This window comes from Oncorhynchus mykiss, chromosome 19 (genome assembly GCF_013265735.2).
Source record: "Oncorhynchus mykiss isolate Arlee chromosome 19, USDA_OmykA_1.1, whole genome shotgun sequence".
Lineage (NCBI taxonomy): Eukaryota > Metazoa > Chordata > Actinopteri > Salmoniformes > Salmonidae > Oncorhynchus > Oncorhynchus mykiss.
The window spans coordinates 66390932-66535110 of record NC_048583.1 but is presented as its reverse complement, the minus strand read 5'-3'; the positions used below and the strand labels follow the sequence as shown (position 1 = coordinate 66535110).

Genomic DNA, 144179 nt, shown 5'->3' with positions numbered 1-144179 from the left:
GGCAGGTTTCGGGTCGAGAGCCAGGCCCTGTCCCCCGGTGCAAACATGGGGGCCTCACTGCGGTGGCGGTCAGCGCTCCTCTTCTACCGTCCACCAGCTTGCTTAAGGGATTCCTGGACGGCCCTCCAGGTCTCCTTAGAGCGCTGCACCCACTCCTCCACTGCCGGAGCCTCGGTCTGGCTCTGATGCCACGGTGCCAGGACCGGCTGGTAGCCCAACACGCATTGAAATTGTGAAATGTTCGTTGAGGAGTGGCGGAGTGAGTTCTGAGCCACCTCCGCCCATGGGACGTACCTCGCCCATTCTCCTGGCCGGTCCTGGCAATACGACCACAGAAACCTACCCACCTCCTGGTTCACTCTCTCCACCTGCCCATTACTCTCAGGGTGATAACCCGAGGTCAGGCTGACCGAGACCCCCAGACGCTCCATAACTAGGGACGTGAACTGGGGACCCAGATCAGAAACAATGTCCTCAGGCAGCCCGTAGTGCCGGAAGACGTGAGTGAACAGGGCCTCCGCAGTCTGTAAGGCCGTAGGGAGACCGGGCAACGGGAGGAGACGGCAGGACTTAGAAAACCGGTCCACAATGACCAGGATCGTAGTGTTCCCCTGAGACGGGGGAAGATCGGTAAGAAAGTCTACCGACAGATGAGACCACGGCCGTTGTGGAACGGGGAGGGGATGTAACTTCCCTCTAGTTAGGTGCCTAGGAACCTTACTCTGAGTGCACACCGAGAAGGAGGAGACATATAACCTCACGTTCTTAGCTAAGGTGGGCCACCAGTACTTCCCCCTAAGACCCGCACTGTCCTCGCCACACCAGGATGACCGGAAGAGGGTAGCGTGTGAGGCCACAGAATCAATTGATCACGGACACCAAGCGGCACGTACTTAAGACCTGTGGGACATTGTGGAGGCGCAGGTTGCAACCATAACGCTCGCTCGATGTCCGGGTCCACCTCCCATACCACCGGTCCACCAGCCTTGAAGCTGGAAGGATGGGAGTAGGAGACGGGACAACGCATCGGCCTTCGTGTTGATTGCCCGCCTTGCCTGACGAGGATTCAGTCTCCTCGCTGCCCAGATATACTCCAGATTACGGTGGTCAGTCCAGATGTGGAAAGGGTGTTTGGCCCCCTCAAGCCAGTGTCTCCACACCTTCAGGGCCTTTACCACAGCTAACAACTCCCGGTCCCCCACATCATAGTTTGCCGACCACCGTAAACGTGCCGGCCCCCCCTTCAGCAGTGAGTTAATGGGATCCGCTACCTGACCAAAACCCTGGATAAACCTCAGGTAGTAATTGGCAAACACTAAAGACCGCTGCACCTCATTTACCGTGGTCGGAGTCGGCCAATTACGCACGACCTTAACGCGGGCAATTCAGATTGCCCATACGGCATGAGAAGGTACTCATAATGGCCAGATGTGGTACTAAACGCGCTTTTCCACTCGTCTCCCTCCCGAATACGCACCAGATTATACGTGCTCCTGAGGTCCAGTTACGTGAAAAAATGCACTCCGTGAAATGAATCTACCACCGTAGCGATGAGAGGTAGTGGGTAACCCCACTGTGATGGAGTTGAGACCTCGATAATCAATTCACAGACGCAGACCTCCCTCCTTTTCTTTCACAAAAAAGAAACTCGAGGAGACGGGTGACGTGGAGGGCCGAATGTACCCCTGTCCCAGAGACGCCGTGACATATGTCTCCATAGCCAACGTCTCCTCCTGTGACAGAGGGTACACGTGACTCCTGGGAAGTGCAACGTTTAGCTGGAGGTTTATCGCGCAATCCCCCCGTCAATGAGATGGTAATTTGGTCGCCCTCTTCTTACAGAAGGCGATAGCCAAATCTCCATATTCTGAGGGAATGCGCACAGTGGAAATCTGGTCTGGACTCTCCACCGACATGGCACCGATGGAAACTCCTATACACCTACCGGAACACTCCTCTGACCACCCCTGGAGAGCCCCCTGTTTCCATGAAATCCTGGGATTGTGACTAGCCATCCAGGGAACCCCCAGCACCACAGTAAACGCAGGTGAATCGATAAGGAAGAGACTAATCCGCTCCCTATGATCCCCCTGCGTTAACATGTCCAGTGGAACCGTGGCCTCCCTGACCAGCCCTGACCCTAATGGTCGGCTATCTAAGGAGTGCACGGGGAAGGGTGGATCTATCAGCACCAGCGGAATCCCCAACCTACGGGCGAGTCCGTGATCCATAAAGTTCCCAGCTGCGCCTGTATCGACTAGCGCCTTATGCAAACTCAGAAAAATACATTAATAAAAACATGTGACCAACAGGGAGCTCTTGGTGAGTTTGGTGCTGACTCACCTGGGGTAGCCGAGAAGTGTTCTGCCTGCCCTCTTGACCCCCAGACAAGCTCCTCCAGCACCGGTCGGAAGTGTGTCCTCTCCGACCACAGCTGGTGCAGGAGGAGCCTCCTCCTCCGATCTCCCTCAATGCGGCCCCCCTAACTCCATAGGTATGGGAGCGGGAAGGCCAGGAGGTGGAACTGACAGGGCCCTTTCTGAACGCCCGTGGGCAGCTAGCAGATTGTCCAGTCGGATCGACATGTCTATGAGCTCATCGAGGGAGAGCGTGGCGTCCCGACAAGTTAGCTCCCTGCGGACGTCCTCCTGGAGGCTGCTCCGGTAGTGGTCCATCAGGGCCCTGTCAATCCACCCCGCCCCAGTGGCCAATGGCTCCAGCGCGAAGTCCTGCGCGCTCCTCGTCTCCTGCCTAAGGTGGAACAGCCGTTCACCCGCCGCATGGCCCTCTGGAGGGTGGTCGAACACAGCCCGGAAACGGCGGGTGAACTCTGGGTAGTGGTCCCTAACAGAGTCTGGGCTATTCTAAACTGCGTTGGCCCACTGCCAGGGCTCTGCCCGTCAGGCAGAAGAGAAAAACACACTCTCTTCACCCGAGGGAGTCGGCCGAACGGTAGCCAGGTACAGCTTGAGCTGGAGCAAAAATCCCTAGCAACCAGCCGCCGCTCCATCGTACTCCCTCGGGGGCGCGAGACGAAGTGCGCTGGAGCCGGACGCCGCCGGAGGAGTGGGTTGAATCGTCGGAGGAGCTGGAGGCGAGGTGGGGAGACCACTCCTCTCCCATCGGTCCATTCTCTCCATCATTTGGTCCATCGCCAACCCAATCCGATGGAGGATGGCCGTTTGATGGAGGACGCGCTCCTGAACTAGGGACGTGAACAAAAATCCAGAAAATCACATTGTATGATTTTTAAGTAATTAATTTGCATTTTATTGCATGACATAAGTATTTGATCACCTACCAACCAGTAAGAATTCCTGCTCTCACAGACCTGTTAGTTTTTATTTAAGAAGCCCTCCTGTTCTCCACTCATTACCTGAATTAACTGCACCTATTTGAACTTGTTACCTGTATAAAAGACACCTGTCCACACACAATCAAACAGACTCCAACCTCTCCACAATGGCCAAGACCAAAGAGCTGTGTAAGGACATCAGGGATAAAATTGTAGACCTGCACAAGGCTGGGATGGGCTACAGGACAATAGGCAAGCAGCTTGGTGAGAAGGCAACAACTGTTGGCGCAATTATTAGAAAATGGAAGAAGTTCAAGATGACGGTCAATCACACTCGGTCTGGGGCTCCATGCAAGATATCACCTCGTGGGGCATCAATGATCATGAGGAAGGTGAGGATCAGCCCACAACTACACGGCAGGACCTGGTCAATTACCTGAAGAGAGCTGGGACCACAGTCTCAAAGAAAACCATTAGTAACACACTACGACGTCATGGATTAAAATCTTGCAGCGCACGCAAGGTCCCCCTGCTCAAGCCAGCGCATGTCCAGGCCCGTCTGAAGTTTGCCAATGACCATCTGGATGATCCAGAGGAGGAATGGGAGAAGGTCATGTGGTCTGATGAGACAAAAATAGAGCTTTTTGGTCAAACCCCACTCGCCATGTTTGGAGGAAGAAGAAGGATGAGTACAACCCCAAGAACACCATCCCAACTGTGAAGCATGGAGGTGGAAACATCATTCTTTGGGGATGCTTTTCTGCAAAGGGGACAGGACCGTATTGAGGGGAGGATGGATGGGGCCATGTATCGCGAGATCTCGAGATCTTGGGCAACAACCTACTTCCCTCAGTAAGAGCATTGAAGATGGGTCGTGGCTGGGTCTTCCAGCATGACAACGACCCGAAACACACAGCCAGGGCAGCTAAGGAGTGGCTCCGTAAGCATCACAAGGTCCTGGAGTGGCCTAGCCAGTCTCCAGACTTGAACCCAATAGAAAATCTTTGGAGGGAGCTGAAAGTCCGTATTGCCCAGCGACAGCCCCGAAACCTGAAGGATCTGGAGAAGGTCTGTATGGAGGAGTGGGCCAAAATCCCTGCTGCAGTGTGTGCAAACCTGGTCAAGAACTACAGGAAACGTATGATCTCTGTAATTGCAAACAAAGGTTTCTGTACCAGATATTAAGTTCTGCTTTTCTGATGTATCAAATACTTATGTCATGGAATAAAATGCAAATGAATTACTTAAAAATCATACAATGTGATTTTCTGGATTTTTGTATGGGCATACTGAATCAATAGATCACTTATTCTGGTATTGCCCCGATGTAGCTTGTTTCTGGTCACAGGTTCAGGAATGGTTAAAACAAATCACAACATGCACTTAAAATGTACCTTTACAAATAGCAGTGTTGGGCGATCTGGAAAACCCTAGTCAGTCAATCAATAATATAATCATACTAGTAGGAAAGGTCATGATCTGTGGATACTATACGAGTAGAAAGATTTTTAAAAAATGTAAAACATCACAGCACAATTGAAAAATATATGGCACATGGAAACCAAACAAGGGCGGTCTATGGTGATAGGTGGGACGGGCTGAGAGTGGCTGAGGGTTGGGATTAAAAAGTTAGTTTGGTAGTATAGAATACAGTACCCCTCTGAGGCTGTATAATAATTTACTCTGTCGTCATAGAAAATGATCACAGTGGCATGCCATTCGTTTTCTAATAAAAACTGAGTACTGGGGTATTGTCCAGACAAAGATGTTTAGTTTAGCAATATTAAGTTGTATGAAATTAAATCAGATGTGAAAAATAGGCTATGCAAAAATGTGGGCACCCTTGTCATTCTGTTGATTTGAATACCTGTAACTACTTAGCACTGATTAATTGGAACACACAATTGGTTTGGTGAGCTCATTAAGCCTTGAACTTCATAGACAAGTGCATCCAATCATGATAAAAGGTATTTAAGGTGGCCAATTGCAAGTTGTTGTTCTCTTTGACTCTCCTCTGAAGAGTGGTAACATGGGGGCCTCAAAACAACTCTCAAATGACCCGGAAACAAAGATTGTTCAACATTATGGTTTAGAGGAAGGCTACAAAAAGCTATCGCATAGATTTAAGCTGTCAGTGTCCACTGTGAGGAACATAGTGAGGAAATGGAAGACCACAGGCACAGTTCTTGTTAAGGCCAGAAGTGGCAGGCCAAGTAAAATATCAGAGAGGCAAAGGGCAAAGGGCAAAGGATGGTGAGAACAGTAAAAGCAGGTCAAAAGCAGACCACCTCCAAAGATTTTCTTGCTGCAGATGGTGTCACATCGTTCAACAATTCAGCGTACTTTGCACAAGGAGAAGCTGTATGGGAGAGTGATGCGGAAGAAGCCTTTTCTGCACACACGCCACAAACAGAGTCGCTTGAGGTATGTAAACGCACATTTGGACAAGCCAGCTTCATTTTGGAATAAAGTGCTGTGGACTGATGAAACAAAGATTGAGTTATTTGGTCATAACAAGGGACGTTATGCATGGCGACAGAAGAACACAGCATTCCAAGAAAAACACTTGCTACCCACAGTACAATGGGGGTTCCATCATGCTGTGGGGCTGTGTGGCCAGTGCCGGTACTGGGAATCTTGTTAAAGCTGAGGGTCACATGGATTCCACTCAATATCAGCAGATTCTTGGGATTAATGTTGAAGAATCAGTCACAAAGGTGAAGTTACGCCGGGATATTTCAACAAGACAACGACCCAAAACACTGCTCAAAATCTACCCGGGCATTTATGCAGAGGAACAAGTACAATGTTCTGGAATGGCCATCCCAGTCCCCAGACCTGAATATCATTGAGAATCTGTGGGATGATTTGAAGCGGGCTGTCCATGCTCGGCAACCATCAAACCTAACTGAACTGGAGATGTTTTGTAAGGAGGAATGGTCCAAAATACCTTCATCCAGAATCCAGACACTCATTAGAGGCTATGGGAAGCATCTAGAGGCTGTTATTTTAGCAAATGGAGCCTCTACTAAATATTGATGTGATTTTTCTATTGGGATGCCCAAATTTATGCACCTGTCTAATTTTGTTTTGATGCATATTGCACATTTTCTGTTAATCAAATAAACATAATTTCACTACTGAAATATTGTGTCAATCAGTTACTTGATAGATCAAAATGAAATTGCTGATCCAAACACCCAATTATTTATAAATGGAAATCATGGAAATTGTCACGGGTTCCCAAACTGTTTCATACGCCTGAACAGATGAAATTAGTAAAACAGCATATGAATTGACCAGTGTTCCATTATTAAAGTGACCAGTGTTCCATTATTAAAGTGACCAGTGTTCCATTATTAAAGTGACCAGTGTTCCATTATTAAAGTGACCAGTGTTCCATTATTAAAGTGACCAGTGTTCCATTATTAAAGTGACCAGTGTTCCATTATTAAAGTGACCAGTGTTCCATTATTAAAGTGACCAGTGTTCCATTATTAAAGTGACCAGTGTTCCAAGTCTATGTGCATAGGGCAGCAGCCTCTAAGGTGCAGGGTTGAGTAACCAGGTGGTAGCCGGCTAGTGAAAGTGACTAAGTTCAGGGCAGGGTACTGTGTGGAGGCTGGCTAATTAACAGTCCGATGGCCTTGGATTAGAAGCTGTTTTCCAGTCTCTCTGTCCCTGCTTTGATGAACCTGTACTGAACACACCTTCTGGATGATAACGGGGTGAACAGGCAGTGGCTCGGGTGGTTGTTTTCCTTGATGATCTTTATGTCCTTCCTGTGACATCGGGTGTTGTAGGTGTCCTGGAGGGCAGGTAGTTTGCCGCCAGGTGATGCATTGGACAGACCTCACTACCCTCTGGAGAGCCTTGCGGTTGCGAGCGTTGCAGTTGCCGTACCAGGCGGTGCTACTGCCCGACAGGATGCTCTCAATGGTGCATCTGTAAAACTTTGTGTGGGTCTTAGGGGCCAAGACAAATTTCTTCAGCCTCCTGAGGTTGAAGAGTTGTTTTGGCGCTTTCTACACCTCACTGTCTATGAGGGTGGACCAACTGGCTACCTGTTGAGGACAAGTGACCCCTGACTCAGACTGGCTGCCTGTTAAGGACAAGTGACCCCCGACTCAGACTGGCTGCCTGTTAAGGACAAGTGACCCCTGACTCAGACTGGCTGCCTGTTGAGGACAAGTGACCCCTGACTCAGACTGGCTGCCTGTTGAGGACAAGTGACCCCTGACTCAGACTGGCTGCCTGTTGAGGACAAGTGACCCCTGACACAGACTGGCTGCCTGTTGAGGACAAGTGACCCCTGACTCAGACTGGCTGCCTGTCGAGGACAGGCAGAACATCCCATCCACACTGCACCGACCTCTCTTATCCACACGCCACAATTAAGTATTTCAGTCTGATTGTCATGTGAGTATACAAAAAATAATAATCTGTGAAAATAAATTAACTATCCCTGTACACAAAAAAATAAAAGTTTATATATTTAAATTGTAAATATTGCCAGCTTGGTTTTCACAGCTGTTTCACAAGGTGTTCATCGCTGTAAATTGTAACGTATCCCTTGATAGTATTTGTTAGTTCAACATTATTCATTGTTTTATCATAGGACCTATAATTTGTACATATATTTTCAACCACAGGGGTGTATACTGTATGCTGAATTCATGGGTAATTCATGAGTATATACTGAATCATGAATTAATGGGTATATACTGCATCATGAATTCATAAGTCCAGAAAACAGATGTAGCAACTAAGGATTCTAGCATTAAATGTGTGATTTTGACTGTATGTATTGTGATTGCTCATAACGAATTGCCTCATCGAGGATATGAATGTTTTCTAAACTAAACGACAGAGGAAGACAGAACAAAACAAGACATTTGTATCTTCTGCGGTGAGTCTGGACTGCCTTGATAAGATGTAGTTCTGTTCAGCCAGGCAGTCAGCCAGCCAGCCAGTCAGCCAGGCAGTCAGCCAGCCAGTCAGCCAGCCAGCCAGTCAGCCAGCCAGCCAGCCAGTCAGCCAGTCAGCCAGCCAGCCAGCCAGCCAGCCAGCCAGCCAGTCATTGAGTGCATCCCAAATAGAACCCTGTACCTTATAGTGAACAGAGCCCTGGTCAAAAGTAGTGCCCTAAGTAGAGAATAGGGTGCCGTTTGGAACGCATTCACTGACTGAGTGACTGACTGAACAGAAACCCCCTGAAAGGATCTGTGGAAATAAATGAGACAGACCCAGCCCTTCTTCAGCCACTGTCTTTAGTTATGACTCATTCTCTAAACCCAGCTCTTCCCTGAGCAAGGCCGTTAACCCACTAAGGCAGGCCACCGCATCTCTCTGACTCAGAGGGGTTGAGTTAAATGTGGAAGACACGTTTCAGTTGAATGCATTCAGTTGGACAACTGACTAGGTACCCCCTTTTACCCTTTCCTTTCTTCAGCCACTGTCTTCAGCCATCAGATGTTGGGATGTATCCCAAATGGCAAGCTGTTCCCTCTATAGTGCACTACTTTAGACCAGGGCCCATAGGGGTTAGGGTGACATTAGGGGGACACAGACAGTTTTGTGAGAGGAAATACATGTCTCCACAGAAAAGGTCTTCTAAGAGCCATGATATAACAGAAGGGTACTCAGGCAGGTTGATATAACAGAAGGGTACTCAGACAGGTTGATATAACAGAAGGGTACTCAGACAGGTTGATATAACAGAAGGGTACTCAGGTTGATATAACAGAAGGGTACTCAGGTTGATATAACAGAAGGCTATTCAGGTTGATATAACAGAAGGGTACTCAGACAGGTTGATATAACAGAAGGGTACTCAGGTTGATATAACAGAAGGGTACTCAGGTTGATATAACAGAAGGGTACTCAGACAGGTTGATATAACAGAAGGGTACTCAGGTTGATATAACAGAAGGGTACTCAGACAGGTTGATATAACAGAAGGGTACTCAGACAAGTTGATATAACAGAAGGGTACTCAGACAGGTTGATATAGCAGAAGGGTACTCAGACAGGTTGATATAACAGAAGGGCACTCAGACAGGTTGACATAACAGAAGGCTACTCAGGCAGGTTGATATAACAGAAGGCTACTCAGGTTGATATAACATAAGGGTACTCAGACAGGCTGATATAACAGAAGGGCACTTAGACAGGTTGATATAACAGAAGGGTACTCAGTCAGGTTCATATGACAGAAGGGTACTCAGTCAGGTTCATATAACAGAAGGGTACTCAGACAGGCTGATATAACAGAAGGGTACGCAGACAGGTTGATATAACAGAAGGGCACTCAGGCAGGTTGATATAACAGAAGGCTCCTCAGGCAGGTTGATATAACAGAAGGCTCCTCAGGCAGGTTGATATAACAGAAGGCTACTCAGACAGGTTGATATAACAGAAGGGTACTCAGACAGGTTGATATAACAGAAGGGTACTCAGACAGATTGATATAACAGAAGGGTACTCAGTCAGGTTGGTATAGCAGAAGGGTACTCAGACAGGTTGATATAACAGAAGGGTACTCAGGCAGATTGATATAACAGAAGGGTACTCAGACAGGTTGATATAACAGCAGGGTACTCAGACAGGTTGATATAACAGCAGGGTACTCAGACAGGTTGATATAACAGCAGGGTACTCAGACAGGTTGATATAACAGAAGGGTACTCAGGCAGATTGATATAACAGAAGGGTACTCAGACAGGTTGATATAACAGCAGGGTACTCAGACAGGTTGATATAACAGAAGGGTACTCAGACAGATTGATATAACAGAAGGGTACTCAGTCAGGTTGGTATAGCAGAAGGGTACTCAGACAGGTTGATATAACAGAAGGGTACTCAGGCAGATTGATATAACAGAAGGGTACTCAGTCAGGTTGGTATAGCAGAAGGGTACTCAGACAGGTTGATATAACAGAAGGGTACGCAGACAGGTTGATATAACAGAAGGGTACTCAGGCAGGTTGATATTCACTGATTCACTGATGTGGTCATCCTGTCTGGGTTGGCGCCCCCCTTGGGTTGTGCCATGGCGGAGATCTTTGTGGGCTATACTCAGCCTTGTCTCAGGATGGTAAGTTGGTGGTTGAAGATATCCCTCTAGTGGTGTGGGGGCTGTGCTTTGGCAAAGTGGGTGGGGTTATATCCTTCCTGTTTGGCCCTGTCCGGGGGTGTCCTCGGATGGGGCCACAGTGTCTCCTGACCCCTCCTTTCTCAGCCTCCAGTATTTATGCTGCAGTAGTTTATGTGTCGGGGGGGCTAGGGTCAGTTTGTTATATCTGGAGTACTTCTCCTGTCCTATTCGGTGTCCTGTGTGAATCTAAGTATGCCCTCTCTAATTCTCTCTTTCTCTCTTTCTTTCTCTCTCTCGGAGGACCTGAGCCCTAGGACCATGCCCCAGGACTACCTGACATGATGACTCCTTGCTGTCCCCAGTCCACCTGGCTGTGCTGCTGCTCCAGCTTCAACTGTTCTGCCTTATTATTATTCGACCATGCTGGTCATTTATGAACATTTGAACATCTTGGCCATGTTCTGTTATAATCTCCACCCGGCACAGCCAGAAAAGGACTGGCCACCCCACATATGCTCTCTCTAATTCTCTCTTTCTTTCTCTCTCTCGGAGGACCTGAGCCCTAGGACCATGCCCCAGGACTACCTGACATGATGACTCCTTGCTGTCCCCAGTCCACCTGACCGTGCTGCTGCTCCAGTTTCAACTGTTCTGCCTTATTATTATTCGACCATGCTGGTCATTTATGAACATTTGAACATCTTGGCCATGTTCTGTTATAATCTCCACCCGGCACAGCCAGAAGAGGACTGGCCACCCCACATAGCCTGGTTCCTCTCTAGGTTTCTTCCTAGGTTTTGGCCTTACTAGGGAGTTTTTCCTAGCCACCGTGCTTTTACACCTGCATTGCTTGCTGTTTGGGGTTTTAGGCTGGGTTTCTGTACAGCACTTTGAGATATCAGCTGATGTACGAAGGGCTTTATAAATAAATTTGATTTGATTTTGATTTGATATAGCAGAAGGGTACTCAGACAGGTTGATATAGCAGAAGGGTACTCAGGTTGATATAACAGAAGGGCACTCAGACAGGTTGGTATAGCAGAAGGGTACTCAGACAGGTTGATATAACAGAAGGGTACTCAGACTGGTTGATATAACAGAAGGGCACTCAGTCAGGTTGGTATAGCAGAAGGGTACTCAGACAGGTTGATATAACAGAAGGGTACTCAGACAGGTTGATATAACAGAAGGGTACTCAGACAGGTTGATATAGCAGAAGGGTACTCAGGCAGGTTGATATAGCAGAAGGGTACTCAGACAGGTTGATATAGCAGAAGGGTACTCAGGCAGGTTGATATAGCAGAAGGGTACTCAGACTGGTTGATATAACAGAAGGGTACTCAGACTGGTTGATATAACAGAAGGGTACTCAGACAGGTTGATATAACAGAAGGGTACTCAGACAAGTTGATATAACAGAAGGGTACTCAGACTGGTTGATATAACAGAAGGGTACTCAGACAGGTTGATATAACAGAAGGGTACTCAGACTGGTTGATATAACAGAAGGGTACTCAGACAGGTTGATATAACAGAAGGGTACTCAGACAAGTTGATATAACAGAAGGGTACTCAGACAGGTTGATATAACAGAAGGGTACGCAGACAGGTTGATATAACAGAAGGGTACTCAGACTGGTTGATATAACAGAAGGGTACGCAGACAGGTTGATATAACAGAAGGGTACTCAGTCAGGTTTACATTGCAGTCTGCTGCTAGTCGTCTGTATCACATCTGTTATGGCATGTTCTGGGTTGTACGTTTGTGTCCCAGTCTGCTCTTCCCTCCTGCCACCACAAGGTGGCACTGTTCTATAGAGTACTGTAGTGAGACATGTTCACCCCCTAATGGTGTGCATAATTTCAGTCTGCAATATATACCTGCCTGAGTAGCCTTCTGTTATATCAACCTGCCTGAGTAGCCTTTTACCATCCTAATGTGCCTCTTGTTTGCCATATGTCCTTATAAGGATGTTGGGATTACTGCAGTTCCCTGACCAATGCAAGAGTCACCCCAGCAGGAGAGCTCATTCTACACATGCCAGTCCAGGTATCACGTTGGATGGTCAGCCCTGTTTGTTAGCAAAATAGGTACATCTGCACACCAGCAATTTTCCAGACAACATTCTGGCTGTTGAATGTCCTCCTGAAATGTCTCTAATAACTACCAGATGAGAGGACTGATGGAGTGGGCCAATCCAGGGAAGTTCTGGGATAGTCAGGGGAGGACTGATGGAGTGGGCCAATCCAGGGAAGTTCTGGGATAGTCAGGGGAGGACTGATGGAGTGGGCCTATCCAGGGAAGTTCTGGGAGATTCAGGGGAGGACTGATGGAGTGGGCCAATCCAGGGAAGTTCTGGGATAGTCAGGGGAGGACTGATGGAGTGGGCCTATCCAGGGAAGTTCTGGGAGATTCAGGGGAGGACTGATGGAGTGGGCCAATCCAGGGAAGTTCTGAGATAGTCAGGGGAGGACTGATGGAGTGGGCCAATCCAGGGAAGTTCTGGGATAGTCAGGGGAGGACTGATGGAGTGGGCCAATCCAGGGAAGTTCTGGGAGATTCAGGGGAGGACTGATGGAGTGGGCCAATCCAGGGAAGTTCTGGGAGATTCAGGGGAGGACTGATGGAGTGGGCCAATCCAGGAAAGTTCTGGGAGATTCAGGGGAGGACTGATGGAGTGGGCCAATCCAGAGAAGTTCTGGGATAGTCAGGGGAGGACTGATGGAGTGGGCCAATCCAGGGAAGTTCTGGGATAGTCAGGGGAGGACTGATGGAGTGGGCCTATCCAGGTAAGTTCTGGGAGATTCAGGGGAGGACTGATGGAGTGGGCCAATCCAGGGAAGTTCTGGGAGATTCAGGGGAGGACTGATGGAGTCGGCCAATCCAGGGAAGTTCTGGGAGATTCAGGGGAGGACTGATGGAGTGGGCCTATCCAGGGAAGTTCTGGGAGATTCAGGGGAGGACTGATGGAGTGGGCCTATCCAGGGAAGTTCTGGGATAGTCAGCATGGCATTGACATTGAAGAGGTACATTTCTGATTACGTGAAGGCCCACTAAGCGGATGGCATTTCTTGTCAATGAGTGTCATGTTGTGTTTGTTCATTGTAGTGAACACCTGCTTTATGAGCTGTCATGTGTGGTTGCATCCCCCCCCCCAACACCATAATGTCACCAAGGCAACTCCAGGGCAGACAACCAAGATGGTGGGCATGATTGTCTGGAAGAAGCAATGTGTCAGATCAACCCAGAACAGCAGAAGAGTGCACCAGAACATCCTAAATGTGCATCCCAAATGTTGGATTCAGGCAGACGTATTAGACTAGCCATGAACCAAAGCTCACTTATAAATGATAAGGAGGTGACTTAAGAGCCCAATCCTGGAGGGGAATCTAGTAATCTAGTAAAAACCATTGAATTCACAAGAGTATAAAACAGCAGATTAAAAACATTGACAGGTCAGGGAATCAGCCTCATTGATCCTCAAAGAGGCTTGTGACTGAGAATGCTTGGTGTTGCCATGGCAAGCAGTCTGCTGACTTTTCTATATCAGACAAAGGTGTTTGAGTGTCATTATGGAATCCTTATGGCAGACCGGCTGGATTCTCAACGTAGCTGAAGTACACAACAAATAGTTTTGAGTACAGGTCATAAGTACAGTACGCAAATGTGAAAATGTCTCATTTAAAACGTGTACATACAGTATACAGGTGGTTAAACCACCATTTAAATGGTAATATGGCAGCCATATTGGATTTTGGACGCCATAATGGATTTGGGGGGGGGCTAATGTAAGTTCAATAGTAGTTCCTGCGCATATAAAATCCCCAGAGGATCCTTTGACTGGAAAAAAAATACAGTTTTCAGTGAATGAGACCACTTGCCTTAGAGCCAATTGCAATCGCCACAACATAAACACAACGTGTAGCTGGATGTTGTCAGGCAGGACCATACAGCACTGAAGGAGAGCACATTTGCCTTGGAAAGTTGTCTATTGAACAGCTACCAAAAAGCTGTTTATGTTCATATTTCCACCTATTGTATCTGTGTTTATAGGTCTAGGTTTCCTACTTGCATTAAGATACCATAATGTTGTTTGTTTGTGTATATAACCATATCCTAATGTTGTTTGTTTGTGTATATAACAATTTTGGGTCACATGAGTTTATGTGGCCCAACTCTCTCCAGCCAGGCATTATTCTGCACTGTTTGAGTTTGGGGTGTGTGTCACACACAATATCTATCAATTGAACCACTTTTGCAGTGAAATATGTTGATACAACGATCCATTTAATATATGGGAGAACTTAAAGAGATATGGGAGAGCTTAAAGAGATATGGGAGAACTTAAAGAGATATGGGAGAACTTAAGGAGATATGGGAGAACTTAAAGAGATATGGGAGAACTTAAAGAGATATGGGAGAACTTAAGGAGATATGGGAGAACTTAAAGAGATATGGGAGAACTTAAAGAGATATGGGAGAGCTTAAAGAGATATGGGAGAACTTAAAGAGATCTGGGAGAACTTAAAGAGATATGGGAGAACGTAATGAGATATGGGAGAACTTAAAGAGATATGGGAGAGCTTAAAGAGATATGGGAGAACTTAAAGAGATATGGGAGAGCTTAGAGAGATATGGGAGAGCTTAAAGAGATATGGGAGAACTTAAAGAGATATGGGAGAGCTTAAAGAGATATGGGAGAACTTAAAGAGATATGGGAGAACTTAAAGAGATATGGGAGAACTTAAAGAGATATGGGAGAGCTTAAAGAGATATGGGAAATCATGGGTATGCTGTGTTATACCTCAGGTATCTAAAGCCTTTTTTGAGGATTGGCCACTTTTTATTTGATTACCTTTATTTAACTAGGCAAGTCAGTTGAGAACAAATTCTTATTTTCAATGACAGCCTAGGAACAGTGGGTTAACTGTCTGTTCAGGGGCAGAACAACAGATTTGTACCTTGTCAGCTTGGGGGTTTGAACTTGCAACCTTCCGGTTACTAGTCCAATGCTCTAACCACTAGGCTCTAACCACCACTTTAGTCCTTACTTTTATCGTCTGAAAAATGGTTACAACATAGACTTATAAACCCTATATGCCATCATGTCCCCAAATAAGCAGAGCACAAAAATGAGTTTTGGTCAAATAATTTCTAAATCAACACTTTCCTCACTTATCGAGGCAAATGGATCACTTTAGATGGTCACTTTGTCAATCTGGAACAACTTGGAAACGTGCAAACACACTGTATAAAGTTGGGTCTGGGGAGTGGGGTCTCTGCTATGCACATAAAGAGTAGAGGAAGAGGAAACGTGCAAACACACTGTATAAAGTTGGGTCTGGGGAGTGGGGTCTCTGCTATGCACATAACGAGTAGAGGAAGAGGAAACGTGCAAACACACTGTATAAAGTTGGGTCTGGGGAGTGGGGTCTCTGCTATGCACATAAAGAGTAGAGGAAGAGGAAACGTGGAAACACACTGAATAAAGTTGGGTCTGGGGAGTGGGGTCTCTGCTATGCACATAAAGAGTAGAGGAAGAGGAAACGTGGAAACACACTGAATAAAGTTGGGTCTGGGGAGTGGGGTCTCTGCTATGCACATAACGAGTAGAGGAAGAGGAAACGTGGTCGATGCATGAATAAAATATGTTGTTATTTCATCTAGATGAACGGTATGTTATTTTCTTTATACGCACGATGAGACTAAATCATTTTGTAGCCTTTCTGCCGCTGTGCATAATGAAAATGGCTTATCATGACGTTGTCCCCGGGCGTTACTTCGACTCGTTCCATTTATCCGCGCTGAATTAAGTGAATGTCACCTGAACCACGTGACCAGTGGACACCGTTTCGCTCGTCTCTCGGGATTGAGAACAAAAACGCGGAGAGAAAATAAAGAGTTAAATTGGGAAGCGATTAAAATGAATAGAAGCCATCTCTACATGAGACACATACTATTTCCTCATTTATTTAACATTCATTGAATTTAATGGTCCGTCCTTTTTATCTTTAAATTGTCTGCATGTTTACCCTAAAAATGCAAATTTATGTTTGCTGCCAGTGTTCTATGATTTAATAATTATTTCATCAATATATGCCAACGGGTCCGTCCTGAATTATTGGCACCCTAGGTAAATACTAACAACAAAGGCTGTTAAGAAGTAAATATTTTATTAAAAAAATAGGAAGAATTCTTGGCAGGCCAGAATTTAGTACCTTGTGCCCCCTCCCTTTAATAACAGTTCTGAGTCATCTCCTAGAATGATTTGATGAGGTGGGAGAACACCCCTCCCTTTAATAACAGTTCTGAGTCATCTCCTAGAATGATTTGATGAGGTGGGAGAACACCCCTCCCTTTAATAACAGTTCTGAGTCATCTCCTAGAATGATTTGATGAGGTGGGAGAACACCCCTCCCTTTAATAACAGTTCTGAGTCATCTCCTAGAATGATTTGATGAGGTGGGAGAACACCCCTCCCTTTAATAACAGTTCTGAGTCATCTCCTAGAATGATTTGATGAGGTGGGAGAACACCCCCTCCCCTTTAATAACAGTTCTGAATCATCTCCTAGAATGATTTTATGAGGTGGGAGAACACCCCCTCCCTTTAATAACAGTTCTGAGTCATCTCCTAGAACATTTTGATGAGGTGGGAGAACACCCCCTCCCTTTGGGGTTTAGTGTCAGGGGACTAGGATGGCAATAGCAAAAGCTTAATTCTGTGGTCAGTGAACCATTTTCGTGTGGATTTGGAGGTACGGTTTGGATCATTGTCCTGCTGGAAGATCCAACAACGACCAAGTTTTACCCTTCTGGCAGAGACAGACAGGTTTTGGCCTAAAATCTCCTGGTTCATGGAGTCGATGCTGTGTTTCCTAATATGGTTTCCAGGGCCTTTGTAAGTAAAACAGCCCCACATCATCACAGATCCACCACCATACTTCACAGTGGATATTAGGTTATTTTCTGCATGACCATACACCAAACCTACTTCTGGTGTTTGTTGCCAAAAATATCTATTTTAGTCTCAATGGCATTTAGCAAACTCCAGGCACTTGGTGACAGCAGAGGCTTTCTTCTGGCAACCCTTCCAAATAACTTGTTGGCACGGAGGTGGCATCTTATTGTAGTTTTGGAGACTTGGTGACCCCAAAATGTAACCAACTTCTGCAATGCTCCAACTGTAATCCTTGGAGATTGTTTCGCCACTTGAACCATCCATCTCACTGTGTGTCTTGGGCAAAATACACTTACGTCCTGTTCCAGGCAGGGTCGTTACAGCTCCAGTTGTTTTACATGTCTTAAGTATTGCCCTGATAGTGCAGATGGCCATTTCCAGGAATGTAGCTCTCTTTTTATAACTATTGCCTGATCTGTGAAGGTCAAAAATATTTTGTCTCATTTCCTTTGTGTGTTCTCTGGCCTGTCTCATGTTGATGGATGACTAAGGGAGTTTGTCCCTGTGTGTCACCTCATATTTATACCCCAGGGAAACAGGAACTCATGGATGACCACGTAAGAGTTCCCAAAGACTCAGATGAACTTTAAAAAAGTAAAATCAGAATATATATCAATTACATTTTGTTGATAATAATTTTTAGGGGTGTGAATAATTTTGACACGTATGTTTTCAAATAAAATAATTATTTCTAGATGATTTATTTTAGATTATTTTTTGTTTTTAAAGTTTAGATTCATATAATATTAAGACCAAGCTGATAAACAACATTCACATTTTTTCACAGCTTTTTTTGTTCATATTTACCTAGGGTGCCATAATTCAGGAGGGCACTATCTCTCTCCGCTTAGATTATTCTTATATTTGCTAATTGTTTCTGACTTTTCTATTCATTTTTCTGCACTTTGCCCTGGGCAAAGCCAGTTACATTTCAATCAAAATATTTCATTGTAAAGTCAATATACCAAACTGTGCCCTGATAATTGTCTGTCACTTCGCATAGCTGCGCCACTCTCTGCCTCTGGGCCAAACCACTGTGGCTTTATCTGACGCTTTTTAAGAAAAAATAATGAACAATTTATCAATAGTCTTCAATGGGAAATAATAACAGGTTAAATGTAATTTCCTGTTTTGTGCCTTACAAATAAAGCCCCATAGTGGATGCGTAATAATGCCCATGAAACCCATCGGTCAAACACCGAAATGGTTCCAATCATAAATTCATTTTCCCCACAGGGGATTTTAGAACCCCTTTTACAACAAGGTCTGTGTTTCATGTAGTCAGTAGCATGAGAACCCATTTAAAACAAGGTCTGTGTTTCATGTAGTCAGTAGCATGAGAACCCCTTCAAAACAAGGTCTGTGTTTCATGTAGTCAGTAGCATGAGAACCCATTTAAAACAAGGTCTGTGTTTCATGTAGTCAGTAGCATGAGAACCCCTTTAAAACAAGGTCTGTGTTTCATGTAGTCAGTAGCATGAGAACCCCTTTAAAACAAGGTCTGTGTTTCATGTAGTCAGTAGCATGAGAACCCATTTAAAACAAGGTCTGTGTTTCATGTAGTCAGTAGCATGAGAACCCCTTCAAAACAAGGTCTGTGTTTCATGTAGTCAGTAACATGAGAACCCCTTTAAAACAAGGTCTGTGTTTCATGTAGTCAGTAGCATGAGAACCCCTTTAAAACAAGGTCTGTGTTTAAAAACAGTTTCTATGCATGCCAGAAAAGCCACTACACAAGACAACACAACACTAAATAGTACATTCATTGTACTGACAAATGGTGCCAACAAACTGTTAGGGGATAAATCAAGCTGTCTTAACAGCAGAGCTTTCTGTTCATGTGGTGCATCCTTACCACTGCTACACCTGGCTATCAGCGGAGCCTCGTCTGGCAGCCAAACAGTTCATTACTGCCTTTTTCAAAAACATAGCTGATATGACTGACGTACTTAAACAAATGTGGTTTCTACTGATAATTGAGATGTACAAACTATGGCATAAGGTAACAATGAGCGGATAAGATAATGAGCGGATAACCTTTTCTGGCTGATGGCGTTGAATGTTTATCCTTTTAAACTTGGAAAAGAGACCCTTAAACCCAGTCTTGGACCACACACCCAATCCACTGAACAGCAGGCTAGTCACTGCTTTTAAACTTGGAAAAGAGACCCTTAAACCCAGACTTGGACCACACACCCACTCCACTGAACAGCAGGCTAGTCACTGCTTTTAAACTTGGAAAAGAGACCCTTAAACCCAGACTTGGACCACACACCCAATCCACTGAACAGCAGGCTAGTCACTGCTTTTAAACTTGGAAAAGAGACCCTTAAACCCAGACTTGGACCACACACCCACTCCACTGAACAGCAGGCTAGTCACTGCTTTTAAACTTGGAAAAGAGACCCTTAAACCCAGACTTGGACCACACACCCAATCCACTGAACAGCAGGCTAGTCACTGCTTTTAAACTTGGAAAAGAGACCCTTAAACCCAGACTTGGACCACACACCCAATCCACTGAACAGCAGGAATAGTGATTGCTTTGGGGTGCTTGCACTTATTTCTTCCAAAACACTCATTGTTGAATTTGCGATAGTGAATTTGCGAACTTGTGTAAAGTTTATGGCCGATGAGCACCGATACAATTTATCTTTAAGTTCACTTCATATGACAAGGATTGAAAAGTATTTGCCTGCAGATTGTCGACGTGATTCATGTTGATGACTGCTTGTCTAGCTTGCTAGTTAAGATTTTGAAAGTATGATTGATCAGTCCAATCAAAGCTACGGTAGATATAACGTATCTGTGGTCAATGACCTTGAGCCTTCTTGGATGAGAATTTCTAATGTAACTCTATGGCAACACCCAAGGTGCTTGAATGGTCGAGCTCTAGAACATTCCTCCTGTATTCCTGACCCTGAGATGGCTCTAAAACATTCCTCCTGTATTCCTGACCCTGAGATGGCTCTAGAACATTTATCCTGTATTCCTGACCCTGAGAAGGCTCTAGAACATTCCTCCTGTATTCCTGACCCTGAGATGGCTCTAGAACATTTATCTTGTATTCCTGACCCTGAATTGGCTCTAGAACATTTCTCCTGTATTCCTGACCCTGAGAAGGCTCTAGAACATTTATCCTGTATTCCTGACCCTGAGATGGCTCTAGAACATTCCTCCTGTATTCCTGACCCTGAGATAGCTCTAGAACATTTATCCTGTATTCTTGACCCTGAGAAGGCTCTAGAACATTCCTCCTGTATTCCTGACCCTGAGATGGCTCTAGAACATTCCTCCTGTATTCCTGACCCTGAGATGGCTCTAGAACATGTATCCTCTATTCCTGACCCCGAGATGGCTCTAGAACATTCCTCCTGTATTCCTGACCCTGAGATGGCTCTAGAACATTTATCCTGTATTCCTGACCCTGAGATGGCTCTAGAACATTCCTCCTGTATTCCTGACCCTGAGATAGCTCTAGAACATTTATCCTGTATTCTTGACCCTGAGAAGGCTCTAGAACATTCCTCCTGTATTCCTGACCCTGAGATGGCTCTAGAACATTCCTCCTGTATTCCTGACCCTGAGATGGCTCTAGAACATGTATCCTCTATTCCTGACCCCGAGATGGCTCTAGAACATTCCTCCTGTATTCCTGACCCTGAGATGGCTCTAGAACATGTATCCTCTATTCCTGACCCCGAGATGGCTCTAGAACATTCCTCCTGTATTCCTGACCCTGAGATGGCTCTAGAACATGTATCCTCTATTCCTGACCCCGAGATGGCTCTAGAACATTCCTTCTGTATTCCTGACCCTGAGATGGCTCTAGAACATGTATCCTCTATTCCTGACCCCGAGATGGCTCTAGAACATTCCTTCTGTTTTCCTGACCCTGCGATGGCTCTAGAACACGATAAATACGCCCCTTTTAAACAGACTGAGCTCATTCAGATGATAAATCAAACCAGGACCAAAGCAAGGAAAACTGACACTGTAGTCGACTGGCAATCTTTCAGACGATTGAGAAACAGATGTACCATCTCGATTTAAGAAAGCTAAATCAAGCTACTTTTTAAGCTCCATCTCTGACTCTGCTGGTGATCCTTCAAAACGTTGCAAAACAGTAAATGCACTGAAGCGTACACCTTCCTCTTCTTCCTCTGCCTAAGCAGGTTCTGTCTGACTCTGGCATCATAACGGAGAAGAATAGAATAAGTGACGCTTAAAATCATCATTTTATCTCGGTGGTTTAATTGACCCTGGTCAGACAATCGACTGCGCTTCTCTCTGCCAGCCTCTAGCTGACTCAATAGTTAACCCGTCAACTTCAGATTGGGAATATGACTGAATAATGAATAGGCCTTGGAACAGATTGGGAATATGACTGAATAACGGATAGGCCTTGGAACAGATTGGGAATATGACTGAATAACGGATAGGCCTTGGAACAGATTGGGAATATGACTGAATAACGGATAGGCCTTGGAACAGATTGGGAATATGACTGAATAATGAATAGGCCTTGGAACAGATTGGGAATATGACTGAATAATGAATAGGCCTTGGAACAGATTGGGAATATGACTGAATAATGAATAGGCCTTGGAACAGATTGGGAATATGACTGAATAACAAATAGGCCTTGGAACAGATTGGGAATATGACTGAATAATGAATAGGCCTTGGAACAGATTGGGAATATGGCTGAATAACGGATAGGCCTTGGAACAGATTGGGAATATGACTGAATAACGGATAGGCCTTGGAACAGATTGGGAATATGACTGAATAATGAATAGGCCTTGGAACAGATTGGGAATATGACTGAATAACAAATAGGCCTTGGAACAGATTGGGAATATGACTGAATAATGAATAGGCCTTGGAACAGATTGGGAATATGACTGAATAATGAATAGGCCTTGGAACAGATTGGGAATATGACTGAATAATGAATAGGCCTTGGAACAGATTGGGAATATGACTGAATAATGAATAGGCCTTGGAACAGATTGGGAATATGACTGAATAATGAATAGGCCTTGGAACAGATTGGGAATATGACTGAATAATGAATAGGCCTTGGAACAGATTGGGAATATGACTGAATAACGGATAGGCCTTGGAACAGATTGGGAATATGACTGAATAATGAATAGGCCTTGGAACAGATTGGGAATATTACTGAATAATGAATAGGCCTTGGAACAGATTGGGAATATGACTGAATAATGAATAGGCCTTGGAACAGATTGGGAATATTACTGAATAATGAATAGGCCTTGGAACAGATTGGGAATATTACTGAATAATGAATAGGCCTTGGAACAGATTGGGAATATGACTGAATAATGAATAGGCCTTGGAACAGATTGGGAATATGACTGAATAATGAATAGGCCTTGGAACAGATTGGGAATATGACTGAATAACAAATAGGCCTTGGAACAGATTGGGAATATGACTGAATAATGAATAGGCCTTGGAACAGATTGGGAATATGACTGAATAACGAATAGGCCTTGGAACAGATTGGGAATATTACTGAATAATGAATAGGCCTTGGAACAGATTGGGAATATGACTGAATAATGAATAGGCCTTGGAACAGATTGGGAATATGACTGAATAACAAATAGGCCTTGGAACAGATTGGGAATATGACTGAATAATGAATAGGCCTTGGAACAGATTGGGAATTGGACTGAATAATGAATAGGCCTTGGAACAGATTGGGAATATGACTGAATAACGGATAGGCCTTGGAACAGATTGGGAATTGGACTGAATAATGAATAGGCCTTGGAACAGATTGGGAATTGGACTGAATAATGAATAGGCCTTGGAACAGATTGGGAATATGACTGAATAACAAATAGGCCTTGGAACAGATTGGGAATATGACTGAATAATGAATAGGCCTTGGAACAGATTGGGAATATGACTGAATAACAAATAGGCCTTGGAACAGATTGGGAATATGACTGAATAATGAATAGGCCTTGGAACAGATTGGGAATATGACTGAATAATGAATAGGCCTTGGAACAGATTGGGAATATGACTGAATAATGAATAGGCCTTGGAACAGATTGGGAATATTACTGAATAATGAATAGGCCTTGGAACAGATTGGGAATATGACTGAATAATGAATAGGCCTTGGAACAGATTGGGAATATGACTGAATAATGAATAGGCCTTGGAACAGATTGGGAATATGACTGAATAATGAATAGGCCTTGGAACAGATTGGGAATATGACTGAATAATGAATAGGCCTTGGAACAGATTGGGAATATGACTGAATAATGAATAGGCCTTGGAACAGATTGGGAATATGACTGAATAATGAATAGGCCTTGGAACAGATTGGGAATATGACTGAATAATGAATAGGCCTTGGAACAGATTGGGAATATTACTGAATAATGAATAGGCCTTGGAACAGATTGGGAATATGACTGAATAATGAATAGGCCTTGGAACAGATTGGGAATATGACTGAATAATGAATAGGCCTTGGAACAGATTGGGAATATGACTGAATAATGAATAGGCCTTGGAACAGATTGGGAATATGACTGAATAACGGATAGGCCTTGGAACAGATTGGGAATATGACTGAATAACGGATAGGCCTTGGAACAGATTGGGAATATGACTGAATAATGAATAGGCCTTGGAACAGATTGGGAATATGACTGAATAATGAATAGGCCTTGGAACAGATTGGGAATATGACTGAATAATGAATAGGCCTTGGAACAGATTGGGAATATGACTGAATAATGAATAGGCCTTGGAACAGATTGGGAATATGACTGAATAATGAATAGGCCTTGGAACAGATTGGGAATATGACTGAATAACAAATAGGCCTTGGAACAGATTGGGAATATGACTGAATAATGAATAGGCCTTGGAACAGATTGGGAATATTACTGAATAATGAATAGGCCTTGGAACAGATTGGGAATATGACTGAATAATGAATAGGCCTTGGAACAGATTGGGAATATGACTGAATAACAAATAGGCCTTGGAACAGATTGGGAATATGACTGAATAATGAATAGGCCTTGGAACAGATTGGGAATATGACTGAATAATGAATAGGCCTTGGAACAGATTGGGAATATGACTGAATAATGAATAGGCCTTGGAACAGATTGGGAATATGACTGAATAACGGATAGGCCTTGGAACAGATTGGGAATATGACTGAATAATGAATAGGCCTTGGAACAGATTGGGAATATGACTAAATAACAAATAGGCCTTGGAACAGATTGGGAATATGACTGAATAACAAATAGGCCTTGGAACAGATTGGGAATATGACTGAATAATGAATAGGCCTTGGAACAGATTGGGAATATGACTGAATAATGAATAGGCCTTGGAACAGATTGGGAATATGACTGAATAATGAATAGGCCTTGGAACAGATTGGGAATATGACTGAATAACGGATAGGCCTTGGAACAGATTGGGAATATGACTGAATAACGGATAGGCCTTGGAACAGATTGGGAATATGACTGAATAATGAATAGGCATTGGAACAGATAGGGAATATGACTGAATAATGAATAGGCCTTGGAACAGATTGGGAATATGACTGAATAACGGATAGGCCTTGGAACAGATTGGGAATATGACTGAATAATGAATAGGCCTTGGAACAGATTGGGAATATGACTGAATAATGAATAGGCCTTGGAACAGATTGGGAATATGACTGAATAATGAATAGGCCTTGGAACAGATTGGGAATATGACTGAATAATGAATAGGCCTTGGAACAGATTGGGAATATGACTGAATAACAAATAGGCTTTGGAACAGATTGGGAATATGACTGAATAATGAATAGGCCTTGGAACAGATTGGGAATATTACTGAATAATGAATAGGCCTTGGAACAGATTGGGAATATGACTGAATAATGAATAGGCCTTGGAACAGATTGGGAATATGACTGAATAACAAATAGGCCTTGGAACAGATTGGGAATATGACTGAATAATGAATAGGCCTTGGAACAGATTGGGAATATGACTGAATAATGAATAGGCCTTGGAACAGATTGGGAATATGACTGAATAATGAATAGGCCTTGGAACAGATTGGGAATATGACTGAATAACGGATAGGCCTTGGAACAGATTGGGAATATGACTGAATAATGAATAGGCCTTGGAACAGATTGGGAATATGACTGAATAACAAATAGGCCTTGGAACAGATTGGGAATATGACTGAATAACAAATAGGCCTTGGAACAGATTGGGAATATGACTGAATAATGAATAGGCCTTGGAACAGATTGGGAATATGACTGAATAACGGATAGGCCTTGGAACAGATTGGGAATATGACTGAATAACAAATAGGCCTTGGAACAGATTGGGAATATGACTGAATAATGAATAGGCCTTGGAACAGATTGGGAATATGACTGAATAATGAATAGGCCTTGGAACAGATTGGGAATATGACTGAATAATGAATAGGCCTTGGAACAGATTGGGAATATGACTGAATAATGAATAGGCCTTGGAACAGATTGGGAATATGACTGAATAACAAATAGGCCTTGGAACAGATTGGGAATATGACTGAATAACAAATAGGCCTTGGAACAGATTGGGAATATGACTGAATAATGAATAGGCCTTGGAACAGATTGGGAATATGACTGAATAACAAATAGGCCTTGGAACAGATTGGGAATATGACTGAATAATGAATAGGCCTTGGAACAGATTGGGAATATGACTGAATAATGAATAGGCCTTGGAACAGATTGGGAATATGACTGAATAATGAATAGGCCTTGGAACAGATTGGGAATATGACTGAATAATGAATAGGCCTTGGAACAGATTGGGAATATGACTGAATAACAAATAGGCCTTGGAACAGATTGGGAATATGACTGAATAATGAATAGGCCTTGGAACAGATTGGGAATATTACTGAATAATGAATAGGCCTTGGAAAAGATTGGGAATATGACTGAATAATGAATAGGCCTTGGAACAGATTGGGAATATGACTGAATAACAAATAGGCCTTGGAACAGATTGGGAATATGACTGAATAATGAATAGGCCTTGGAACAGATTGGGAATATGACTGAATAATGAATAGGCCTTGGAACAGATTGGGAATATGACTGAATAATGAATAGGCCTTGGAACAGATTGGGAATATGACTGAATAACGGATAGGCCTTGGAACAGATTGGGAATATGACTGAATAATGAATAGGCCTTGGAACAGATTGGGAATATGACTAAATAACAAATAGGCCTTGGAACAGATTGGGAATATGACTGAATAACAAATAGGCCTTGGAACAGATTGGGAATATGACTGAATAATGAATAGGCCTTGGAACAGATTGGGAATATGACTGAATAATGAATAGGCCTTGGAACAGATTGGGAATATGACTGAATAATGAATAGGCCTTGGAACAGATTGGGAATATGACTGAATAATGAATAGGCCTTGGAACAGATTGGGAATATGACTGAATAACAAATAGGCCTTGGAACAGATTGGGAATATGACTGAATAACAAATAGGCCTTGGAACAGATTGGGAATATGACTGAATAATGAATAGGCCTTGGAACAGATTGGGAATATGACTGAATAACAAATAGGCCTTGGAACAGATTGGGAATATGACTGAATAATGAATAGGCCTTGGAACAGATTGGGAATATGACTGAATAATGAATAGGCCTTGGAACAGATTGGGAATATGACTGAATAATGAATAGGCCTTGGAACAGATTGGGAATATGACTGAATAATGAATAGGCCTTGGAACAGATTGGGAATATGACTGAATAACGGATAGGCCTTGGAACAGATTGGGAATATGACTGAATAACAAATAGGCCTTGGAACAGATTGGGAATATGACTGAATAATGAATAGGCCTTGGAACAGATTGGGAATATGACTGAATAACGGATAGGCCTTGGAACAGATTGGGAATATGACTGAATAACGGATAGGCCTTGGAACAGATTGGGAATATGACTGAATAATGAATAGGCATTGGAACAGATAGGGAATATGACTGAATAATGAATAGGCCTTGGAACAGATTGGGAATATGACTGAATAACGGATAGGCCTTGGAACAGATTGGGAATATGACTGAATAATGAATAGGCCTTGGAACAGATTGGGAATATGACTGAATAATGAATAGGCCTTGGAACAGATTGGGAATATGACTGAATAATGAATAGGCCTTGGAACAGATTGGGAATATGACTGAATAATGAATAGGCCTTGGAACAGATTGGGAATATGACTGAATAACAAATAGGCTTTGGAACAGATTGGGAATATGACTGAATAATGAATAGGCCTTGGAACAGATTGGGAATATTACTGAATAATGAATAGGCCTTGGAACAGATTGGGAATATGACTGAATAATGAATAGGCCTTGGAACAGATTGGGAATATGACTGAATAACAAATAGGCCTTGGAACAGATTGGGAATATGACTGAATAATGAATAGGCCTTGGAACAGATTGGGAATATGACTGAATAATGAATAGGCCTTGGAACAGATTGGGAATATGACTGAATAATGAATAGGCCTTGGAACAGATTGGGAATATGACTGAATAACGGATAGGCCTTGGAACAGATTGGGAATATGACTGAATAATGAATAGGCCTTGGAACAGATTGGGAATATGACTGAATAACAAATAGGCCTTGGAACAGATTGGGAATATGACTGAATAACAAATAGGCCTTGGAACAGATTGGGAATATGACTGAATAATGAATAGGCCTTGGAACAGATTGGGAATATGACTGAATAACGGATAGGCCTTGGAACAGATTGGGAATATGACTGAATAACAAATAGGCCTTGGAACAGATTGGGAATATGACTGAATAATGAATAGGCCTTGGAACAGATTGGGAATATGACTGAATAATGAATAGGCCTTGGAACAGATTGGGAATATGACTGAATAATGAATAGGCCTTGGAACAGATTGGGAATATGACTGAATAATGAATAGGCCTTGGAACAGATTGGGAATATGACTGAATAACAAATAGGCCTTGGAACAGATTGGGAATATGACTGAATAACAAATAGGCCTTGGAACAGATTGGGAATATGACTGAATAATGAATAGGCCTTGGAACAGATTGGGAATATGACTGAATAACAAATAGGCCTTGGAACAGATTGGGAATATGACTGAATAATGAATAGGCCTTGGAACAGATTGGGAATATGACTGAATAATGAATAGGCCTTGGAACAGATTGGGAATATGACTGAATAATGAATAGGCCTTGGAACAGATTGGGAATATGACTGAATAATGAATAGGCCTTGGAACAGATTGGGAATATGACTGAATAACGGATAGGCCTTGGAACAGATTGGGAATATGACTGAATAACAAATAGGCCTTGGAACAGATTGGGAATATGACTGAATAATGAATAGGCCTTGGAACAGATTGGGAATATGACTGAATAACAAATAGGCCTTGGAACAGATTGGGAATATGACTGAATAACAAATAGGCCTTGGAACAGATTGGGAATATGACTGAATAATGAATAGGCCTTGGAACAGATTGGGAATATGACTGAATAACGGATAGGCCTTGGAACAGATTGGGAATATGACTGAATAACAAATAGGCCTTGGAACAGATTGGGAATATGACTGAATAATGAATAGGCCTTGGAACAGATTGGGAATATGACTGAATAATGAATAGGCCTTGGAACAGATTGGGAATATGACTGAATAATGAATAGGCCTTGGAACAGATTGGGAATATGACTGAATAATGAATAGGCCTTGGAACAGATTGGGAATATGACTGAATAACAAATAGGCCTTGGAACAGATTGGGAATATGACTGAATAACAAATAGGCCTTGGAACAGATTGGGAATATGACTGAATAATGAATAGGCCTTGGAACAGATTGGGAATATGACTGAATAACAAATAGGCCTTGGAACAGATTGGGAATATGACTGAATAATGAATAGGCCTTGGAACAGATTGGGAATATGACTGAATAATGAATAGGCCTTGGAACAGATTGGGAATATGACTGAATAATGAATAGGCCTTGGAACAGATTGGGAATATGACTGAATAATGAATAGGCCTTGGAACAGATTGGGAATATGACTGAATAACGGATAGGCCTTGGAACAGATTGGGAATATGACTGAATAACAAATAGGCCTTGGAACAGATTGGGAATATGACTGAATAATGAATAGGCAGTGGAACAGATTGGGAATATGACTGAATAACGGATAGGCCTTGGAACAGATTGGGAATATGACTGAATAACGGATAGGCCTTGGAACAGATTGGGAATATGACTGAATAATGAATAGGCCTTGGAACAGATAGGGAATATGACTGAATAATGAATAGGCCTTGGAACAGATTGGGAATATGACTGAATAACGGATAGGCCTTGGAACAGATTGGGAATATGACTGAATAATGAATAGGCCTTGGAACAGATTGGGAATATGACTGAATAATGAATAGGCCTTGGAACAGATTGGGAATATGACTGAATAATGAATAGGCCTTGGAACAGATTGGGAATATGACTGAATAATGAATAGGCCTTGGAACAGATTGGGAATATGACTGAATAATGAATAGGCCTTGGAACAGATTGGGAATATGACTGAATAATGAATAGGCCTTGGAACAGATTGGGAATATGACTGAATAATGAATAGGCCTTGGAACAGATTGGGAATATGACTGAATAACGGATAGGCCTTGGAACAGATTGGGAATATGACTGAATAACGAATAGGCCTTGGAACAGATTGGGAATATTACTGAATAATGAATAGGCCTTGGAACAGATTGGGAATATGACTGAATAACGGATAGGCCTTGGAACAGATTGGGAATATGACTGAATAATGAATAGGCCTTGGAACAGATTGGGAATATGACTGAATAATGAATAGGCCTTGGACCAGATTGGGAATATGACTGAATAATGAATAGGCCTTGGACCAGATTGGGAATATGACTGAATAACGGATAGGCCTTGGAACAGATTGGGAATATGACTGAATAATGAATAGGCCTTGGAACAGATTGGGAATATGACTGAATAATGAATAGGCCTTGGAACAGATTGGGAATATGACTGAATAACAAATAGGCCTTGGAACAGATTGGGAATATGACTGAATAACGAATAGGCCTTGGAACAGATTGGGAATATTACTGAATAATGAATAGGCCTTGGAACAGATTGGGAATATGACTGAATAATGAATAGGCCTTGGACCAGATTGGGAATATGACTGAATAATGAATAGGCCTTGGACCAGATTGGGAATATGACTGAATAACGGATAGGCCTTGGAACAGATTGGGAATATGACTGAATAATGAATAGGCCTTGGAACAGATTGGGAATATGACTGAATAATGAATAGGCCTTGGAACAGATTGGGAATATGACTGAATAATGAATAGGCTTTGGACCAGATTGGGAATATGACTGAATAATGAATAGGCCTTGGACCAGATTGGGAATATGACTGAATAACGGATAGGCCTTGGAACAGATTGGGAATATGACTGAATAATGAATAGGCCTTGGAACAGATTGGGAATATGACTGAATAATGAATAGGCCTTGGAACAGATTGGGAATATTACTGAATAATGAATAGGCCTTGGAACAGATTGGGAATAATACTGAATAATGAATAGGCCTTGGAACAGATTGGGAATATGACTGAATAATGAATAGGCCTTGGAACAGATTGGGAATATGACTGAATAATGAATAGGCCTTGGAACAGATTGGGAATATGACTGAATAATGAATAGGCCTTGGAACAGATTGGGAATATGACTGAATAATGAATAGGCCTTGGAACAGATTGGGAATATGACTGAATAATGAATAGGCCTTGGAACAGATTGGGAATATGACTGAATAATGAATAGGCCTTGGAACAGATTGGGAATATGACTGAATAATGAATAGGCCTTGGAACAGATTGGGAATATGACTGAATAATGAATAGGCCTTGGAACAGTTTGGGAATATGACTGAATAATGAATAGGCCTTGGAACAGATTGGGAATATGACTGAATAATGAATAGGCCTTGGAACAGATTGGGAATATGACTGAATAATGAATAGGCCTTGGAACAGATTGGGAATATGACTGAATAATGAATAGGCCTTGGAACAGATTGGGAATATGACTGAATAATGAATAGGCCTTGGAACAGATTGGGAATATGACTGAATAATGAATAGGCCTTGGAACAGATTGGGAATATGACTGAATAATGAATAGGCCTTGGAACAGATTGGGAATATGACTGAATAATGAATAGGCCTTGGAACAGATTGGGAATATGACTGAATAACGGATAGGCCTTGGAACAGATTGGGAACATGACTGAATAACGGATAGGCCTTGGAACAGATTGGGAATATGACTGAATAATGAATAGGCCTTGGAACAGATTGGGAATATGACTGAATAACGGATAGGCCTTGGAACAGATTGGGAATATGACTGAATAACGGATAGGCCTTGGAACAGATTGGGAATATGACTGAATAATGAATAGGCCTTGGAACAGATTGGGAATATGACTGAATAATGAATAGGCCTTGGAACAGATTGGGAATATGACTGAATAACGGATAGGCCTTGGAACAGATTGGGAATATGACTGAATAATGAATAGGCCTTGGAACAGATTGGGAATATGACTGAATAATGAATAGGCCTTGGAACAGATTGGGAATATGACTGAATAACGGATAGGCCTTGGAACAGATTGGGAATATGACTGAATAATGAATAGGCCTTGGAACAGATTGGGAATATGACTGAATAATGAATAGGCCTTGGAACAGATTGGGAATATGACTGAATAACGGATAGGCCTTGGAACAGATTGGGAATATGACTGAATAACGGATAGGCCTTGGAACAGATTGGGAATATGACTGAATAATGAATAGGCCTTGGAACAGATTGGGAATATGACTGAATAACGGATAGGCCTTGGAACAGATTGGGAATATGACTGAATAATGAATAGGCCTTGGAACAGATTGGGAATATGACTGAATAATGAATAGGCCTTGGAACAGATTGGGAATATGACTGAATAATGAATAGGCCTTGGAACAGATTGGGAATATGACTGAATAACGGATAGGCCTTGGAACAGATTGGGAATATGACTGAATAATGAATAGGCCTTGGAACAGATTGGGAATATGACTGAATAATGAATAGGCCTTGGAACAGATTGGGAATATGACTGAATAATGAATAGGCCTTGGAACAGATTGGGAATATGACTGAATAACGGATAGGCCTTGGAACAGATTGGGAATATGACTGAATAACGGATAGGCCTTGGAACAGATTGGGAATATGACTGAATAATGAATAGGCCTTGGAACAGATTGGGAATATGACTGAATAATGAATAGGCCTTGGAACAGATTGGGAATATGACTGAATAATGAATAGGCCTTGGAACAGATTGGGAATATGACTGAATAATGAATAGGCCTTGGAACAGATTGGGAATATGACTGAATAATGAATAGGCCTTGGAACAGATTGGGAATATGACTGAATAATGAATAGGCCTTGGAACAGATTGGGAATATGACTGAATAACTAAAGATCTTTAAAAAAAAAAAATGCTTTTTGAATATTAGGTAGGTTATATCAATTGTAGTTGCCCTGGCAACATCACCAATAAAATGGTACCAACGTCTGTTCAATGTGACGCTGACGATGACAGATGACCGAGAAACATAATGAGAATTCCTGCTGAACTGAGATACATTTTTGCATTAATTTATTTCTCTGTTCATTCGTATATGTATTTTCTAATCTAATTGATCCTGCCCCTGGGTGCTGAGAGAACACTGCAGAATTCAATTATTGGGTTTCAGCTGTAACCTTCTCCACTTGTTATGGAACCAACCACGGATATAATGGGAACCAACCACGGATATAATGGGAACCAACCACGGATATAATGGGAACCAACTACGGATATAATGGGAACCAACCACGGATATAATGGGAACCAACCACGGATATAATGGGAACCAACCACGGTTTATAATGGGAACCAACCACGGATATAATGGGAACCAACTACGGTTTATAATGGGAACCAACCACGGATATAATGGGAACCAACTATGGTTTATAATGGGAACCAACCACGGATATATAATGGGTACCAACCACGGATATAATGGGAACCAACTACGGATATAATGGGAACCAACCACGGATATAATGGGAACCAACCACGGATATAATGGGAACCAACCACGGATATAATGGGAACCAACCACGGATATAATGGGAACCAACTACGGTTTATAATGGGAACCAACCACGGATATAATGGGAACCAACTACGGTTTATAATGGGAACCAACCACGGATATAATGGGAACCAACCACGGATATAATGGGAACCAACTACGGATATAATGGGAACCAACCACGGATATAATGGGAACCAACCACGGATATAATGGGAACCAACCACGGATATAATGGGAACCAACCACGGATATAATGGGAACCAACTACGGTTTATAATGGGAACCAACTACGGTTTATAATGGGAACCAACTACGGTTTATAATGGGAACCAACCACGGATATAATGGGAACCAACCACGGATATAATGGGAACCAACTACGGTTTATAATGGGAACCAACTACGGTTTATAATGGGAACCAACTACGGTTTATAATGGGAACCAACCACGGATATAATGGGAATGTTATTACGCTGTTATCATAAAGAGCCTCAAAGGTTGACATGAAATGACAATAACTGCTTGTCTGTGAAAAAAAAGTAGTACTTTCTTTGAAGAGAAGTCATTAGTTAAAACCTTAACGGGACAAATTGATTTCACTTCAATAGCCTAACTGTCCTCAATCATTTAGGGCTCAATATGTGATATGTTGTTTCTGTCTAACGGTCGTTTCTCATTTTCTGGTTGAGACCAAATGTATGTTTCTCTCCAAATCATGAGGCTCCTTAGAAACTGCAAGCCTTTCACAGTTCAATGTTTCTGCCAAAGTTTAACCGTGCCATCCTACAGGACAGACATCAAATCATGAAGTGAGTTCATGTTGATTTTTATAACCATAAATATGTTATTAGTGACGCAGAACCCACCAAATGGAACAAGAGGGGTAACTAACTTCCTCTGGAGTTTCAGAGGAAGTGACACTGCATATTTACACTGGCTACTGTACATCACACGGAAGGTTCATCTCTGAGGGTGAAGGTGACACCTCAGACGGGGACTATCCTAGCTCTGTATTAATTCAGCCTTGATTTTCATTAGAATGTGTGTGCATTTCTCCAAACAGCCAATGAATGAAGTTTAATTGGTCTAGGCTATTACCGGTAAGTAACTAATTATAATGATCTGAAAACGTCAAGGCTGCTAGCTGTAAAATGAGCTGAGAATGAAAAAGGAAACCCAGGAAGTATTTGATGTTTGCCAGTGGATAGGCTGTTAGGTATACTATCCACAACTACCTTTTATCTGGTTGAAATGAGGTTGAAAGATGAACAGGGAAACATGAGCTGACCCACCGCCCCAAGGATTACCTCTCTCTGCTGGCCTTCAGCACAGAAGGATAAAAAAAAGGACCATCTCTCCGTGTTACGTTGTATCAGTCGGCTTTTATGACCGCAACACTGGCTGACCACCAAATGTCAGTGCGTCCGTTTTGGAGGTCAGTCGCCACGGTCATGACAAGGTGAAGTGGTGGACAATCCTTTGGTTCAGAGATGTCTGTAGGAGCAGGCCCCAGGAACCTGCTCTAAGGGCCCCTTTTGTTGGGGCCCTTAGAGCAGGGAGATGGGTAGCAGGCCCCAGGAACAGGGGGTCCTTTTGTTGTGGGCCCTTAGAGCAGGGAGATGTGTGGTTATTGGGCCTGTCATGACAAATAATGTCCCCCAGACAAATAATGTCCCCCAGACAAAATGTTCCCCCCCCCCCCTGTGTCACAATGGGATTCCCAAGAGTAAAAATACTGTTGTAATCTTGACCTTCACAGCAGCCATGACATGAGGAGAGTTGATTGTGGTGGCTAAGGCGAGTATAAACAGGATTAACACAGGCCTTAAAACCCGGCCAAGACCACGTACATAGACTTCTGGTGGGACAGGGACAGAAGCTGGGGCTGGACAGAGGCTGGGGCTGGACAGAGGCTCGGCACTCGAGCAGTGTGGGTGCAATAATTGAATAACATGGATTTCTAAATGTATTTTGCGACGCACGCGACGTGTCCGGTCTGGTCAGTATGTTACCTGCCCCAATGCATAGTGCCAACTGTAAAGTTTGGTGGAGGATTAATAATGGTCTGGGGCTGTTTTCCATGGTTTCCTAGTCCCCTTAGATCCTAAGGAAATCTTAACACTACAGCACACAATGACATTCTAGACGATTCTGGGCTTCCAACTTTGTGGCAACAGTTTGGGGAAGGCCCCTTTCCTGTTTCAGCATGATCATAACCCTGTGCACAAAGCGAGGTCCATACAGAAATGGTTTTTCGAGATCCCTGTGGCAGAACTTGACTGGCTATTGCTCATGTAGTATATCTCTCCTCAGTTACTGGGTCGACCGATCTCTCCTCAGTTACTGGGTCGACCGATCTCTCCTCAGTTACTGGGTCGACCGATCTCTCCTCAGTTACTGGGTCGACCGATCTCTCCTCAGTTACTGGATCGACCGATCTCTCCTCAGTTACTGGGTCGAGTTCAGGTTAGAGTCAGGTCTGTCTGTGTGTAACTCAGCCACTCTGGTAGTCAGGGTTAGAGTTCAGGTTAGAGTCAGGTCTGTCTGTGTGTAACTCAACCACTCTGGTAGTCAGGGGAGAGTTAAGGTCTGTCTGTGTTAACAAAGCCCCTCCTGGGACAACATATGTCTGAGGTCCTGAGAAGTGGGTCGCAGTGGAGACTGGATGTCTTTTGGTTCGGGGGACCGGCCTCCCCTGCTGGTGGACCACTGGGGCCAGATTACATACAGACACACACACACACACACACACACACACACACACACACACACACACACACACACACACACACACACACACACACACACACACACACACACACACACACACACACACACACACACACACACACACACACACACACACACTGGGGCCAGATTAGCCTGTCCATGGGGGGCTGTCTCTGATATTATGCCCAGAGAAGACCCATCACAGCAGTACAAACAGTGGATTAGAGAAACAAGGACACACCTCCTCCCCTCTGACCTCTCTCTCTCCTCTAACCTCCCTCTCTCCGTGTCTCCTCTCCTCTGACCTAACCTCCCTCTCTCCGTGTCTCCTCTAACCTCCCTCTCTCCATGTCTCCTCTCCTCTAATCTCCCTCTCTCCATGAGGACATGTTTTTTTTGTCCCGTAAAGTTATAGCTGATCAATTCTGCCAAAGGGCAAAGACACCCTAATGTGCATCTCTGACATAGGATGATGCACTGGCCAACAGATGGTAACAGATTTATCTTTATTTAACTAGGCAAGTCAATTAAGAACAAAATCTTATTTTCAATGACAGCCTAGGAACAGTGGGTTAACTGCCTGTTCAGGGGCAGAACGACAGGTACCTTGTCAACACTCTAACCACTAGGCTACCCTGCCGCCCCAGTTACAAACTACTATCACACTGCTGAGAGACTGAATACTGACAGCTTACCTCGGTATTGGAATGCAACAGAGGATGAAAAGTGTCCTGAAACAGGTTAACTGTTTTGCTAGTAGAATAGATTTTTCAAACAGCAACCAAACTGTTAAATTGAGTAAACCTAGGATCATATTACTAATAATATATTGGTAATCATATATCAGATTGACTAGAGGACATATCGGGCGAGAGCATATGAGTGAGTATACAAGGCCTACTTCATACAACATATGATTCCACCTCTTCCCTCCAGTGACTGACAGTTTCCTCCCCCTCCCCCCCAGTGACTTTCTGCCCAAACCCATCTGGACAAGAGGAATACCTATGTGAGAATGCTGTTCATCAACTACAGCTCGGCATTCAACACCATAGTACCCTCCAAGCTCATCATCAAGCTCGAGACCCTGGGTCTCGACCCCGCCCTGTGCAACTGGGTACTGGACTTCCTGACGGGCCGCCCCCAGGTGGTGAGGGTAGGCAACAACATCTCCACCCCGCTGATCCTCAACACTGGGGCCCCACAAGGGTGCGTTCTGAGCCCTCTCCTGTACTCCCTGTTCACCCACGACTGCGTGGCCACGCACGCCTCCAACTCAATCATCAAGTTTGCGGACGACACAACAGTGGTAGGCTTGATTACCAACAACGACGAGACGGCCTACAGGGAGGAGGTGAGGGCCCTCGGAGTGTGGTGTCAGGAAAATAACCTCACACTCAACGTCAACAAAACTAAGGAGATGATTGTGGACTTCAGGAAACAGCAGAGGGAACACCCCCCTATCCACATCGATGGAACAGTAGTGGAGAGGGTAGTAAGTTTTAAGTTCCTCAGCATACACATCACAGACAAACTGAATTGGTCCACTCACACAGACAGCATCGTGAAGAAGGCGCAGCAGCGCCTCTTCAACCTTAGGAGGCTGAAGAAATTTGGCTTGTCACCAAAAGCACTCACAAACTTCTACAGATGCACAATCGAGAGCATCCTGTCGGGCTGTATCACCGCCTGGTACGGCAACTGCTCCGCCCTCAACCGTAAGGCTCTCCAGAGGGTAGGGAGGTCTGCACAACGCATCACCGGGGGCAAACTACCTGCCCTCCAGGACACCTACACCACCCGATGTTACAGGAAGGCCATAAAGATCATCAAGGACAACAACCACCCGAGCCACTGCCTGTTCACCCCGCTATCATCCAGAAGGCGAGGTCAGTACAGGTGCATCAAAGCTGGGACCGAGAGACTGAAAAACAGCTTCTATCTCAAGGCCATCAGACTGTTAAACAGCCATCACTAACATTGAGTGGCTGCTGCCAACACACTGACTCAATTCCAGCCACTTTAATAATGGGAATTGATGGGAAATTATGTCAAATATATCACTAGCCACTTTAAACAATGCTACCTAATATAATGTTTACATACCCTACATTATTCATCTCATATACTGTACTCTATATCATCTACTGCATCCTTATGTAATACATGTATCACTAGCCACGTTAACTATGCCACTTTGTTTACATACTCATCTCATATGTATATACTGTACTCGATACCATCTACTGTATCTTGCCTATGCTGCTCTGTACCATCACTCATCCATATATCTTTATGTACATATTCTTTATCCCCTTACACTGTGTATAAGACAGTAGTTTTGAAATTGTTAGTTAGATTACTTGTTGGTTATTACTGCATTGTTGGAACTAGAAGCACAGGCACTTCGCTACACTCGCATTAACATCTGCTAACCATGTGTATGTGACAAACAAAAATGTGATTTGATTTGATTTGATTCCCCCTCTTTACCCCAGTGACTGACAGATTCCCCCTCTTCCCCCCAGTGACTTACAGATTCCCCCTCTTTACCCCAGTGACTGACAGATTCCACCTCTTTACCCCAGTGACTTACAGATTCCCCCTCTTTACCCCAGTGACTGACAGATTCCACCTCTTCCCCCCAGTGACTGACAGATTCCACCTCTTTACCCCCAGTGACTGACAGATTCCACCTCTTTACCCCAGTGACTGACAGATTCCACCTCTTCCCTCCCAGTGACTGACAGATTCCTCCTCTTCCCTCCCAGTGACTGACAGATTCCACCTCTTCCCTCCCAGTGACTGACAGATTCCACCTCTTCCCTCCCAGTGACTGACAGATTCCACCTCTTCCCTCCCAGTGACTGACAGATTCCACCTCTTCCCTCCCAGTGACTGACAGATTCCTCCTCTTCCCTCCAGTGACTGACAGATTCCTCCTCTTCCCTCCAGTGACTGACAGATTCCACCTCTTCCCCCCAGTGACTGACAGATTCTACCTCTTTACCCCCAGTGACTGACAGATTCCACCTCTTCCCTCCAGTGACTGGCAGATTCCTCCTCTTCCCTCCAGTGACTGACAGATTCCACCTCTTTACCCCAGTGACTGACAGATTCCACCTCTTTACCCCAGTGACTGACAGATTCCACCTCTTTACCCCAGTGACTGACAGATTCCACCTCTTTACCCCAGTGACTGACAGATTCCACCTCTTTACCCCAGTGACTGACAGATTCCACCTCTTTACCCCAGTGACTGACAGATTCCACCTCTTTACCCCAGTGACTGACAGATTCCACCTCTTTACCCCAGTGACTGACACATTCCACCTCTTTACCCCAGTGACTGACAGATTCCACCTCTTTACCCCCAGTGACTGACAGATTCCCCCTCTTTACCCCAGTGACTGACAGATTCCCCCTCTTTACCCCCAGTGACTGACAGATTCCACCTCTTTACCCCAGTGACTGACAGATTCCCCCTCTTTACCCCCAGTGACTGACAGATTCCCCCTCTTTACCCCAGTGACTGACAGATTCCACCTCTTTACCCCAGTGACTGACAGATTCCACCTCTTTACCCCAGTGACTGACAGATTCCTCCTCTACCCCCCAGTGACTGACAGATTCCACCTCTTTACCCCAGTGACTGACAGATTCCACCTCTTCCCTCCCAGTGGATGACAGATTCCTCCTCTTCCCTCCCAGTGACAGACAGATTCCACCTCTTCCCTCCCAGTGACTGACAGATTCCACCTCTTCCCTCCCAGTGACTGACAGATTCCACCTCTTCCCTCCCAGTGACTGACAGATTCCTCCTCTTCCCTCCCAGTGACTGACAGATTCCACCTCTTCCCCCCCAGTGACTAACAGATTCCCCCTCTTCCCCCCCAGTGACTGACAGATTCCACCTTTTCCCTTCATTGACTAACTGATTCCACCTCTTCCCCCCCAGTGACTGACAGATTCCTCCTCTTCCCCCCCAGTGACTGACAGATTCCACCTCTTTACCCCAGTGACTGACAGATTCCCCCTCTTCCCCCCCAGTGACTGACAGATTCCACCTCTTTACCCCAGTGACTGACAGATTCCACCTCTTCCCTCCAGTGACTGACAGATTTCACCTCTTCCCTCCCAGTGACTGACAGATTCCACCTCTTCCCTCCAGTGACTGACAGATTTCACCTCTTCCCTCCCAGTGACTGACAGATTTCACCTCTTCCCTCCAGTGACTGACAGATTCCACCTCTTCCCTCCAGTGACTGACAGATTCCACCTCCTCCCCCCTAGTGACTGACAGATTCCACCTCTTCCCCCCCCCCAGTGACTGACAGATTTCACCTCTTCCCCCCCAGTGACTGACAGATTCCACCTCTTTACCCCAGTGACTGACAGATTCCACCTCTTTACCCCAGTGACTGACAGATTCCACCTCTTTACCCCAGTGACTGACAGATTCCACCTCTTTACCCCAGTGACTGACAGATTCCACCTCTTTACCCCAGTGACTGACAGATTCCACCTCTTTACCCCAGTGACTGACAGATTCCACCTCTTCCCCCCCCCCAGTGACTGACAGATTTCACCTCTTTACCCCAGTGACTGACAGATTCCACCTCTTTACCCCAGTGACTGACAGATTCCACCTCTTCCCTCCCAGTGGCTAACAGATTTGGAGGTCATTTTGCCATGCGCACCGCCATGCCCCCCAACCATAGTTTAGCGGATAATAAAAATACAAACCCAACCAAGATGACTAAGTCCTCTGTTAAATGGCACAAAGGATCCCACGTCCCGGGCTCTTAAACCAACACCAACGTTAAGTCCAGTAAGAAAAACACACCTCGTTCTGCAGCCAGCTGCTCGGGACAAGAGTTCAGTGGCGTAGACGGGTCCCAGGCCAAAAGGCAGCAGGGAGGGGGAGGCAGGGAGGGGGAGGGGAGGGGGAGGGGAGGCAGGGAGGGGGAGGCAGGGAGGGGAGGCAGGGAGGGGGAGGGGAGGCAGGGAGGGGGGGGGGGGGGGGGGGGGGAAGGGAGGGGGGGATGGCAGGGACGGCTGATAGGGCCTTGGCTGCTCCCTCCATCGGATATGCGGCTCCGCTCACCTCGGCGCCGGATGGATTAATCTGTTGTCCTGTTTAGATAGGATATCAGTTTATATACCGACAGACAATGGTTGTGTCTCAAATGACACCCTATTCCCTTTAAAGTGTAGTGACCAGGGCCCGTAGTGACCAGGGCCCGTAGTGACCAGGGCTCGTAGTGACCAGGGCCCGTAGTGACCAGGGCTCGTAGTGACCAGGGCCCGTAGTGACCATGGCCCGTAGTGACCAGGGCTCGTAGTGACCAGGGCCCGTAGTGACCATGGCCCGTAGTGACCAGGGCCCGTAGTGACCAGGGCCCGTAGTGACCAGGGCTCGTAGTGACCAGGGCCCGTAGTGACCAGGGCTCGTAGTGACCAGGGCCCGTAGTGACCAGGGCCCGTAGTGACCAGGGCTCGTAGTGACCAGGGCCCGTAGTGACCAGGGCCCGTAGTGACCAGGGCTCGTAGTGACCAGGGCCCGTAGTGACCAGGGCCCGTAGTGACCAGGGCTCGTAGTGACCAGGGCCCGTAGTGACCAGGGCTCGTAGTGACCAGGGCCCGTAGTGACCATGGCCCGTAGTGACCAGGGCTCGTAGTGACCAGGGCCCGTAGTGACCAGGGCCCGTAGTGACCAGGGCCCGTAGTGACCAGGGCTCGTAGTGACCAGGGCCCGTAGTGACCAGGGCCCGTAGTGACCAGGGCTCGTAGTGACCAGGGCTCGTAGTGACCAGGGCCCATAGTGACCAGGGCCCGTAGTGACCAGGGCTCGTAGTAACCAGGGCTGCTAAGCAAGCTGCTAAATCATTCAGTTTACATCTTCCCTACATCTTGTCAAAGCTATTGTAGACTATCTGAAATTAGATGTAGGCCTATCAGGGGCTATAGGCTACCGAGTTTCTCTAAGCAAACCATGGCAACATTTAATTAGAATCATAAGCCCAGGCCTCCTGAGTGGTGCAGTGGTCTAAGGCACTGCATCGCTGTGCCACCAGAGATTCTGGGTTCGAGGCCAGGCTTGAGACCGATGGGGCGGCGCACAATTGGCACAGCGTCGTTAGGGGAAGATTTAGGTGTAGGTGTTTCCTCTGACACATTGGTGCGGTTGTAACTACCAATTGGATACCACAAAAGAGGGGTAAAAAGAATCATAAACCCAGATTTATGTCTGTATTCTATGCCTATTGAAATGACAAGTTAATCTCTGAAAAGGGACATTTATAACGTTTTGTAGTCTGAGCATCTGGCACATAACAGTACAATTGCCAGAAAATGCATTATGCGTTTTATAACATGCTAATATGCTAACAACAGCCTACAGTGCAAATGTTGATTGAGAAATGTCATTTTATTTTATTTTTGCTCCGGTACGTAAAGAAATAGCACTACATCACTGACTATAATTTGTATTTATTTTTATTTCACCTTTATTTAACCAGGTAGGCTAGTTGAGAACACCTTTATTTAACCAGGTGGCTAGTTGAGAACACCTTTATTTAACCAGGTAGGCTAGTTGAGAACACCTTTATTTAACCAGGTAGGCTAGTTGAGAACACCTTTATTTAACCAGGTAGGCTAGTTGAGAACACCTTTATTTAACCAGGTAGGCTAGTTGAGAACACCTTTATTTAACCAGGTAGGCTAGTTGAGAACAAGTTCTCATTTGCAACTGCGACCTGGCCAAGATAAAGCATAGCAGTGTGAACAGACAACACAGAGTTGCACATGGAGTAAACAATTAACAAGTTAATAACACAGTAGAAAAAAAAGAGAGTCTATATATACATTGTGTGCAAAAGGCATGAGGAGGTAGGCGAATAATTACAATTTTGCAGATTAACACTGGAGTGATAAATGATCAGATGGTCATGTACAGGTAGAGATATTGGTGTGCAAAAGAGCAGAAAAGTAAATAAATAAAAACAGTATGGGGATGAGGTAGGTAAAAATGGGTGGGCTGTTAACCGATAGACTATGTACAGCTAATTGGTTGTCATTTTATTTTTTTCTCCGGTACCTAAAGAAATAGCACTACATCACTGACTATAATTGGTAATCTGTAATGCCACTATAGTTACACATCTTTGTTTTGAATTTACCTACTTTTTGTAAAGACTGAAAAGTCTCATCATAAAAGTATTTTGTTAAAATTGAGTACCTGTCTCTTTGCTGGACATAATACATGGGATTTTACCTAAAGTGACGTTTTTCTTAAAATTGAAACAGAACAGAATATCATTATACAGTATATCATTGCAATCACCCATATATATGACTTTTTAGAGGATTTTCATGTAAACTATTGAAACTAGGCATGAAAACAGTAATTTGGCATGCGTTTTCACCAGGATACATATATATGGCATGTTGTGTTTATTGTGTTTTCCAGACCCCCTAAAATATTGTTTTATCATTGGGGATGTATGTAGTAATTATTTATGGAGATTTGGCCATGTAAATCCTGTCCAGTATGGCCCTCTGGTTGGTGGCCATACTAGAAAAGCAGGGGCTAAACAAGCTAGCAGTTAGCAGACCGGGTTAGCAAGCAAGCAGTTAGTAGGGGCTAGCAGTTAGCGGATCGGGGCAGGCAAGCTAGCAGTTAGCAGAACGGGGCAGGCAAGCTAGCAGTTAGCAGACCGGGGCAGGCAACCTAGCAGTTAGCAGACCGGGGCTAGCAAGTTAGCCTATGGGGGACGTAGCGATGGGGGTAAGTCTGTTTTTGCCTCTTCGTGCGGTGACGTTGATAGACCAGTCGTGGAATTAGTAGGGTTCCAAGTAGCTCTAGGTAGCAAGCAGGCCTAGCAGGTTAGCAGAATGGGCCTTCAGCGGGTGTCGCACCTGAGGGGCCTGTTGGAATCTTCTGGCAGATTATGTCGGTATTACAGTCGTACAGGATCGGCGGGGTTCCGTGCCCCTATCGACAGAAGAAGGGGTCCGGATATTGTAGCCCAGGAGTAACTCTAGCAGAAGTCCAATAGTCCTTCCCAAAGAGAAGTAACTCTAGCAGAGGTCCAATAGAACTTACAAAAGAACTTCCAGAAGAGCAGTAACTCTAGCAGAAGTCCAATAGTCCTTCCCGAAGAGCAGTAACTCTAGCAGAGGTCCAGTAGTCCATCCCAAAGAGCAGTAACTCTAGCAGAGGTCCAGTAGTCCTTCCCGAAGAGCAGTAACTATAGCAGAGGTCCAGTAGTCCATCCCAAAGAGCAGTAACTCTAGCAGAGGTCCAATAGTCCTTCCAAAAGAGCAGTAACTCTAGCAGAGGTCCAATAGTCCTTCCCAAAGAGCAGTCACTCTAGCAGAGGTCCAATACTCCTTCCCAAAGAGCAGTAACTCTAGCAAAAGTCCAAAAGTCCTTCCCAAAGAGCAGTAACTATAGCAGAAGTCCAATAGTCCTTCCAGAAGAGCAGTAACTCTAGCAGAGGTCCAATAGAACTTCCAGAAGAAAAGTAACTCTAGCAGAGGTCCAATAGTCCTTCCCAAAGAGCATTAACTCTAGCAGAGGTCCAATAATCCATCCCAAAGAGCAGTAACTCTAGCAGAGGTCCAATAGTCCTTCCCAAAGAGGAGTAACCCTAGCAGAGGTCCAATAGAACTTCCAGAAGAGCAGTAACTCTAGCAGAGGTAATGAAGTCTCCATGTTGGTGTAACTGTATAAGGACTTTCTCAGTATATCTGCTGAGCTTTCTACCAGCTCTGTTAAAAGTGCTTCACAACTTTTTTTTGTCTTAGAACTAACACACTTGATTAAAATAATAAAGTTATCATCAAGCATTTGATTTGACTCATGTGTATTAGTCCAGCCCTTTGGGTTCCCAGGACCAGGATTAGAACCAGGATCAGGATTAGAACCAGGACTAGAATCAGGATCAGGATTAGAACCAGGATCAGGATTAGAAGCAGGATCAGGATAAGAATCAGGATCATAATTAGAACCAGGATCAGGATTAGAACCAGGATCAGGATTAGAACCAGGACTAGAATCAGGATCAGGATTAGCACCAGGATCAGGATTAGAACCAGGATCAGGATTAGAACCAGGACCAGGATTAGAACCAGGATCAGGATTAGAACTAGGACCATGATTAGAACCAGGATCAGGAAACACTTCCTCTGTTATAACGTCATGCGTTGGAGCTGAGCAGTGAGAGAACAGAACCCAGCAGCCAGCCACGCCTCACTGACCAGGTGGTAAATTCTCTTCTTCCATAACAGCATAAAGACACTAATAAAATCAGCTAAAGGAATTAGGCCCTCCAGCTCCCTGACTCTTTCTCTCTCTGTCTCTTTTTTCTGCAACTCATCTGCCAGATGCAGCAGGCATCAGGAATATGACTGACAGTCACTGCAGTCAGTGGATTCTCACCTGCTGCTATATAGTAAACCAGGGGTGTCAAACGTATTCCATGGAGGGCCTAGTGTCTGCTGGATTTTGGGTTTTCCTTTCAATTAAGCTCTAGACCACCAGGTGAGGGGAGTTCATTACTAATTAGTGACCTTCATTCATCAATCAAGGACAAGGACGGAGCAAAAACCAATAGACACTCGGCCCTCCATGGAATGAGTTTGACACGTGCTGTAGGTGATTGACTGTAGGCCACAGTATATATATATATATATATATATATACATATATATATATATATATATATATATATATATATATATATATATATATACATATATATATGTATATATATATATATATATATTTTTTTTTTTACATTTTATTTAACTAGGCAAGTCGGTTAAGAACACATTCTTATTTACAATGACGGACTACCAAAAGGCCTCCTGCGGGGACGGGGGCTGAGATTAAAAATAAAAAAAATCAATTAAAATATGGGAGAAAACACACATCACAACAAGACATAGAACACAACACTACATAAAGAGAGACCTAAGACAACAACATAGCATGGCAGCATCACATAACACAGCATGGTAGCAACACAACATGGCAGCAGTACAAAACATGGTACAAACATTGTTGGGCACAGACAACAGCACAAAGGGCAAGAGGGTAGAGACAACAATATATCACACAAAGCAGCCACAGCACTCAGTAAGGGTGTCCATGCACAAAGCAGCCACAGCACTCAGTAAGGGTGTCCATTCACAAAGCAGCCACAGCACTCAGTAAGGGTGTCCATGCACAAAGCAGCCACAGCACTCAGTAAGGGTGTCCATCCACAAAGCAGCCACAGCACTCAGTAAGGGTGTCCATGCACAAAGCAGCCACAGCACTCAGTAAGGGTGTCCATTCACAAAGTAGCCACAGGGGTCAGTAAGGGTGTCCATTCACAAAGTAGCCACAGTGGTCAGTAAGGGTGTCCATCCACAAACCAGCCACAGCGCTCAGTAAGGGTGTCCATGCACAAAGCAGCCACAGCGCTCAGTAAGTGTCCATGCACAAAGCAGCCACAGCACTCAGTAAGGGTGTCCATTCACAAAGCAGCCACAGTGGTCAGTAAGGGTGTCCATTCACAAAGTAGCCACAGTGGTCAGTAAGGGTGTCCATTCACAAAGTAGCCAGAGTGGTCAGTAAGAGTGTCCATGCACAAAGCAGCCACAGCGCTCAGTAAGTGTCCATGCACAAAGCAGCCACAGCACTCAGTAAGGGTGTCCATTCACAAAGTAGCCACAGGGGTAAGTAAGGGTGTCCATTCACAAAGTAGCCACAGTGGTCAGTAAGGGTGTCCATCCACAAACCAGCCACAGCGCTCAGTAAGGGTGTCCATGCACAAAGCAGCCACAGCGCTCAGTAAGTGTCCATGCACAAAGCAGCCACAGCACTCAGTAAGGGTGTCCATTCACAAAGCAGCCACAGTGGTCAGTAAGGGTGTCCATTCACAAAGTAGCCACAGTGGTCAGTAAGGGTGTCCATGCACAAAGCAGCCACAGTGCTCAGTAAGGGTGCCCATCCACAAACCAGCCACAGCGCTCAGTAAGGGTGTCCATTCACAAAGTAGCCACAGTGGTCAGTAAGGGTGTCCATGCACAAAGCAGCCACAGCACTCAGTAAGGGTGTCCATTCACAAACTAGCCAGAGTGGTCAGTAAGAGTGTCCATGCACAAAGCAGCCACAGCGCTCAGTAGGTGTCCATGCACAAAGCAGCCACAGCGCTCACTAAGGGTGTCCATGCACAAAGCAGTCACAGTGCTCAGTAAGGGTGTCCATCCACAAACCAGCCACAGCGCTCAGTAAGGGTGTCCATCCACAAACCAGCCACAGCGCTCAGTAAGGGTGTTGTCGTGGAAATTTCCTGTATTTACCAAATCATGAGAGCAAACCACACACAAGTCAGAGTTATCACAAAATCCATCTTTAATTATATGAGTTCCATCACAACCCTGTGACTCTCAGATCAATTCAGTGTCTATAAATGAATTATCTGAGAGTCCCTTACACATTGCAACTGAGATCCTTTATAGCAAAGACACACATAGCCAGACAGCATTGGTCATAATTTATCGTTCAGCTTTGTCTCCTAAACTATGTTATTTTCTCAAACTCAGAACCATGAAACAAATCCTCATATCAACAGGCATATATCACATCCACCCCTCCTTGACAAGATCACAGAGACACATTGACTAGGACACAGACATTGTGGAGCCAAGAGATACACGCTTGACCTCTCCCCTCTCTCCGGCCCAAGTAACTTAGTCCTGACAGAGACCAGATGACTGCAAACCCCGCCACAGTATTATACAAAAATAAACATTCTGATGAGAAGTAACTTACAAACATATGATGAATATAAAACATCTTACCTATGTTACCAACTAATTCTGATTATTCCCCAACAGTGTCCATCCACAATGCAGCCACAGTGGTCAGTAAGGGTGTCCATTCACAAAGCAGCCACAGTGCTCAGTAAGGGTGTCCATCCACAAAGCAGCCACAGTGGTCAGTAAGGGTGTCCATCCACAAAGCAGCCACAGTGCTCAGTAAGGGTGTCCATCCACAAAGCAGCCACAGTGGTCAGTAAGGGTGTCCATCCACAAAGCAGCCACAGTGGTCAGTAAGGGTGTCCATCCACAAAGCAGCCACAGTGGTCAGTAAGGGTGTCCATCCACAAAGCAGCCACAGTGGTCAGTAAGGGTGTCCATCCACAAAGCAGCCACAGTGGTCAGTAAGGGTGTCCATCCACAAAGCAGCCACAGTGGTCAGTAAGGGTGTCCATCCACAAAGCAGCCACAGTGGTCAGTAAGGGTGTCCATCCACAAAGCAGCCACAGTGGTCAGTAAGGGTGTCCATCCACAAAGCAGCCACAGTGGTCAGTAAGGGTGTCCATCCACAAAGCAGCCACAGTGGTCAGTAAGGGTGTCCATCCACAAAGCAGCCACAGTGCTCAGTAAGGGTGTCCATCCACAAAGCAGCCACAAAGCAGCCACAGTGGTCAGTAAGGGTGTCCATCCACAAAGCAGCCACAGTGCTCAGTAAGGGTGTCCATCCACAAAGCAGCCACAAAGCAGCCACAGTGGTCAGTAAGGGTGTCCATCCACAAAGCAGCCACAGCGGTCAGTAAGGGTGTCCATCCACAAAGCAGCCACAGTGGTCAGTAAGGGTGTCCATCCACAAAGCAGCCACAGTGGTCAGTAAGGGTGTCCATGATTGAGTCTTTGAATGAAGGGTTGAAACTCTACGGCGGTTTGGCCACCAGGTGAGGTCATCATCAGACTGCTGTCTAATAAAGCAATGAGAGGCCCTAGACTAAGGACCAATATAGAGGGTGGCTGGCAAACATTTTAAGGGCCAATCTGGAATTGATACATACATTTTACCAGCATCATCCCTCAACTGTTTATCAAAACAGTGGCTGGGTTTCCACTTGGTTTAAATCCCAGTTTACCCCTTTAACGTGTGGGCTACATTATTGAATAGCATGTGTTGCTTAGTTTGAAGATTAGGCTAAAGGCTAAAGGCTTGTATTTTCAATCTATGAAAACTTCCCACTGGCTGTAAAGGGTGTACCACCACTCCGGACTACAATAGTCCTGGTTGGGAGATAAAACACGAATCTGCCAAAGTGTGTCCATTCATTTTTAAGAGTTCAAACGTACTACTGGCATAACAAACCACAACAACAACAACTGTCCATGTTGGCCCTGCAGAAGGAGTGACAGAGAGTACCCATGTTGGCCCTGCAGAAGGAGTGACAGAGAGTACCCATGTTGGCCCTGCAGAAGGAGTGACAGAGAGTACCCATGTTGGCCCTGCAGAAGGAGTGACAGAGAGTACCCATGTTGGCCATGCAGAAGGAGTGACAGAGTACCCATGTTGGCCCTGCAGAAGGAGTGACAGAGAGTACCCATGTTGGCCCTGCGGAAGGAGTGACAGAGTACCCATGTTGGCCCTGCAGAAGGAGTGACAGAGTACCCATGTTGGCCCTGCGGAAGGAGTGACAGAGTACCCATGTTGGCCCTGCAGAAGGAGTGACAGAGAGTACCCATGTTGGCCCTGCAGAAGGAGTGACAGAGTACCCATGTTGGCCCTGCAGAAGGAGTGACAGAGTTCCCATGTTGGCCCTGCAGAAGGAGTGACAGAGAGTTTGTCTTTCCTACCGATCATCTGGCGGACCCACTGGGCACAGACATCTAGAGTTGTCAACTAATGTGAAATCAATTATTTTTTACTTTAAGTTAAAAGTTGAGTAAAAAAAGAGTAAATGCCCTAACATTGATGCCTTTTTTCAAATCCAATTAGATATACACTTTGATTCAATGTCATCAACACATAGATTCTTTACTCCAGTTGAAATGACGTGGAAACAACGTTGATTCAACCCATTTTCTGCCCAGTGGGGAGCAACAGAGCATCTGCAATGTTATGTCATCCCAGGGCTGTGTGTACTCTAGAACTGTTCTCACAGCGCAGTACCCCGGAGGGGAAGGTGGTTTCCCTACTTCCAATGGGTCTGATCTGAGAGACAGGCCGCAGTCTGGACAGGATAGTTATCACTGCAACTCTTTAAAAACAAAGGATCTTTGTAATATACGTTTCACGTTATCATATTACTAGAGATTCTGATAAACTGAGCCTCGGGTATTGTGGTGGAAGCTGTTTTCTACTACCCTCTTCCTGTAGAGAGAGGATAAAGGCGTGACATTGGCACTGCCTTGGTTTCAACCATAGAGAATGATAGAGAAAACATCCTTATATAGTTCTATTATGGCGTCTGTACGTGCATGGGAAACGCCAATGAGGCAATCTCCATTTTAAAGGAGTCCATTTTTTTATTTTATTTTTACGATTGGCTGATCCCTCCTGGTGAGCCAATGAAGTTGAAATGTCCCACCCAGTTGAAATGGTGGAAGCCCTCAATGGTGCTGCGCATTTTGACGACGGCCTTTTTGCCACTAGAGACCTCTATCATTGTCTATGGTTTGAACAATTCTGACTGCAGAGAGGGGGACGCGGAGACGCGCGTCGTACCGTCGATAGCCTTATTAGCATAGCCGAGCATACGCCACGATACACATGCTGGGGCAACGAACAGTGAAGACACTACAGACAGACCGGACAATACCGACAACTTAAAGGATACAATAATGCCGAGCCGTCCACCCCGCGACTAGGCTGGACGGCTAGCGGTGCATCTCTGAGAGACGCTGAGGGAAACGGCAGGGGTATCCTCCCATTTCCACGTTTACATTTGAGCCTGTCCTCACTCTCTGTTGTGTTTCTTTGGACATGTCCTCGCTAAATATAGACTACGACGAAGACCAGAGATGGGTTCCTACACACGTCCAGGTCACCGTTCTGCGGGGCAGGGGCTTGCGGGCGAAGGGCAAACACGGTACCAGCGACGTCTACACCATTATCCAGGTGGGCAAGGAGAAATACTCCACTTGTGTTCTGGAAAAGACCACTGTTCCCGAATGGAAGGAGGAATGTTCTTTCGAGTTGTTACCGGGTGTTCTGGAGCAGGTTGGGGACGGGGGCGCATACCCCCCCGGGAGCAGCGACTTGGTCCTGACGGTGATGCACCGGGCGCTCATGGGACTGGACGTGTTTCTGGGCCAAGCCGTGATCCACCTGGATAAGGTGTTTCAGGACAGAATATGCATGAAAAACGAGTAGGTTTCATTTTTTTGAGGTTTGAAGTCTTTTTGCTGTATATTCCATTTGATTTCAGCGCTTCAGGGAAACGAGAGAACACCGGCCCTGTCCTGCATGGTGGTCTGTTCTAGAAACAGTCTCGCAGTGTATCAAAGAGAGAGATTTTTTTTTAAACTCCCAAAGCCTTACATTGTACGACAACATTAGTCAACTTTACGTTTCTTTTAATTGGGTTTAGAGGGTTTATTCTAAAGTTGACTTCTATAAACACAACAACTGTCAGATCATTCTGCAGCTTCAACCCAGGGCCTCTGCACTACCAGACACGCCCTCTACATGCAGCCAGACATCACAACTAGTTTGTCAAACAGACTATGAAGAGGGGACTATGCTATTTGATAACACGGCTGTCTAGAATGGCTATTACTTTTCAGGCTGTGTAAGGCTACGTGAGGTTAGCCTACAGAGCTGGGCTATGATGAGGGAGGTTAGCCTACAGAGCTGGGCTATGATGAGGGAGGTTAGCCTACAGAGCTGGATTATGATGAGGGAGGTTAGCCTACAGAGCTGGCCTATGATGAGGGAGGTTAGCCTATAGAGCTGGGCTGAGGGAGGTTAGCCTACAGAGCTGGCCTATGATGAGGGAGGTTAGCCTACAGAGCTGGCCTATGATGAGGGAGGTTAGCCTACAGAGCTGGCCTATGATGAGGGAGGTTATGCTCCAGGAGGTTAGCCTACAGAGCTGGGCTATAATGAGGGAGGTTAGCCTACAGAGCTGGGCTATGATGAGGGAGGTTAGCCTACAGAGCTGGGCTATGATGAGGGATGTTAGCCTACAGAGTTGTGCTATGATGAGGGAGGTTAGCCTACAGAGCTGGGCTATGATGAGGGAGGTTAGCCTACAGAGCTGGGCTATGATGAGGTTAGCTTACAGAGCTGGCCTATGATGAGGGATGTTAGCCTACAGAGGTGGGCTATGATGGAGGTTAGCCTATAGAGCTGGGCTGAGGGAGGTTAGCCTACAGAGCTGGGCTGAGGGAGGTTAGCCTACAGAGCAGGGTTAGGCTACAGGAGGTTAGCCTACAGAACTGGGCTATGATGAGGGAGGTTAGGCTACAGGAGGTTAGCCTCCAGAGCTGGGCTAGGCTACATGATGTTAGCCTACAGAACTGGGCTATGATGAGGTTAGCTTACAGAGCTGGCCTATGATGAGGGATGTTAGCCTACAGAGGTGGGCTATGATGAAGGAGGTTAGCCTATAGAGCTGGGCTGAGGGAGGTTAGCCTACAGAGCTGGGCTGAGGGAGGTTAGCCTACAGAGCAGGGTTAGGCTACAGGAGGTTAGCCTACAGAACTGGGCTATGATGAGGGAGGTTAGGCTACAGGAGGTTAGCCAACAGAGCTGGGCAATGGTGAGGGAGGTTAGCCTACAGAACTGGGCTATGATGAGGGAGGTTAGGCTACAGGGAATTAGCCTACAGAGCTGGGCTATGATGAGGGTGGTTAGCCTATAGAGCTGGGCTATGATGAGGGAGGTTAGCCTATAGAGCTGGGCTATGATGAGGGAGGTTAGCCTACAGAGCTGGACTATAATGAGGGAGGTTAGGCTACAGGAGGATAGCCTACAGAGCTGGGCTATAATGAGGGATGTTAGCCTACAGAGCTGGACTATAATGAGGGAGGTTAGGCTACAGTATGGTAGCCTACAGAGCTGGGCTACAATGTGGGATGTTAGCCTCCAGAGCTGGGCTATGATGAGGGATGTTAGCCTACAGAGCTGGCCTATGATGAGGTTAGCCTACAGAGCTGGCCTATTATGAGGGATGTTAGCCTCCAGAGCTGGGCTATGATGAGGGATGTTAGCCTCCAGAGCTGGGCTATGATGAGGGAGGTTAGCCTCCAGAGCTGGGCTATGATGAGGGATGTTAGCCTCCAGAGCTGGGCTATGATGAGGTAGGTTAGCCTACAGAGCTGGGCTATGATGAGGGATGTTAGCCTCCAGAGCTGGGCTGAGGGAGGTTAGCCTACAGAGCTGGGCTATGATGAGGGAGGTTAGCCTACAGAGCTGGGCTATGATGAGGGATGTTAGCCTCCAGAGCTGGCCTATGATGAGGGAGGTTAGCCTACAGAGCTGGGCTATAATGAGGGATGTTAGCCTCCAGAGCTGGGCTATAATGAGGGAGGTTAGCCTACAGAGCTGGGCTATAATGAGGGGTGTTAAGCCTCCAGAGCTGGGCTATGATGAGGGAGGTTAGCCTACAGAGCTGGGCTATGATCAGGGAGCTTAGCCTCCAGAGCTGGGCTATGATGAGGGATGTTAGCCTCCAGAGCTGGGCTATGATGAGGTATGTTAGCCTCCAGAGCTGGGCTATGATGAGGGATGTTAGCTTCCAGAGCTGGGCTATGATGAGGGATGTTAGCCTCCAGAGCTGGGCTATGATGAGGGATGTTAGCCTCCAGAGCTGGGCTATGATGAGGGATGTTAGCCTCCAGAGCTGGGCTATGATAAGGGATGTTAGCCTCCAGAGCTGGGCTATAATGAGGGAGGTTAGCTTCCAGAGCTGGGCTATAATGAGGGAGGTTAGCCTCCAGAGCTGGGCTGAGGGTGGTCTGCTTTTCTTACCGGAAATGTGGTCCTAATTCTGTTCTTCTATGCAGAGAGTAATTCTAAATTCCAGAGGTGGAATAACATGTTATTCTCTGTAGTCTGTATTGTGGCCCCAGGCAGGACTATGGCAGGATGTGAAATTACTGGGGATTAGAGTTTGTCCCAGTTCTCAGGATAATCCACTGGTCTCATGGCCTGAAAGCTCTGATTGGCATCCCAAATGGCACGCTATTTAGTTTATAGCGGAATACTGTTGACCAGGGCCCGTGGGGGGTGGGGCCTGACCAGGGCCCGTGGGGGGTGGAGCCTGACCAGGACCCGTGAGGGGGATGGAGCCTGACCAGGACCCATGGGGGGTGGGAGGGGGGAGGATGGAGCCTGACCAGGGCCCGTGGGGGATGGAGCCTGACCAGGACCCATGGGGGGGATGGAGCCTGACCAGGACCCATGGGGAGGATGGAGCCTGACCACGGCCCGTGGGGGGGATGGAGCCTAACCAGGACCCGTGGGGGGGATGGAGCCTGACCAGGACCCGTGGGGGGGATGGAGCCTGACCAGGACCCGTGGGGGGGATGGAGCCTGACCAGGATCCGTGGGGGGGATGGAGCCTGACCAGGACCTGTGGGGGGGATGGAGCCTGACCAGGGCCCGTGGGGGGGATGGACCCTGAACAGGGCCCGTGGGGAGGATGGAGCCTGACCAGGACCCATGGGGAGGATGGAGCCTGACCAGGCCCGTGGGGGGGATGGAGCCTGACCAGGACCCGTGGGTGGGATGGATCCTCTGTGTTGTTGGAGCCTATTTACAACATAGTGTTGTTGTAAAGCCTATCCTTCCTTCGATGGATCACAGACAGAGTGCTGTAGTTTAGTGATGAACAGCGAAGAACTCCCTCTATGAACATTCCAGTAATATTGTCACCTCCCATTCAGTTATTTGTGCTCAGGCCTGTCATATCAGCTGTCCACTGTTTGAGGAGTTTTGGTCACTAATTTAGGAGACCATTCGTTGTGAAAAGCTGACGTCTTGTTTTTGACATGTCATTGACTACACACCGATGGACTTTAAGATAAATATGTAGACAAACCTTTTATACAGTGGTCTGTTAGGCTGGTAGACAAACCTTTTATACAGTGGTCTGTTAGTTTGGTATCTGGGTAGCAGTGTCTCTTTCTGCATATGTTAACATATGATAGAAGTCCATAGGAAGGATATCTGAATGATGAGGGGAAACCTCTCTCTTTCTTGTCCCTTCAGTCTGTCCGTCCTTGTAAACAACATTACAGAATGTGCAGGCTGTACCATTTACCACAACTGGAGATGAAATGTAGCCTGGTTCGGGATCTGTTTGTGCTCATTGTGATTTGGGAATCACAATTGGCCCAGCGTCGTCCTGGTTTGGCCTGGGGTAGGCCGTCATTGTAAATAAGAATGTGTTCTTGTTTGTGTCACGTTTGGCATGACAATCAGTAACAGACTGGCATTCAGGCTACATGAAATGGCACGAGAGGATAATCCTAAAGAGTTTAATGAGAGGTCAGTTGTCATTGTTGTGCAAAGTTGTAGTGACGACCCGGGCCTGCCTCATACTATTAGCTGATAGACGTAGGGACGACCCGGGCCTGTCTCATACTATTAGGTGATAGACGTAGTGACGACCCGGGCCTGCCTCATACTATTAGGTGATAGACGTAGTGACGACCCGGGCCTGCCTCATACTATTAGGTGATAGACGTAGTGATGACTCGGGCCTGTCTCATACTATTAGGTGATAGACGTAGTGACGACCCGAGCCTGTCTCATACTATTAGGTGATAGACGTTGTAGTGACGACACGGGCCTGCCTCATACTATTAGGTGATAGACGTAGTGATGACCCGGGCCTGTCTCATACTATTAGGTGATAGACGTTGTAGTGGCGACCCGGGCCTGTCTCATACTATTAGGTGATAGACGTTGTAGTGACGACCCGGGCCTGCCTCATACTATTAGGTGATAGACGTAGTGACGACCCGGGCCTGTCTCATACTATTAGGTGATAGACGTAGTGACGACCCGGGCCTGCCTCATACTATTAGGTGATAGACGTAGTGACGACCCGGGCCTGCCTCATACTATTAGGTGATAGACGTAGTGACGACCCGGGCCTGTCTCATACTATTAGGTGATAGACGTAGTGACGACCCGGGCCTGCCTCATACTATTAGGTGATAGACGTAGTGATGACTCGGGCCTGTCTCATACTATTAGGTGATAGACGTAGTGACGACCCGAGCCTGTCTCATACTATTAGGTGATAGACGTTGTAGTGACGACACGGGCCTGCCTCATACTATTAGGTGATAGACGTAGTGATGACCCGGGCCTGTCTCATACTATTAGGTGATAGACGTTGTAGTGGCGACCCGGGCCTGTCTCATACTATTAGGTGATAGACGTTGTAGTGACGACCCGGGCCTGCCTCATACTATTAGGTGATAGACGTAGTGACGACCCGGGCCTGTCTCATACTATTAGGTGATAGACGTAGTGACGACCCGGGCCTGCCTCATACTATTAGGTGATAGACGTAGTGATGACCCGGGCCTGTCTCATACTATTAGGTGCTAGACGTAGTGACGACCCGGGCCTGCCTCATACTATTAGGTGATAGACGTAGTGACGACCCGGGCCTGTCTCATACTATTAGGTGATAGACGTAGTGACCACCCGGGCCTGCCTCATACTATTAGGTGATAGTCGTAGTGACGACCCGGGCCTGTCTCATACTATTAGGTGATAAACGTAGTGACGACCCGGGCCTGTCTCATACTATTAGGTGATAGACGTAGTGACGACCCGGGCCTGCCTCATACTATTAGGTGATAGACGTAGTGACGACCCGGGCCTGCCTCATACTATTAGGTGATAGACGTAGTGACGACCCGGGCCTGCCTCATACTATTAGGTGATAGACGTAGTGACGACCCGGGCCTGTCTCATACTATTAGGTGATAGACGTAGTGACGACCCGGGCCTGCCTCATACTATTAGGTGATAGACGTAGTGACGACCCGGGCCTGCCTCATACTATTAGGTGATATAAAGTGCATTCGGAAAGTTTTCAGACCCCTTTTCTTTTCCCACATTTTGTTGTGTTACACCCTTATTGTAAAATTACTTTTAAATATCCTCAACCTACACACAATACCCCATAATAACGAAGTGAAACGGGTTTTTAGAAAGTTTAGCAAATGTAATGTAAGGTTTAACATTATTTTTTCATTATTCATACTCTTTGCTATGAGATTCAAAGTTGAGCTCAGGTGCATCCTATTTCCATTGATCATCCTTGAGATGTTTCTACAACTTGATTGGAGTCCACCTGTGGTAAATTCAATTGATTGGACATGATTTGGAAGGTCGAAGGAATTGTCCGTAGAGTTCTTAACTGACTAGCCTGGTTTTAAATTGAGAGACGAGTTCGTAGAGTTCTTAACTGACTAGCCTGGTTTTAAATTGAGAGACAAGCTTAAATGTTCTATACTGACCATAATATTCTCTTGTCTGACCGCTTGATGATGACCAGTTTCTCACACGACTGGCCTATCTGGGTGATGTTTTTATCGCCTGAATGATCTGAATCTAGGATTACAGGGACTCTCCACAACTATATTCAATGTGCGGGATAAAATTGATAAAATCGAGGCTATGATTAGGAAGTTGGAGCTCTTCTCTGTCTACATTAACAAGGACAACACACAGGTCTTTCCATCATTGTGTGATTTTTGTTGTTGTTTTTGCGTGCATATTAACTCAATTTCATCAGAAGCCACTGACAGATTTCCTGATAGGGCTGCGCTCAGTGTATCCTGCCTTGGCAAATCGTGCTGTTAAGACACTGATGCCCTTTGCAACCATGTGCCGATGTGAGAGCGGATTCTCGGCCCTCACTAGCATGAAAACTAAATACAGGCACAGACTGTGTGTGGAAAATGATTTAAGACTGAGACTCTCTCCAACACAACCCAACATTGCAGAGTTATGTGCATCCTTTCAAGCACACCCTTCTCATTAACCTGTGGTGAGTTATTCACAATTTTCTATGAAGAAATACTGTTTTATATCTAAGATGGTTAAATAAAGAGAACAATTATTTATTATTATTATTTGTGCCCTGGTCCTATAAGAGCTCTTTGTCACTTCCCACGAGCCGGGTTGTGGCAAAAAAAAAACACACTCATTCTTATGTTCAATAAATCTGTGTGTGTGTGGCAGGCTTACAATGATGTCAAAAAACAACATTTGAGAGTGCTCTGACCCTGGTGCTAGAGGGGGTACAGCTGGAGGTTGAATGTTTGAAGGGTTACGGGACTATGAACAGTTTGGTAACCACTGGTTTAGAGAATAAGAGGGCGGAGGATGTTGTAGATGGTTTATAGAATGAGGGAGGAGGAGGAGGATGTTGTAGATGGTTTATAGAATGAGGGAGAGGAGGAAAGAGGAGGATGTTGTAGATGGTTTATAGAATGAGGAAGAGGAGGATGTTGTAGATGGTTTCTAGAATGAGGGAGAGGAGGATGTTGTAGATGGTTTATAGAATGAGGGAGAGGAGGATGTTGTAGATGGTTTATAGAATGATGGAGAGGAGGAAAGAGGAGGATGTTGTAGATGGTTTATAGAATGAGGGAGAGGAGGATGTTGTAGATGGTTTATAGAATGAGGGAGAGGAGGATGTTGTAGATGGTTTATAGAATGAGGGAGAGGAGGATGTTTTAGATGGTTTATAGAATGAGGGAGAGGAGGATGTTTTAGATGGTTTATAGAATGAGGGAGGAGAGGATGTTATAGATGGTTTATAGAATGAGGGAGATGAGGAAGGAGGAGGATGTTGTAAATGGTTTATAGAATGAGGGAGGAGGATGTTGTAGATGATTTATAGAATGAGGGAGAGGAGGATGTTGTAGATGGTTTATAGAATGAGGGAGAGTAGGAAGGAGGAGGATGTTGTAGATGGTTTATAGAAGGAGGGAAGAGGATGTTGTAGATGGTTTATAGAAGGAGGAGGATGTTGTAGATGGTTTATAGAAGGAGGGAAGAGGATGTTGTAGATGGTTTATAGAAGGAGGGAAGAGGATGTTGTAGATGGTTTATAGAAGGAGGAGGATGTTGTAGATGGTTTATAGAAGGAGGGAAGAGGATGTTGTAGATGGTTTATAGAAGGAGGGAAGAGGATGTTGTAGATGGTTTATAGAAGGAGGAGGATGTTGTAGATGGTTTATAGAAGGAGGGAAGAGGATGTTGTAGATGGTTTATAGAAGGAGGGAGGAGGATGTTGTAGATGGTTTATAGAAGGAGGGAAGAGGATGTTGTAGATGGTTTATAGAAGGAGGAGGATGTTGTAGATGGTTTATAGAAGGAGGAGGATGTTGTAGATGGTTTATAGAAGGAGGGAAGAGGATGTTGTAGATGGTTTATAGAAGGAGGAGGATGTTGTAGATGGTTTATAGAAGGAGGAGGATGTTGTAGATGGTTTATAGAAGGAGGGGGATGTTGTAGATGGTTTATAGAAGGAGGGGGATGTTGTAGATGGTTTATAGAAGGAGGGGATGTTGTAGATGGTTTATAGAAGGAGGGGGATGTTGTAGATGGTTTATAGAAGGAGGAGGATGTTGTAGATGGTTTATAGAAGGAGGGGGATGTTGTAGATGGTTTATAGAAGGAGGGAGGAGGATGTTGTAGATGGTTTATAGAAGGAGGGGGATGTTGTAGATGGTTTATAGAAGGAGGGAGGAGGATGTTGTAGATGTACGTGCTGCTCTATATGTATCATGCAGAACAGAACGATGCAATGCATCTTCATAGTGCAGGTTGAGGTCGAGAGAGATGTAGTTTATTAATCAACCCTGTCTGTCTGTCCTCCATTTCTAGACTGCTTAACAACATGAACTAGCATTTGCAATTAACTAGCCAGTCTTTTGAAAGACTTGACCACTAGTCCATTACATGATATAACATAACTAACTATATTGTGAGAGCGGTGAACAGTAGTTAACTAGTTTAACTAGGCAAGTCAGTGAAGAACAAATTCTTATTTATAATGACGGCCTACACCGGCCAAACCTGGACGACGCTGGGCCAATGGTGCGGCGCCCTACGGGACTCCCGGTTACGGCCGACTGGGATACAGCCTGGATAGTAGTGGGGGAGGGGCTCTCATCACATCCAGATGTGGAATGTGTTTCTCCTCCCATGTCCATTGTGGTTTCTGACTTTACAGCCTGTCCCACTGAGGAGGCTGTAGTTTACAGCCTGTCCCGCTGAGGAGGCTGTAGTTTACAGCCTGTCCCGCTGAGGAGGCTGTAGTTTACAGCCTGTCCCGCTGAGGAGGCTGTAGTTTACAGAATATTGCCTACATAGTGTACTTCTCTGGTCAACTATACTGTATAGGACTCTGGTCAACAGTAGGGCACTATACTGTAAAGGACTCTGGTCAACAGTAGGGCACTATACTGTAAAGGACTCTGGTCAACAGTAGGGCACTATACTGTATAGGACTGGTTAACAGTAGGGCACTATACTGTAGAGGACTGGTCAACAGTAGGGCACTAGGGACGGAGACGTGAGGTCTCCAGCTCTGCTTACTCCAAGAACAATGTAAAACTACTGTACCTACAGGACTACAGGATATCTGACTGATCCTACTGTTCTACCAACCCCTGACTGAACCTACTGTTCTACCAACCCCTGACTGATCCTACTGTTCTACCAACCCCTGACTGATCCTACTGTTCTACCAACCCCTGCTATACAGAGTGAGGTGGAAGCAGTATGTCTGACTGAACCTACTGTTCTACCAACCCCTGACTGATCCTACTGTTCTACCAACCCCTGACTGATCCTACTGTTCTACCAACCCCTGCTATACAGAGTGAGGTGGAAGCAGTATGTCTGACTGATCCTACTGTTCTACCAACCCCTGACTGATCCTACTGTTCTACCAACCCCTGACTGATCCTACTGTTCTACCAACCCCTGCTATACAGAGTGAGGTGGAAGCAGTATGTCTGACTGATCCCACTGTTCTCCCAACCCTGCTATACAGAGTGAGATGGAAGCAGTATGCCTGACTGATCCTACTGTTCTACAAACCCCTGCTATACAGAGTGAGATGGAAGCAGTATGTCTGACTGATCCTACTGTTCTACCAACCCCTGCTATACAGAGTGAGGTGGAAGCAGTATGTCTGACTGATCTTACTGTTCTACCAACCCCTGACTGATCCTACTGTTCTACCAACCCCTGACTGATCCTACTGTTCTACCAACCCCTGACTGATCCTACTGTTATACCAACCCCTGACTGATCCTACTGTTCTACCAACCCCTGACTGATCCTACTGTTCTACAAACCCCTGCTATACAGAGTGAGGTGGAAGCAGTATGTCTGACTGATCCTACTGTTCTACCAACCCTGCTATACAGAGTGAGATGGAAGCAGTATGTCTGACTAATCCTACTGTTCTACCAACCCCTGCTATACAGAGTGAGGTGGAAGCAGTATGTCTGACTGATCTTACTGTTCTACCAACCCCTGACTGATCCTACTGTTCTACCAACCCCTGCTATACAGAGTGAGGTGGAAGCAGTATGTCTGACTGATCTTACTGTTCTACCAACCCCTGACTGATCCTACTGTTCTACCAACGCCTGCTATACAGAGTGAGGTGGAAGCAGTATGTCTGACTGAACCTACTGTTCTACCAACCCCTGACTGATCCTACTGTTCTACCAACCCCTGACATATCCTACTGTTCTACCAACCCCTGCTATACAGAGTGAGATGGAAGCAGTATGTCTGACTGATCCTACTGTTCTACAAACCCCTGCTATACAGAGTGAGGTGGAAGCAGTATGTCTGACTGATCCTACTGTTCTACCAACCCCTGCTATACAGAGTGAGGTGGAAGCAGTATGTCTGACTGATCCTACTGTTCTACCAACCCCTGCTATACAGAGTGAGGTGGAAGCAGTATGTCTGACTGATCCTACTGTTCTACCAACCCCTGACTGATCCTACTGTTCTACCAACCCTGCTATACAGAGTGAGGTGGAAGCAGTATGACTGACTGATCCTACTGTTCTACCAACCCCTGACTGATCCTACTGTTCTACCAACCCCTGACTGATCCTACTGTTCTACCAACCCCTGCTATACAGAGTGAGGTGGAAGCAGGATGTCTGACTTAACCTTTTACCCCTTGTCTTACCAGAGCTCACTGGCGCACGAAACTCTGAAGCCCCAGAGTAGTTGATACAATAATGCAAGTTTGCTATGGCCAAGACCCAGTTGATAGTTAGTTTGCTATGGCCAAGACCCAGTTGATATTTAGTTTGCTATGGGCCAGACCCAGTTGATAGTTAGTTTGCTATGGGCCAGACCCAGTTGATAGTTAGTTTGCTATAGGCCAAGACCCAGTTGATAGTTAGTTTGCTATAGGCCAGACCCAGTTGATAGTTAGTTTGCTATAGGCCAAGACTCAGTTGATAGTTAGTTTGCTATAGGCCAGACCCAGTTGATAGTTAGTTTGCTATAGGCCAAGACTCAGTTGATAGTTAGTTTGCTATAGGCCAAGACCCAGTTGATAGTTAGTTTGCTATGGGCCAGACCCAGTTGATAGTTGAAATTATTTGCAGCCGGGAAATGCCAATTTAATTTATAGAATTTATTTGGCAATAGAAGTAACTTTTATATTTGTTTTAGATATAATTTAGATGAACCAGATGAGACAAGAAGATGTTATTGTAATTCAAATTAAACACTGCCTCTCAAAAGTGCATACGAACATTTAAAGACAAGTTTCATGCAATTCTATTCATTTCTCCATGGGGCAATGATACATTTCTGCAGTTTTTAAAGTGAATTGTGAAGTGCAATTTTACACATTTCTCCATGGGCGCTGAGAAATGTTTGCACTTTTAAAGCAAATCTGCAATTCTACACATTTCTCCATGACTTATGCCATGTTAATTACATCTGTGCGCGAGTGACTAACAAAATCAAAGGGGGTCCCCTGTAGGTCAGGCATATTCCCTGCGTGACCTACCGGTCGGTATTCAGACATCATTACTACAAGTTTAAATAGCTGGGTATACTAACTTACCAATCTAAAAATTGTTACTTGATTTTATTAAAACAGGGTGTGTCTATGGAAAAATACATACAAATAATTCAATAGTGGAACATTTCCCCTCAGTTAAATGCCTCTGGATGCTGCTCATCAGTGGCAGTTATATTTCCATTTGTTAAACTATCTCTGTTAGACGGGCTGTAGCGTCAATGTTAAACCGCGACGCCAGTGAATGGTAGTTTTCTCCCTTCGGTGTGGATCAGAGAGGGAGTGAGGAGCCTGCGTCCCAATTGGCACCCTATTCCTTATAAAGTGCACGTCAGAAGTAGTGCACTATAAAGGGAAAAGTGCTATTTGTTTGGTACGCAGACAGGAGATGGTCTCGGATGGGGAGATGGGGACAGGGTGGAGTGTTGTGGTTTCCTGTTTTAGGGAGATTCCGGAACAGATGGGGAGTGTTTTACAATCTGTCTGTACAGACTCCCAGAAATGCCCAGGAGCAGGCAGCCCCATACCCGTCCTTCTGCCCCACACCCATCCTTCTGCCCCACACGCGTGCTTCTGCCCCACTACAGACCTATACTGTCTCTCCTGTGTGTCTGACCCATACCCGTCCTTCTGCTCCACTACAGACATGTACTGTCTCTCTCCTGTGTGTCTGACCCATACCCGTCCTTCTGCCCCACTACAGACCTGTACTGTCTCTCCTGTGTGTCTGCCCCATACCCGTCCTTCTGCCCCACTACATACCTATACTGTCTCTCCTGTGTGTCTGCCCCATACCCGTCCTTCTGCCCCACTACATACCTATACTGTCTCTCCTGTGTGTCTGCCCCATACCCGTCCTTCTGCCCCACTACAGACCTATACTGTCTCTCCTGTGTGTCTGCCCCATACCCGTCCTTCTGCCCCACTACAGACCTGTACTGTCTCTCCTGTGTGTCTGTCCCATACCCATCCTTCTGCCCCACTACAGACATGTACTGTCTCTCCTGTGTGTCTGCCCCATACCCGTCCTTCTGCCCCACTACAGACCTGTACTGTCTCTCCTGTGTGTCTGCCCCATACCCGTCCTTCTGCCCCACTACAGACCTGTACTGTCTCTCCTGTGTGTCTGCCCCATACCCGTCCTTCTGCCCCACTACACACCTGTACTGTCTCTCCTGTGTGTCTGCCCCATACCCGTCCTTCTGCCCCACTACAGACCTATACTGTCTCTCCTGTGTGTCTGCCCCATACCCGTCCTTCTGCCCCACTACAGACCTGTACTGTCTCTCCTGTGTGTCTGCCCCATACCCGTCCTTCTGCCCCACTACAGACCTGTACTGTCTCTCCTGTGTGTCTGCCCCATACCCGTCCTTCTGCCCCACTACAGACCTGTACTGTCTCTCCTGTGTGTCTGCCCCATACCCGTCCTTCTGCTCCACTACAGACCTGTACTGTCTCTCCTGTGTGTCTGCCCCATACCCGTCCTTCTGCCCCACTACAGACCTATACTGTCTCTCCTGTGTGTCTGCCCCATACCCGTCCTTCTGCTCCACTACAGACCTATACTGTCTCTCCTGTGTGTCTGCCCCATACCCGTCCTTCTGCTCCACTACAGACCTGTACTGTCTCTCCTGTGTGTCTGCCCCATACCCGTCCTTCTGCTCCACTACAGACCTGTACTGTCTCTCTACTGTGTGTCTGCCCCATACCCGTCCTTCTGCCCCACTACAGACCTGTACTGTCTCTCCTGTGTGTCTGCCCCATACCTGTCCTTCTGCCCCACTACAGACCTGTACTGTCTCTCCTGTGTGTCTGCCCCATACCCGTCCTTCTGCTCCACTACAGACATGTACTGTCTCTCTCCTGTGTGTCTGACCCATACCCGTCCTTCTGCCCCACTACAGACCTGTACTGTCTCTCCTGTGTGTCTGCCCCATACCCGTCCTTCTGCCCAACTACAGACCTGTACTGTCTCTCTCCTGTGTGTCTGCCCCATACCTGTCCTTCTGCCCCACTACAGACCTGTACTGTCTCTCCTGTGTGTCTGCCCCATACCCGTCCTTCTGCTCCACTACAGACATGTACTGTCTCTCTCCTGTGTGTCTGACCCATACCCGTCCTTCTGCCCCACTACACACCTGTACTGTCTCTCCTGTGTGTCTGCCCCATACCCGTCCTTCTGCCCAACTACAGACCTGTACTGTCTCTCTCCTGTGTGTCTGCCCCATACCCGTCCTTCTGCCCCACTACAGACCTGTACTGTCTCTCCTGTGTGTCTGCCCCATACCCGTCCTTCTGCCCCACTACAGACCTGTACTGTCTCTCCTGTGTGTCTGCCCCATACCCGTCCTTCTGCCCAACTACAGACCTGTACTGTCTCTCTCCTGTGTGTCTGCCCCATACCCGTCCTTCTGCCCCACTACAGACCTGTACTGTCTCTCCTGTGTGTCTGCCCCATACCCGTCCTTCTGCCCAACTACAGACCTGTACTGTCTCTCCTGTGTGTCTGCCCCATACCCGTCCTTCTGCCCCACTACAGACCTGTACTGTCTCTCCTGTGTGTCTGCCCCATACCCATCCTTCTGCCCCACTACAGACCTGTACTGTCTCTCTCCTGTGTGTCTGCCCCATACCCGTCCTTCTGCTCCACTACAGACCTGTACTGTCTCTCCTGTGTGTCTGCCCCATACCCGTCCTTCTGCTCCACTACAGACCTGTACTGTCTCTCCTGTGTGTCTGCCCCATACCCGTCCTTCTGCCCCACTACAGACCTATACTGTCTCTCCTGTGTGTCTGCCCCATACCCGTCCTTCTGCTCCACTACAGACCTGTACTGTCTCTCTCCTGTGTGTTCCAGTTCCAAAACTATTTGCCTTAACAGCAGTTCTACTTTTGATTACATTTTAGTTTTGTGAGTTTTTGAAAAACATTTTATTCAAGCATCACATGATTCTATGCAGCTGCAAGGCCACAAATAGACCATGCAGCTTTATTTTGCACATAGCAAAGATTGCAACTATTTGAACAACATGGAGAACAGAAGCTGTAGACCATGTTGATCCACACTCAAGTATAATTTGTTTGCGCTTTTATTGAAAATGAAACACAGAAATATCTCATTCATTCAATAAGTAGGAAATCCGGAATCCTCCAACAAGGACTTCTGGAAAATAAAAAACATGTTGGGAAACCCTAGTTTCAGATGTTACGGTCGGGAAAAGTATTGTACTGTTTCAGATGTATTGTTAATACCAGGCTATGTTCTGTACTGTTTCAGATATATTGTTAATACCAGGCTATGTTCTGTACTGTTTCAGATGTTTTGTTAATACCAGGCTATGTTCTGTACTGTTTCAGATGTATTGTTAATACCAGGCTATGTTCTGTACTGTTTCAGATGTATTGTTAATACCAGGCTATGTTCTGTACTGTTTCAGATATATTGTTAATACCAGGCTATGTTCTGTACTGTTTCAGATGTATTGTTAATACCAGGCTATGTTCTGTACTGTTTCAGATATATTGTTAATACCAGGCTATGTTCTGTACTGTTTCAGATGTATTGTTAATACCAGGCTATGTTCTGTACTGTTTCAGATGTATTGTTAATACCAGGCTATGTTCTGTACTGTTTCAGATGTATTGTTAATACCAGGCTATGTTCTGTACTGTTTCAGATGTATTGTTAATACCAGGCTATGTTCTGTACTGTTTCAGATATATTGTTAATACCAGGCTATGTTCTGTACTGTTTCAGATGTATTGTTAATACCAGGCTATGTTCTGTACTGTTTCAGATGTATTGTTAATACCAGGCTATGTTCTGTACTGTTTCAGATGTATTGTTAATACCAGGCTATGTTCTGTACTGTTTCAGATGTATTGTTAATACCAGGCTATGTTCTGTACTGTTTCAGATGTATTGTTAATACCAGGCTATGTTCTGTACTGTTTCAGATGTATTGTTAATACCAGGCTATGTTCTGTACTGTTTCAGATATATTGTTAATACCAGGCTATGTTCTGTACTGTTTCAGATGTATTGTTAATACCAGGCTATGTTCTGTACTGTTTCAGATATATTGTTAATACCAGGCTATGTTCTGTACTGTTTCAGATGTATTGTTAATACCAGGCTATGTTCTGTACTGTTTCAGATGTATTGTTAATACCAGGCTATGTTCTGTACTGTTTCAGATGTATTGTTAATACCAGGCTATGTTCTGTACTGTTTCAGATATATTGTTAATACCAGGCTATGTTCTGTACTGTTTCAGATGTATTGTTAATACCAGGCTATGTTCTGTACTGTTTCAGATGTATTGTTAATACCAGGCTATGTTCTGTACTGTTTCAGATATATTGTTAATACCAGGCTAAGAACTGTCTGGGTGACACTACTTCTCCAACACGCTTCTCCTTCCTTCCACTGTGCATTATTAAATCAACACAATTTATTATAGAGGCAAAATAATGCTTAGAAACATGATTTCTTATAGCAACAGAATAATGCTTAGAAACATGATTTCTTATAGCAACAGAACAATGCTTAGAAACATGATTTCTTATAGCAACAGAACAATGCTTAGAAACATGATTTCTTATAGCAACAGAACAATGCTTAGAAACATACTGGCACTTGACTCCCCTCTGCCTGTCTCTCTGCCCCTGTATGTCCCCCCCATTCCCTGCGCTTGAGCTAAAGCATGCGTACTACTACTAATAATGCTGTCAGGTGTGTTACTAAAGGGATGTATAACGTATCTACAGCATACAGTTGAAGTCGGAAGTTTACATCCACTTAGGTTGCAGTCATTAACTCGTTTTTCAACCATTCCACAAATGTCTTGTTAACAAACTATAGTTTGGGCAAGTTGTTTAGGACATCTACTTTGTGCATGACACAAGTCATTTTTCCAACAATTGTTTACAGACAGATTATTTCACTTATAATTCACTGTACCACAATTCCAGTGGGTCAGAAGTTTACATGCACTAAATTGACTGTGCCTTTAAATCAGCTTAGAAAATTCCAGAAAATGATGTCATGGCTTTAGAAGCTTCTGATAGGCTAATTGACATCCGTTGAGTGGATGTTTCAAGGCCTACCTTCAAACTCAGTGCCTCCTTGCTTGACACCATGGGAATATCAAAAGAAATCAGCCAAGACCTCCACAAGTCTCGTTCATCCTTGGGAGCAATTTCCAAATGCCTGAAGGTACCACGTTCATCTGTACAAACAATAGTACGCAAGTATAAACACCATGGGACCATGCAGCCGTCATACCGCTCAGGAAGGAGACGCATTCTATCTCCTAGAGATGAACATACTTTGGTGCGAAAAGTGCAAATCAATCCCAGAACAACAGCAAAGGACCTTGTGAAGATGCTGGAGGAAACGGGTACAAAAGTATCTATATCCACAGTAAAACGAGTCCTATATCGACATAACCTGAAAGGCCATTCAGCAAGGAAGAAGCCACTGCTCCAAAACCCCAATAAAAAAGCCAGACTACGGTTTGTAACTGCACATGAGGACAAAGATGGTACTTTTTGGAGAAATGGCCTCTGGTCTGATGAAACAAAAATAGAACTGTTTGGCCATAATGAACATCGTTATGTTCGGAGGAGAAAGGGGGAGGCTTGCAAGCCAAAGAACACCATCCCAACCGTGAAGCATGGGGGTGGCAACATCATGTTGTGGGGGTGCTTTGCTGCAGGAGGGACTGGTTTAAGACATCAGTCAGGAAGATAAAGCTTGGTTGCAAATGGGTCTTCAAAATGGACAATGACCCCAAGCATAGATTTCCAAGCTGATTTAAGTAAAAGGTTTAACTAGGACACTCAGGAACCTTCAGTGTCGTCTTGGTAAGCAACTCTTGTAGATTTGGCCTTGTGTTTTAGGTTATTGTCCTGCTGAAAGGTGAATTCATCTCCCAGTGTCTGTTGGAAGCAGACTGAACCAGATTTTCCTCTAGGATTTTGCCTGTGTTTATGGCAAGCATACCCACAACATGATGCAACCACCACCATGCTTGAAAATATAAAGAGTGGTACTCAGTGATGTGTTGGATTTTCCCCAAACGTACCGCTTTTTATTCAGAACAAAATGTTTGTTTCTTTACCAATTTGTTTGCAGTATTGCTTCAGTGCCTCATTGCAAACAGGATGCATGTTTTGTAATATGTTCTATTCTCTAGAGGCTTCCTATCACAATCATTAAACTCTGTAACTGTTTTAAAGTCACCATTGGCCTCATGGTGAAGTCCCTGAGTGGTTTCCTTCCTCTCTGGCAACTGAGTTAGAAAGCACGCCTGTGTTTTTGTAGTGACTGGGTGTTTTGATAGAATGAATAACTTCACCAGGGATATTCAATGTCTGCTTTAAAAAATACACATCCTGCCCTTCTTTGCGAGTCATTGGAAAACCTCCCTGGTCTTTGTGGTTAAATCTGTGAAATTCACTGCTAGACTGAGGGACTTTACAGATAAGTGTATGTGTGGGGTACAGAGATGAGGTAGTCATTCAACCATCATGTTAAAAACTTACTGCACACGGAGTCCATGCAACTTATTATGTGACTTGTTAAGCACATTTTTACTCCTGAACTTATTTAGCTAATTGTAGACTTGCTTAATAAAGGGATTGAATACTTATTGACTCAAAATACATTTCAGCATTTCTTTTGTAATTCATTTGTAAAAAAAACATTCTAAAACATGAATCTACTTTGTGGAGTATTGTGGAGTATTGTGTGTGTAGATCAGTGACACAATCTCAATTTAAACTATTTTAAATTCAGGCTGTAACACAACAAAATGTGGAATATGTCAAAGGGTGTGAATACTTCCTGATATGATGGTATGCAATGACACGCTGCATGACTTGTTCTTCCACCACACCTTGATTACAATGACAACACGGCTTCTATTTTTGTCTGAATACAGAAGAGCTGATCTTTAAGAACATCTATTAGAGGTTTTTCAGGCAGTTTTCTTTCTAACTGGGCCTTTAGAGGGCTTTTGTCATTGACGAGAGGGACTGGGATGAAATTTAAATTGACATGATATGTAGATAAACTTTTCAATTGACATTTGTGAAGGGAATGTAATGCGCCTAGAGGAGTCAGTAGGCTATGAGCATTCATTGCAAACTATTAAACTATTAGCTAAGATTTAAACCTTTTTTGTAATGCATGTGGCACTTGAATAATGCAACAATTCACAAGCAAAAAAAAAAAGTATTTTTTTTTCAGGACCCTGTCTTTCAAAGATAATTTGTAAAAATCCAAAACTTCACAGATCCTCATTGTAAAGGGTTTTAAACACTCTTTCCCATGCTTGTTCAATGAACAATAAACAATTAATGAACATGCACCTGTGGAACGGTCCTTAAGACTCAAACAGCTTACAGACGGTAGGCAATTCAGGTCACAGTTATGAAAACTTAGGACACTAAAGGGGCCTTTCTACTGACTATGAAAAACACCAAAAGAAAGATGCCCAGGGTCCCTGCTCATCTGCGTGAACGTGCCTTAGGCATGCTGCAAGGAGGCATGAGGACTGCAGATGTGGCCAGGGCAATCAATTGCAATGTCCGTACTGTGAGACGCCTAAGACAGCGCTACAGGGAGAGAGGACGGACAGCTGATCGCCCTCGCAATGGTGTGCTGACCATTGTTCACTCGTCTTGGAATACCAGATGGTCAAATGCCGACCCTTCTATCCTCCCGAGAGAGTTTTCATCTGTTATCATGATTTCTGTATACATTCCACCTCAGGACAAGAAAAACAACAAGCTGGCACTTAACAAACTGTACAAAGCTATAAACAAGAAGGAATACATTAGTGCTGAGCGATTTAACCAACGTTTTCACATCTGTAATCATTAAGTGCTTTGAAAGGTTGGTTATGACACATCAACTTCATCATCCCAGATAGCCTATTGCTCTCCACACTGCCTTCACCCACTTAGATGAGATGAATACCTATGTGAGAATGCTGTTCATTGACTATAGCTCGGTGTTCAACACCATAGTCCCCTCCAAGCTCGTCACCAAGCTTGACCCTGGGACTGAACACCTCCCTCTGCAACTAGATCCTAGACTTCCTGATGGGCTGACCACAAGGGTAGCGAACATCACCTCCTCCACACTGACCCTCAACACGGGGGCCCCACAGGGGTGTGTGCTTAGTCCCCTCCTGTACTCCCTGCTCACCCACAACTACGTGGCCACACATGACTCCAACACCATCAAATCTACTGACGACGCAACGGTGGTAGGCCTGACCACTGGTGACGATGGGACAGCCTACAGGGAAGTTCGGTGACCTGTCAGTAAGACCAAGGAGCTGATCGTGGACTACAGGAAAGGAAGGCGAGTACGACGGGGCTGCATTGGAGCTGGTCGAGAGCTTCAAGTTCCTTGGTGTCGAAATCACTAAGGACTTAAAATGGTCCACACACACGCAAACAGTCGAAAAGGCGGCGCACCTGCACCTCTTCCCCCCTCAGGTGGAAATGGCTCTTCATGCCGACTCTATACACACGCTAATATACCATCTTAATTTACGCTGCTGCTACTCTGTTTATCTATCCTGATGCCTAGTCACCTAGTTAGCCCTATACTTATCTAACCCTGCCACTCCATTATCCATTGGAAATATGGCGCTGACTCTGGAACTGACCCTGTACATCTATGGTTTACTTTCTCATGTTCTTATTTCTCGTCTGTTTTTGTTCTACTTGACTTTTTTGTGTGTATTTTATTGATTGTTGGGAAAGAGTTAGCAAGAAAGGCATTTCATTGTACTTGTGCACGTAACAAACTTGAAACATGAGAAGTATATTTTTAGGGAGGTTATGTGTCAGAGGTGTATTTCTGGTGGGGTAATTCTCTTTACCAGTCATAATCCTGTGTCCTGGCTGTCAGCCAGTCATATTAGAGCAGATTATACTTTCCCATGAATCATTCTGTATGTCACTGAGTTTAACTGTATCACACCAGTTTATTAGGTATACCACCCCGTTAACACAAAAATGGTTTGCGTACAGACAGTGAGTCACGTGACTTGATACATGAAACAGACAGACAGCCATCCAGGTTCGATTGAACGTTAGAATGGGGCAAAACAAGTGACCTAAGCGAATTTGAGCGTGGTATGATCGTCGGTGCCAGGCGTGCCTGTTCCAGTATCTCAGAAATATCCGACAAAAGAAAATAATTCCAGTCAGCGGCAGTCCTGTGGGCGATGAGAGGTCAAAAGAGAATGGCAAGAATTTTGCAAGCTAACATGTGGGCTACAAACAGGCAAATAACGGCATCTCGGAACGCACAACTCGTACAGATGGGCTATTGCAGCAGGTGACCACCCCGGGTTCCACTCTTATCATCTAAAAACAAGAAGAATTGGCTCCAGGGGGGTTCACCAACAATAGAGCAGTGGATAAACCTTGCCTGGTCCAACGAATCCCGGCTCCTGTTGCATCATGCTGATGAAGGATTTGGCAGTCCATGGCCCCATCCCGCCTGGTGTAATGGTTTGGGGAATGTTTTCCTGGCACACGTTCGATTTCTTTAAACCAGACAGAGGGGTCCAACCCTGTACTAGATAGGTGTACCTAATAATAAACTGGGTACATCTAGCTGGTTTTTGTATGCATCGGCAGGGCAGAACAGCAGCGTTGGGCTCAAGGAGGAAGTGTGTGTCTTTTTGTCAACAACAGCTGGTGATTGATCTCTAATATTAAGGAAGTCTTGAGGTTCTGCTCTTCTGAGTTAGAATACCTCATGATAAGCAGTAGACCATACTATTACCAAGAGAGTTTTCATCTATATTCTTCGTAGGTGTCTATTTACCACCACAGACCGATGATGGCACTAAGACCGCACTCAATGAGCTGTATAGAGCCATAAGCAAACAGGAAAATGCTCATCCAGAGGCAGCGCTCCTAGTGGCCGGGGATTTTAATGCAGGGAAACTGAAATCAGTTTAACTCATTTCTACCATGTCACGTGCAATTAGAGGTGAAAAAACTCCAAACGCATACAAAGCTCTTCCTCGCCCTCCATCTGACCATAACTCTATCCTCCTGATTCCTGCTTACATGCAAAAACTCAAACAGGAAGTACCAGTGACGCGCTCAATACGAAACTGGTCCGATGAAGCAGAAGCAAAGTACAGGACTGTTTCTCTAGCGCAGACTGGAATATATTCCAGGATTCATCCGATGGCATTGAGGAGTACACCACCTCAGTCATCTGCTTCATCAATGAGTGCATCGACGATGTCGTCCCTACAGTGACCGTACGTACATATCCCAACCAGAAGCCATGGATTACAGGCAGCATCCACACTGAGCTAAAGGCGAGAGCTGCAGCTTTCAAGGAGTGGGAGACTAATCCGGACGCTTATAAGAAGTCCCGTATGCCCTCAGACGAATTATTAAGATTGAATGCTAAATGCCTTCTATGCTCACTCAAGCAACACTGAACAATGCATGAGAGCACCAGCTGTTCCGGACGACTGTGATCACACTCTCTGTAGTCGACATGAGTAAGACTTTAAACAGGTCAACGTTCACAAGGCTGCAGGGCCAGACGGATTACCAGGACGTGTACTGCGAGCATGCGCTGACCAACTGGAACGTGTCTTCACTGACATTTTCAACCTCTTCTTGACCCAGTACCTACATGTTTCAAGCAGACCACCATAGTCCCTACACAAGAACGTCAAGGTAATCTGTCTAATTGACTATCGCCCCGTAGCACTCACATCTGCAGCCATTAAATGCTTTTGAAAGGCTGGTCATTGCTCACATCAACACCATCATCCTGGATCCACTCCCAACAGATGACTCAATCACCATCACACTGCCCTTTACTTTCTTTCCCACCTGGACAAAAGGAACGCCTATGTGAGAATACTGTTCATTGACTACAGCTCACCGTTCAACACCATAGTATCCTCCAAGCTCATCACCAAGCTTAGGACCCTGGGGACTGAACACCTTCCTCTGCAACTGGATCCTGGACTTCCTGACGGGCCCGCCCCCAGGTGGTGAGTGCTTAGTCCCCTCCTGTGTACTCCCTGTTTACCCACGACTGCGTGGTCGCGCACGTCTCCCAACAACATCATTACGTTTTCCAATGACACGACAGTGGTGGGCCTGACCACCAACTACGATAAGACAGCTTATAGGGAGGAGGTCGGCAACCTGGCAGTGTGGTGCCAGAACAACAATGGAGCTGATCGCGGACAACAGGAAACAGAGGGCCGAGCACACCCCCCTCTACATCGACGGGGCTGTATTGGAGCAGGTTAAGAGCTTCGTGTTCCTCGGTGTCCACATCACTAAGGATCTATCATGATTCACACACACCAATAAGGTCATTAAGAGTGCACAACAACACAACTTTCCCCCTCAGGAGGCTGAAAAGATTTGGCATGGGCCCTCAGATCCTCAAAAGGTTCTACAGCTGCACCGTTGAGAGCATATTGACTGTTTGCATCACCGCTTGGTACGGAAACTGCTTGGCATCCTACCGCAAGGCGCTACAGAGGGTAGTGCGTACGGCCCCAGTACATCACTGGTGCTGAGCTCCCTGCCATCCAGGACCTCTATACCAGGCGGTGTCAAGGAAAAACCTTTAAAATGTTCTAGGACTCCAGCCAGCCAACTTCTCTCTGCAACCGCACAGCAAACAGTAGCAGTTTTGTCACATAACATAATGCCACAGATGTCTCAAGTTTTGAGGGAGCGTGCAATTGGCATGCTGACTGCAGGAATGTCCACCAGAGCTGTTGCCAGAGAATTTAATGTTAATTTCTACCATAAGCCGCCTCCAAAGTCATTTTTGAGAATTTGTACGTCCATCTGGACTCACAACCGCAGACCACGTGTAACCACCCAGGACCTCCACATCCGGCTTCTTCACCTGCGGTATAATCTGAGACAAGCCACCCGGACAGCTGATGAAACTGAGAAGTATTTCTGTCTGTAATAAAGCCCTTTTGTGGGGAAAAACTAAATCTGATTTGCTGAGCTAGCTGCCAAGTGGGTGGGCCTGGCTCCCATGGTTGCGCCCCTACCCAGTCATGTGAAATCCATAGATTAGGGCCTCATTAATTTATTTACATTGAAATTGTTGCATATTGCGTTTATATTTTTGTTCCATATAGTTAGTTCTGGTAACTATTAATTAAATAGTTAACCAATCTGCATTTTTGCACAAACTTTTTACCTCATCACATACACTGCTGATACTGTTTATCTGTCACTTTATACCTAGTTATACAGTATTTACCTCAATCACCTGGTACCCCTGCACCTTGACTCTGTTACCCTGTGTATATAGCCATGTTATTACCTCGTACCCTGTGTATATAGCCATGTTATTACCTCGTACCCCTGCACATCGACTCTGGTACCCTGTGTATATAGCCATGTAATTACCTCGTACCCTGTGTATATAGCCATGTTATTACCTCGTACCCCTGCACATCGACTCTGGTACCCTGTGTATATAGCCATGTTATCACCTCGTACCCCTGCACATTGACTCTGTTACCCTGTGTATATAGCCATGTTATTACCTCGTACCCCTGCACATCGACTCAGTACTGGTACTCTGTGTATATAGCCATGTTATTACCTCGTACCCCTGCACATTGACTCAGTACTGGTACTCTGTGTATAGAGCCATGTTATCATTGACTCAGTACTGGTACTCTGTGTATAGAGCCATGTTATCATTGACTCAGTACTGGTACTCTGTGTATAGAGCCATGTTATCATTGACTCAGTACTGGTACTCTCTGTGTAGAGCCATGCTATCATTGACTCAGTACTGGTACTCTGTGTATAGAGCCATGTTATCATTGACTCAGTACTGGTACTCTGTGTATAGAGCCATGTTATCATTGACTCAGTACTGGTACTCTGTGTATAGAGCCATGCTATCATTGACTCAGTACTGGTACTCTGTGTATAGAGCCATGCTATCATTGACTCGGTACTAGTACTCTGTGTATAGAGCCATGTTATCATTGACTCAGTACTGGTACTCTGTGTATAGATCCATGTTATCATTGACTCAGTACTGGTACTCTGTGTATAGAGCCATGTTATCATTGACTCAGTACTGGTACTCTGTGTATATAGCCATGTTATCATTGACTCAGTACTGGTACTCTGTGTATAGAGCCATGTTATCATTGACTCAGTACTGGTACTCTGTGTATAGAGCCATGCTATCATTGACTCAGTACTGGTACTCTGTGTATAGAGCCATGCTATCATTGACTCGGTACTAGTACTCTGTGTATAGAGCCATGTTATCATTGACTCAGTACTGGTACTCTGTGTATAGATCCATGTTATCATTGACTCAGTACTGGTACTCTGTGTATAGAGCCATGTTATCATTGACTCAGTACTAGTACTCTGTGTATAGAGCCATGTTATCATTGACTCAGTACTGGTACTCTGTGTATATAGCCATGTTATCATTGACTCAGTACTGGTACTCTGTGTATAGAGCCATGTTATCATTGACTCAGTACTGGTACTCTGTGTATAGAGCCATGTTATCATTGACTCAGTACTGGTACTCTGTGTATAGAGCCATGTTATCATTGACTCAGTACTGGTACTCTGTGTATAGAGCCATGTTATCATTGACTCAGTACTGGTACTCTGTGTATATAGCCATGTTATCATTGACTCAGTACTGGTACTCTGTGTATAGAGCCATGTTATCATTGACTCAGTACTGGTACTCTGTGTATAGAGCCATGCTATCATTGACTCAGTACTGGTACTCTGTGTATAGAGCCATGCTATCATTGACTCGGTACTAGTACTCTGTGTATAGAGCCATGTTATCATTGACTCAGTACTGGTACTCTGTGTATAGATCCATGTTATCATTGACTCAGTACTGGTACTCTGTGTATAGAGCCATGTTATCATTGACTCAGTACTAGTACTCTGTGTATAGAGCCATGTTATCATTGACTCAGTACTGGTACTCTGTGTATATAGCCATGTTATCATTGACTCAGTACTGGTACTCTGTGTATAGAGCCATGTTATCATTGACTCAGTACTGGTACTCTGTGTATAGAGCCATGTTATCATTGACTCAGTACTGGTACTCTGTGTATAGAGCCATGTTATCATTGACTCAGTACTAGTACTCTGTGTATAGAGCCATGTTATCATTGACTCAGTACTGGTACTCTGTGTATATAGCCATGTTATCATTGACTCAGTACTGGTACTCTGTGTATAGAGCCATGTTATCATTGACTCAGTACTGGTACTCTGTGTATAGAGCCATGTTATCATTGACTCAGTACTAGTACTCTGTGTATAGAGCCATGTTATCATTGACTCAGTACTGGTACTCTGTGTATATAGCCATGTTATCATTGACTCAGTACTGGTACTCTGTGTATAGAGCCATGTTATCATTGACTCAGTACTGGTACTCTGTGTATAGAGCCATGTTATCATTGACTCAGTACTGGTACTCTGTGTATAGAGCCATGTTATCATTGACTCAGTACTGGTACTCTGTGTATAGAGCCATGTTATCATTGACTCAGTACTAGTACTCTGTGTATAGAGCCATGTTATCATTGACTCAGTACTGGTACTCTGTGTATAGAGCCATGTTATCATTGACTCAGTACTGGTACTCTGTGTATAGAGCCATGTTATCATTGACTCAGTACTGGTACTCTGTGTATAGAGCCATGTTATCATTGACTCAGTACTGGTACTCTGTGTATAGAGCCATGTTATCATTGACTCAGTACTGGTACTCTGTGTATAGAGCCATGTTATCATTGACTCAGTACTGGTACTCTGTGTATAGAGCCATGTTATCATTGACTCAGTACTGGTACTCTGTGTATAGAGCCATGTTATCATTGACTCAGTACTGGTACTCTGTGTATAGAGCCATGTTATCATTGACTCAGTACTGGTACTCTGTGTATAGAGCCATGTTATCATTGACTCAGTACTGGTACTCTGTGTATTGAGCCATGTTATCATTGACTCAGTACTGGTACTCTGTGTATTGAGCCATGTTATCATTGACTCAGTACTGGTACTCTGTGTATATAGCCATGTTATCATTGACTCAGTACTGGTACTCTGTGTATAGAGCCATGTTATCATTGACTCAGTACTGGTACTCTGTGTATAGAGCCATGTTATCATTGACTCAGTACTGGTACTCTGTGTATAGAGCCATGTTATCATTGACTCAGTACTGGTACTCTGTGTATAGAGCCATGTTATCATTGACTCAGTACTGGTACTCTGTGTATAGAGCCATGCTATCATTGACTCAGTACTGGTACTCTGTGTATAGAGCCATGTTATCATTGACTCAGTACTGGTACTCTGTGTATAGAGCCATGTTATCATTGACTCAGTACTGGTACTCTGTGTATAGAGCCATGTTATCATTGACTCAGTACTGGTACTCTGTGTATAGAGCCATGTTATCATTGACTCAGTACTGGTACTCTGTGTATAGAGCCATGCTATCATTGACTCAGTACTGGTACTCTGTGTATAGAGCCATGTTATCATTGACTCAGTACTGGTACTCTGTGTATAGAGCCATGTTATCATTGACTCAGTACTGGTACTCTGTGTATAGAGCCATGTTATCATTGACTCAGTACTGGTACTCTGTGTATAGAGGAGCCATGTTATCATTGACTCAGTACTGGTACTCTGTGTATAGAGCCATGTTATCATTGACTCAGTACTGGTACTCTGTGTATAGATCCATGTTATCATTGACTCAGTACTGGTACTCTGTGTATAGAGCCATGCTATCATTGACTCGGTACTAGTACTCTGTGTATAGAGCCATGTTATCATTGACTCAGTACTGGTACTCTGTGTATAGAGCCATGTTATCATTGACTCAGTACTGGTACTCTGTGTATAGAGCCATGTTATCATTGACTCAGTACTGGTACTCTGTGTATAGAGCCATGTTATCATTGACTCAGTACTAGTACTCTGTGTATAGAGCCATGTTATCATTGACTCAGTACTGGTACTCTGTGTATAGAGGAGCCATGTTATCATTGACTCAGTACTGGTACTCTGTGTATAGAGGAGCCATGTTATCATTGACTCAGTACTGGTACTCTGTGTATAGAGCCATGTTATCATTGACTCAGTACTGGTACTCTGTGTATAGAGCCATGTTATCATTGACTCAGTACTGGTACTCTGTGTATAGAGCCATGTTATCATTGACTCAGTACTGGTACTCTGTGTATAGAGCCATGTTATCATTGACTCAGTACTGGTACTCTGTGTATAGAGGAGCCATGTTATCATTGACTCATTGTGTATTTATTATTACATGCTTTTCTATTATTTCTCTATTTGTTTTCTCTCTACTTTTTTGGGAAGGGCCCGGGCGTAAGCATTTCACTGCTAGTCCACACCTAGCATCTAATTTAAGTGGTTCAGATCTACCTGCCAATTACTATAACACTAGCTAATAGCAGTTGGTCTGGTTTCAACAGCAGCATATCTACACAATGAATGTAAGAATTTCCCATGAGTCATTCAGTACCTGACACAGTTCAAGGCTACTACTATATGTTTTAGAGCTACTGCCCGTTTTAGAGCTACTGCCTGTTTTAGAGCTACTGCCTGTTTTAGAGCCACTGCCTGTTTTAGAGCTACTGCCTGTTTTAGAGCTACTGCCCGTTTTAGAGCTACTGCCAGTTTTAGAGCTACTGCCCGTTTTAGAGCTACTGCCTGTTTTAGAGCTACTGCCCCTTTTATAGCTACTGCCTGTTTAGAGCCACTGCCTGTTTAGAGCTACTGCCTGTTTAGAGCTACGACCTGTAGCTGTTTTTAAAACTCTATATTTTATTAGCAGCAGCCTATATGTGAATGGTTAAGTCGTCTCCTGTTTGAAGCTACTACCTTTTTGGGGATGTTTTCAGCAGCACAGCGGCATGTCTATGAATGGCCTGCCAATGACGGTGACCGTGTTATGCTGTTTTGACATGGCCATTGTATCAAGGCCAGCCAGTAGCCACTCATTGTTAGTGTTTTCCTGGTGGTTGTTTTGCCAGGGTTTAGAAGATGATGTGTCCCAAATGGCACCTTATTCTCTATTTAGTGCCCTTCACTACTTTTGTTTTTACCAGAGCCCTATGTAGGGAATAGGGTGCCATTTGGGATGCACAATATGTTTGGGTGAGGAAAACAGGTCTGATAACAATAACAAGGTGCCAGAATGTATCATGGGAAATCTGAGCACACACACACACACACACACACACACACACTGGAGCGTGGTCCCGGGGTGTGTGTGTAGTCCCTCCCTGGACGTGAGGCCAGATTAACCTCATTCAGATGAACAATAGGTTAATTCAGTCTCTCCTCGGTCTCACCTGACACCTTTATGTCTCCAGCTCAAGGAAACAGTCCATTAATCCACTCGATTGGAGTCTGTTGGGGTATTTGTTTGCATAGTTATGTCATTGTTTTAAGACCAGATTGTAGAATAATAGTGAAAACATCAAAACTATGAAATAACACACATGGAATCATGTAGTAGCCAAAACAGTGTTGAACAAATCAAAATATATTTTATATTTGAGATTCTTCAAAGTAGCCACCCTTTGCCTTGTTGACAACTTTGCAAACTCTAGGAATTCTCTCAACCAGCTTCATAAGGTATTATCAGGTGTGCCTTAATGAGGACCGTCACAGGAAATGAAGACCCAGAGTTACCTCTGCTGCAGAGCCTCAGAAATTGCAACCCAAATGAATGCTTCACAGAGTTCAAGTAACAGACACATCTCAACATCAACTGTTCAGAGGAGACTGCGTGAATCAGGCCTTCATGGTCGAATTGCTGCAAAGAAACCACTACTAAAGGACATCAATAATAAGAGACTTGCTTGGGCCAAGAAACACGAGCAATGGACATTAGACCGGTGGAAATCTGTCCTTTTTCGTCTGATGAGAACAAATTTGAGATTTTTGGTTCCAATTGCTGTGTATTTGTGAGACGCAGAGTAGGTGAACGGATGATCTCTGCATGTGTGGTTCCCACCGTGAAGCATGGAGGAGGAGGTGTGATGGGTGCTTTGCATCCCATCTGGTTTGCGCTTTGTGGCACTATCATTTGTTTTTCAACAAGATAATCACGCAACACATCTCCAGGCTGTGAAAGGCTCCAGGCTGCATCAGATGACCTTGTCTCCACAATCACCCGACCTCAACCCAATAGAGATGGTTTGGGATGACCGCAGAGTGAAGTAAAAGCAGCCAACAAGTGCTCAGCATGTGGGAACTCCTTCAAGACTGTTGGAAAAGCATTCCAGGTGAAGCTGGTTGAGAGAATGCTGAGACTGTGCAAAGCTGTCATCAAGGCAAAGGGTGGCTACTTTAAACAATCTAAAATATATTTGGATTTGTTTAATACTTTCCTGGTTACTACATGTTTCCATATGTGTTAGTTCACAGTTTTGATGTCTTCAATATTATTCTAGTAATAAATCAAGAAAAAAACCTTGAATGAGTAGGTTTGTCCAAACATTTGACTGGTATTGTATGTTTAGAAATCTCTTTTGCCATCTCTATATATGATCCAGTCTGAAGTGATCGTGTTTTTGTCTCTGTTCCAGGTGGTACAAGCTGAACTCCAAGACTGGGAAGAAGGAGAAGGAGCGAGGGGACATTCAGGTGACGGTGCAGTTCACCAAGAACAACCTGACAGCCAGCATGTACGACCTCTCCCTGGGTAAGGACAAGCCCCGGTCCACCTTCGGCAAGATCAAGGACCGCATCAAGGGTAAGAAGAGGAGCAGCAAGGACTCTGATGAAGACTCCGCCTCCACTGTTGTGGGCGGCTACGGCCCCGTTTCCCGCATGAGGAACCGGTTGCCGAGCGATGGCGGCGGGGAGGAAGACTACGAGGACGATGAAGGGGGGGAGGGGCGGAGGAGTAAGATGAGGAACTTCTTCCTGCGAGGGAAACTGAGGAAGTCGTCCGATACGAGGTCGAGCACGTCGCTAGGGTCGGAGAGTAGTGAGTCGTCGTCGAGGGGAGGGAGTCTCAGTCCCACCGCTGGGATCTCTGTAGTGGTGTCTGACCTGTCTAACTCGCCTAGCAACAGCAGCAACTTCACAGCAGACAGCCCTGGTGAGAGGAAAACATCATATATATACCTAGTTACAGTGGAATATAATAAGAGTACATGGCCATTAAGGCCAGATAGTTCTTCAAGATGTTCAAATGTTTATAGATGACCAGCAGGGTCAAATAATAATCAGTGGTTGTAGAGGTTGCAACAGGTCAGTACCTCAGGAGTAAATGTCCGTAGGCTTATCATAGCCGAGCATTCGCGAGGTAGAGAGAGAGAGAGACTCAGTCAAAAACAGCAGGTCCTGGACAAGGTAGCATGTCCGGTGAACAGGTCAGGGTTCTATAGCCGCAGGCAGAACAGTTGAAATTAGAGCACCAGCACGACCAGGTGGACTGGAGACAGCAAGGAGTCATCAGGCCAGGTAGTGCTGAGGCATGGTCCTCAGGTCCTCCGGGAGGGAGAGAGTTGTGAGAGACTGCTGTAGAGCTCATCACTCCCCCTAACTGGTAGGGGGCCAGAGGCAATTTCTCGATGCCAACACATCTTTCTAGCTAATTTACACGCTGAAGCTATGTTGTGCTTGGTGACCTCTGACTGTTTTATCCTAACATTGTTGGTGCCAACGTGGATAACAATATTCCTAAACTCTACACTCTGCAGTTTTAGCCAGCACTCTCTTCAGATTAGCCTTAACGTCGGTAGCCCTGCCCCCTGGTAAACAGTGTAGGATCGCTGGATGATTCGTTTTAAGTCTAATACTGCAGGTAATGGAGTCGCCAATGACTAGGGTTTTCAATTTGTCAGAGCTAATGGTGGGAGGCTTCGACGGCTCAGACCCAATAATGGGAGAAAGAGAGCCCTGAGAAGGCTCAGCCTCCGATTCGTTGCTTAATGGGGAGAACCGGTTGAAAGTTTGTCGCTCTTCCCCACCAGCCTCCACTGAGAGATAGATACTCTACCACCATCTACCACCCCACTACCCCATCCCCCATCTACCACCACACTACCACCATCTACCACTCCACCACCATTTACCACCCCACTACCACCATCTACCACCCCACTACCACCATCTACCACCCCAATACCACCATCTGCCAACCCACTACCACCATCTTCTACTCCACTACCACACCACTTCCCCATCCCCCATCTACCGCCCCACTACACCCATCCACGACCCCATTAGCACCATCTACCACCCCAGTACCACCATATTCTACTCTACCACCCCACTACCCCATCCCCCATCTACTAGCCCACTACCACCATCTACCACCCCACTGCCACCATCTTCTACTCCTCTACCACCCCACTACCACCATCTACCACCCCACTACCCCATCTACCACCCCACTACCACCATCTTCCACCCCACTACCCCATCTACCACCCCACTACCACCATCTTCCACCCCACTACCCCATCTACCACCCCACTACCACCATCTTCTACTCCACTACCCCATCTACCACCCCACTACCCCATCTACCACTCCACTACCACCCACTACATCATCCCCAATCTACCACCCCACTACCCCATCTACCACCCCACTACCCCATCTACCACTCCACTACCACCCCACTACACCATCCGACCATCTACCACCCCACTACCCCATCTACCATCCCACTACCACCCCACTACACCATGCCCCATCTACCACCCCACTACCCCATGTACCACCCCACTACCACCCCACTACCCCATCTACCACTCCACTACCCCATCTACCACCCCACTACCACCCCACTACCACTCCACTACCCCATCTACCACTCCACTACCCCATCTACCACCCCACTACCACTCCACTACCCCATCTACCATCCCACTACCACCCCACTACCACTCCACTACCACTCCACTACCACCCCACTACCCCATCTACCACCCCACTACCCCATCTACCATCCCACTACCACCCCACTACACCATCCCCCATCTACCACCCACTACCCCATCTACCACCCCACTACCACCCCACTACCCCATCTACCACCCCACTACCACCCCACTACCCCATCTACCCCATCTACCACCCCACTACCACGCCACTACCCTATCTACCACCCCACTACCCCATCCCCCATCTACCACTCCACTACCACCCCACTACCCCATCCCCCATCTACCACCCCACTACCCCATCTACCACCCCACTACCCTATCTACCACCCCTCTACCCCATCTACCACCCCACTTCCACTCCACTACCACTCCACTTTCCCATCCCCATCCCCCTACTTTAATTGTTTTATTGCATGCATTGTCGCTCTTTGCTTGACTTTTCCTGTCATGAAAAGACATGCTATTCAAGCACTAGCATCTCTCTCTCTTTCCCCTCCACAGATCATACGGCAGAGTCGTCTCCCAAGCTGGCCTCCTATACATGTGAGTTCACTGACGAGTCTGGAGAGATCAACATCCCTGTGCCTCAGCCTGTCTACATCAATGGAAGCCATGTGTACAACACCACCTTGGACCCTTGCCCGGGGAACCCTGTAGTACCCTTAGATCCTCTAGCCCTGGTGAAGAAGAACCTGCCTCTGTCCCAATCCCTCCAGAACCTCAACCAGCGGAGAGAGGAGCTCCCTGTCCTCCTCCCTAAAGGTCCCGCTGCGGATGGCCGGCGCTGGTCCTTTGACAAGGCAGGGAAGGAGGAAAAGGTGGCCATCGCAGCCGCCCTGGAGCAGGCTGGCCAAGGGATGGGCGAGGGGGCCAGGGAGGAGTCAGACAGAGACCGCCGGAGCAGGAACTGTCTGGATGAGTCTGAACAGGCCTCGAACTCTGACTCTGGCCCAGGCGAGAAACACAAAGGATGGTTTGGATCAAAGGACAACCATAACAAACCCAGGTGAGAAAGAATGAGCACTACTGGGTGTTACCAGGTTAGAACGCAGGGTGACGTAGACAGCTCAGAAAGATAAGTGACCTCCACTGACTATATTATAGATGACAACTGGTTTGTCTCAAAGATGTCCACCACAACCCAGGATACGTTTGTGTCATGTTGCTAGAAAACCAAAGGATTTAAATCGTATGATGTGCAAGGGATGGTTAGCCTTATTAGACCGTTGACAACTGGTTGAAGTGCCAGAGGTTTCTACACAGGGCAGGTTGGAGTTACTAACCATGTTTCCTTCCACAGTTTTAATGCTAGCAGTCATACCATATAAAAATAAATCATGACTGAAACAGGACGTTTTTGGACGCAATTTTATGTTTTTGGACGCGTTTTTGGACGCAATTTTATGAATGCAGACGGATCAAAATTAATTATGCGAGAAACGGCGGTGGAAATGCCTTTATGCACAAATATTGAAGTTAACTTGGGAGTTACGTAAAGTTTCAGCATGATAAGGCACTGCCATGTCTCAAGGATCTGTACACAATTCCTGGAAGCTGAAAATGTCCCAGTTCTTCCTTGGCCTGCATACTCACCGGACATGTCACCAATTGAGCATGTTTGGGATGCTCTGGATCGATCTGTATGACAGCGTGTTCCAGTTCCCGCCAATATCCAGCAACTTCACACAGCCATTGAAGAGGAGTGGGACAACGTTCCACAGGCCACAATCAACAGCCTGATACACTCTATGTGATGGAGATGTGTTGCGCTGCATGAGGCAAATGGTGGTCACACCAGATACTGACTGGTTCTGATCCACGCCCCTACCTTTCTTTATGTGTGATGACTGATTTACAGATGTGCATCTGTAATGTGAAATCCATAGATTAGAGCCTAATGAATTTCTTTCAATTGACTGATTTCCTTCTATGAACTGTAACTTCGTAAAATATTTGAAATTGTTGCATATTGAGCTGACGTTTTTGTTCAGTGTGTAAATCTGTTGCTGATGGAGCTCATGAGCTGGGCCTCTCTGAGCTGGGCCTGTCTGAGCTGGGCCTCTCTGAGCTGGGCCTCTCTGAGCTTGGCCTCTCTGAGCTGGGCCTCTCTGAGCTGGGCCTGTCTGAGCTGGGCCTCTCTGAGCTGGGCTTCTCTGAGCTGGGCCTCTCTGAGCTCGGCCTCTCTGAGCTGGGCCTGTCTGAGCTGGATCCATCTAAACTGGTATGTGTCTATGGTGTATGTAGACACCTGGGCCATGAGGGAGACATTACTGAGTACCACTCATATTTTCAAGCATAGTGGTGGCTGCATCAATTTATGGGTATGCTTGTAATCGTTAAGGACTGGGGAGTTTTTCAGGATAAAAAAATAAACGGAATGGAGCTAAGCACAGGAACAATTCTAGAGGAAAACCTGGTTCAGTCTGCTTTCCACCAGACACTGGGAGATGAATTCACCTTTCAGCAGTCCACCTGTGGTAAATTCAATTGATTGGACATAATTTGGAAAGGCACACACTTGTCTATATAAGGTCCCACAGTTGACAGTGCATGTCAGAGCAAATACCAAGCCATGAGGTCGAAGGAATTGTCCATAGAGGTCTGAGACAGAATTGTGTTGAGGCACCGATCTGGGGAAGGGTACCAAAACATTTGTGCAGCATTGAAGGTTCCATCATTCTTAAATGGAAGTAGTTTGGAACCACCAAGACTCTTCCTAGAGCCGGCCGCCCAGGCCAAAATGAGATCATTCTGTATCAAATGTTCAATACATTTTCTAAAAACATGTTTTTTTACTTTGTCATTGTGGTTTTGTGTGTAGATGGAAGGAAGAAAATTATATATAATCCATTTTGAATTCACGTTGTAACACAACAACATGTGGAATAACCGCTACCCACCACCAGTAACTGTCTGAAGACAAGGGTTGAGCTAGTAATAGGTCTTGGAGAAGCTACCCACTGCCAGTAACTGTCTGAAGACAAGGGTTGAGCTAGTAATAGGTCTTGGAGAGGCTACCCACCACCAGTAACAGTCTGAAGACAAGGGTTGAGCTAGTAATAGGTCTTGGAGAAGCTACCCACTGCCAGTAACTGTCCGAAGACAAGGGTTGAGCTAGTAATACGTCTTGGAAAAGCTACCCACCACCAGTAACTGTCTGGAGACTAGGGTTGAGCTAGTAATAGGTCTTGGAGAAGCTACCCACTGCCAGTAACTGTCCGAAGACAAGGGTTGAGCTAGTAATAGGTCTTGGAGAAGCTACCCACTGCCAGTAACTGCATGAAGACTAGGGTTGAGCTAGTAATAGGTCTTGGAGAAGCTACCCACTGCCAGTAACAGTCTGAAGACTAGGGTTGATCTAGTAATAGGTATTGAGGAAGCTCCATTAATTGTTTTTCTCTCCTGTGTGGTTGACACTGTGCTTTTGTTTTAGTCTTGGTTTGATGTACTCAATTGGGGCGAGAGCAGGTTTGACTATGGCTAACATTAAGGGATTCTTCCAAGTCCCGAGGGAGGAGCTTCTGGTTTGCTATACTTAAGACCAATTGTTATGAATTGCGACACATTATAACATTGAGGTTGATGATAAACGTCTGAAAGACACAGTTAAGTCCATACTAAAGGCCAACTTGATCGAATCCGGCACTCTAATGGAGTCATTTTCTCCTGGTTTGGCTACATTTCGGTCCACTACAAACGCCCCTAATCCTGTCTTCTCTTTTGAACAGCAAAAGGAACTGTTGTTGCTACGACTAGATCATGATAGGTTGAAACAGCAACAAGCCTTGGAAATGGAGTTGGAGGTCAAAAGGTTTAAACAAGAAACGGCGGCAAGCTGACGCTGCAACAAGTCCGTTTTAGATTTGGTCAGAGATGGTAACCTGTCTGACATGTCTCTTAATGACAGTTGCGGTGATTTCTCCGGAGGTCGTGCTCAGCTTTCCTTCGACGTAGCTGGAAACTTGAGGCGCCTGCCAAAATTCAGGGAAAAGGAACCTGAGGTTTTTTTTCACTGTTTGAAAGGGTACCAGATTCCAGGAATTGGCACGGACCGTACGTTGATGTTGCAATGTGATCTGGGAAATCACAAGAAGTCTACTCCGCTCTTAACGTTGCTGATAGACAAAACTATGGTAAAGTTAAAGCTGCTGTGTTGCACGACTATGAGTTAGTTCCTGATGTGTGTCACCAGCGGTTTAGAACCTGGAAAAAAACTGACAAACCGACTTATGTTGAGTTTGCACGGGACTTGCACACCCAGTTTAACTGATGGTGCACTTTGCTGGTTGTTCCAACCTACGAGCAATTGTGCAGTTTAGTTGTGCTGGAGCATTTCAACGATTCTGTCTCTGACCGCCTTGGCACATACATACAGTGCATTGCGAAAGTATTCGGCCCCCTTGAACTTTGCGACCTTTTGCCACATTTCAGGCTTCAAACATAAAGATATAAAACTGTATTTTTTTTGTGAAGAATCAACAACAAGTGGGACACAATCATGAAGTGGAACGACATTTATTGGATATTTCAAACTTTTTTAACAAATCAAAAACTGAAAAATTGGGCGTGCAAAATTATTCAGCCCCTTTACTTTCAGTGCAGCAAACTCTCTCCAGAAGTTCAGTGAGGATCTCTGAATGATCCAATGTTGACCTAAATGACTACTGATGATAAATACAATCCACCTGTGTGTAATCAAGTCTCCGTATAAATGCACCTGCACTGTGATAGTCTCAGAGGTCCGTTAAAAGCGCAGAGAGCATCATGAAGAACAAGGAACACACCAGGCAGGTCCGAGATACTGTTGTGAAGAAGTTTAAAGCCGGATTTGGATACAAAAAGATTTCCCAAGCTTTAAACATCCCAAGAAGCACTGTGCAAGCGATAATATTGAAATGGAAGGAGTATCAGACCACTGCAAATCTACCAAGACCTGGCCGTCCCTCTAAACTTTCAGCTCATAAAAGGAGAAGACTGATCAGAGATGCAGCCAAGAGGCCCATGATCACTCTGGATGAACTGCAGAGATCTACAGCTGAGGTGGGAGACTCTGTCCATAGGACAACAATCAGTCGTATATTGCACAAATCTGGCCTTTATGGAAGAGTGGTAAGAAGAAAGCCATTTCTTAAAGATATCCATAAAAAGTGTTGTTTAAAGTTTGCCACAAGCCTCCTGAGACACACCAAACATGTGGAAGAAGGTGCTCTGGTCAGATGAAACCAAAATTGAACTTTTTGGCAACAATGCAAAACGTTATGTTTGGCGTAAAAGCAACACAGCTGAACACACCATCCCCACTGTCAAACATGGTGGTGGCAGCATCATGGTTTGGGCCTGCTTTTCTTCAGCAGGGACAGGGAAGATGGTTAAAATTGATGGGAAGATGGATGGAGCCAAATACAGGACCATTCTGGAAAAAAACCTGATGGAGTCTGCAAAAGACCTGAGACTGGGACGGAGATTTGTCTTCCAACAAGACAATGATCCAAAACATAAAGCAAAATCTACAATGGAATGGTTCAAAAATAAACATATCCAGGTGTTAGAATGGCCAAGTCAAAGTCCAGACCTGAATCCAATCGAGAATCTGTGGAAAGAACTGAAAACTGCTGTTCACAAATGCTCTCCATCCAACCTCACTGAGCTCGAGCTGTTTTGCAAGGAGGAATGGGAAAAAATGTCAGTCTCTCGATGTGCAAAACTGATAGAGACATACCCCAAGCGACTTACAGCTGTAATCGCAGCAAAAGGTGGCGCTACAAAGTATTAACTTAAGGGGGCTGAATAATTTTGCACGCCCAATTTTTCAGTTTTTGATTTGTTAAAAAAGTTTGAAATATCCCATAAATGACGTTCCACTTCATGATTGTGTCCCACTTGTTGGTGATTCTTCACAAAAAAATACAGTTTTATATCTTTATGTTTGAAGCCTGAAATGTGGCAAAAGGTCGCAAAGTTCAAGGGGGCCGAACACTTTCGCAAGGCACTGTAAATGAGCATAAAGTGCAGACCGTCTCGGAGGCTGCAGTGTTGGCTGATGAATATGTGCTGATGCATAAATATCACTTTGGGGAACCCCGTCTTCACAGTGACGGTCGCAGGGAGAGTTTTTCGACTAAATTCTTTCCTACTGGGCCTGATCTTGTCTCAAGGATTGACTATTGTTCCCATGTGAAATCCGATCATGGAAAAATCTGCTATTACTGCTGTGGTAAAGGTCATTGGAAAAGTGAATGCCCTGTCCTTAAGAGTTAAAGCTAGGCCTTCTGGGGTAAATGCGCCCGTAAATCCTACGGCGTTAGCGGAGCCATGGAGCGGTTCCATCAGATCTTGAAGTCGTTGTTGCCTGGTTACTGGATTGAGTTGGACCGTGACTGGAAGGAGGCTCTTGGCCTGATCTGGGCTCTACAACACTTTGGGTGTAGTGCCTCTAGTTGTATATACTGATCACATACCACACACTTTTTTATGCTCGTTGCAGTGTCCGAACTAGGAGGTTGATGCGGTTGTACATTCAAGCTTTTCCCCTCGAGATTCCTCATATTAACGGGGTGGACAATGTTTTTGGCGGATTCGTTGTCCCGTGTGCCCTCTTCTTAGTCGTCCCGTTTAATACTGTGTTGTCTGTTCTCCGACAATTTGGTCTCCTGTCTCTTGGTCTCTCTCTTCCTCTCCTTTTCTTAATTTGCATCCAGGCGCCATGGTTGCTGGAGCTGGTGGTGTGGGTTGAGTTAAGTGGTGGACCTGTCTGGTTGGATGTCCAGGGTGTGCAAGTATATTTTTAATTGTTTATTGCTTGTGTTTATTAAAACATTTGTTTCGGGGACATGGGAGGTCCCCGTTTTTATGGGTGGTGGTGTGACCGTCCCTCCCTGCTCTGTCTACTGTGTTTTGCTGTGCTTACTTCCTGCAGCAGATTGGTGGGCGGAGTAGGAGAGGTGGGCGGAGTAGGAGAGGTGGGCGGAGTTGGGAGGGTGGGCAGTGCTGATGGGGTACACCTGTGGGATAAAGTCACTGTTTCCCCATTCAGCAAGAGATTCCTCTCTCCATGCATACAGGTACCTTTTGGCTGTTTCATTGTGGCGTTGGCAGTTGACGCCTAATTTACTGACCTTCATGCCTCGTCTGATTATTGTTATGAGTGTTTACTTTATTTATAAAAATTCATTTAGTTATTCCTTTACTCAGTGTGTGGTTTCCCATTGGTACAATCTTGAGACCGGTGGTAACAGACCCCCCACCACTGACATCTCCTCATATGCTTCATATCAATCCTCTGTGGAAAGCTGATCTGGGGTCAGGTCCCCTCCTTCTCCATATAAGTTACTGATCCCATAATATCATCACTCTGAGACTGTGGATATGTCCCCTGGTTTCATAATGGGCTTGAAGCCTACTTCCTGTACACTGAGCATTATGGCCCCAGATCACAGAAATGGAATGTTATTCCTTTTCATGCTCTGTTCTCTCTGTGGGTTTTCTGAACTTTGAACTTTGACCTGAAGAATAGCATGTTTTTATGGTAAACCTAAATCATCTACTAGATCAGAGTATTTTGGTGCTGAGACGGAGACAACTATGCACATTTGATTTATTTTGTACTTTTACTTCTCCTTTATTAAACTAGGCAAGTCAGTTAAGAACAAATTCTTATTTACAATGACGCCCTCTACCAAAAGGCAAAAGGCCTCCTGAGGGGACGGGGGCTGGGATTAAAAAATCAATCAATCAATAAATACAATAAAAATACAGGACAAAACACACGTCACAACAAGAGAGACGACACAACACTACATAAAGAGAGACCTAAAGACAACAACATAGCATGGCAGCAACACATGACACCACAACAACAAGAGAGACACCACAACACTACATAAAGAGAGACCTAAGACAACAACATAGCACATGACAACACAACATGGTAGCAACACAACATGACAACAACACAACATGGTAGCAACACAACATGGTAGCAACACAACATGACAACAACACAACATGGTAGCAACACAACATGACAACAACATGGTAGCAACACATGACACCACAACAACAAGAGACACCACAACACTACATAAAGAGACCTAAAACAACAACATAGAGCAAGGCAGCAACACATGACAACAACATGGTAGCATCACAACATGACAACAACATGGTAGCATCACAACATGACAACATGGTAGCAACACAACATGACAACAACACAACATGGTAGCAACACAACATGACAACAACATGGTAGCATCACAACATGACAACAACATGGTAGCAACACAACATGGTAGCATCACAACATGACAACAACATGGTAGCAGCACAACATGACAACAAAATGGTAGCAACACAACATGGTAGCAACACAACATGACAACAACATGGTAACAGCACAACATGGTAGCAACACAACATGACAACAACATGGTAGCAGCACAACATGGTAGCAGCAGAACATGACAACAACATGGTAGCAACACAACATGACAACAACATGGTAGCAGCACAACATGGTAGCAGCACAACATGACAACAACATGGTAGCAACACAACATGACAACAACATGGTAGCAACACAACATGGTAGCAGCACAACATGACAACAACATGGTAGCAGCACAACATGACAACAACATGGTAGCAGCATAACATGGTAGCAACACATGGTAGCAACACAACATGACAACAACATGGTAGCAGAACAACATGGTAGCAACACAACATGGTAGCAACACAACATGGCAGCAACACAACATGGTAGCAACACAACATGGTAGCAACACAACATGGTAGCAACACAACATGGCAGCAACACAACATGGCAGCAACACAACATGGCAGCAACACAAAACATGGTACAAATATTATTGGGCACTGACAAGAGCACAAAGGCCAAGAAGGTAGAGACAACAATACATCACACAAAGCAGCCACAGCGCTCAGTAAGAGTGTCCATGATTTGAGTCTTTGAATGAAGAGATTGAGATAAAACAGGTCCAGTTTTAGTGTTTGTTGAAAACCCTATTGAATAAAAACTCCATGAGAAAATCTGTTGGGCAGCAAGTGGGAGGGTTTTCCTCGGTTGAATGACTTTATTCAGAGCGCAAGGTAGCCACACCTGCAAAGCCTGTTAGGCACCTGCAGAAGGTATGTCTGAATAGAAGGGAACCACGCCTGCAGAGCCTGTTAGGCACCGGCAGAAGGTATGTCTGAATAGAAGGGAACCACGCCTGCAGAGCCTGTTAGGCACCGGCAGAAGGTATGTCTGAATAGAAGGGAACCACGCCTGCAGGGCCTGTTAGGCACCGGCAGAAGGTATCTGACAGGTCTGACAGGTCTGAATACCAACTACTGAGAAGTGCGTAGCAAAGGCGTAAATTCCTGAATCGGTTCCTAATGAGGTGTGTACTTTTTTTTGGTAAGACCTGTTTCTAATACAGCGAAGGTCAGATGGATGAGGGTCCTGTATGTTGACTCCATCTGGCTAGACAACACAAACCGATCTGGCACCAGGCTACAACGGGTCTACAACTACACAGACCCATATTCAATGGTGTCTCTCAGTCTGGTGCGTCGTCTCTCAGGCTAAACATTACGTTGTCTGTCTAGCTCAACGTGTTGTCGCAGGACTGGATTTAAAGCCAGACTGATGTTGATTAGGGGTTGAGGTACAGGTATGAGGGAGGTTGGAAGCTACTCAGTTTTACTATATCAGGCCAACCACTGGTTGGTTTAGTCTGTCAGGGGATAACGCCTCAGAGTTTTAGATGCTAAAAAATACATTATTATTATTTTTAAATTCAGAATTGAAGGTATTATCCCCCAACATTTGCAGTTGTTTGGTGTTACCACTGACTATGTCCAGTAGAACTGCAGGTCTGAGGTTAGCCTTGTAAACAAACATCACTAATCAAGAGGACTGTGTGCCTTCCTTTCACAGCCCGGTGGTGTCACCTAGCTCAGGCTCTCACCTCACCCCCCATACCCCTGGTCTCACCCCCCTTACCCCTGGTCTGCTGTCCTGGGGCCCCTCTCACCTCCCTGTAGATCCTAACTCACTGGGCACCCAACTCCATCACACTAACCCCTTCAGCCCATCTCCTCCCCTCATGTCTCCATCCAACCCGTTCCTCTCTCTCCTCCAGTGTAACCCTTTCTATGAGGAGCTCCTAGCTGACCAAGCTCTAAACCTTAACTCTGCCCAGCCCCATCTGCCTCCCTGTTGTTCTAGCTTTACCTCCTATATCTCAGTAGCACCCCAAACCTGGTCTACCAACACTAACCCCGTACCCATCCTGCCCCCAACCCAAGACAGCCCAGTCACACCAGACTGCACTAACACTGGTATGAAGGAACAAAGAGCCTCCCTGAAACTTCCTCCAGAAGAGAAGAGCGCCAACACTAAGGATAAAGAAGAAGAAGCAGTCAAAACGAGCCAGAGACCGCTCCCTCCGCTCCCAAAGACTGAGACGGTGCCCTCTGCTAACTCTCCCCTCTGTGAGGAAGACATGTCCTACGCTAAGGCTGAGACTGCATCATTCTACTCTGCCACTGGCCCAGACAACATCGCTGCTTTAGACTTGATGGGGGAGTTCTCTGACGATCGATGCTGGGCCACTTGTGATGATGTCATCCGGTCAGACACAATAGATCGAGCCACATCCCATCTGGGAGCCACCTGTGTTGTTAAAGAGAAGACCACATCCCCTGAAGCAAGGATAGACTGGCCAATCGGCATGGACTTAGAATCATATAACTCAGCAGAACTTTCCAATGCACTTCTACACTCTGTCAGGTCTCAAGCTCACAGTCCACTAAAAACAGTTCAGTCCACTACTGGGACATCTAGTGGTGAGAAGGTCAATGAAGACATTGAGGATTACAGATCAGAGGACCAATACTCAGAACACCCTCATGTGGAGTCCGTTGTAGTCCAACATTCTCTCTCAGAAGAACACCCTCTCCAACGGTCCCTCTCAGAGGGCACAAGGAGGAACAGCGTTGAGGACCTGACTCTGTCGTTCGGCAGCGACCCTGGCGTTGTAACCCTGGGGTCGTTGTCCTTTGTCCAGCAGCATGACACTTCTGACCTCCTCGCTGCCTCCTCCTTCTCCGCTCCTTCCTCTCTAACTGCTGAACGTAACACATCTTCCTCTCCAGCTCTCTCCTCTCTCCCTGCCCCGCCCCCTGCTACTGTGAGGTCATCAGTAAGCACTGTCTCGGCCGCAACCCTTTTCTCCACTGCACAGCCAGTGATTGGTGCATCGCATGCTGGCTTGCCCCAGGAGACACATCCGCCAGCCAATCAGCAGATCAGGTGAGGTCACATGTTTACTGGGAAGTGGGGGGTGTCTCAACAGGGCCTCAAGTTCTTCTTCTTCTCTCAGCGACTGCCATAGTTGATGCAAAGATGAGCCCTCTACTTATCTCTATGGCGATTGACGATCTGGGGTTCTCCCGTTGCTTCCACTGCCTCTCCTCTGCAACCTGTCTTGGGGTTCTTCATTTTCTTCTGTCTGAAAATCTTCTACTCTTATTTGTCAACACACACCATACTCCTGTGTTTCTTGTCTCTATGGTCAGTGTGATGGGTCCTGAAGTTAACCCCCCCCCCCCCCCCCCAATGAAAGGTAGTATAGACTCCTTTATGTGTTTGTTACACACGCGCAAGTTGGTGGCAGAACAAGGGGGAGTTATTCTGTAGAAAGCCAGCAAAAAAGTCTGTATTTACATGGTGCTTATGAGTGCATTTCACACTTCTTTTGGATTAGAATGGGATTTTCAGGCTCGTGTGAATGTCCTTAACATAATGTTTGTGTCATCATCGCAAATCAACTGCATTATACTTAAAATACACTTCAACCAGTAAAATGGCTCTTCGGCTAGCGTTTGCTACAACCTATATCATATGAGCGTTAGCATTCTAGCTAACAACTGCTACATCTAAAATAGTTATTTTGCAAAGATCACATCCAAGTATAATCTTAGCGACTGTTCAAGCAAGAATCAAAACATAATTGTAAGCGTATGAGAACCCAAACGTGATTTTGTTTAGAAGTAATCACGTAATCGAATGTACATCTTGAATGGGCACAGATGGCGATGTCTTTCTTACTGCAGCCAAGAGTCGTGGACATCTGTGCCTGACGTCATTGTGTTGTGCACTGGAAAAGGGTCTATTCACACTCACAGACCTGTCAATAACAGCTAGGAGGGAGAGTACTGGAGGACAGGGTTAGGAGGGAGAGTACTGGAGGACAGGGTTAGGAGGGGGAGTACTGGAGGACAGGGTTCAATAACAGCTAGGAGGGAGTGTACTGGAGGACAGGGTTAGGAGGGAGAGTACTGGAGGACAGGGTTAGGAGGGAGAGTACTGGAGGACAGGGTTCAATAACAGCTAGGAGGGAGAGTACTGGAGGACAGGGTTAGGAGGGAGAGTACTGGAGGACAGGGTTAGGAGGGGGAGTACTGGAGGACAGGGTTCAATAACAGCTAGGAGGGAGTGTACTGGAGGACAGGGTTAGGAGGGAGAGTACTGGAGGACAGGGTTAGGAGGGAGAGTACTGGAGGACAGGGTTCAATAACAGCTAGGAGGGAGAGTACTGGAGGACAGGGTTAGGAGGGGGAGTACTGGAGGACAGGGTTCAATAACAGCTAGGAGGGAGTGTACTGGAGGACAGGGTTAGGAGGGAGAGTACTGGAGGACAGGGTTAGGAGGGAGAGTACTGGAGGACAGGGTTCAATAACAGCTAGGAGCTGGAGTACTGGAGGACAGGGTTCAATAACAGCTAGGAGCTGGAGTACTGGAGGACAGGGTTCAATAACAGCTAGGAGGGAGTGTACTGGAGGAGACAGCGTTCAATAACAGCTAGGAGGAGGACAGGGTTCAATAACAGCTAGGGGGGGAGTACTGGAGGACAGGCTTCAATAACAGCGAGGAGGGAGAGTACTGGAGGACAGGGTTCAATAACAGCTAGGAGGGAGAGTATTGGAGGACAGGGTTCAATAACAGCTAGGAGGGAGAGTACTGGAGGACAGGGTTCAATAACAGCTAGGAGGGAGAGTACTGGAGGACAAGGTTCAATAACAGCTAGGAGGGAGAGTACTGGAGGACAGGGTTCAATAACAGCTAGGGGGGAGAGTACTGGAGGACAGGGTTCAATAACAGCTAGGAGGGAGAGTATTGGAGGACAGGGTTCAATAACAGCTAGGAGGGAGAGTACTGGAGGACAGGGTTCAATAACAGCTAGGAGGGAGAGTACTGGAGGACAGGGTTCAATAACAGCTAGGAGGGAGAGTACTGGAGGACAGGTTTCAATAACAGCTAGGAGGGAGAGTACTGGAGGACAGGGTTCAATAACAGCTAGGAGGGGGAGGACAGGGATCAATAACAGCTTGGAGGGGGAGTACTGGAGGACAGGGTTCAATAACAGCTAGGAGGGGGAGGACAGGGTTCAATAACAGCTTGGAGGGGGAGTACTGGAGGACAGGGTTCAATAACAGCTAGGAGGGAGAGTACTGGAGGACAAGGTTCAATAACAGCTAGGAGGGAGAGTACTGGAGGACAGGGTTCAATAACAGCTAGGGGGGAGAGTACTGGAGGACAGGGTTCAATAACAGCTAGGATGGAGAGTACTGGAGGACAGGGTTCAATAACAGCTAGGAGGGAGAGTACTGGAGGACAGGGTTCAATAACAGCTAGGAGGGAGAGTACTGGAGGACAGGGTTCAATAACAGCTAGGAGGGGTAGGACAGGGTTCAATAACAGCTAGGAGGAGGAGGACAGGGTTCAATAACAGCTAGGAGCTGGAGTACTGGAGGACAGGGTTCAATAACAGCTAGGAGGGAGAGTACTGGAGGACAGGGTTCAATAACAGCTAGGAGGGGTAGGACAGGGTTCAATAACAGCTAGGAGGAGGAGGACAGGGTTCAATAACAGCTAGGAGGGGGAGGACAGGGTTCAATAACAGCTAGGAGGGAGAGTACTGGAGGACAGGGTTCAATAACAGCTAGGATGAGGTGGACAGGGTTCAATAACAGCTAGGAGGGAGAGTACTGGAGGACAGGTCCCAATAACAGCTAGGAGGGAGAGTACTGGAGGACAGGGTTCAATAACAGCTAGGAGGGGGAGTACTGGAGGACAGGGTTCAATAACAGCTAGGGGGGAGGACAGGGTTCAATAACAGCTAGGAGGAGGAGGACAGGGTTCAATAACAGCTAGGAGGGAGAGGACAGGGTTCAATAACAGCTAGGAGAAAGAGTACTGGAGGACAGGTTCAATAACAGCTAGGAGGGAGAGTACTGGATGAGGACAGGGTTCAATAACAACTAGGAGGGAGATTACTGGAGGACAGGGTTCAATAACAGCTAGGAGGGGGAGTACTGGAGGACAGGGTTCAATAACAGCTAGGTGTGAGAGGACAGGGTTCAATAACAGCTAGGAGGAGGAGGACAGGGTTCAATAACAGCTATGAGGGGGAGTACTGGAGGACAGGGTTCAATAACAGCTAGGAGCTGGAGTACTGGAGGACAGGGTTCAATAACAGCTAGGAGGGAGAGCACTGGAGGACAGGTCCCAATAATAGCTAGGAGGGGGAGTACTGGAAGACAGGGTTCAATAACAGCTAGGGGGAGAGGACAGGGTTCAATAACAGCTAGGAGGAGGAGGACAGGGTTCAATAACAGCTAGGAGGAGGAGTACTGGAGGAGACAGTGTTCAATAACAGCTATGAGGGAGAGTACTGGAGGACAGGGTTCAATAACAGCTAGGAGGGAGAGTACTGGAGGACAGGTCCCAATAACAGCTAGGAGGGAGAGTACTGGAGGACAGGGTTCAATAACAGCTAGGGGGGAGGACAGGGTTCAATAACAGCTTGGAGGGAGAGGACAGGGTTCAATAACAGCTAGGAGAAAGAGTACTGGAGGACAGGTTCAATAACAGCTAGGAGGGAGAGTACTGGGGGACAGGGTTCAATAACAGCTAGGAGGGAGAGTACTGGAGGACAGGGTTCAATAACATCTAGGAGGGAGAGTACTGGAGGACAGGGTTCAATAACAGCTAGGAGGGGGAGGACAGGGTTCAATACCAGCTTGGAGGGGGAGGACAGGGTTCAATAACAGCTAGGAGGAGGAGGACAGGGTTCAATAACAGCTAGGAGGGAGAGGACAGGGTTCAATAACAGCTAGGAGGGAGAGTACTGGAGGGCAGGGTCCAATAACAGCTAGGAGGGAAAGTCCTGGAGGAGGACAGGGTTCAATAACAGCTAGGAGAGGGAGTACTGGAGGACAGGTCCCAATATAAGCTAGCAGGGAGAGTACTGAAGGACAGGGTTCAATAACAGCTAGTAGGGGAAGTACTGGAGGACAGGTCCCAATAACAGATAGGAGGGAGATTACTGGAGGACAGGGTTCAATAACAGCTAGGAGGGAGGACAGGGTTCAATAACAGCTAGGAGGGAGAGTACTGGAGGACAGGGTTCAATACCAGCTAGGAGGGGGAGTACTGGAGGACAGGTCCCAATGACAGCTAGGAGGGGGAGTACCGGAGGACAGGGTTCAATAACAGCTAGGAGAGGGAGTACTGGAGGACAGGTCCCAATTTAAGCTAGCAGGGAGAGTACTGAAGGACAGGGTTCAATAACAGCTAGTAGGGGAAGTACTGGAGGACAGGTCCCAATAACAGCTAGGAGGGAGATTACTGGAGGACAGGGTTCAATAACAGCTAGGAGGGAGAGTACTGGAGGACAGGGTTCAATAACAGCTAGGAGGGAGAGTACTGGAGCACAGGGTTCAATAACAGCTTTCTCTGTGACATCTTCAGTATGTCGTCTCAAAGTGGACAGGTTCAAGTCTGGAGACTGAAAGGTGGACTTTTATTTTTGTACCCTTTTCTATCAGTGACGCGTCTTACTGTATGTCCCTTTTACAGTCCTCACCCAGTGAAGCCCCTGACCCCAGAGGAGAAGAGGCGGGCGGAACTTTCCGAGGGGCGGTCGGTGCTGGACAAACTTAAGTCCTCTATCCACCCGGGGAGGAGCAGCCAGCCCACCGAGCAGCAGCCTGAGAAGAAAAAGGTACAGCAGTGACTAGCTGGCACACACCACACAGAACTACCACACATAACTACCACACAGAACTACCACACATAACTACCACACAGAACTACCACACATAACTACCACACAGAACTACCACACATAACTACCACACAGAACTACCACACATAACTACCACACAGAACTACCACACATAACTACCACACAGAACTACCACACAGAACTACCACACATAACTACCACACAGAACTACCACACAGAACTACCACACATAACTACCACACAGAACTACCACACAGAACTACCACACAGAACTACCACACAGAACTACCATACAGAACTACCACACAGAACTACCACACAGAAAGCACAAACTGAAGCAATTGGCAGTTTCTCTGTTTAACTTAATCCCCCCTCTCTCTTTGTCTTTACCTCTCCTTTCTCCCCCTCTCTCTCTCGTTGTCTTTACCTCTCCTTTTTCCCCCTCTCTCTCTCGTTGTCTTTACCTCTCCTTTCTCCCCCTCTCTCGTTGTCTTTACCTCTCCTTTCTCCCCCCTCTCTCTCTCGTTGTCTTTACCTTTCCTTTCTCCCCCTCTCTCTCTCGTTGTCTTTACCTCTCCTTTCTCCCCCTCTCTCGTTGTCTTTACCTCTCCTTTCTCCCCCTCTCTCGTTGTCTTTACCTCTCCTTTCTCCCCCCTCTCTCTATCGTTGTCTTTGCCTCGCCTTTCTCCCCCTCTCTCTCTCGTTTATTTTACCTCTCCTTTCTCCCCCTCTCTCTCTCGTTGTCTTTACCTCGCATTTCTCCCCCTCTCTCTCTCGTTGTCTTTGCCTCGCCTTTCTCCCCCTCTCTCTCTCATTGTCTTTACCTCGCCTTTCTCCCCCTCTCTCTCTCGTTGTCTTTACCTCTCCTTTCTCCCCCTCTCTCTCTCGTTGTCTTTACCTCTCCTTTCTCCCCCTCTCTCTCTCGTTGTCTTTACCTCGCATTTCTCCCCCTCTCTCTCTTGTTGTCTTTACCTTGCCTTTCTCCCCCTCTCTCTCTCGTTGTCTTTACCTCTCCTTTCTCCCCCTCTCTCTCTCATTGTCTTTACCTCTCCTTTCTCCCCTCTCTCGTTGTCTTTACCTCTCCTTTCTCCCCCTCTCTCGTTTTCTTTACCTCTCCTTTCTCCCTCTCTCTCTCATTGTCTTTACCTCTCCTTTCTCCCCCCTCTCTCTCTGGTTGTCTTTACCTCGCCTTTCTCCCCCTCTCTCTCTCGTTGTCTTTACCTCTCCTTTCTCCCCCTCTCTCTCTCGTTGTCTTTACCTCTCCTTTCTCCCCCTCTCTCGTTGTCTTTACCTCTACTTTCTCCCCCTCTCTCGTTGTCTTTACCTCGCCTTTCTCCCCCTCTCGCGTTGTCTTTACCTCTCCTTTCTCCCCCTCTCTCGTTGTCTTTACTTCTCTTTTCTCCCCCTCTCTCGTTGTCTTTACCTCGCCTTTCTCCCCCTCTCTCGTTGTCTTTACCTCGCCTTTCTCCCCCTCTCTCTCTCGTTGTCTTTACCTCGCCTTTCTCCCCCTCTCTCTCTCGTTGTCTTTACCTCGCCTTTCTCCCCCTCTCTCTCTCGTTGTCTTTACCTCGCCTTTCTCCCCCTCTCTCTCTCGTTGTCTTTACCTCATCTCTCTCCCCCTCTTTCTTTCTCTCCAAGTCTCTGACGGAGGGAGCTGGACCTTACTACCACCTGACCCACAGTGAGCTGGTCGCCCTCCTCCTCCAACGGGAGGCAGACCTACACCGGCAGAGGGTGGAGTTTGACCACCAAGGGGCGTTGCTAGCAAAGCGGGAGGCGGAGTTGAAGAAGATGAAGCCTCAGGTTAGGGATCTGGAGGACTACATAGACACGCTGCTGGTTCGCATTATGGAGCAGACTCCCACCATCCTGCAGGTCGGCACCAAGCTCAAGTGACCGAGAGAGGGACTGATGGAATGGGGGTAACTAGCACCTAGGGTTGTGACATTCCCAGGTTTTCTAGAAATCCTGGTTGGAAGATTCCCGGAATCCGGAGGGAATAAGCACGGAATCCAGGAATACTCTTACTGGGATTTCTGGGAAAACCTGAGAATTTTGTTTGACGCAATTTTGCAACCCTGCTTGCACCTCGTTACTCTGACCCTCCCCCCATAACAACCTCTACTCTGACCCCCCCATAACAACCTCTACTCTGACCGCCCCCATAACAACACAACAACAATAGCTGTCTTCTTTATTAGTCTGTTCACTGCTGTGCTTCTGACATAATACTGTAGCTAGAGAACACAGCACTGACAAAGGGGATGGTTTGGAATTGACTTCACTTGTATTGGAAGGTGCCCTCCCTGGTTTTGAAGGGGTTTGGGTTGCGGTGGGTTTGGGTTTGGGTTGCGGTGGTGGGTTGTGGTTTGTAAGGTTATGGTTTGGTAGAGGTCGTGGGGTTAAACAAGAGTCTCCTCAGGTTGTTTCAGGTATACCCAGTTGGTATTGAGCTAAGAGATCAAACCCAGATCACTCCGATACTGAATGACTTCCTCTTCATCACCTAGGCTACATCCAAAATGGCACCCTAGATCCTGTGTAGTGCACTACTTTTGATCAGGGCCCAAAGGGAAACCCATATAGGGCTCTGGTCAATAGTAGTGCACTATATAGGGAATAGGGTGCCATTTGGAATGCAGGCCCAGTCACTTCACAACCTAGACATTTTGCCCTGCAGACAAGTGCACCTACCACAGTTGTCAAGCTACAAACCAAATGAGAGATAGGAACTATCACTCATGTGTTATGGGCTGTGTCCCTAAAGTAGTGCACTATGTAGGGAATAGGGTGCCATTTAGGATGAAAAAATGATGTGCAAATGAATGGAATGGGAAGTGGTTTTAGGTTCAAAAGTGTTCTTATAAAAACAAACAGATGAATAGTTTGATCTTTGATGCGAAGTTCAGCTTGATTTGCTTTTTCTTTCATTTCTTACAATATGCTGCTTCTAACGTGGTGTATTGCAGACAGACAGGCAGACAGACAGACAGACAGACAGGCAGACAGGCAAACAGACAGGCAAACAGACAGGCAGGCAGGCAGGCAGGCAGGCAGACAGACAGACAGACAGACACACAGACAGACAGGCAGGCAGGCAGGCAGGCAGGCAGGCAGACAGACAGACAGACAGACAGACAGACAGACAGACAGACAGACAGACAGACTGACAGACAGACAGACAGACAGACAGACAGGCAGGCAGGCAGGTAGACAGACAGACAGGCAGACAGGCAGACAGACAGACAGACAGACAGACAGACAGACAGACAGACAGACAGACAGGCATAATGTGTTGATACCATTAAGATAAGTACTGTAGGTCTCAGTGTTAGGCCTATTAGACAGGCAGGCAGGCAGACAGACAGACAGACAGACAGACAGACAGACAGACAGACAGACAGGCAGGCAGGCAGACAGACAGACAGACAGAATGTGTTGATACCATTAAGATAAGTACTGTAGGTCTCAGTGTTAGGCCTATTACCCGGCTAGATACTGTACTGTTTCAGATGATACTACCAGGCTAAGAAATTGAGTGTTGTGTAGTGCAGATAGACGTGCACAGAATGTATTGACACGATCAGGTTAAGTATTGTACCTTTTCAGATAGTGTGGCAAAAATTCTGATCGGGTTTTCCAGAAATCCAGGCTGGATAATTCCGGGATTCAGAAGGGAATAAGTAGGAAATCCGGAATCCTCCAACAAGGACTTTTGGAAAAGAAAAAACATGTTGGGAAACCCTAGTTTCAGATGTTACGGTCGGGAAAAGTATTGTACTGTTTCAGATGTATTGTTAATACCAGGCTAAGAACTGTCTGGGTGACACTGCTTCTCCAACACGCTTCTCCTTCCTTCCACTGTGCATTATTAAATCAACACAATTTATTATAGAGACAAAATAATGCTTAGAAACATGATTTCTTATAGCAACAAAACAATGCTTAGAAACATACTGGCACTTGACTCCCCTCTGCCTGTCTCTCTGCCCCTGTATGTCCCCCCCATTCCCTGCGCTTGAGCTAAAGCATGCGTACTACTACTAATAATGCTGTCAGGTGTGTTACTAAAGGGATATATAACGTATCTACAGCTGTATATGCCATATTGAAATGCCAAATGCTGCCTTATTGTTTATCCTTAATGCTCCAGTTCACAGTTTGGTTCCAGAATAGCACTTCATTTCACCTAAAGGAGATTGGGACACATGAAGAAAAAGTCAAGCCATTGTCCCGTGACTGTTATTCTGTCACAGGACACAACGCTTTGCTTTGTTGCAATGTTATTTAGTTGTTGTTTAGTTCATCACACAAGAAGAAACCACATTGTGTGCATACTAACAGGTTATGAGCAGAAACCCCATTGTGTTCATACTAACAGGTTATGAGAAGAAACCCCATTGTGTGCATACTAACAGGTTATGAGCAGAAACCCCATTGTGTTCATACTAACAGGTTATGAGCAGAAACCCCATTGTGTGCATACTAATAGGTTATGAGCAGAAACCCCATTGTGTGCATACTAATAGGTTATGAGAAGAAACCCCATTGTGTTCATACTAACAGGTTATGAGCAGAAACCCCATTGTGTGCATACTAATAGGTTATGAGCAGAAACCCCATTGTGTGCATACTAACAGGTTATGAGCAGAAACCACATTGTGTGCATACTAACAGGTTATGAGCAGAAACCCCATTGTGTGCATACTAACAGGTTAAGAGCAGAAACCCCATTGTGTGCATACTAATAGGTTATGAGCAGAAACCCCATTGTGTGCATACTAACAGGTTATGAGCAGAAACCCCATTGTGTGCATACTAACAGGTTATGAGCAGAAACCCCATTGTGTGCATACTAACAGGTTAAGAGCAGAAACCCCATTGTGTGCATACTAATAGGTTATGAGCAGAAACCCCATTGTGTGCATACTAACAGGTTATGAGCAGAAACCCCATTGTGTGCATACTAACAGGTTATGGGCAGAAACCCCATTGTGTGCATACTAATAGGTTATGAGAAGAAACCCCATTGTGTGCATACTAACAGGTTATGAGCAGAAACCCCATTGTGTGCATACTAACAGGTTATGAGCAGAAACCCCATTGTGTGCATACTAACAGGTTATGAGCAGAAACCCCATTGTGTGCATACTAACAGGTTATGAGCAGAAACCCCATTGTGTGCATACTAATAGGTTATGAGCAGAAACCCCATTGTGTGCATACTAACAGGTTATGAGCAGAAACCCCATTGTGTGCATACTAATAGGTTATGAGCAGAAACCCCATTGTGTGCATACTAACAGGTTATGAGCAGAAACCCCATTGTGTGCATACTAACAGGTTATGAGCAGAAACCCCATTGTGTGCATACTAATAGGTTATGAGCAGAAACCCCATTGTGTGCATACTAACAGGTTATGAGCAGAAACCACATTGTGTGCATACTAACAGGTTATGAGCAGAAACCCCATTGTGTGCATACTAACAGGTTAAGAGCAGAAACCCCATTGTGTGCATACTAATAGGTTATGAGCAGAAACCCCATTGTGTGCATACTAACAGGTTATGAGCAGAAACCCCATTGTGTGCATACTAACAGGTTATGAGCAGAAACCCCATTGTGTGCATACTAACAGGTTAAGAGCAGAAACCCCATTGTGTGCATACTAATAGGTTATGAGCAGAAACCCCATTGTGTGCATACTAACAGGTTATGAGCAGAAACCCCATTGTGTGCATACTAACAGGTTATGGGCAGAAACCCCATTGTGTGCATACTAATAGGTTATGAGAAGAAACCCCATTGTGTGCATACTAACAGGTTATGAGCAGAAACCCCATTGTGTGCATACTAACAGGTTATGAGCAGAAACCCCATTGTGTGCATACTAACAGGTTATGAGCAGAAACCCCATTGTGTGCATACTAACAGGTTATGAGCAGAAACCCCATTGTGTGCATACTAATAGGTTATGAGCAGAAACCCCATTGTGTGCATACTAACAGGTTATGAGCAGAAACCCCATTGTGTGCATACTAATAGGTTATGAGCAGAAACCCCATTGTGTGCATACTAACAGGTTATGAGCAGAAACCCCATTGTGTGCATACTAACAGGTTATGAGCAGAAACCCCATTGTGTGCATACTAATAGGTTATGAGAAGAAACCCCATTGTGTGCATACTAACAGGTTATGAGCAGAAACCCCATTGTGTGCATACTAACAGGTTATGAGCAGAAACCCCATTGTGTGCATACTAACAGGTTATGAGCAGAAACCCCATTGTGTGCATACTAACAGGTTATGAGCAGAAACCCCATTGTGTGCATACTAACAGGTTATGAGCAGATGATGATTACCTGTGGAATGCCAAAAAGCCAAACCTTGAACCCTAATGAACATATGGAGGTTTGATTTACTGTAGTTATTGAATTATGAAGCCACTGTTGCTAAATGGGTTCCAGTTTGTTGAGCTGTCATTCCCTTTCCTTGTCATAGTGGAATGTCAGCACAAACGGACTGGATTTCTCCAGGCTAAACTGTTACCGCATTTCTAGATGTTCTTACACTACCCTCCTCTTCAGAAGCGTAGAAATAGAATGGTCAGAACATACAGAGCCTTAAGAAAGTATTCAACCTTCGATCTTGATTTGGTAAGTGTTGAACCCCCCGAGTCAATACATGTTAGAATCCCCTTTGGCAGCGATTACAGCTGGGAGTCTTTGAGTCTCTAAAAGCTTTTCACACCTGGATTGTTCAGCATTTTACCCATTATCCCTTTAAAAACTCTTCAAGCTCTGTCAAGTTGGTTGTCAAGTTGGTTGTTGATCATTGCTAGACAACCATTTAAGTCTTGCCATAGATTTCCAAGCTGATTTAAGTAAAAGGTTTAACTTGGCCACTCAAGTACCTTCAATGTTGTCTTGGTAAGCAACTCTTGTAGATTTGGCCTTGTGTTTTAGGTTATTGTCCTGCTGAAAGGTGAATTAATCCCCCAGGGTCTGTTGGAAAGCAGACTGAACCAGGTTTTCCTCTAAGATTTTGCCTGTTTTAGCTCTATTCTGTACATTTTTATCCTGAAAAACTCCCCAGTCCTTATCGATGACAAGCATACCCATAACATAATGCAGACACCACCATGCCTGAAAATATAAAGAGTGGTACTCAGTGATGTGTGGGATTTGCCCCAAACGCTTTTTATTCAGAACAAAATGTTTGTTTCTTTACCAATTTGTTTGCAGTATTGCTTCAGTGCCTCATTGCAAACAGGATGCATGTTTTGTAATATGTTCTATTCTCTAGAGGCTTCCTTCTTTTCACTCTGTCAGTTAGGTTAGTATTGTGGAGTAACCACACTTGTTGATCCATCCTCAGTTCTCCTATCACAGCCATTAAACTCTTTTAAAATCACATTGGCCACATGGTGAAATCACTGAGCGGTTTCCTGAATAGGAAAACCTCTATGGTCTTTGTGGTTGTATCTGTGTTTGAAATTCACATCTCAAATGTCTTTTTTAATTTTTCCTTTATTTAACTAGGCAAGTCAGTTAAGAACAAATTCTTATTTACAATGACTGCCTAGGAACAGTGGGTTAACTGCCTGTTCAGGGGCAGAACGACAGATTTGTACCTGGTCAGCTCGGGGATTTGATCTTGCAACCTTTCAGTTCCCAGTCCAACGCTCTAACCACGAGGCCTCCTGTCGCCCCTACCTTACAGGTAATTGTATGTGTGGAGTACAGAGATGAGGTAGTCATTCAACCATCATGTTAAAAACTTACTGCACACAGAGTCCATGCAACTTATTATGTGACTTGTTAAGCACATTTTTACTTCTGAGCTTATTTAGACTTGCCTTAACAAAGGGGTTGAATACTTATTGTCTCAAGACATCACAGCTTTAAATGTGATATTAAATTGTTTAACAAAAATCTACAAACAAAATTCCACTTGGACTTAACGGGGTATTGTGTGTGTAGATCAGTGACACAAACATCTCAATTAATCCATTTTAAATTCAGACTGTAACAACGAAATGTTGAAAATGTCAAGGGGGTTGAATACTTCCTGAAGGCCCTGTATTAATACTCATGGGTCGACTTCCTGCCGATCCCTCTGCCTCACTGGGCTTCTTCTTCTTGACATGACATCTCAAGAAGTTGGTTAGCCAAAAAAAGGTTTCTATCCAGTTTAAAGCACATTGATTCTGAAATAGTATAATAATGCCTCATCTCAAGTTCTGCTTTATGAATGCAGGGTCTACACTATTCCCTAGTGCACTACTTTTGGCCTGAGCCCTGTAGGCCCTGGCCAAAAGTAGTGCACTATATTTTAGGGTGCCATTTTAGCTGCAGACATTAAATGTGACTCTGCATTTTTCTAAACTGCTAATGTTTCGTCTTCCTCCTTGTCTTCCATTTTTAAAGTTCATTTCAGTTCAACTGATTGTGTATTTTGTCTCTGTTTTAGCTGGTGGAATGTGCATAAGTTAGTCAAAGATTGGAAAGTTTACAATTCGTGATACAATTGTTTCACAAATTTTATATATTTAATAAAATGATTTTGTGTTTCTTGCTCACTATATGTTTGGCTGTTCAACTTTATTTTAACACACACACACACACACACACACACACACACACACACACACACACACAGACAGAAAAATATGGATAGGCTTGGACAATTAAAATAGTGAAACTTAAGAGCTGGTTTTGCTCAGTAGTAACCACTACAGTGTCAGGTTAGACTGGTAGTAACCACTACAGTGTCAGGTTAGACTGGTAGTAACCACTACAGTGTCAGGTTAGACTGGTAGTAACCACTACAGTGTCAGGTTAGGAGGTTTAGACTGGTAGTAACCACTACAGTGTCAGGTTAGACTGGTAGTAACCACTACAGTGTCAGGTTAGACTGGTAGTAACCACTACAGTGTCAGGTTAGACTGGTAGTAACCACTACAGTGTCAGGTTAGGAGGTTTAGACTGGTAGTAACCACTACAGTGTCAGGTTAGGAGGTTTAGACTGGTAGTAACCACCACAGTGTCAGGATAGACTGGTAGTAACCACTACAGTGTCAGGTTAGACTGGTAGTAACCACTACAGTGTCAGGATAGACTGGTAGTAACCACTACAGTGTCAGGTTAGGAAGTTTAGACTGGTAGTAACCACTACAGTGTCAGGATAGACTGGTAGTAACCACTACAGTGTCAGGATAGACTGGTAGTAACCACTACAGTGTCAGGTTAGGAGGTTTAGACTGGTAGTAACCACTACAGTGTCAGGATAGACTGGTAGTAACCACTACAGTGTCAGGATAGACTGGTAGTAACCACTACAGTGTCAGGATAGACTGGTAGTAACCACTACAGTGTCAGGTTAGACTGGTAGTAACCACTACAGTGTCAGGTTAGACTGGTAGTAACCACTACAGTGTCAGGTTAGGAGGTTTAGACTGGTAGTAACCACTACAGTGTCAGGTTAGACTGGTAGTGACCACTACAGTGTCAGGTTAGGAGGTTTAGACTGGTAGTGACCACTACAGTGTCAGGTTAGACTGGTAGTGACCACTACAGTGTCAGGTTAGACTGGTAGTAACCACTACAGTGTCAGGTTAGACTGGTAGTAACCACTACAGTGTCAGGTTAGACTGGTAGTAACCACTACAGTGTCAGGTTAGACTGGTAGTAACCACTACAGTGTCAGGTTAGACTGGTAGTAACCACTACAGTGTCAGGTTAGGAGGTTTAGACTGGTAGTAACCACTACAGTGTCAGGTTAGACTGGTAGTAACCACTACAGTGTCAGGTTAGGAGGTTTAGACTGGTAGTAACCACTACAGTGTCAGGATAGACTGGTAGTAACCACTACAGTGTCAGGTTAGACTGGTAGTAACCACTACAGTGTCAGGATAGACTGGTAGTAACCAGGACTCACTAAACAGAGAACATCCCTGGTCATCCCTACTGCCTCTGATCTGGAGGACTCACTAAACAGAGAACATCCCTGGTCGTCCCTACTGCCTCTGATCTGGAGGACTCACTAAACAGAGAACATCCCTGGTCCTCCCTACTGCCTCTGATCTGGAGGACTCACTAAACAGAGAACATCCCTGGTCATCCCCACTGTCTCTGATCTGGTGGACTCACTAAACAGAGAACATCCCTGGTCATCTCTACTGCCTCTGATCTGGAGTACTCACTAAACAGAGAACATCCCTGGTCATCCCTACTGCCTCTGATCTGGAGGACTCACTAAACAGAGAACATCCCTGGTCATCCCTACTGCCTCTGATCTGGAGGACTCACTAAACAGAGAACATCCCTGGTCATCCCTACTGCCTCTGATCTGGAGGACTCACTAAACAGAGAACATCCCTGGTCGTCCCTACTGCCTCTGATCTGTCAGACTCACTAAACAGAGAACATCCCTGGTCGTCCCTACTGCCTCTGATCTGGAGGACTCACTAAACAGAGAACATCCCTGGTCATCCCTACTGCCTCTGATCTGGAGGACTCACTAAACAGAGAACATCCCTGGTCGTCCCTACTGCCTCTGATCTGTCAGACTCACTAAACAGAGAACATCCCTGGTCATCCCTACTGCCTCTGATCTGGAGGACTCACTAAACAGAGAACATCCCTGGTCATCCCTACTGCCTCTGATCTGGAGGACTCACTAAACAGAGAACATCCCTGGTCATCTCTACTGCCTCTGATCTGGAGGACTCACTAAACAGAGAACATCCCTGGTCATCCCTACTGCCTCTGATCTGGAGGACTCACTAAACAGAGAACATCCCTGGTCATCCCCACTGTCTCTGATCTGGTGGACTCACTAAACAGAGAACATCCCTGGTCATCTCTACTGCCTCTGATCTGGAGGACTCACTAAACAGAGAACATCCCTGGTCATCTATACTGCCTCTGATCTGGAGTACTCACTAAACAGAGAACATCCATGGTCATCCCTACTGCCTCTGATCTGGAGGACTCACTAAACAGAGAACATCCCTGGTCATCCCTACTGCCTCTGATCTGGTGGACTCACTAAACAGAGAACATCCCTGGTCATCCCTAATGCCTCTGATCTGGAGGACTCACTAAACAGAGAACATCCCTGGTCATCCCTACTGCCTCTGATCTGGTGGATTCACTAAACAGAGAACATCCCTGGTCCTCCATACTGCCTCTGATCTGGCGGACTCACTAAACAGAGAACAAACCTGGTCATCCCTACTGCCTCTGATCTGGAGGACTCACTAAACAGAGAACAACCCTGGTCATCCCTACAGCCTCTGATCTGGAGGACTCACTAAACAGAGAACATCCCTGGTCATCCCTACTGCCTCTGATCTGGAGGACTCACTAAACAGAGAACATCCCTGGTCGTCCCTACTGCCTCTGATCTGTCAGACTCACTAAACAGAGAACATCCCTGGTCATCCCTACTGCCTCTGATCTGGAGGACTCACTAAACAGAGAACATCCCTGGTCATCCCTACTGCCTCTGATCTGGAGGACTCACTAAACAGAGAACATCCCTGGTCGTCCCTACTGCCTCTGATCTGGAGGACTCACTAAACAGAGAACATCCCTGGTCATCCCTACTGCCTCTGATCTGGAGGACTCACTAAACAGAGAACATCCCTGGTCATCCCCACTGTCTCTGATCTGGTGGACTCACTAAACAGAGAACATCCCTGGTCATCTCTACTGCCTCTGATCTGGAGGACTCACTAAACAGAGAACATCCCTGGTCATCTATACTGCCTCTGATCTGGAGTACTCACTAAACAGAGAACATCCATGGTCATCCCTACTGCCTCTGATCTGGAGGACTCACTAAACAGAGAACATCCCTGGTCATCCCTACTGCCTCTGATCTGGAGGACTCACTAAACAGAGAACATCCCTGGTCATCCCTACTGCCTCTGATCTGGAGGACTCACTAAACAGAGAACATCCCTGGTCGTCCCTACTGCCTCTGATCTGTCAGACTCACTAAACAGAGAACATCCCTGGTCGTCCCTACTGCCTCTGATCTGGAGGACTCACTAAACAGAGAACATCCCTGGTCGTCCCTACTGCCTCTGATCTGTCAGACTCACTAAACAGAGAACATCCCTGGTCATCCCTACTGCCTCTGATCTGGAGGACTCACTAAACAGAGAACATCCCTGGTCATCCCTACTGCCTCTGATCTGGAGGACTCACTAAACAGAGAACATCCCTGGTCATCTCTACTGCCTCTGATCTGGAGGACTCACTAAACAGAGAACATCCCTGGTCATCCCTACTGCCTCTGATCTGGAGGACTCACTAAACAGAGAACATCCCTGGTCATCCCCACTGTCTCTGATCTGGTGGACTCACTAAACAGAGAACATCCCTGGTCATCTCTACTGCCTCTGATCTGGAGGACTCACTAAACAGAGAACATCCCTGGTCATCTATACTGCCTCTGATCTGGAGTACTCACTAAACAGAGAACATCCATGGTCATCCCTACTGCCTCTGGTCTGGAGGACTCACTAAACAGAGAACAACCCTGGTCATCCCTACAGCCTCTGATCTGGAGGACTCACTAAACAGAGAACATCCCTGGTCATCCCTACTGCCTCTGATCTGGAGGACTCACTAAACAGAGAACATCCCTGGTCGTCCCTACTGCCTCTGATCTGTCAGACTCACTAAACAGAGAACATCCCTGGTCATCCCTACTGCCTCTGATCTGGAGGACTCACTAAACAGAGAACATCCCTGGTCATCCCTACTGCCTCTGATCTGGAGGACTCACTAAACAGAGAACATCCCTGGTCGTCCCTACTGCCTCTGATCTGGAGGACTCACTAAACAGAGAACATCCCTGGTCATCCCTACTGCCTCTGATCTGGAGGACTCACTAAACAGAGAACATCCCTGGTCATCCCCACTGTCTCTGATCTGGTGGACTCACTAAACAGAGAACATCCCTGGTCATCTCTACTGCCTCTGATCTGGAGGACTCACTAAACAGAGAACATCCCTGGTCATCTATACTGCCTCTGATCTGGAGTACTCACTAAACAGAGAACATCCATGGTCATCCCTACTGCCTCTGATCTGGTGGAATCACTAAACAGAGAACATCCCTGGCCATCCCTAATGCCTCTGATCTGGAGAACTCACTAAACAGAGAACATCCCTGGTCATCCCTACTGCCTCTGATCTGGAGGACTCACTAAACAGAGAACATCCCTGGTCATCCCTACTGCCTCTGATCTGGAGGACTCACTAAACAGAGAACATCCCTGGTCATCCCTACAGCCTCTGATCTGGAGGACTCACTAAACAGAGAACATCGCTGGTCATCCCTACTGCCTCTGATCTGGAGGACTCACTAAACAGAGAACATCCCTGGACATCCCTACTGCCTCTGATCTGGAGGGCTCACTAAGCAGAGAACATCCCTGGCCATCCCTACTGCCTCTGATCTGGCAGACTCACTAAACAGAGAACATCCCTGGTCGTCCCTACTGTCTCTGATCTGGAGGACTCACTAAACAGAGAACATCCCTGGTCACCCTACTGCCTCTGATCTGGAGGACTGACTAAACAGAGAACATCCCTGGTCGTCCCTACTGCCTCTGATCTGGAGGACTCACTAAACAGAGAACATCCCTGGTCGTCCCTACTGCCTCTGATCTGGAGGACTCACTAAACAGAGAACATCCCTGGTCGTCCCTACTGCCTCTGAACTGGAGGACTCACTAAACAGAGAACATCCCTGGTCGTCCCTACAGCCTCTGATCTGGAGGAATCACTAAACAGAGAACATCGCTGGTCATCCCTACTGCCTCTGATCTGGAGGACTCACTAAACAGAGAATATCCCTGGTCATCCCTACTGCCTCTGATCTGGAGGACTCACTAAACAGAGAACATCCCTGATCATCCCTACTGCCTCTGATCTGGAGGACTCACTAAACAGAGAACATCCCTGGTCATCCCCACTGTCTCTGATCTGGTGGACTCACTAAACAGAGAACATCCCTGGTCATCTCTACTGCCTCTGATCTGGAGGACTCACTAAACAGAGAACATCCCTGGTAATCTATACTGCCTCTGATCTGGAGTACTCACTAAACAGAGAACATCCCTGGTCATCCCTACTGCCTCTGATCTGGAGGACTCACTAAACAGAGAACATCCCCGGTCATCCCTACTGCCTCTGATCTGGAGGACTCACTAAACAGAGAACATCCCTGGTCATCCCTACTGCCTCTGATCTGGAGGACTCACTAAACAGAGAACATCCCTGGTCATCCCTACTGCCTCTGATCTGGAGGACTCACTAAACAGAGAACATCCCTGGTCATCCCTACTGCCTCTGATCTGGCGGACTCACTGAACAGAGAACATCCCTGGTCATCCCTACTGCCTCTGATCTGGAGGACTCACTAAACAGAGAACATCCCTGGTCATCCCTACTGCCTCTGATCTGGTGGACTCACTAAACAGAGAACATCCCTGGTCATCCCTACTGCCTCTGATCTGGAGGACTCACTAAACAGATAACATCCCTGGTCGTCCCTTCAGCCTCTGATCTGGAGGACTCACTAAACAGAGAACATCCCTGGTTGTCCCTACTGCCTCTAATCTGGAGGACTCACTAAACAGAGAACATCCCTGGTCGTCCCTACTGTCTCTGATCTGGAGGACTCACTAAACAGAGAACATCCCTGGTCATCCCTACTGCCTCTGATCTGGAGGACTCACTAAACAGAGAACATCCCTGGTCATCCCTACTGCCTCTGATCTGGAGGACTCACTAAACAGAGAACATCCCTGGTCGTCCCTACTGCCTCTGATCTGTCAGACTCACTAAACAGAGAACATCCCTGGTCATCCCTACTGCCTCTGATCTGGAGGACTCACTAAACAGAGAACATCCCTGGTCATCCCTACTGCCTCTGATCTGGAGGACTCACTATACAGAGAACATCCCTGGTCATCTCTACTGCCTCTGATCTGGTGGACTCACTAAACAGAGGACATCCCTGGTCATCCCTACTGCCTCTGATCTGGAGGACTCACTAAACAGAGAACATACCTGGTCATCCCCACCGTCTCTGATCTGGTGGACTCACTAAACAGAGAACATCCCTGGTCATCTCTACTGCCTCTGATCTGGAGGACTCACTAAACAGAGAACATCCCTGGTAATCTATACTGCCTCTGATCTGGAGTACTCACTAAACAGAGAACATCCCTGGTCATCCCTACTGCCTCTGATCTGGAGGACTCACTAAACAGAGAACATCCCCGGTCATCCCTACTGCCTCTGATCTGGAGGACTCACTAAACAGAGAACATCCCTGGTCATCCCTACTGCCTCTGATCTGGAGGACTCACTAAACAGAGAACATCCCTGGTCATCCCTACTGCCTCTGATCTGGCGGACTCACTAAACAGAGAACATCCCTGGTCATCCCTACTGCCTCTGATCTGGAGGACTCACTAAACAGAGAACATCCCTGGTCATCCCTACTGCCTCTGATCTGGAGGACTCACTAAACAGAGAACATCCCTGGTCATCCCTACTGCCTCTGATCTGGTGGACTCACTAAACAGAGAACATCCCTGGTCATCCCTACTGCCTCTGATCTGGAGGACTCACTAAACAGAGACCATCCCTGGTCATCCCTACAGCCTCTTATCTGGAGGACTCACTAAACAGAGAACATCCCTGGTCATCCCTACTGCCTCTGATCTGGAGGACTCACTAAACAGATAACATCCCTGGTCGTCCCTTCAGCCTCTGATCTGGAGGACTCACTAAACAGAGAACATCCCTGGTCGTCCCTACTGCCTCTAATCTGGAGGACTCACTAAACAGAGAACATCCCTGGTCGTCCCTACTGTCTCTGATCTGGAGGACTCACTAAACAGAGAACATCCCTGGTCATCCCTACTGCCTCTGATCTGGAGGACTCACTAAACAGAGAACATCCCTGGTCATCCCTACTGTCTCTGATCTGGAGGACACTAAACAGAGAACATCCCTGGTCATCCCTACTGTCTCTGATCTGGAGGACTCACTAAACAGAGAACATCCCTGGTCATCCCTACTGCCTCTGATCTGGAGGACTCACTAAACAGAGAACATCCCTGGTCATCCCTACTGCCTCTGATATGGAGGACTCACTAAACAGAGAACATCCCTGGTCATCCCTACTGCCTCTGATCTGGTGGACTCACTAAACAGAGAACATCCCTGGTCATCCATACTGCCTCTGATCTGGCGGACTCACTAAACAGAGAACATCCCTGGTCATCCCTACTGCCTCTGATCTGGAGGACTCACTAAACAGAGAAACTTCCCTGGTCATCCCTACAGCCTCTGATCTGGAGGACTCACTAAACAGAGAACATCCCTGGTCATCCCTACAGCCTCTGATCTGGAGGACTCACTAAACAGAGAACATCCCTGGTCATCCCTACTGCCTCTGATCTGGAGGACTCACTAAACAGAGAACATCCCTGGTCGTCCCTACTGCCTCTGATCTGTCAGACTCACTAAACAGAGAACATCCCTGGTCATCCCTACTGCCTCTGATCTGGAGGACTCACTAAACAGAGAACATCCCTGGTCATTCCTACTGCCTCTGATCTGGAGGACTCACTATACAGAGAACATCCCTGGTCATCTCTACTGCCTCTGATCTGGAGGACTCACTAAACAGAGGACATCCCTGGTCATCCCTACTGCCTCTGATCTGGAGGACTCACTAAACAGAGAACATCCCTGGTCATCCCCACTGTCTCTGATCTGGTGGACTCACTAAACAGAGAACATCCCTGGTCATCTCTACTGCCTCTGATCTGGAGGACTCACTAAACAGAGAACATCCCTGGTCATCTATACTGCCTCTGATCTGGAGTACTCACTAAACAGAGAACATCCCTGGTCATCCCTACTGCCTCTGATCTGGAGGACTCACTAAACAGAGAACATCCCTGGTCATCCCTACTGCCTCTGATCTGGAGGACTCACTAAACAGAGAACATCCCCGGTCATCCCTACTGCCTCTGATCTGGAGGACTCACTAAACAGAGAACATCCCTGGTCATCCCTACTGCCTCTGATCTGGTGGACTCACTAAACAGAGAACATCCCTGGTCCTCCATACTGCCTCTGATCTGGCAGACTCACTAAACAGAGAACAAACCTGGTCATCCCTACTGCCTCTGATCTGGAGGACTCACTAAACAGAGAACAACCCTGGTCATCCCTACTGCCTCTGATCTGGTGGACTCACTAAACAGAGAACATCCCTGATCATCCCTACTGCCTCTGATCTGGAGGACTCACTAAACAGAGAACATCCCTGGTCCTCCATACTGCCTCTGATCTGGCAGACTCACTAAACAGAGAACAAACCTGGTCATCCCTACTGCCTCTGATCTGGAGGACTCACTAAACAGAGAACAAACCTGGTCATCCCTACTGCCTCTGATCTGGAGGACTCGCTAAACAGAGAACAACCCTGGTCATCCCTACTGCCTCTGATCTGGTGGACTCACTAAACAGAGAACATCCCTGGTCATCCCTACTGCCTCTGATCTGGTGGACTCACTAAACAGAGAACATCCCTGGTCCTCCATACTGCCTCTGATCTGGCAGACTCACTAAACAGAGAACAAACCTGGTCATCCCTACTGCCTCTGATCTGGAGGACTCACTAAACAGAGAACAACCCTGGTCATCCCTACTGCCTCTGATCTGGTGGACTCACTAAACAGAGAACATCCCTGATCATCCCTACTGCCTCTGATCTGGAGGACTCACTAAACAGAGAACATCCCTGGTCATCCCTACAGCCTCTGATCTGGAGGACTCACTAAACAGAGAACATCCCTGGTCATCCCTACTGCCTCTGATCTGGAGGACTCACTAAACAGAGAACATCCCTGGTCGTCCCTACTGCCTCTGATCTGTCAGACTCACTAAACAGAGAACATCCCTGGTCATCCCTACTGCCTCTGATCTGGAGGACTCACTAAACAGAGAACATCCCTGGTCATCCCTACTGCCTCTGATCTGGAGGACTCACTATACAGAGAACATCCCTGGTAATCTATACTGCCTCTGATCTGGAGTACTCACTAAACAGAGAACATCCCTGGTCATCCCTACTGCCTCTGATCTGGAGGACTCACTGAACAGAGAACATCCCCGGTCATCCCTACTGCCTCTGATCTGGAGGACTCACTAAACAGAGAACATCCCTGGTCATCCCTACTGCCTCTGATCTGGAGGACTCACTAAACAGAGAACATCCCTGGTCATCCCTACTGCCTCTGATCTGGAGGACTCACTAAACAGAGAACATCCCTGGTCATCCCTACTGCCTCTGATCTGGCGGACTCACTAAACAGAGAACATCCCTGGTCATCCCTACTGCCTCTGATCTGGAGGACTCACTAAACAGAGAACATCCCTGGTCATCCCTACTGCCTCTGATCTCGTGGACTCACTAAACAGAGAACATCCCTGGTCATCCCTACTGCCTCTGATCTGGAGGACTCACTAAACAGAGAACATCCCTGGTCATCCCTACAGCCTCTTATCTGGAGGACTCACTAAACATTGAACATCCCTGGTCATCCCTACTGCCTCTGATCTGGAGGACTCACTAAACAGATAACATCCCTGGTCGTCCCTTCAGCCTGTGATCTGGAGGACTCACTAAACAGAGAACATCCCTGGTCGTCCCTACTGCCTCTAATCTGGAGGACTCACTAAACAGAGAACATCCCTGGTCGTCCCTACTGTCTCTGATCTGGAGGACTCACTAAACAGAGAACATCCCTGGTCATCCCTACTGCCTCTGATCTGGAGGACTCACTAAACAGAGAACATCCCTGGTCATCCCTACTGTCTCTGATCTGGAGGACACTAAACAGAGAACATCCCTGGTCATCCCTACTGTCTCTGATCTGGAGGACTCACTAAACAGAGAACATCCCTGGTCATCCCTACTGCCTCTGATCTGGAGGACTCACTAAACAGAGAACATCCCTGGTCATCCCTACTGCCTCTGATATGGAGGACTCACTAAACAGAGAACATCCCTGGTCATCCCTACTGCCTCTGATCTGGTGGACTCACTAAACAGAGAACATCCCTGATCATCCCTACTGCCTCTGATCTGGAGGACTCACTAAACAGAGAACATCCCTGGTCATCCCTACAGCCTCTGATCTGGAGGACTCACTAAACAGAGAACATCCCTGGTCATCCCTACTGCCTCTGATCTGGAGGACTCACTAAACAGAGAACATCCCTGGTCATCCCTACTGCCTCTGATATGGAGGACTCACTAAACAGAGAACATCCCTGGTCATCCCTACTGCCTCTGATCTGGTGGACTCACTAAACAGAGAACATCCCTGATCATCCCTACTGCCTCTGATCTGGAGGACTCACTAAACAGAGAACATCCCTGGTCATCCCCACTGTCTGATCTGGTGGACTCACTAAACAGAGAACATCCCTGGTCATCTATACTGCCTCTGATCTGGAGTACTCACTAAACAGAGAACATCCCTGGTCATCCCTACTGCCTCTGATCTGGAGGACTCACTAAACAGAGAACATCCCCGGTCATCCCTACTGCCTCTGATCTGGAGGACTCACTAAACAGAGAACATCCCTGGTCATCCCTACTGCCTCTGATCTGGAGGACTCACTAAACAGAGAACATCCCTGGTCATCCCTACTGCCTCTGATCTGGAGGACTCACTAAACAGAGAACATCCCTGGTCATCCCTACTGCCTCTGATCTGGCGGACTCACTAAACAGAGAACATCCCTGGTCATCCCTACTGCCTCTGATCTGGAGGACTCACTAAACAGAGAACATCCCTGGTCATCCCTACTGCCTCTGATCTGGAGGACTCACTAAACAGATAACATCCCTGGTCGTCCCTTCAGCCTCTGATCTGGAGGACTCACTAAACAGAGAACATCCCTGGTCGTCCCTACTGCCTCTAATCTGGAGGACTCACTAAACAGATAACATCCCTGGTCGTCCCTTCAGCCTCTGATCTGGAGGACTCACTAAACAGAGAACATCCCTGGTCGTCCCTACTGCCTCTAATCTGGAGGACTCACTAAACAGAGAACATCCCTGGTCGTCCCTACTGTCTCTGATCTGGAGGACTCACTAAACAGAGAACATCCCTGGTCATCCCTACTGTCTCTGATCTGGAGGACACTAAACAGAGAACATCCCTGGTCATCCCTACTGTCTCTGATCTGGAGGACTCACTAAACAGAGAACATCCCTGGTCATCCCTACTGCCTCTGATCTGGAGGACTCACTGAACAGAGAACATCCCTGGTCATCCCTACTGCCTCTGATCTGGAGGACTCACTAAACAGAGAACATCCCTGGTCATCCCTACTGCCTCTGATCTGGCGGACTCACTAAACAGAGAACATCCCTGGTCATCCCTACTGCCTCTGATCTGGAGGACTCACTAAACAGAGAACATCCCTGGTCATCCCTACTGCCTCTGATCTGGTGGACTCACTAAACAGAGAACATCCCTGGTCGTCCCTACTGCCTCTGATCTGGAGGACTCACTAAACAGAGAACATCCCTGGTCATCCCTACAGCCTCTTATCTGGAGGACTCAATAAACAGAGAACATCCCTGGTCATCCCTACTGCCTCTGATCTGGAGGACTCACTAAACAGATAACATCCCTGGTCGTCCCTTCAGCCTCTGATCTGGAGGACTCACTAAACAGAGAACATCCCTGGTCGTCCCTACTGCCTCTGATCTGGAGGACTCACTAAACAGAGAACATCCCTGGTCATCCCTACTGCCTCTGATCTGGAGGACTCACTAAACAGAGAACATCCCTGGTCATCCCTACTGCCTCTGATCTGGCGGACTCACTAAACAGAGAACATCCCTGGTCATCCCTACTGCCTCTGATCTGGAGGACTCACTAAACAGAGAACATCCCTGGTCATCCCTACTGCCTCTGATCTGGAGGACTCACTAAACAGATAACATCCCTGGTCGTCCCTTCAGCCTCTGATCTGGAGGACTCACTAAACAGAGAACATCCCTGGTCGTCCCTACTGCCTCTAATCTGGAGGACTCACTAAACAGATAACATCCCTGGTCGTCCCTTCAGCCTCTGATCTGGAGGACTCACTAAACAGAGAACATCCCTGGTCGTCCCTACTGCCTCTAATCTGGAGGACTCACTAAACAGAGAACATCCCTGGTCGTCCCTACTGTCTCTGATCTGGAGGACTCACTAAACAGAGAACATCCCTGGTCATCCCTACTGTCTCTGATCTGGAGGACACTAAACAGAGAACATCCCTGGTCATCCCTACTGTCTCTGATCTGGAGGACTCACTAAACAGAGAACATCCCTGGTCATCCCTACTGCCTCTGATCTGGAGGACTCACTGAACAGAGAACATCCCTGGTCATCCCTACTGCCTCTGATCTGGAGGACTCACTAAACAGAGAACATCCCTGGTCATCCCTACTGCCTCTGATCTGGCGGACTCACTAAACAGAGAACATCCCTGGTCATCCCTACTGCCTCTGATCTGGAGGACTCACTAAACAGAGAACATCCCTGGTCATCCCTACTGCCTCTGATCTGGTGGACTCACTAAACAGAGAACATCCCTGGTCGTCCCTACTGCCTCTGATCTGGAGGACTCACTAAACAGAGAACATCCCTGGTCATCCCTACAGCCTCTTATCTGGAGGACTCAATAAACAGAGAACATCCCTGGTCATCCCTACTGCCTCTGATCTGGAGGACTCACTAAACAGATAACATCCCTGGTCGTCCCTTCAGCCTCTGATCTGGAGGACTCACTAAACAGAGAACATCCCTGGTCGTCCCTACTGCCTCTAATCAGGAGGACTCACTAAACAGAGAACATCCCTGGTCGTCCCTACTGTCTCTGATCTGGAGGACTCACTAAACAGAGAACATCCCTGGTCATCCCTACTGCCTCTGACCTGGAGGACTCACTAAACAGAGAACATCCCTGGTCATCCCTACTGTCTCTGATCTGGAGGACACTAAACAGAGAACATCCCTGGTCATCCCAACTGTCTCTGATCTGGAGGACTCACTAAACAGAGAACATCCCTGGTCATCCCTACTGCCTCTGATCTGGTGGACTCACTAAACAGAGAACATCCCTGGTCATCTCTACTGCCTCTGATCTGGAGGACTCACTAAACAGAGAACATCCCTTGTCATCTATACTGCCTCTGATCTGGAGGACTCACTAAACAGAGAACATCCCTGGTCATCCCTACTGCCTCTGATCTGGTGGACTCACTAAACAGAGAACATCCTTGGTCATCCCTACTGCCTCTGATCTGGAGGACTCACTAAACAGAGAACATCCCTGGTCATCCCTACAGCCTCTGATCTGGAGGACTCACTAAACAGAGAACATCCCTGGTCATCCCTACAGCCTCTGATCTGGAGGACTCACTAAACAGAGAACATCCCTGGTCATCCCTACTGCCTCTGATCTGGAGGACTCACTAAACAGAGAACATCCCTGGTCATCCCTACTGCCTCTGATCTGGAGGACTCACTAAACAGAGAACATCCCTGGTCGTCCCTACTGCCTCTGTTCTGGAGGACTCACTAAACAGAGAACATCCCTGGTCATCCCTACTGCCTCTGATCTGGAGGACTCACTAAACAGAGAACATCCCTGGTCATCCCTACTGCCTCTGATCTGGTGGACTCACTAAACAGAGAACATCCCTGGTCATCCCTACTGTCTCTGATCTGGAGGACTCACTAAACAGAGAACATCCCTGGTCATCCCTACTGCCTCTGATCTGGAGGACTCACTAAACAGAGAACATCCCTGGTCATCCCTACTGTCTCTAATCTGGAGGACACTAAACAGAGAACATCCCTGGTCATCCCTACTGTCTCTGATCTGGTGGACTCACTAAACAGAGAACATCCCTGGTCATCCCTACTGCCTCTGATCTGTCAGACTCACTAAACAGAGAACATCCCTGGTCATCCCTACTGTATCTGATCTGGAGGACTCACTAAACAGAGAACATCCCTGGTCATCCCTACTGTCTTTGATCTGGAGGACTCACTAAACAGAGAACATCCCTGGTCATCCCTACAGCTTGTGATCTAGAGGACTCACTAAACAGAGAACATCCCTGGTCATCCCTACTGCCTCTGATCTGGCGGACTCACTAAACAGAGAACATCCCTGGTCATCCCTACTGCCTCTGATCTGGAGGACTCACTAAACAGAGAACATCCCTGTTCATCCGTACTGCCTCTGATCTGTCAGACTCACTAAACAGAGAACATCCCTGGTCATCCCTACTGCCTCTGATCTGGAGGACTCACTAAACAGAAAACATCCCTGGTCATCCCTACTGCCTCTGATCTGGTGGACTCACTAAACAGAGAACATCCCTGGTCATCCCTACTGCCTCTGATCTGGAGGACTCACTAAACAGAGAACATCCCTGGTCATCCCTACAGCCTCTTATCTGGAGGACTCACTAAACAGAGAACATCCCTGGTCATCCCTACTGCCTCTGATCTGGAGGACTCACTAAACAGAGAACATCCCTGGTCATCCCTACTGTCTCTGATCTGATGGACTCACTAAACAGAGAACATCCCTGGTCATCTCTACTGCATCTGATCTGGAGGACTCACTAAACAGAGAACATCCCTGGTCATCCCTACTGCCTCTGATCTGGAGGACTCACTAAACAGAGAACATCCCTGTTCATCCGTACTGCCTCTGATCTGTCAGACTCACTAAACAGAGAACATCCCTGGTCATCCCTACTGCCTCTGATCTGGAGGACTCACTAAACAGAGAACATCCCTGGTCATCCCTACTGCCTCTGATCTGGTGGACTCACTAAACAGAGAACATCCCTGGTCATCCCTACTGCCTCTGATCTGGAGGACTCACTAAACAGAGAACATCCCTGGTCATCCCTACAGCCTCTTATCTGGAGGACTCACTAAACAGAGAACATCCCTGGTCATCCCTACTGCCTCTGATCTGGAGGACTCACTAAACAGAGAACATCCCTGGTCGTCCCTACAGCCTCTGATCTGGAGGACTCACTAAACAGAGAACATCCCTGGTCGTCCCTACTGCCTCTAATCTGGAGGACTCACTAAACAGAGAACATCCCTGATCATCCCTACTGTCTCTGATCTGGAGGACTCACTAAACAGAGAACATCCCTGGTCATCCCTACTGCCTCTGATCTGGAGGACTCACTAAACAGAGAACATCCCTGGTCATCCCTACTGTGTCTGATCTGGAGGACACTAAACAGAGAACATCCCTGGTCATCCCTACTGTCTCTGATCTGGTGGACTCACTAAACAGAGAACATCCCTGGTCATCCCTACTGCCTCTGATCTGTCAGACTCACTAAACAGAGAACATCCCTGGTCATCCCTACTGTATCTGATCTGGAGGACTCACTAAACAGAGAACATCCCTGGTCATCCCTACTGTCTCTGATCTGGAGGACTCACTAAACAGAGAACATCCCTGGTCATCCCTACTGCCTCTGATCTGGTGGACTCACTAGACAGAGAACATCCCTGGTCATCCCTACTGCCTCTGATCTGGAGGACTCACTAAACAGAGAACATCCCTGGTCATCCCTACAGCCTCTTATCTGGAGGACTCACTAAACAGAGAACATCCCTGGTCATCCCTACTGCCTCTGATCTGGAGGACTCACTAAACAGAGAACATCCCTGGTCGTCCCTACAGCCTCTGATCTGGAGGACTCACTAAACAGAGAACATCCCTGATCATCCCTACTGTCTCTGATCTGGAGGACTCACTAAACAGAGAACATCCCTGGTCATCCCTACTGCCTCTGATCTGGAGGACTCACTAAACAGAGAACATCCCTGGTCATCCCTACTGCCTCTGATCTGGTGGACTCACTAAACAGAGAACATCCCTGGTCATCCCTACTGCCTCTGATCTGGAGGACTCACTAAACAGAGAACATCCCTGGTCATCCCTACAGCCTCTTATCTGGAGGACTCACTAAACAGAGAACATCCCTGGTCATCCCTACTGCCTCTGATCTGGAGGACTCACTAAACAGAGAACATCCCTGGTCATCCCTACTGTCTCTGATCTGATGGACTCACTAAACAGAGAACATCCCTGGTCATCTCTACTGCATCTGATCTGGAGGACTCACTAAACAGAGAACATCCCTGGTCATCCCTACTGCCTCTGATCTGGAGGACTCACTAAACAGAGAACATCCCTGTTCATCCGTACTGCCTCTGATCTGTCAGACTCACTAAACAGAGAACATCCCTGGTCATCCCTACTGCCTCTGATCTGGAGGACTCACTAAACAGAGAACATCCCTGGTCATCCCTACTGCCTCTGATCTGGTGGACTCACTAAACAGAGAACATCCCTGGTCATCCCTACTGCCTCTGATCTGGAGGACTCACTAAACAGAGAACATCCCTGGTCATCCCTACAGCCTCTTATCTGGAGGACTCACTAAACAGAGAACATCCCTGGTCATCCCTACTGCCTCTGATCTGGAGGACTCACTAAACAGAGAACATCCCTGGTCGTCCCTACAGCCTCTGATCTGGAGGACTCACTAAACAGAGAACATCCCTGGTCGTCCCTACTGCCTCTAATCTGGAGGACTCACTAAACAGAGAACATCCCTGATCATCCCTACTGTCTCTGATCTGGAGGACTCACTAAACAGAGAACATCCCTGGTCATCCCTACTGCCTCTGATCTGGAGGACTCACTAAACAGAGAACATCCCTGGTCATCCCTACTGTGTCTGATCTGGAGGACACTAAACAGAGAACATCCCTGGTCATCCCTACTGTCTCTGATCTGGTGGACTCACTAAACAGAGAACATCCCTGGTCATCCCTACTGCCTCTGATCTGTCAGACTCACTAAACAGAGAACATCCCTGGTCATCCCTACTGTATCTGATCTGGAGGACTCACTAAACAGAGAACATCCCTGGTCATCCCTACTGTCTCTGATCTGGAGGACTCACTAAACAGAGAACATCCCTGGTCATCCCTACTGCCTCTGATCTGGTGGACTCACTAGACAGAGAACATCCCTGGTCATCCCTACTGCCTCTGATCTGGAGGACTCACTAAACAGAGAACATCCCTGGTCATCCCTACAGCCTCTTATCTGGAGGACTCACTAAACAGAGAACATCCCTGGTCATCCCTACTGCCTCTGATCTGGAGGACTCACTAAACAGAGAACATCCCTGGTCGTCCCTACAGCCTCTGATCTGGAGGACTCACTAAACAGAGAACATCCCTGATCATCCCTACTGTCTCTGATCTGGAGGACTCACTAAACAGAGAACATCCCTGGTCATCCCTACTGCCTCTGATCTGGAGGACTCACTAAACAGAGAACATCCCTGGTCATCCCTACTGTGTCTGATCTGGAGGACACTAAACAGAGAACATCCCTGGTCATCCCTACTGTCTCTGATCTGGTGGACTCACTAAACAGAGAACATCCCTGGTCATCCCTACTGCCTCTGATCTGGTGGACTCACTAAACAGAGAACATCCCTGGTCATCCCTACTGTCTCTGATCTGGAGGACTCACTAAACAGAGAACATCCCTGGTCATCCCTACTGCCTCTGATCTGGAGGACTCACTAAACAGAGAACATCCCTGGTCATCCCTACTGTCTCTGATCTGGAGGACACTAAACAGAGAACATCCCTGGTCATCCCTACTGTCTCTGATCTGGAGGACTCACTAAACAGAGAACATCCCTGGTCATCCCTACTGCCTCTGATCTGGAGGACTCACTAAACAGAGAACATCCCTGGTCATCCCTACTGCCTCTGATCTGGATGACTCACTAAACAGAGAACATCCCTGGTCATCCCTACTGCCTCTGATCTGGAGGACTCACTAAACAGAGAACATCCCTGGTCATCCCTACTGTCTCTGATCTGGTGGACTCACTAAACAGAGAACATCCCTGGTCATCTCTACTGCATCTGATCTGGAGGACTCACTAAACAGAGAACATCCCTGGTCATCCCTACTGCCTCTGATCTGGAGGACTCACTAAACAGAGAACATCCCTGTTCATCCATACTGCCTCTGATCTGTCAGACTCACTAAACAGAGAACATCCCTGGTCATCCCTACTGCCTCTGATCTGGAGGACTCACTAAACAGAGAACATCCCTGGTCATCCCTACTGCCTCTGATCTGGTGGACTCACTAAACAGAGAACATCCCTGGTCATCCCTACTGCCTCTGATCTGGAGGACTCACTAAACAGAGAACATCCCTGGTCATCCCTACAGCCTCTTATCTGGAGGACTCACTAAACAGAGAACATCCCTGGTCATCCCTACTGCCTCTGATCTGGAGGACTCACTAAACAGAGAACATCCCTGGTCGTCCCTACAGCCTCTGATCTGGAGGACTCACTAAACAGAGAACATCCCTGATCATCCCTACTGTCTCTGATCTGGAGGACTCACTAAACAGAGAACATCCCTGGTCATCCCTACTGCCTCTGATCTGGAGGACTCACTAAACAGAGAACATCCCTGGTCATCCCTACTGTCTCTGATCTGGAGGACACTAAACAGAGAACATCCCTGGTCATCCCTACTGTCTCTGATCTGGTGGACTCACTAAACAGAGAACATCCCTGGTCATCCCTACTGCCTCTGATCTGGTGGACTCACTAAACAGAGAACATCCCTGGTCATCCCTACTGTCTCTGATCTGGAGGACTCACTAAACAGAGAACATCCCTGGTCATCCCTACTGCCTCTGATCTGGAGGACTCACTAAACAGAGAACATCCCTGGTCATCCCTACTGTCTCTGATCTGGAGGACACTAAACAGAGAACATCCCTGGTCATCCCTACTGTCTCTGATCTGGAGGACTCACTAAACAGAGAACATCCCTGGTCATCCCTACTGCCTCTGATCTGTCAGACTCACTAAACAGAGAACATCCCTGGTCATCCCTACTGTCTCTGATCTGGTGGACTCACTAAACAGAGAACATCCCTGGTCATCCCTACTGCCTCTGATCTGGTGGACTCACTAAACAGAGAACATCCCTGGTCATCTCTACTGCCTCTGATCTGGAGGACTCACTAAACAGAGAACATCCCTTGTCATCTATACTGCCTCTGATCTGGAGGACTCACTAAACAGAGAACATCCCTGGTCATCCCTACTGCCTCTGATCTGGTGGACTCACTAAACAGAGAACATCCTTGGTCATCCCTACTGCCTCTGATCTGGAGGACTCACTAAACAGAGAACATCCCTGGTCATCCCTACAGCCTCTGATCTGGAGGACTCACTAAACAGAGAACATCCCTGGTCATCCCTACAGCCGCTGATCTGGAGGACTCACTAAACAGAGAACATCCCTGGTCATCCCTACTGCCTCTGATCTGGAGGACTCACTAAACAGAGAACATCCCTGGTCATTCCTACTGTCTCTGATCTGGAGGACTCACTAAACAGAGAACATCCCTGGTCGTCCCTACTGCCTCTGTTCTGGAGGACTCACAAAAAAGAGAACATCCCTGGTCGTCCCTACTGCCTCTGATCTGTCAGACTCACTAAACAGAGAACATCCCTGGTCATCCCTACTGCCTCTGATCTGGTGGACTCACTAAACAGAGAACATCCCTGGTCATCTCTACTGCCTCTGATCAGGAGGACTCACTAAACAGAGAACATCCCTTGTCATCTATACTGCCTCTGATCTGGAGGACTCACTAAACAGAGAACATCCCTGGTCATCCCTACTAACTCTGATCTGGAGGACTCACTAAACAGAGAACATCCCTGGTCATCCCTACTGCCTCTGATCTGGTGGACTCACTAAACAGAGAACATCCCTGGTCATCTCTACTGCCTCTGATCTGGAGGACTCACTAAACAGAGAACATCCCTTGTCATCTATACTGCCTCTGATCTGGAGGACTCACTAAACAGAGAACATCCTTGGTCATCCCTACTGCCTCTGATCTGGAGGACTCACTAAACAGAGAACATCCCTGGTCATCCCTACAGCCTCTGATCTGGAGGACTCACTAAACAGAGAACATCCCTGGTCATCCCTACAGCCTCTGATCTGGAGGACTCACTAAACAGAGAACATCCCTGGTCATCCCTACTGCCTCTGATCTGGAGGACTCACTAAACAGAGAACATCCCTGGTCATTCCTACTGCCTCTGATCTGGAGGACTCACTAAACAGAGAACATCCCGGGTCGTCCCTACTGCCTCTGTTCTGGAGGACTCACAAAAAAGAGAACATCCCTGGTCGTCCCTACTGCCTCTGATCTGTCAGACTCACTAAACAGAGAACATCCCTGGTCATCCCTACTGCCTCTGATCTGGAGGACTCACTAAACAGAGAACATCCCTGGTCATCCCTACTGCCTCTGATCTGGTGGACTCACTAAACAGAGAACATCCCTGGTCATCCCTACTGTCTCTGATCTGGAGGACTCACTAAACAGAGAACATCCCTGGTCATCCCTACTGCCTCTGATCTGGAGGACTCACTAAACAGAGAACATCCCTGGTCATCCCTACTGTCTCTAATCTGGAGGACACTAAACAGAGAACATCCCTGGTCATCCCTACTGTCTCTGATCTGGTGGACTCACTAAACAGAGAACATCCCTGGTCATCCCTACTGCCTCTGATCTGTCAGACTCACTAAACAGAGAACATCCCTGGTCATCCCTACTGTATCTGATCTGGAGGACTCACTAAACAGAGAACATCCCTGGTCATCCCTACTGTCTCTGATCTGGAGGACTCACTAAACAGAGAACATCCCTGGTCATCCCTACAACTTGTGATCTGGAGGACTCACCAAACAGAGAACATCCCTGGTCATCCCTACTGCCTCTGATCTGGAGGACTCACTAAACAGAGAACATCCCTGGTCATCCCTACTGTCTCTGATCTGGAGGACTCACTAAACAGAGAACATCCCTGGTCATCCCTACAACTTGTGATCTGGAGGACTCACCAAACAGAGAACATCCCTGGTCATCCCTACTGCCTCTGATCTGGAGGACTCACTAAACAGAGAACATCCCTGGTCATCCCTACTGCCTCTGATCTGGAGGACTCACTAAACAGAGAACATCCCTGGTCATCCCTACTGCCTCTGATCTGGATGACTCACTAAACAGAGAACATCCCTGGTCATCCCTACTGCCTCTGATCTGGAGGACTCACTAAACAGAGAACATCCCTGGTCATCCCTACTGTCTCTGATCTGGTGGACTCACTAAACAGAGAACATCCCTGGTCATCTCTACTGCATCTGATCTGGAGGACTCACTAAACAGAGAACATCCCTGGTCATCCCTACTGCCTCTGATCTGTCAGACTCACTAAACAGAGAACATCCCTGGTCATCCCTACTGCCTCTGATCTGGAGGACTCACTAAACAGAGAACATCCCTGGTCATCCCTACTGCCTCTGATCTGGTGGACTCACTAAACAGAGAACATCCCTGGTTATCCCTACTGCCTCTGATCTGGAGGACTCACTAAACAGAGAACATCCCTGGTCATCCCTACAGCCTCTTATCTGGAGGACTCACTAAACAGAGAACATCCCTGATCATCCCTACTGTCTCTGATCTGGAGGACTCACTAAACAGAGAACATCCCTGGTCATCCCTACTGCCTCTGATCTGGAGGACTCACTAAACAGAGAACATCCCTGGTCATCCCTACTGTGTCTGATCTGGAGGACACTAAACAGAGAACATCCCTGGTCATCCCTACTGTCTCTGATCTGGTGGACTCACTAAACAGAGAACATCCCTGGTCATCCCTACTGCCTCTGATCTGGTGGAAGCACTAAACAGAGAACATCCCTGGTCATCCCTACTGTATCTGATCTGGAGGACTCACTAAACAGAGAACATCCCTGGTCATCCCTACTGTCTCTGATCTGGAGGACTCACTAAACAGAGAACATCCCTGGTCATCCCTACAACTTGTGATCTGGAGGACTCACCAAACAGAGAACATCCCTGGTCATCCCTACTGCCTCTGATCTGGAGGACTCACTAAACAGAGAACATCCCTGGTCATCCCTACTGCCTCTGATCTGGATGACTCACTAAACAGAGAACATCCCTGGTCATCCCTACTGTATCTGATCTGGAGGACTCACTAAACAGAGAACATCCCTGGTCATCCCTACTGTCTCTGATCTGGAGGACTCACTAAACAGAGAACATCCCTGGTCATCCCTACAGCCTCTGATCTGGAGGACTCACTAAACAGAGAACATCCCTGGTCATCCCTACTGCCTCTGATCTGGAGGACTCACTAAACAGAGAACATCCCTGGTCATCTCTACAGCCTCTTATCTGGAGGACTCACTAAACAGAGAACATCCCTGGTCATCCCTACTGCCTCTGATCTGGAGGAATCACTAAACAGAGAACATCCCTGGTCATCCCTACTGTCTCTGATCTGGAGGACTCACTAAACAGAGAACATCCCTGGTCATCCCTACTGCTTCTGATCTGGAGGACTCACTAAACAGAGAACATCCCTGGTCATCCCTACTGCCTCTGATCTGGTGGACTCACTAAACAGAGAACATCCCTGGTCATCCCTACTGTCTCTGATCTGGAGGACTCACTAAACAGAGAACATCCCTGGTCATCCCTACTGCCTCTGATCTGGAGGACTCACTAAACAGAGAACATCCCTGGTCATCCCTACAACTTGTGATCTGGAGGACTCACCAAACAGAGAACATCCCTGGTCATCCCTACTGCCTCTGATCTGGAGGACTCACTAAACAGAGAACATCCCTGGTCATCCCTACTGCCTCTGATCTGGATGACTCACTAAACAGAGAACATCCCTGGTCATCCCTACTGCCTCTGATCTGGAGGACTCACTAAACAGAGAACATCCCTGGTCATCCCTACTGTCTCTGATCTGGTGGACTCACTAAACAGAGAACATCCCTGGTCATCTCTACTGCATCTGATCTGGAGGACTCACTAAACAGAGAACATCCCTGGTCATCCCTACTGCCTCTGATCTGTCAGACTCACTAAACAGAGAACATCCCTGGTCATCCCTACTGCCTCTGATCTGGAGGACTCACTAAACAGAGAACATCCCTGGTCATCCCTACTGCCTCTGATCTGGAGGACTCACTAAACAGAGAACATCCCTGGTCATCCCTACTGTCTCTGATCTGGAGGACACTAAACAGAGAACATCCCTGGTCATCCCTACTGTCTCTGATCTGGAGGACTCACTAAACAGAGAACATCCCTGGTCATCCCTACTGCCTCTGATCTGTCAGACTCACTAAACAGAGAACATCCCTGGTCATCCCTACTGTCTCTGATCTGGTGGACTCACTAAACAGAGAACATCCCTGGTCATCCCTACTGCCTCTGATCTGGTGGACTCACTAAACAGAGAACATCCCTGGTCATCTCTACTGCCTCTGATCTGGAGGACTCACTAAACAGAGAACATCCCTTGTCATCTATACTGCCTCTGATCTGGAGGACTCACTAAACAGAGAACATCCCTGGTCATCCCTACTGCCTCTGATCTGGAGGACTCACTAAACAGAGAACATCCCTGGTCATCCATACTGCCTCTGATCTGGCGGACTCACTATACAGATAACATCCCTACTGCCTCTGATCTGGAGGACTCACTAAACAGAGAACATCCCTGGTCATCCCTACTGCCTCTGATCTGGTGGACTCACTAAACAGAGAACATCTCTGGTCATCCCTACTGCCTCTGATCTGGAGGACTCACTAAACAGAGAACATCCCTGGTCATCCCTACAGCCTCTGATCTGGAGGACTCACTAAACAGAGAACATCCCTGGTCATCCCTACTGCCTCTGATCTGGAGGACTCACTAAACAGAGAACGTCCCTGGTCATCCCTACAGCCTCTGATCTGGAGGACTCACTAAACAGAGAACATCCCTGGTCGTCCCTACTGCCTCTGATCTGGAGGACTCACTAAAAAGAGAACATCCCTTGTCGTCCCTACTGCCTCTGATCTGTCAGACTCACTAAACAGAGAACATCCCTGGTCATCCCTACTGCCTCTGATCTGGAGGACTCACTAAAAAGAGAACATCCCTGGTCATCCCTACTGTCTCTGATCTGGAGGACACTAAACAGAGAACATCCCTGGTCATCCCTACTGTATCTGATCTGGAGGACTCACTAAACAGAGAACATCCCTGGTCATCCCTACTGTCTCTGATCTGGAGGACTCACTAAACAGAGAACATCCCTGGTCATCCCTACAGCCTCTGATCTGGAGGACTCACTAAACAGAGAACATCCCTGGTCATCCCTACTGCCTCTGATCTGGAGGACTCACTAAACAGAGAACATCCCTGGTCATCCCTACAGCTTCTGATCTGGAGGACTCACTAAACAGAGAACATCCCTGGTCATCCCTACTGCCTCTGATCTGGAGGACTCACTAACCAGAGAACATCCCTGGTCATCCCTATTGCCTCTGATCTGGTGGACTCACTAAACAGAGAACATCCCTGGTCATCCCTACAGCCTCTGATCTGGAGGACTCACTAAACAGAGAACATCCCTGGTCGTCCCTACTGCCTCTGATCTGGAGGACTCACTAAAAAGAGAACATCCCTTGTCGTCCCTACTGCCTCTGATCTGTCAGACTCACTAAACAGAGAACATCCCTGGTCATCCCTACTGCCTCTGATCTGGAGGACTCACTAAAAAGAGAACATCCCTGGTCATCCCTACTGTCTCTGATCTGGAGGACACTAAACAGAGAACATCCCTGGTCATCCCTACTGTATCTGATCTGGAGGACTCACTAAACAGAGAACATCCCTGGTCATCCCTACTGTCTCTGATCTGGAGGACTCACTAAACAGAGAACATCCCTGGTCATCCCTACAGCCTCTGATCTGGAGGACTCACTAAACAGAGAACATCCCTGGTCATCCCTACTGCCTCTGATCTGGAGGACTCACTAAACAGAGAACATCCCTGGTCATCCCTACAGCTTCTGATCTGGAGGACTCACTAAACAGAGAACATCCCTGGTCATCCCTACTGCCTCTGATCTGGAGGACTCACTAAACAGAGAACATCCCTGGTCATCCCTACTGTCTCTGATCTGGAGGACTCACTAAACAGAGAACATCCCTGGTCATCCCTACTGCTTCTGATCTGGAGGACTCACTAAACAGAGAACATCCCTGGTCATCCCTACTGCCTCTGATCTGGTGGACTCACTAAACAGAGAACATCCCTGGTCATCTCTACTGCCTCTGATCTGGAGGACTCACTAAACAGAGAACATCCCTGGTCATCCCTACAGCCTCTGATCTGGAAGACTCACTAAACAGAGAAAATCCCTGGTCATCCCTACAGCCTCTGATCTGGAGGACTCACTAAACAGAGAACATCCCTGGTCATCCCTACTGCCTCTGATCTGGAGGACTCACTAACCAGAGAACATCCCTGGTCATCCCTATTGCCTCTGATCTGGTGGACTCACTAAACAGAGAACATCCCTGGTCATCCCTACTGCCTCTGATCTGGAGGACTCACTAAACAGAGAACATCCCTGGTCATCCCTACAGCCTCTGATCTGGAGGACTTACTAAACAGAGAACATCCCTGGTCATCCCTACTGCCTCTGATCTGGAGGACTCACTAAACAGAGAACATCCCTGGTCGTCCCTACAGCCTCTGATCTGGAGGACTCACTAAACAGAGAACATCCCTGGTCGTCCCTACTGCCTCTGATATGGAGGACTCACTAAAAAGAGAACATCCCTGGTCGTCCCTACTGCCTCTGATCTGTCAGACTCACTAAACAGAGAACATCCCTGGTCATCCCTACTGCCTCTGATCTGGAGGACTCACTAAACAGAGAACATCCCTGGTCATCCCTACTGCCTCTGATCTGGTGGACTCACTAAACAGAGAACATCCCTGGTCATCCCTACTGTCTCTGATCTGGAGGACTCACTAAACAGAGAACATCCCTGGTCATCCCTACAGCTTCTGATCTGGAGGACTCACTAAACAGAGAACATCCCTGGTCATCCCTACTGTCTCTGATCTGGAGGACTCACTAAACAGAGAACATCCCTGGTCATCCCTACAGCTTGTGATCTGGAGGACTCACTAAACAGAGAACAACCCTGGTCATCCCTACTGCCTCTGATCTAGAGGACTCACTAAACAGAGAACATCCCTGGTCATCCCTACTGCCTCTGATCTGGAGGACTCACTAAACAGAGAACATCCCTGGTCATCCCTACTGCCTCTGATCTGGAGGACTCACTAAACAGAGAACATCCCTGGTCATCCCTACTGTCTCTGATCTGGTGGACTCACTACACAGAGAACATCCCTGGTCATCTCTACTGCCTCTGATCTGGAGGACTCACTAAACAGAGAACATCCCTGGTCACCCCTACTGCCTCTGATCTGGAGGACTCACTAAACAGAGAACATCCCTGGTCATCCCTACTGCCTCTGATCTGGCGGACTCACTAAACAGAGAACATCCCTGGTCATCCCTACTGCCTCTGATCTGGAGGACTCACTAAACAGAGAACATCCCTGGTCATCCCTACTGCCTCTGATCTGGTGGACTCACTAAACAGAGAACATCCCTGGTCATCCCTACTGCCTCTGATCTGGAGGACTCACTAAACAGAGAACATCCCTGGTCGTCCCTACTGCCTCTGATCTGGAGGACTCACTAAACAGAGAACATCCCTGGTCATCTCTACTGCCTCTGATCTGGAGGACTCACTAAACAGAGAACATCCCTTGTCATCTATACTGCCTCTGATCTGGAGGACTCACTAAACAGAGAACATCCCTGGTCATCCCTACTGCCTCTGATCTGGAGGACTCACTAAACAGAGAACATCCCTGGTCATCCATACTGCCTCTGATCTGGCGGACTCACTATACAGAGAACATCCCTGGTCATCCCTACTGCCTCTGATCTGGAGGACTCACTAAACAGAGAACATCCCTGGTCATCCCTACTGCCTCTGATCTGGTGGACTCACTAAACAGAGAACATCCCTGGTCATCCCTACTGCCTCTGATCTGGAGGACTCACTAAACAGAGAACATCCCTGGTCATCCCTACAGCCTCTGATCTGGAGGACTCACTAAACAGAGAACATCCCTGGTCATCCCTACTGCCTCTGATCTGGAGGACTCACTAAACAGAGAACATCCCTGGTCATCCCTACAGCCTCTGATCTGGAGGACTCACTAAACAGAGAACATCCCTGGTCGTCCCTACTGCCTCTGATCTGGAGGACTCGCTAAAAAGAGAACATCCCTTGTCGTCCCTACTGCCTCTGATCTGTCAGACTCACTAAACAGAGAACATCCCTGGTCATCCCTACTGCCTCAAATCTGGAGGACTCACTAAAAAGATAACATCCCTGGTCATCCCTACTGTCTCTGATCTGGAGGACACTAAACAGAGAACATCCCTGGTCATCCCTACTGTATCTGATCTGCAGGACTCACTAAACAGAGAACATCCCTGGTCATCCCTACTGTCTCTGATCTGGAGGACTCACTAAACAGAGAACATCCCTGGTCATCCCTACAGCTTCTGATCTGGAGGACTCACTAAACAGAGAACATCCCTGGTCATCCCTACTGCCTCTGATCTGGAGGACTCACTAAACAGAGAACATCCCTGGTCATCCTTACTGTCTCTGATCTGGAGGACTCACTAAACAGAGAACATCCCTGGTCATCCCTACTGCTTCTGATCTGGAGGACTCACTAAACAGAGAACATCCCTGGTCATCCCTACTGCCTCTGATCTGGTGGACTCACTAAACAGAGAACATCCCTGGTCATCTCTACTGCCTCTGATCTGGAGGACTCACTAAACAGAGAACATCCCTGGTCATCCCTACAGCCTCTGATCTGGAGGACTCACTAAACAGAGAAAATCCCTGGTCATCCCTACAGCCTCTGATCTGGAGGACTCACTAAACAGAGAACATCCCTGGTCATCCCTACTGCCTCTGATCTGGAGGACTCACTAACCAGAGAACATCCCTGGTCATCCCTATTGCCTCTGATCTGGTGGACTCACTAAACAGAGAACATCCCTGGTCATCCCTACTGCCTCTGATCTGGAGGACTCACTAAACAGAGAAGATCCCTGGTCATCCCTACAGCCTCTGATCTGGAGGACTCACTAAACAGAGAACATCCCTGGTCATCCCTACTGCCTCTGATCTGGAGGACTCACTAAACAGAGAACATCCCTGGTCGTCCCTACAGCCTCTGATCTGGAGGACTCATTAAACAGAGAACATCCCTGGTCGTCCCTACTGCCTCTGTTCTGGAGGACTCACTAAAAAGAGAACATCCCTGGTCGTCCCTACTGCCTCTGATCTGTCAGACTCACTAAACAGAGAACATCCCTGGTCGTCCCTACAGCCTCTGATCTGGAGGACTCATTAAACAGAGAACATCCCTGGTCGTCCCTACTGCCTCTGTTCTGGAGGACTCACTAAAAAGAGAACATCCCTGGTCGTCCCTACTGCCTCTGATCTGTCAGACTCACTAAACAGAGAACATCCCTGGTCATCCCTACTGCCTCTGATCTGGAGGACTCACTAAACAGAGAACATCCCTGGTCATCCCTACTGTCTCTGATCTGGAGGACTCACTAAACAGAGAACATCCCTGGTCATCCCTACAGCTTCTGATCTGGAGGACTCACTAAACAGAGAACATCCCTGGTCATCCCTACTGTCTCTGATCTGGAGGACTCACTAAACAGAGAACATCCCTGGTCATCCCTAAAGCTTGTGATCTGGAGGACTCACTAAACAGAGAACATCTCTGGTCATCCCTACTGCCTCTGATCTGGAGGACTCACTAAACAGAGAACATCCCTGGTCATCCCTACTGCCTCTGATCTGGAGGACTCACTAAACAGAGAACATCCCTGGTCATCCCTACTGCCTCTGATCTGGTGGACTCACTAAACAGAGAACATCCCTGGTCATCCCTACTGTCTCTGATCTGGAGGACTCACTAAACAGAGAACATCCCTGGTCATCCCTACTTTATCTGATCTGGAGGACTCACTAAACAGAGAACATCCCTGGTCATCCCTACTGTCTCTGATCTGGAGGACTCACTAAACAGAGAACATCCCTGGTCGTCCCTACAGCCTCTGATCTGGAGGACTCACTAAACAGAGAACATCCCTGGTCGTCCCTACTGCCTCTGTTCTGGAGGACTCACTAAAAAGAGAACATCCCTGGTCGTCCCTACTGCCTCTGATCTGTAAGACTCACTAAACAGAGAACATCCCTGGTCATCCCTACTGCCTCTGATCTGGAGGACTCACTAAACAGAGAACATCCCTGGTCATCCCTACTGCCTCTGATCTGGTGGACTCACTAAACAGAGAACATCCCTGGTCATCCCTACTGTCTCTGATCTGGAGGACTCACTAAACAGAGAACATCCCTGGTCATCCCTACTTTATCTGATCTGGAGGACTCACTAAACAGAGAACATCCCTGGTCATCCCTACAGCTTCTGATCTGGAGGACTCACTAAACAGAGAACATCCCTGGTCATCCCTACTGTCTCTGATCTGGAGGACTCACTAAACAGAGAACATCCCTGGTCATCCCTACAGCTTGTGATCTGGAGGACTCACTAAACAGAGAACATCCCTGGTCATCCCTACTGCCTCTGATCTGGAGGACTCACTAAACAGAGAACATCCCTGGTCATCCCTACTGCCTCCAATCTGGAGGACTCACTAAACAGAGAACATCCCTGGTCATCCCTACTGCCTCTGATCTGGAGGACTCACTAAACAGAGAACATCCCTGGTCATCCCTACTGTCTCTGATCTGGTGGACTCACTACACAGAGAACATCCCTGGTCATCTCTACTGCCTCTGATCTGGAGGACTCACTAAACAGAGAACATCCCTGGTCACCCCTACTGCCTCTGATCTGGAGGACTCACTAAACAGAGAACATCCCTGGTCATCCATACTGCCTCTGATCTGGCGGACTCACTAAACAGAGAACATCCCTGGTCATCCCTACTGCCTCTGATCTGGAGGACTCACTAAACAGAGAACATCCCTGGTCATCCCTACTGCCTCTGATCTGGTGGACTCACTAAACAGAGAACATCCCTGGTCATCCCTACTGCCTCTGATCTGGAGGACTCACTAAACAGAGAACATCCCTGGTCGTCCCTACAGCCTCTGATCTGGAGGACTCACTAAACAGAGAACATCCCTGGTCGTCCCTACTGCCTCTAATCTGGAGGACTCACTAAACAGAGAACATCCCTGGTCATCCCTACTGCCTCTGATCTGGAGGACTCACTAAACAGAGAACATCCCTGGTCATCCCTACTGCCTCTGATCTGGAGGACTCACTAAACAGAGAACATCCCTGGTCATCCCTACTGTCTCTGATCTGGAGGACTCACTAAACAGAGAACATCCCTGGTCATCCCTACTGCCTCTGATCTGGAGGACTCACAAAACAGAGAACATCCCTGGTCATCCCTACTGCCTCTGATCTGGAGGACTCACTAAACAGAGAACATCCCTGGTCATACCTACTGCCTCTGATCTGGAGGACTCACTAAACAGAGAACATCCCTGGTCATCCCTACTGTCTCTGATCTGGTGGACTCACTACACAGAGAACATCCCTGGTCATCTCTACTGCCTCTGATCTGGAGGACTCACTAAACAGAGAACATCCCTGGTCACCCCTACTGCCTCTGATCTGGAGGACTCACTAAACAGAGAACATCCCTGGTCATCCATACTGCCTCTGATCTGGCGGACTCACTAAACAGAGAACATCCCTGGTCATCCCTACTGCCTCTGATCTGGAGGACTCACTAAACAGAGAACATCCCTGGTCATCCCTACTGCCTCTGATCTGGTGGACTCACTAAACAGAGAACATCCCTGGTCATCCCTACTGCCTCTGATCTGGAGGACTCACTAAACAGAGAACATCCCTGGTCATCTCTACAGCCTCTTATCTGGAGGACTCACTAAACAGAGAACATCCCTGGTCATCCCTACTGCCTCTGATCTGGAGGACTCACTAAACAGAGAACATCCCTGGTCGTCCCTACAGCCTCTGATCTGGAGGACTCACTAAACAGAGAACATCCCTGGTCGTCCCTACTGCCTCTAATCTGGAGGACTCACTAAACAGAGAACATCCCTGGTCATCCCTACTGCCTCTGATCTGGAGGACTCACTAAACAGAGAACATCCCTGGTCATCCCTACTGCCTCTGATCTGGTGGACTCACTAAACAGAGAACATCCCTGGTCATCCCTACTGCCTCTGATCTGGAGGACTCACTAAACAGAGAACATCCCTGGTCATCTCTACAGCCTCTTATCTGGAGGACTCACTAAACAGAGAACATCCCTGGTCATCCCTACTGCCTCTGATCTGGAGGACTCACTAAACAGAGAACATCCCTGGTCGTCCCTACAGCCTCTGATCTGGAGGACTCACTAAACAGAGAACATCCCTGGTCGTCCCTACTGCCTCTAATCTGGAGGACTCACTAAACAGAGAACATCCCTGGTCATCCCTACTGCCTCTGATCTGGAGGACTCACTAAACAGAGAACATCCCTGGTCATCCCTACTGCCTCTGATCTGGAGGACTCACTAAACAGAGAACATCCCTTGTCATCCCTACTGTCTCTGATCTGGAGGACTCACTAAACAGAGAACATCCCTGGTCATCCCTACTGCCTCTGATCTGGAGGACTCACTAAACAGAGAACATCCCTGGTCATCCCTACAGCTTCTGATCTGGAGGACTCACTAAACAGAGAACATCCCTGGTCATCCCTACTGCCTCTGATCTGGAGGACTCACTAAACAGAGAACATCCCTGGTCATCCTTACTGTCTCTGATCTGGAGGACTCACTAAACAGAGAACATCCCTGGTCATCCCTACTGCTTCTGATCTGGAGGACTCACTAAACAGAGAACATCCCTGGTCATCCCTACTGCCTCTGATCTGGTGGACTCACTAAACAGAGAACATCCCTGGTCATCTCTACTGCCTCTGATCTGGAGGACTCACTAAACAGAGAACATCCCTGGTCATCCCTACAGCCTCTGATCTGGAGGACTCACTAAACAGAGAAAATCCCTGGTCATCCCTACAGCCTCTGATCTGGAGGACTCACTAAACAGAGAACATCCCTGGTCATCCCTACTGCCTCTGATCTGGAGGACTCACTAACCAGAGAACATCCCTGGTCATCCCTATTGCCTCTGATCTGGTGGACTCACTAAACAGAGAACATCCCTGGTCATCCCTACTGCCTCTGATCTGGAGGACTCACTAAACAGAGAAGATCCGTGGTCATCCCTACAGCCTCTGATCTGGAGGACTCACTAAACAGAGAACATCCCTGGTCATCCCTACTGCCTCTGATCTGGAGGACTCACTAAACAGAGAACATCCCTGGTCGTCCCTACAGCCTCTGATCTGGAGGACTCATTAAACAGAGAACATCCCTGGTCGTCCCTACTGCCTCTGTTCTGGAGGACTCACTAAAAAGAGAACATCCCTGGTCGTCCCTACTGCCTCTGATCTGTCAGACTCAATAAACAGAGAACATCCCTGGTCGTCCCTACAGCCTCTGATCTGGAGGACTCATTAAACAGAGAACATCCCTGGTCGTCCCTACTGCCTCTGTTCTGGAGGACTCACTAAAAAGAGAACATCCCTGGTCGTCCCTACTGCCTCTGATCTGTCAGACTCACTAAACAGAGAACATCCCTGGTCATCCCTACTGCCTCTGATCTGGAGGACTCACTAAACAGAGAACATCCCTGGTCATCCCTACTGTCTCTGATCTGGAGGACTCACTAAACAGAGAACATCCCTGGTCATCCCTACAGCTTCTGATCTGGAGGACTCACTAAACAGAGAACATCCCTGGTCATCCCTACTGTCTCTGATCTGGAGGACTCACTAAACAGAGAACATCCCTGGTCATCCCTAAAGCTTGTGATCTGGAGGACTCACTAAACAGAGAACATCTCTGGTCATCCCTACTGCCTCTGATCTGGAGGACTCACTAAACAGAGAACATCCCTGGTCATCCCTACTGCCTCTGATCTGGAGGACTCACTAAACAGAGAACATCCCTGGTCATCCCTACTGCCTCTGATCTGGAGGACTCACTAAACAGAGAACATGCCTGGTCATCCCTACTGTCTCTGATCTGGTGGACTCACTACACAGAGAACATCCCTGGTCATCCCTACTGCCTCTGATCTGGAGGACTCACTAAACAGAGAACATCCCTGGTCATCCCTACTGCCTCTGATCTGGAGGACTCACTAACCAGAGAACATCCCTGGTCATCCCTATTGCCTCTGATCTGGTGGACTCACTAAACAGAGAACATCCCTGGTCATCCCTACTGCCTCTGATCTGGAGGACTCACTAAACAGAGAAGATCCCTGGTCATCCCTACAGCCTCTGATCTGGAGGACTCACTAAACAGAGAACATCCCTGGTCATCCCTACTGCCTCTGATCTGGAGGACTCACTAAACAGAGAACATCCCTGGTCGTCCCTACAGCCTCTGATCTGGAGGACTCATTAAACAGAGAACATCCCTGGTCGTCCCTACTGCCTCTGTTCTGGAGGACTCACTAAAAAGAGAACATCCCTGGTCGTCCCTACTGCCTCTGATCTGTCAGACTCAATAAACAGAGAACATCCCTGGTCGTCCCTACAGCCTCTGATCTGGAGGACTCATTAAACAGAGAACATCCCTGGTCGTCCCTACTGCCTCTGTTCTGGAGGACTCACTAAAAAGAGAACATCCCTGGTCGTCCCTACTGCCTCTGATCTGTCAGACTCACTAAACAGAGAACATCCCTGGTCATCCCTACTGCCTCTGATCTGGAGGACTCACTAAACAGAGAACATCCCTGGTCATCCCTACTGTCTCTGATCTGGAGGACTCACTAAACAGAGAACATCCCTGGTCATCCCTACAGCTTCTGATCTGGAGGACTCACTAAACAGAGAACATCCCTGGTCATCCCTACTGTCTCTGATCTGGAGGACTCACTAAACAGAGAACATCCCTGGTCATCCCTAAAGCTTGTGATCTGGAGGACTCACTAAACAGAGAACATCTCTGGTCATCCCTACTGCCTCTGATCTGGAGGACTCACTAAACAGAGAACATCCCTGGTCATCCCTACTGCCTCTGATCTGGAGGACTCACTAAACAGAGAACATCCCTGGTCATCCCTACTGCCTCTGATCTGGAGGACTCACTAAACAGAGAACATGCCTGGTCATCCCTACTGTCTCTGATCTGGTGGACTCACTACACAGAGAACATCCCTGGTCATCCCTACTGCCTCTGATCTGGAGGACTCACTAAACAGAGAACATCCCTGGTCATCCCTACTGCCTCTGATCTGGTGGACTCAC

At 46.5% G+C, this 144179-nt stretch overlaps 1 protein-coding gene across 4 annotated transcripts; it reads left to right on the top strand.

Moving 5' to 3' along the window:
* Positions 1-50815: 50815 nt before the first annotated feature.
* Positions 50816-109060, top strand: rab11fip5a (RAB11 family interacting protein 5a (class I)). 4 transcript variants are annotated; one of them, XR_005037842.1, is made up of 8 exons: positions 50816-51674; positions 82057-82574; positions 84874-85378; positions 94316-95692; positions 100304-100448; positions 102111-102394; positions 104626-104816; positions 104854-109060. XR_005037842.1 is itself a non-coding variant. In XM_036955437.1 (7 exons), the coding sequence occupies exons 1-6, from the start codon at positions 51289-51291 to the stop codon at positions 102366-102368; spliced, it is 3189 nt and encodes a 1062-aa protein (XP_036811332.1). In that variant the 5' UTR covers positions 50816-51288; the 3' UTR covers positions 102369-102394; positions 104626-109060. The 4 variants fall into 4 exon arrangements, 2 of the variants coding, with proteins under 2 accessions (XP_036811332.1, XP_036811333.1); XR_005037843.1 differs by having other exon boundaries at positions 104626-106777; positions 106815-109060; XM_036955437.1 differs by having other exon boundaries at positions 104626-109060.
* Positions 109061-144179: the final 35119 nt, after the last annotated feature.

Coding starts and splice junctions, on each gene's coding strand:
- rab11fip5a (XM_036955437.1), top strand. CDS start 51,289: ATGTCCTCGCTAAATATAGACTACGACGAAGACCAGAGATGGGTTCCT. Junction 82,575..84,873: donor CTTCACAGCAGACAGCCCTG/GTGAGAGGAAAA, acceptor TCCCCTCCACAG/ATCATACGGCAGAGTCGTCT. Junction 85,379..94,315: donor GACAACCATAACAAACCCAG/GTGAGAAAGAAT, acceptor TTCCTTTCACAG/CCCGGTGGTGTCACCTAGCT.